The sequence below is a fragment of the Phalangium opilio genome, unplaced genomic scaffold (genome assembly GCF_054372755.1).
Source record: "Phalangium opilio isolate 3A_F unplaced genomic scaffold, DU_Popi_V2 ptg000042l_1, whole genome shotgun sequence".
Taxonomy (NCBI): domain Eukaryota; kingdom Metazoa; phylum Arthropoda; class Arachnida; order Opiliones; family Phalangiidae; genus Phalangium; species Phalangium opilio.
In genome coordinates, this window is record NW_028324166.1 from 4,252,290 (window position 1) to 4,392,587 (window position 140,298).

At 37.4% G+C, this 140,298-nt stretch overlaps 14 protein-coding genes and 3 long non-coding RNA genes across 29 annotated transcripts in view; 9 read left to right on the top strand and 8 right to left on the bottom strand.

Annotated features, from left to right (window-relative positions):
- Positions 1 to 8,998: 8,998 nt before the first annotated feature.
- On the top strand, positions 8,999 to 24,122 carry LOC149678515 (glutamate receptor-like). The gene is made up of 7 exons (XM_089836450.1): positions 8,999 to 9,322; positions 9,441 to 9,528; positions 9,591 to 9,746; positions 11,416 to 11,566; positions 11,645 to 11,874; positions 12,651 to 12,913; positions 23,362 to 24,122. The coding sequence occupies exons 1-7, from the start codon at positions 9,291 to 9,293 to the stop codon at positions 23,687 to 23,689; spliced, it is 1,248 nt and encodes a 415-aa protein (XP_089692576.1). The 5' UTR covers positions 8,999 to 9,290; the 3' UTR covers positions 23,690 to 24,122.
- On the bottom strand, positions 13,322 to 20,224 carry LOC149678516 (macrophage mannose receptor 1-like). Its single transcript, XM_089836950.1, has 6 exons — positions 19,947 to 20,224; positions 19,397 to 19,888; positions 18,788 to 19,336; positions 16,737 to 18,089; positions 15,040 to 16,521; positions 13,322 to 14,464 (listed from the first exon to the last, which is right to left on the bottom strand). Exons 1-6 carry the CDS (start codon positions 20,008 to 20,010, stop codon positions 13,443 to 13,445), a joined length of 4,962 nt encoding a protein of 1,653 aa, XP_089693076.1. The 5' UTR covers positions 20,011 to 20,224; the 3' UTR covers positions 13,322 to 13,442.
- A 927-nt stretch (positions 24,123 to 25,049) lies between the features above and the next one.
- On the bottom strand, positions 25,050 to 35,783 carry LOC149678517 (macrophage mannose receptor 1-like). Of its 7 annotated transcripts, none has more exons than XM_089836445.1 (8): positions 33,770 to 33,859; positions 32,543 to 33,698; positions 31,700 to 31,913; positions 31,144 to 31,635; positions 30,535 to 31,083; positions 28,476 to 29,888; positions 26,847 to 28,325; positions 25,050 to 26,197 (listed from the first exon to the last, which is right to left on the bottom strand). In XM_089836445.1, exons 3-8 carry the CDS (start codon positions 31,761 to 31,763, stop codon positions 25,140 to 25,142), a joined length of 5,055 nt encoding a protein of 1,684 aa, XP_089692571.1. In that variant the 5' UTR covers positions 31,764 to 31,913; positions 32,543 to 33,698; positions 33,770 to 33,859; the 3' UTR covers positions 25,050 to 25,139. The 7 variants fall into 7 exon arrangements, with proteins under 7 accessions (XP_089692571.1, XP_089692570.1, XP_089692569.1 ...); XM_089836444.1 differs by having other exon boundaries at positions 32,394 to 33,698; XM_089836443.1 differs by having other exon boundaries at positions 32,296 to 33,698.
- On the top strand, positions 34,091 to 34,648 carry LOC149678518 (uncharacterized). Its single transcript, XR_016366085.1, has 2 exons — positions 34,091 to 34,422; positions 34,520 to 34,648. It is a non-coding gene; the product is annotated as an uncharacterized LOC149678518 (long non-coding RNA).
- A 521-nt stretch (positions 35,784 to 36,304) lies between the features above and the next one.
- LOC149678519 (macrophage mannose receptor 1-like) lies at positions 36,305 to 41,640 on the bottom strand. Its single transcript, XM_089835882.1, has 5 exons — positions 41,267 to 41,640; positions 40,713 to 41,204; positions 40,105 to 40,653; positions 37,686 to 39,062; positions 36,305 to 37,475 (listed from the first exon to the last, which is right to left on the bottom strand). The coding sequence occupies exons 1-5, from the start codon at positions 41,454 to 41,456 to the stop codon at positions 36,430 to 36,432; spliced, it is 3,654 nt and encodes a 1,217-aa protein (XP_089692008.1). The 5' UTR covers positions 41,457 to 41,640; the 3' UTR covers positions 36,305 to 36,429.
- A 3,111-nt stretch (positions 41,641 to 44,751) lies between these two features.
- Positions 44,752 to 45,471, top strand: LOC149678520 (uncharacterized). The gene is made up of 2 exons (XM_089836454.1): positions 44,752 to 45,060; positions 45,291 to 45,471. Exons 1-2 carry the CDS (start codon positions 44,786 to 44,788, stop codon positions 45,457 to 45,459), a joined length of 444 nt encoding a protein of 147 aa, XP_089692580.1. The 5' UTR covers positions 44,752 to 44,785; the 3' UTR covers positions 45,460 to 45,471.
- A 222-nt stretch (positions 45,472 to 45,693) lies between these two features.
- Positions 45,694 to 72,670, bottom strand: LOC149678521 (semaphorin-5A-like). 2 transcript variants are annotated; one of them, XM_089836452.1, is made up of 20 exons: positions 72,004 to 72,670; positions 52,715 to 52,987; positions 52,467 to 52,566; positions 51,421 to 51,529; positions 51,251 to 51,349; positions 50,973 to 51,186; positions 50,624 to 50,712; positions 50,334 to 50,533; positions 50,041 to 50,182; positions 49,716 to 49,828; positions 49,435 to 49,636; positions 49,278 to 49,354; positions 49,066 to 49,202; positions 48,801 to 48,968; positions 48,509 to 48,682; positions 48,064 to 48,438; positions 47,717 to 47,899; positions 47,413 to 47,580; positions 46,906 to 47,058; positions 45,694 to 46,444 (listed from the first exon to the last, which is right to left on the bottom strand). In XM_089836452.1, the coding sequence occupies exons 2-20, from the start codon at positions 52,812 to 52,814 to the stop codon at positions 46,128 to 46,130; spliced, it is 3,120 nt and encodes a 1,039-aa protein (XP_089692578.1). In that variant the 5' UTR covers positions 52,815 to 52,987; positions 72,004 to 72,670; the 3' UTR covers positions 45,694 to 46,127. The 2 variants fall into 2 exon arrangements, with proteins under 2 accessions (XP_089692578.1, XP_089692579.1); XM_089836453.1 differs by lacking the exon at positions 47,413 to 47,580 and having other exon boundaries at positions 72,004 to 72,667.
- Positions 56,076 to 58,569, top strand: LOC149678522 (uncharacterized). 2 transcript variants are annotated; one of them, XR_016366087.1, is made up of 4 exons: positions 56,076 to 56,155; positions 56,243 to 56,362; positions 56,649 to 56,903; positions 56,962 to 58,569. It is a non-coding gene; the product is annotated as an uncharacterized LOC149678522 (long non-coding RNA). The 2 variants fall into 2 exon arrangements; XR_016366086.1 differs by having other exon boundaries at positions 56,649 to 58,569.
- Positions 72,671 to 82,124: 9,454 nt separating the features above from the next.
- Positions 82,125 to 85,867, top strand: LOC149678523 (cytochrome P450 2F2-like). Its single transcript, XM_089837170.1, has 8 exons — positions 82,125 to 82,436; positions 82,804 to 82,986; positions 83,082 to 83,169; positions 83,281 to 83,430; positions 84,170 to 84,372; positions 84,541 to 84,669; positions 84,736 to 84,840; positions 85,326 to 85,867. The coding sequence occupies exons 1-8, from the start codon at positions 82,301 to 82,303 to the stop codon at positions 85,817 to 85,819; spliced, it is 1,488 nt and encodes a 495-aa protein (XP_089693296.1). The 5' UTR covers positions 82,125 to 82,300; the 3' UTR covers positions 85,820 to 85,867.
- Positions 85,868 to 87,596: 1,729 nt separating this feature from the next.
- Positions 87,597 to 91,418, top strand: LOC149678524 (uncharacterized). Its single transcript, XM_089835883.1, has 8 exons — positions 87,597 to 87,623; positions 88,124 to 88,197; positions 88,580 to 88,646; positions 89,089 to 89,253; positions 89,319 to 89,490; positions 90,112 to 90,335; positions 91,286 to 91,372; positions 91,407 to 91,418. Exons 1-8 carry the CDS (start codon positions 87,597 to 87,599, stop codon positions 91,416 to 91,418), a joined length of 828 nt encoding a protein of 275 aa, XP_089692009.1.
- Positions 91,419 to 98,233: 6,815 nt separating this feature from the next.
- On the bottom strand, positions 98,234 to 100,725 carry LOC149678525 (uncharacterized). Its single transcript, XR_016366273.1, has 3 exons — positions 100,392 to 100,725; positions 100,190 to 100,333; positions 98,234 to 98,591 (listed from the first exon to the last, which is right to left on the bottom strand). It is a non-coding gene; the product is annotated as an uncharacterized LOC149678525 (long non-coding RNA).
- Positions 100,726 to 104,298: 3,573 nt separating this feature from the next.
- Positions 104,299 to 108,478, bottom strand: LOC149678526 (uncharacterized). 4 transcript variants are annotated; one of them, XM_089836464.1, is made up of 4 exons: positions 108,340 to 108,478; positions 106,179 to 108,253; positions 106,079 to 106,120; positions 104,299 to 105,534 (listed from the first exon to the last, which is right to left on the bottom strand). In XM_089836464.1, exons 3-4 carry the CDS (start codon positions 106,110 to 106,112, stop codon positions 105,221 to 105,223), a joined length of 348 nt encoding a protein of 115 aa, XP_089692590.1. In that variant the 5' UTR covers positions 106,113 to 106,120; positions 106,179 to 108,253; positions 108,340 to 108,478; the 3' UTR covers positions 104,299 to 105,220. The 4 variants fall into 4 exon arrangements, with proteins under 4 accessions (XP_089692590.1, XP_089692588.1, XP_089692591.1 ...); XM_089836462.1 differs by having other exon boundaries at positions 106,179 to 107,505; positions 108,000 to 108,478; XM_089836465.1 differs by having other exon boundaries at positions 106,179 to 108,478.
- Positions 108,479 to 108,618: 140 nt separating this feature from the next.
- On the top strand, positions 108,619 to 116,286 carry LOC149678527 (putative serine carboxypeptidase CPVL). The gene is made up of 5 exons (XM_089836461.1): positions 108,619 to 108,689; positions 109,537 to 109,900; positions 113,624 to 113,954; positions 114,560 to 114,755; positions 115,641 to 116,286. The coding sequence occupies exons 1-5, from the start codon at positions 108,634 to 108,636 to the stop codon at positions 116,227 to 116,229; spliced, it is 1,536 nt and encodes a 511-aa protein (XP_089692587.1). The 5' UTR covers positions 108,619 to 108,633; the 3' UTR covers positions 116,230 to 116,286.
- Positions 116,287 to 116,942: 656 nt separating this feature from the next.
- LOC149678528 (multidrug resistance-associated protein 1-like) overlaps positions 116,943 to 140,298 on the bottom strand; it is a 50,202-nt gene continuing 26,846 nt past the window's right edge. Inside the window, exons 32-39 of the mRNA XM_089836460.1 lie at positions 127,688 to 127,855; positions 126,151 to 126,335; positions 124,544 to 124,649; positions 123,663 to 124,187; positions 122,954 to 123,153; positions 122,641 to 122,767; positions 117,369 to 118,138; positions 116,943 to 117,299 (exon numbers count right to left, since the gene is read on the bottom strand). Coding sequence (XP_089692586.1) covers positions 117,188 to 117,299; positions 117,369 to 118,138; positions 122,641 to 122,767; positions 122,954 to 123,153; positions 123,663 to 124,187; positions 124,544 to 124,649; positions 126,151 to 126,335; positions 127,688 to 127,855 — 2,193 coding nt within the window. The 3' untranslated portion in view covers positions 116,943 to 117,187. The remainder of the gene's footprint in view (positions 117,300 to 117,368; positions 118,139 to 122,640; positions 122,768 to 122,953; positions 123,154 to 123,662; positions 124,188 to 124,543; positions 124,650 to 126,150; positions 126,336 to 127,687; positions 127,856 to 140,298) is intronic.
- LOC149678529 (ATP-binding cassette sub-family C member 1-like) lies at positions 120,018 to 121,685 on the top strand. Its single transcript, XM_089836951.1, has 3 exons — positions 120,018 to 120,932; positions 121,019 to 121,186; positions 121,587 to 121,685. Exons 1-3 carry the CDS (start codon positions 120,858 to 120,860, stop codon positions 121,683 to 121,685), a joined length of 342 nt encoding a protein of 113 aa, XP_089693077.1. The 5' UTR covers positions 120,018 to 120,857.
- On the top strand, positions 134,877 to 139,066 carry LOC149678530 (uncharacterized). Of its 2 annotated transcripts, XM_089836458.1 has the most exons (9): positions 134,877 to 135,731; positions 135,796 to 135,964; positions 136,035 to 136,635; positions 136,699 to 137,048; positions 137,123 to 137,208; positions 137,314 to 138,296; positions 138,360 to 138,428; positions 138,500 to 138,719; positions 138,850 to 139,066. In XM_089836458.1, exons 4-6 carry the CDS (start codon positions 136,748 to 136,750, stop codon positions 137,557 to 137,559), a joined length of 633 nt encoding a protein of 210 aa, XP_089692584.1. In that variant the 5' UTR covers positions 134,877 to 135,731; positions 135,796 to 135,964; positions 136,035 to 136,635; positions 136,699 to 136,747; the 3' UTR covers positions 137,560 to 138,296; positions 138,360 to 138,428; positions 138,500 to 138,719; positions 138,850 to 139,066. The 2 variants fall into 2 exon arrangements, with proteins under 2 accessions (XP_089692584.1, XP_089692583.1); XM_089836457.1 differs by having other exon boundaries at positions 135,796 to 136,635.
- Positions 139,145 to 140,298, bottom strand: part of LOC149678531 (uncharacterized) — a 1,987-nt gene continuing 833 nt past the window's right edge. The window contains exons 1-5 of the mRNA XM_089836456.1: positions 140,230 to 140,298; positions 139,915 to 140,139; positions 139,749 to 139,857; positions 139,373 to 139,676; positions 139,145 to 139,310 (exon numbers count right to left, since the gene is read on the bottom strand). The exon at positions 140,230 to 140,298 is cut by the window's right edge and continues 833 nt beyond it. Of these exons, the coding sequence (XP_089692582.1) occupies positions 139,145 to 139,310; positions 139,373 to 139,676; positions 139,749 to 139,857; positions 139,915 to 140,139; positions 140,230 to 140,298 (873 nt within the window). The remainder of the gene's footprint in view (positions 139,311 to 139,372; positions 139,677 to 139,748; positions 139,858 to 139,914; positions 140,140 to 140,229) is intronic.

Below are 140,298 nucleotides of genomic sequence, written 5' to 3' on the forward strand. Positions count from 1 at the left end.
ATCTCCATCTTCCTTGATATAATAAACCAAATGGTGTGTTTTTTGGTTCAGACCGCGTGAAAAGTGTCCTCGTTTTTAGGACTAATCAAATGCTAATTATTTTGTAACAAGAGAAATTTTTTTTTTAAATATTTTTCCTTTCATATTTAGAAAAAGTCCATTCTTTCAAGGTATAATTTTATGTTACCAGAACTTTTTCTTTAAACAGATTTTATTTAACAAAATCCTGGGCGCAAAATTACCCTTCTTATTTCACTGCCTCTCCGAAGTGATTGCTTGTATGAAAGTTTAGACAAACACTAAGTTGTTGAGTGGAAACATATGACTTCATTATCTATTTCAATAAACGTTATACATATTGCCGATGCGTTATTAATGACTTCATATATGCAATAAACATCACGGAAGTAATCTAAGCACCGTTATAACGGACATTAAATAAAAATAATCACCCTAAAGCTTTTAATTAGGTAAAACATCAAAATACGTCGACTTAAAATTTGATGCTACGCCGATGAAGCATTTGGGAAATATTCAGCGCTAATACGATATGAACAGTCACGAAGCTGCACGTGCCTGAATCCTAAAAGACGTAATTTGGAAGAGGGGAGATTAAAAACTGTGATAAAGGGATTTAAAATGAGTAAAAGCTCATGTAGGAAACAGAATCATACATGTACTTTGAACGTCATCCAGTTTTAAAGGGCGGGGATTGCAAGTCTGGCCAAGCTAATATTGATAAGTTACAAGATAGTGTCACTATAGCTCTTTTCATAGCCCTATAATATTTTAAATAAGTCTGGGTCTAAATAGATCTTTACTACAAGTACTCATTGAGGGAATCTCCTAACGGAGTATTTCTCCAGGATACTGAAACCATCGCGATTTTCATCTCTAACGTCACCCAACTCGACCAAGGAAGATATTAACAGTAGACAATACCTCTATTCTGTTCTAGTTTGAAAAAAAAAGATTATACAATGATGACGCAGCTGATTCTCACAATATCATGAGTTAATAATATGTTAGCTCCCTAATATTATTAACTCATGACAATATGTATGGTGATTTCCATCTCTTCCATGGCTCAAGTTACCCTATTTGACTAAAGAATGGAATATGACGGTAGACCTTGGATGAGAGGATCGAATGAAGTAGAAATGTTTGTGGGACATGTGCGGCAATGAACATTTCCCAGAGTACCTTAGGCACACCCTTGGCCTTGGTGGGGATTGATAAGGGCTGCTGTGTAGCACCATTTTAATTTTGAGAGAACAGCCTACCAAACCAAGGATGCTGGTTGATGGGAGTACAGATATATGTGTACAGGTTTCGACTTCATCACCCTCTGTCTTCCAAGAATCCAAAAATATCTAATTCTTCTCCGGTTTCAAATAAAAGGATGAAAGAAGATGTCGCTGCAAGCCGTTTAAAGTATCCCATCGACAAAGACGATATTATTGAACCAAACTTATAGAGAATGTTTTAGGGTTATGATCTTTTATGAGCAAGATTTCATTTTAGCCTTTGACAAGGCGACATGCATTAAAATATAGGAGCCTTGATGATGACAGGATAAACATGGAGCTAGGTGTTTTTGAAAAAATTCTATACATAGAAATGCCACGCACGTGCACTGGGATTTGGTGAAGGGCTACTTAATTACGGATGACAGAAGCGGGTAATATCATTCATCAAGTTTTCAGGGTGGAGAACTACAACATCCGGGGTGTACATGATTGGTTATGGCGTTTCCCCTTCCTAATGTGTCACATTGAAAAAACTCATTTTAAAACTTTAGAGATTGAAGATATTGTTGCTATCATAAGCGTATAATCTTCATTAAGTGCCCATCATTAGGTCCTTGGCGGAACGTGTCCTTTACGTCGGGCGCCAAGAAGAGACCTTTTCGACAAAAAATAGTAGGAAACTCTCAGTATCGGAACATGAATTTAAGTTTACGTAGTGATTTTTTTATGTTTTGAATGAAAAACTGGGAAAAAGAGGAACACGTGCATATACGATTTTTGGAGAGAAAATTACCAATCAAAAACCTTTCCAGCAATCGAGGAGACGTTTTTTATCACCTCTCGCGTGTCATACAAAGAGTACACCAAAGGGAAGGCTTTCAGGGCGGTAGTGTCTCATACAATTTAATAACAGGTTAGGGTGAGATATAGTATAGGATGCAGGGGGCAGACAACAGATGAATAGATCCCATGCAGACATGGAAACTTAAATTTAGATTATCAATTTATGTTGTTGTAAGTGTATCGACTTTTCGGAGTTCACGTCAAAACTAACGTGATGATTGGATGATAGGAATTACCAGAATTTAAAGATACGAATTTAGGTCGTCTTTCGTAAATGAATCATAACCTCTAAGAACACAAATTTTGAATCATCTTTGTCTTGCTACAGTGACGTCAGAATATACTAAGGAAAGATTTGTGAAGAAATGTAGTCTATTCTGAACTTTTATTCGGACCACACTTTCGTTTGATATTGGACCTTACATGTCCTAAAGGAAATAGGATTAATGAGTTTTTTCTCTATCGAAAATTATTGGGCCTAAGACTACAGAATATGAAGATCATTCAAAATTTAATCTCAGATATGTTTAAGGCTAGTCGCGCTGGGACGTAATGATGACCTGTATTTGTTACGGTCATTCATAATGGACTCCGGTCCAACAAAATACGTATTTTCTGACCCCCTTTTGATTTATAAAAATCAATGCTTCAACATAAGATCTATAAAATGTTGGGGCATCGCCCCCTCTAGAAAAGGAAGGAAGGGATTTCAAGAAATAAACACTATAAAAGGAAATTAAAATTTAAAACTTTATTTATAAATTAATTAAAATGAGATCTGCTACTTCATGGAGGATCTTTTTAAAAACTGTTTTATTTTAAATTTAACAACGGCTGAAGAGGGACCGCGGTCCGAAAGCTCCCGTGATAATACTTTTAATAAAAGTTTTTAAAAAAATCCTCCATGAAGTAGCAGATCTCATTTTAATTAATTTGTAAATAAAGTTATAGGAACCATGGATCAAAATTTTAGTATTTTTGATTAAAATTTAAAACCCAATAATGTACGAGATTTGTAAATACAAAGTCTTTATTCAGCGATACTGCGTATGTCCCTGACCTCTGACCCGACAAATTTAAAAGCAGAACCGTTCCACCGTTCCACGAGTTTCAAACACTAACATCCTTAAAATTCTAGGTCCTCTCTTTTATAGACGCCGGGGCAATAGTTGGGGTTTGCACCAAGGGGTGCGCGATAGCTTCAGATTACAGTAATTTCAAAAGAGGGGAAGATAAGGTGGCACGTGCCTGCAACGCCATTTAAAAAACTTTTTTCAAAAAAAGGAAGCAGACGATAACGAGTCATTTAAATAAATTCAAGACAGAACACACACACACACACATTGACAACTATACATCAAGTCTACGCGTAAGGGGGATATAGTGTAGTGATTCCAATGATATATAGGCCTATATTTTAACCATGACTCATTCTTTTCATTTCGAGAAGTCTCACTGCAGTCTCAAATGAAAAGACAAATATAAACTACCCCTTAGGCTACGGATCCATTCCATTTTGAAGGTCTGAGAGTATTTAATAAGCGAGTATGCTTGAGTAGTTACTGAAATTGACGAATCTTAAATACAGGGTGTGTGACTGTGTCTGATCAAGAAGCGATATCTAGTTTATTAGGGAGAAGGTATAAATTCGCCACATTTCCAGCTTTATCTGCAGTCCAAACGTAGGTCCGGAGTTAATCCCCGCCTCTAAATTACAGCCTGCATCTCATTGGTTCTTGAAAACTCACGAAAGCGCGACGCGAATGACGAAAATTACGTATTTTCGACTGAGGAGAGGCGAAATAGCCCAGCCTCCTTTTACGTTCCCTTATATTTTAAAAGGGGGACTGGGACTATGGCGCGCGAATACGTAGGCATCTTATACCTTCTCCCTAATAAACCAGATATCGCTTCTTGGTCTTATAATGAATGGGGATCTCCTTTGGACGATTTCGAGTCGAAAATGATCTCTCGCATTTTGCCGGACGGGCCACCATTTGTTATTATTTGAGTGTTTTAGGGATTTTAGATATTTAACGTGTTTGTATTTTTGAAGAAAAACTCGGGTAATATTTTTTTACACATTTCAACATTGTATAATACTTCTGTAATTCAAACCAGAGATATTTACGGTTGGAACCAAAGACTAAACATAACACAGGGGTGTCAAGTCTTATTTACAAAGACCTACTGGCTCTGTAGAATTTAGTGTTTAGGTTTTACATAAACAGGTAACCTTTTACGGTTTCCAGAACCTTAAAATATTTTTGACAAAGGAATATTTTTGAACGGTGTCGAGGGGCTAGTAACTCAGAGTAATCGTTAAAATCGCCATACAAAGGATTACGCGTAATCTTTAAAATCCTTTCTTACCCTTTAAAATTATTACACATAATCCGAAACCGGTTTACAGACATTTTCAGCGAGTAATCAATCAAAACCAGTACTTACTCAGTTGCCGATGTATGTTGTCCTTTAAGTAATCTCGTAGTAGACCCGTTAATTAAAATTATCACACTTGGTTAGTTAAATAAAACACGTTTATGGTCAAATATGAAAAATTCAGGATCGTTACTAAACACGTTTCAACATAAGAAGAGCCCGGCTGTAACTGCCGATTTTTAATGAAATTGCGGCTAGGGAAATCTCGTACCAGTTGATCAAAATGTTTTTTACGCGTTTCAAAGGTCAAATCTAGTCTATTATTAAGTTTTTTTTAAATTATCTAATAATTTTTTATACTTAACATTCATCTACTATTTTTATAGCTTATTACACTGTATTCTTCCTCAGGAGCACTTGATAAAACCGATATTTACATAATCAAACAACATTTTATAATCTACCATTAAGTCTGTCCACCTGCAGTACAGAATCGGTCTCACACCAATCTGGTATTAAATTGTAAGAGACCTAACCGCCGTGATAGGCTTCCCTTTAGTGTACTCTTAAGGTGAGAGTTGATAAAAAACTTTTCCTAGATTGCAGGGGATTTTTTCATTCATTAATATTTTCCCCCAAAATCGTCTACACAAGAGCATAATCGCTTAAAAAACCACGGTGAAAGCTTTTTGGTCTTTGGCCCGGTTTTTAAGCTTTTTGTTTTTTTATAAATTAAAGAACATTAGTGGCGTAAGGGGTGGAAAAATACCGCGTAAAAACCCACGTGGTTGGAGCCAGCGATAAAAAGAGAGACCTCTAAACTGAAATTTCCACCAAAAAAGTCTGGTCCTCCCATACACATCTAGCGTCTTAAAGCCCTCTTTGGGAAAAAAATCTCTCTTGCATTTTTGGCACCCTATCACTGTTATCTGAGACGTTCCACCAATGACCTAATTATGGACACTTAAATAGGAATATTTGCTTACGAATATTGTAATTGAATATGTCGGTGAACCAAATACAGAGAAAAATATTTGCATTTTTCTAATGTAATCCTATTTCTTCTCAAACAAGTATATAGTTAATTTGATTCAAAGATACAAGTTGGTAGCGACATCTCCAAGTCTTTTGTTCTAATGAGATAGGTCACATTTAATACAAAGTTTCTCTCAACAACTGTTGAAGTGTGTTTATATTATGAAACATATAATATACCCCATGTCATTCAAAATATATTTTTCCCACGTTTTTTCATGATGGATCAATTTCCCAAAATATACATATGTATAGATATTTATCATATCCATTGTGGGAATTATGCAAATTTTAGTAATGTCAAAAATAAATAGGGGAAAGTGTCGGACTGCCAAATTCTCCTGCCTTTACCTTAGCTTGACATGCATTTCGAGACGCTCGAGCGCGCGAAATGGTATCAGCCAATCAGATTTGTAGTTGATGATGTCATTCTTCCCGAAAATAACGCTCGTACGCCACCAAGCGGGAGACTTTGGCATTGGTGTATCTCAAGGAAGAGTCACAACCTGTTCTGTTTTCTTTAGTGTTATTTTCCCGTTTGAACGAGGTTAAAGTTCGTTTAAAACGTTAGCACGCCGAAATTAAATTAAAAATTCAGCGGATGTTCTTGAAAACATCATTTAATTCAAAAAACGCATCGTTAAAATCCTTTAGAATTTCGTTTAAACTTAGGCCCTGGGTTGTCATTATAAGCTAAAACGTTTTATTATTAGTAAATAACATCAATATTAGCAAACTAAATTAATACAATCATGTACATCATCAAATTAAATTGTGGCGATAAACTGCAGCGGCCACGGTTAGCCTCAGTCAAAAGCAGCTAATGTAAAATAAAACCGCACTATTTCTTCACGCGCAATATCACAAATTATCTTAGGTACGTAGTGAATAGGCGAGGGGGATGAAACAGATTTCGCGAGTATGCATTCACCCCTCCAAATGCATGTCACAGACGAAGGAGGGAGTCCGACACTTTCCCCTATTTATTTTTGGTAATGTGTCTTGTATGACACATAGTATCGAGTTTCAATAATAAACTAGCATTCGAGGGACAAATCACTTGGTCAGTTCCACTAAAAACAGCAGTAATTATTTAAATTCTCTTGCCTTTCCACAAAACAAAACACAGACTTCTCCCATAATGGTTATGTATAAATACTTACGTCTTATGGATTCCCATCTTTACGTTCCACAAGGCATTTCGCTTGGGCACCCGTTAAGCAGATAAAAAAAAATATTACTTGTGTCCCATCTCAAGAACTTCGTATATTTTTCTTTCTGCGCATGGGCGAAATTTCAAACCCACCACTTAGAGATAAAGTTCCTTTTCCCCACGTGACCTAGCTATTTTCGCCTCGATTTACACCCCGTTCATATCCGTGGGTGTAAGGCGTATTTGGTGGCCAGCTATTTTGGCCTAGTTGGGAAACCATAATACATATCCATGCTCTCACTTTTGACTCTGATTTATAAATTGAATTGGGTGACAATAAATTATCTTATTAAAATAATCAGGGAGAGATATAATTCTAGAAGTAGGAATGGAGAACAGAGTAATCAGGGAGCGCGTCAAAGTCCCGGACCCCCTTCCACGGGACGGAGGGGTATGAAAGAAGAAGCGGGTCATAGCGACAGAGGTAAAAAGGAATTCAGTTTTCGCCATCCCCGTCAGCAACCTCATCAAAACGTAGTTTAAGTGAGCCAATAAAATAATTTAAACTTTTCGTTACGTGTAGGAGGGAGGGGCTCTATTCTGGGCTATGAGTCGGACTGAAGTAAACACTAATCGTACTCCATTCCTAATTCTAGAATTAAATCTATCCCTGGAATAATTAATCAAATTACAAAACTTTCTCTTAAGTGATTCGCCTCTCGTTAATATGGGAACAGCTAACTAGAACTTTGGAAAAACTAATAAGGTGTATTTATTCAAGAATGGAACGGGATCATTTTATGATAATAAGACTTTTTTTGTATTCTTGTAAAAACAATCCTATGAAAAACATTAACATGTACAAAAATGGGCCAAGCCTCGCCTCGTGCCCTTTCCGCCGTAAAACGTTCTGAGATCCCATGTAGAGCCAAGTCTGCCTTTTGTTCTCATTCAATCGCCAATTGAACAATTATGTTATAAATTAAGTCCTTTTCCTAATTAATAACCAATATTCTTTGACTCTATCATAATTATACATCTTTGTTCGTATCAAAAATATCGTGACTTGGCAATCGCAGGTAAGTAATATTAAAAGGAAGTCGAAGGGATATTCACTAAATCGTTGCCGATTTTAAAATAATCGAAGGGATATTCACTAAATCGTTGCCGATTTTAAAATAATCGAAGGGGATGACCTGCGCTTGCCAAGTCACGATATTTTTGATACGAACAAAGATGTATAATTATGATAGAGTCAAAGAATATTGGTTATTAATTAGGAAAAGGACTTAATTTATAACATAATTGTTCAATTGGCGATTGAATGAGAACAAAAGGCAGACTTGGCTCTACATGGGATCTCAGAACGTTTTACGGCGGAAAGGGCACGAGGCGAGGCTTGGCCCATTTTTGTACATGTTAATGTTTTTCATAGGATCTCACTTCTTTTTGTAGACCCTCTCGTTATACTTCGGTAGTTATATTAAAACAAGACCCTCTCGTGGTACTTCGTTTGCCAATATAATCGCTGAATTACCCCTTTCGACCCGCAGAGAATATGTAATAAAGATTTTACGCGATATCCTAATATAAGAATGTAGCATCAGTTACGACACATTTCTTTTAAACTACTACTCTTATTAGCTTTAATATATATTTAACTTTCGGTTAACTTTGGACCATTACGTCCTTTCATCAAGAACACACACTATTTCTGTTCAAAAGACGGCAGCGCCATCTAGTTTTAAAATAAAGAACTAAAGAACAATTTTATAAAAATTTCGGGATGTTTTAATTTTTCTGTGCTTTATAAAATAAATGAAAACTAAATCCTGAATTTTAAGTTTCTATCTATCCTAGAAGTACCTTAGAATTTTGATGATCGGTGAGTGAGTGAGTGAGTGACAAAATAAGGTAAATTTCACCTTCGATATTTCGAAAAGTATATAGGGTAGGAGCTTGAAATTTGGAAAATATGGCTAGGATTGACAGTCCTCGCGGCAAGCAAAATTTCAGACTTTTACCTATACCCATCACGAAGTTACAGTGGGCTTAAAAGTGTCGTGAGTTGCTTCGAGAAAAGGGTGTCAGTGCTCGACTTGGCTGGGAGCACTGCCGTGCTCCCAGATTGACCTAAATATATCAAGTTGATTTAATCGCGTGTCCGTTTAGTAAATGCTTAATTGAGAATTGAATGTCGCCTTGACTTGACGGTAATTTAGCGGGAGACGAATCTAGCATTTAAAGATAATGAACGGTAGCATAATTGAAAATAAAGAACCCGTGTTCAAAGTGGCGGTAATTGAGGTACGAACGAAGTTCATTTTTCTTAGAATCCTAAACTTTCTATTCTCGCAAAATCGTAGCAAAACTAGGTCTGATAAGTTTTGTAAAGAGGTCTTTCTGGCACTTAAATATTAAATTTTTAGTCGTAGTTTATTAGAAATTGAAATAGTTTACGGTCAAAAATATCACCAAAGAGATCAGCTTGAGCGTTATGAATATGCGAGGATATTCGTTTAAATTTCGATATTGGTCATTTCTAGCTTGTTCCGGAAGTACAACTGACTTTGGATGAGAACAATAACATTGTATGGGCTTCCGGTTTCGCTATAGAAGTTATCAAAATGATTATACTCTACCTTAAAGTAGACAAAAAGTGAGTGATAAAATATCTTAACAATTCTAATATTTCCTCAATTACAACCTAATTTTCTCTGCCATAACATTTAACATTGATTTTTCAAATGACACTCATTCACAATTGTTTTTTAAAGTTACAAGTTGGTGCTTTCGCCGGATGGAACATATGGAAACTACGTCAGAAGAAAATGGACTGGGATTATTGGGATGTTACTCAAAAACGTACTTGATATCATTTGTTCAATATCCGAATATAAGTTTAATTTCTGATGTGAATATTGAAGGAGATTAACATGACTATGACGTTGATCTGCACTGAGCAGCGAGCGAAGGTGTTGGACTTCGTTCATCCACACCAAATTGCAAGAGCTTACTTCATTTTGAAAGCCCCTGCACCTATTTCAAGAGCCTTGGGTGTCGTTAAACCATTTACTTTAGAGGTAAGCGTGCCATTTTGTCAATGCCCGATAATAGCTTTTACAGTTTTAGTAGTAACAAAGGAGAATAGGACCAAACGTTTATAGACAAAACCAAAAAGTATACTTCATTCAAGCTTGTTCACGCCGTATAATATATAGAACCAAAAATAAATAGGGGAAAGTGTCGGACTGCCAAATTCTCCTGCCTTTACCTTAGCTTGACATGCATTTCGAGACGCTCGAGCGCGCGAAATGGTATCCGCCAATCAGATTTGTAGTTGATGATGTCATTCTTCCCGAAAATAACGCTCGTACGCCACCAAGCGGGAGACTTTGGCATTGGTGTATCTCAAGGAAGAGTCACAACCTGTTCTATTTTCTTTAGTGTTATTTTCCCGTTTGAACGAGGTTAAAGTTCGTTTAAAACGTTAGCACGCCGAAATTAAATTAAAAATTCCGCGGATGTTCTTGAAAACATCATTTAATTCAAAAAACGCATCGTTAAAATCCTTTAGAATTTCGTTTAAACTTAGGCCCTGGGTTGTCATTATAAGCTAAAACGTTTTATTATTAGTAAATAACATCAATATTAGCAAACTAAATTAATACAATCATGTACATCATCAAATTAAATTGTGGCGATAAACTGCAGCGGCCACGGTTAGCCTCAGTCAAAAGCAGCTAATGTAAAATAAAACCGCACTATTTCTTCACGCGCAATATCACAAATTATCTTAGGTACGTAGTGAATAGGCGAGGGGGATGAAACAGATTTCGCGAGTATGCATTCACCCCTCCAAATGCATGTCACAGACGAAGGAGGGAGTCCGACACTTTCCCCTATTTATTTTTGATAGAACCCCCTTTACCCTCAGAATAGTGCCGACCCCTTTCACGATCAGGGAACATGCTCAATAGTAGCAGACGCAAGCTCTAGTCCCAAGCTTTAACGTTTGGAGAACCACCATAGAGTACTGTTTTCTATAAACCTTTGACCACCAAAAAACCTCTTCTTTGATTGGTTAGTTCATGTAGGTGGTTGAGAGGGAGCGTCATTTGCTTCTAATTTAATATGCCGTCTACAGCCAGAGGCTGTGAATGAAGTATTCTTTTTGATTTAATCTATGAACTTTGGTTAGAACTATAATGTAAGAGGTGCGCAGACGATGTTTGATTCACAATAGACTATTCAATTATTGACATGGGTGAAAAGAACTTCACAGGGAGCAGGGGTGCGTATATAAAGTGGGAGTCGGCTAGCTTCCCGCGTGTAGTGAACTCTGGCTCCATCTGGACTCTTAGCGAGTCGAAAAAGACCCGGCTCCGCCCCTTCCCGTTGGTTTCTATAAAAGCAATTACACGAATGTTCTATACCTCTGAACCAACGACAATATATTTATTTCTAACGTTCCGTTGCATTAGGGTCAAACTCGCTTATGGATACATTCGTTAGTACGTAGGCGAATTGCACTACGAAATCTGATATCACAAAGAACCAAAAATACTTCCCTCAAAAGCTAAAACTATTTTTGTTCAAGAGAGGAAAAAGATAACGTTAATTTGTAGGGCTCTGATTGGTCGACCGAAGGAGCTAGAGGGAAAAGTGAAAACTTGTATTTTATATATAATACCATGATTCTGGTAACTACCACCCCAATGCCCATGGTTTTCTGGTGTTTCAATTTCTAAGGTGTGGATTTGCATCATAACCATAATTCCGGCTCTGGCGGCTATCCTGTCTCTTCTGACCGTAAAATTCGACCACCAACCTGGTGGTAAAAGATTTTACTGGACGTACGGTGCGGCTTTGTGGTACATGATTGGAGGAATGCTTAACACTGGTAACCTTTACATAGTTTCGAATAACATTGAATTATTTTTTCGAAGTCGAGAAGTACAAAAGCTTTGATTCACCGCAGGTTGTCATCCGCCATTAATATCTCGAAATTCGACGAAATTGAGTTTGGCCGGTTTTCTTATTTACGCTCTAGTTATTTTTACTTCATTTACGGGAAAGCTGGTGGCTTTTATGAATATTCCGACGTTTGAAGAACCGATTGACACCTTGGATCAATTGGGGACACTGATTGTCGACGGAAAATACACAGCCGGGAGTGTAAAAGGCACTATCATGCACAACGCCCTTGTTGTAAGTAGTTGCAACAATTGATTTATTCAGATACCAGAATGGATCCTTATTAATGACCTTTAGTAAGTTACCTTAATTGCTAGTAACGTGATTAATATTGAAAGATAGACACATAATTCCTATTTGAAGTGCTGTACTGTTCTACCATCAATAGACCCAACCAATAAATCTTTTGAACTTTTATAACGGCTCAGATCTCGTTCTCGGTTTTTGAGGTGAGAAAGGGATAATCTGATTGGCTCGAGTTTACCATGAGCAGAACCTGTTTTACACCAAGAGTTAGACTCTGTCGTCCAATCAGAAAAAAGTAAATTTATTTCCGTACCTCAACGACAGATGGTGCTATAGACAACCTTGTTAGTCACGTGATCCTATCCCTTAGACGGAGACAAAACCCAGCCAACTTGTTTATTTGTTGGTTGGGTATTCCACAACTCATTTCGCATTCAGCCCCCCACCTCTCTCAAATTTGAGTGAGAGAGAAATTTGTATTTTTTTCTCTCTGCGCATGGGCGAAATTTCAAACGCACCACTCAGGACTCTCCGTAGAGATATAGCTCTTTTTCCCCACGTGACCTAGTTACCTAGATTGAGAGGCACCTCATCTCCGCTTATTATTTTTGTCCGACTTTTGAGTTTACTTGGAAATGCATAATACTTTTGTATTTATACATTTAGTATTTAAGCCATTTCAAATAATAAAGAACCCATTCTAGGTACAGCCTGGTCATTTTTGCATATCTTGGTAATTGCTATGCATTTATATTTTTCGGCAGTATGGTAAATCGGGAAAGCTCGGTAAGATAGGTCACTCTGCAAAGCTGGACCCAGACGGTACGAGCTCTCCAAGCATCAAGGAAGGCGTCGAGAGGGTGCTAAAAGAAAACTACGCCTTCATTTGGGGTGGTCGGGCCATGGACACTTATGCCAAAATGATAGGTATTGAAAAATTCCATTCGCAATCAGAGAGCTTCGCAACATTTTCACTTGGAAATGCACTCATCAAAGGATCACCCATTTTCGAACCTGTAAATAGAATGTAAGTACCAATTGATATTTACTTAAACTTCAAGTCAATTCGGTCTCTAAGAAACTAGATCTGGTTGAGTTGTAAGTAAAATACACAATTAAGTGTTTCGCGATGTTCCTATCAACATTTGAGATCCAAGCACGTGAAAATTGTGAGGAACGGATCTCATTTCGCTAGCCGGCATGTTAAAGGAAAGCGCGGCTCCGTTGATACCCCTTATAGATGGCTTTTCTGCTACACAGTGGCTAAGCTTGCTAAAGGCTACTTGAGCCAAAGGCAGGAACCAATGGGAACTAGTGCATCAGGTCTGATTGGTTCCTGCCTTTGGCAAGATAAAATTCGTGTCCAGAAGATTAGCCAGAATGCTAGGGGTGATCATGGAGCCGCGCTTTCCTTTAAACTTAAGTTTAAGCAGTGTAAAAATTCAACCAAAAAACAAGATTGAGATTGCTCAAGATTTTATTTTAATTACATCAGAAATTTCCTAGTTTCATTTACACCGAATAATCAAACTAAAGGCAAATTACTCAAATTCTGCTTAATTTGGTATCGGTGTGGGTGGTTTAGTAGTGCCAGGTTTATCATCGGGAAGTTTACATTCTTCGGGGATAACTGCAGGCTCTTTCATCTCCAAATCCATGGGTATTTCGCAAAAAAAGCGAAAATGAGAATCGCATCCCACGTCAGTCAAGTAGTGCGAATTTTTGTCTCTAATTTTGCCATTTTTGTATTCTTCACCATTTATGTGACCACGCATCGCGCCACAATTATGCTGACGTTTATATTTAGGGACGAATGTTTCAGCCGTATCTTTATACCATAAATATTTTAATTGATATTTCGAAACCTTTGTTCCGTCCAAGTATCGCCAATCGTCTTCATTCCCTATGTCGCTCGCCCCAATAAAAACATGGTCGGATTTTTTATTTCCAATAAGAGTCTGGATTTTGTTTCGAATCACGAATAAGTCAACTTTGGCCAAGTGAGCGTTGGGATTCCTTCTGTTGCATACCGCTTCGGCGTTGAACCAATTCGTTCTATCACCTTCGAGCCAGAAACATTTGCCCGCTTTTTTTACGCCATTTCTCTTTTTGCAAAGTTCTTCGGGTGATGTGTACTCTTGCACGTAATTGGCTTTAGATACTGGTACCTCACAAACGTACGAGTGTTTTTCGAAACACCCGAAATCCCCGACTCCGTAACTTTTATTGGGAGATTGAAATATGGCGCCGCAGTTTTCTTTTCCTTGTTCCTTTAACCAAAGGTTTTTCTTAAATACGCTCCCGTTAATGTTCCTCCAATCGTCGCCCGAGACTCGTGTTAAGCCGATGAACATTGTTTGGGTATCACTTTCCTTGGCCAGGTTGATCAGATAATTAAGTGTCTCCCTGTTATTGACTTCGGCTAAGTGCGCGTAGCGGTTTTGATTTACGCATCCTTGATCCGCTCCTAGCCAAACTGCAACGTCGCGTTCAACCCAGTAGCATTTGTCACCAATGGTCTTTCCTTTCTCACATAATGATCTCGGTGGAAGAGTCAAGGGATTTCCTTTGCAATATCCTTTAAAATATAAAAATATTCGTGACAATAGTTCAATGTCTTTAGGGTTAAATGAAAACTTTGGGCTAGATATTGTTCCTTTTACATCTAATTCGCCTATTACGTTAGTTCCAAATTAGAAGTTTTCAGAATAGATACAGCACATTGGGCCTCACTTTGTCCGTGAGGAGGACCCCAGACAAGAATCTCTCATTTGATAAATCCGTGAGATGGTACTAGTCGTCCTCTTCACGGAGAAGTGTCCATTAAGAAAATTTAGCTTTATAATTTGAAATTCACACCACTATACACGCTTAATCGAAGGAAAAAGCAAAAATTCGAGTCAGAAGTTCACCTTCTATCTAGAATGTTTTTCTAACGGGTCTTGAATTTTAAGTAAGAGTAAACCATTTTATTTTGTTTCTTAGGCCTAACATTGTAAGGTAAAAAAAATCAAGTTTCGGGCGTGATCCTTTCATCTAAAAGCTCCTGTAGAGTGTGTAGACCCAAATTTAGTAGACCTTCTCAAAACTGTGTATAAACTGTCGCCATTTATGCAACAATGCTTTAAGTCTAGTTTCTATTCTTATTCTTACCTTTCTCAAAGGGAACTTCGCATATAATTGGTGCCGGTCTGAAACATTCTCCGTCTCCTAGTCGGTTATCAAACTCTTTTCCAAAAATTACGCCGCAGTTTTTTTCGCGTCTTCCTTTGTGATACGTTTTACCTTGGGTTTCACCCCATAATAAGGCAAATTCTTCATCGGAGATTCTCGTTCCGTCAACGTAATGCCAATGAGCTTCGAGCGCCGTATCGTTCATCCCTATAAAGGGGCATACTTGTCCAAGTCCATCACACGAGTTTAATTCTGTTGATTTCAATAATAGCCTTTTGATGGCTTCCTTGATTTTTTCAGAATTGACCTTGGCTAGACGAGCATGTGGGTTAATTCTTTGACATTTTAGCAGCGCTTCACCCCAAGCAACCTTTTCATATTCAATCCAATAACACGTGTCATCCACTATTTCCGCTTTCTCGTCACAAATGGAAGATGTGACCACTGGAGTAGTTGCGATGTCCTCGACAGCTTCACATTCTTCGGAGATAACTGGCTTTTTCGAACCTCCTCTCATCGATATTTCGCAAAAAAAGCGAAAATGAGAATCGCATCCCGCGTCAATCAAGTAGTGCGAATTACTGTCTTTACTTTTTCCGCTTTTGTAATCGCCACCATTTATGTTACCACGAATTGCGCCACAATTTTGCTGAAATTTATAGTCATAGACGAATGTTTCAGCCGTATCTTTATACCATAATTCTTTCAATTCATTTTTCGTAACCTTGGTTCCGTCGAGGTATCGCCAATCGTCTTCCTTCTCTATATCGCTCGCCCCGATAAAAACATGGTCGTGTGCTTTATCTCCAATTAGATTCTGGATGCTGTTTCGAATCAACTCGGTGTTAACTTTGGCCAAGTGAGCTTTGGGATTCCTTCTGTTGCATTTTGTTTCGGCGTTGAACCAATTCGTTTTATCGTTCTCGAGCCAGTAACATTTGTCGCCAACTCGGACACTATTTTCCTTTTTGCAAAGTTCTTCCGGTGAAAGGTGTTGTTGGACGTTAATATATTCAACCTTGGATACTGGTACTTCGCACATGAATTTATATTTATCCTCACAATTGACATCTGCCACTTTGCGCTTTGTAACGATGGCGCCGCAGTTTTGCTCTCCATTTCCATTAGGCTCGTAAGAGGAAAAAAGGCTATGGTCAAATATAGAGCCATCGATGTTCTTCCATCGGTTTTTCGACTTAAGATCGTATTTGAGGTCCTCTTTCAAGCCGACGTATATTATATTAGGATAACTTAGTTTTCCTAGGTCGATGAGGTGCTGAAGTATCTCGCTGTTGGCGACTATAGCTAATTGGGCGCTAGGATTTCGTCGTTCACATTCGATTTGGGAATCGTTCCAATTTAAAGGGTCGTGTTCAATCCAGTAGCATTTGTCTCCATAGGTGATTCCCTCGTTGCACAGAGATTGCGTTGTAAAATTGTTGGGGTTTGGTTCGCAACGACCTTGAAATGAAAAAAAATAACATTCAATTCGCGAAACAATTGTTGGACGGCCACCCACGAAGGCCAGTTGATGTTATCATACATTCTTAAGCTAAACCATATACTTTAGACTTTTTACAGAAACTTGTGGTAGTGATGCGTTTTTATATTAAAATCAAAAACGTTTCCTTTCTTCAATATGTCTAAGTAGCGTGCATTCCATAAAAACAACTTACTTTGAGGAATATGAACTTCGCAAATAACCGGAGCCGGAGTACTACAACTACCGACATACAGGTTATACTTGAACGATTTTCCTAAAATTTTGAAACAGTCGTTATCGCGTCGGTCCGATAATACTTCCCTATAATACAATGGAGATGCCATATAGTTCAATCCTATAAAGGGACATCTTTCCCCACTTTCGTCACATTCAGTTAAGTCATTATGACTTTTTCTTGATAAAAGTCGCTCAATCGCGTTTTTTACTTGTGTAGTATTGATCTCGGCCAGACGAGCAAATTCGTTAACCTTTTGACATTTGAGAAAAGCTTGACCCCACTGAATCTTTTCGTGTTCGAGCCAGTAACACTTATTTCCAATGGTCACTCCTTTGTCACAAATGGATGGCCTCGGATTTACTTTTTCTTCATTGATCTGGACCGTTTTCTGTTCTACAACGGGTGTTGTCACATTGGATTCTTTGTAAGGTACTTCGCACATGAAGGGACGTAGGACGTCGCATGACACATCAGCATACGAATGTCCGCCTTTACCCTTACCCAGCACCACCGCGCAATTTTCTCCCCGCCCACTAAAATTAGCCTTTTTCCACAGTTTATCAATTTCGTTGTCCAACGTGACCTTGGTACCGTCGATGTGTCGCCACTCGCCTTCCTTTTCAATGTCGTTGGTTCCGAAGTAAATATGGGTTTCCTCCTTCCAACCACTCGGTATTAATTTATCGGTGGCGTTCTGAACGTCTACACTGTTAAGTTTGGCCAAGTGAGCGTTGCGGTTCAAAGAGTTGCAGTATGTCTCGGCATCGAAACAATTCATTTCGCCCGTTTCGATCCAGTAGCATCGTTCGCGATGTTTAATTCCCCTTTTACAAAGGACATGTTCCGTTACCGGTGTAGGTGGCGCGTAAGTCAAGGCGCCTACTGGTTGTTCGCAAATGAATTCGTGGTTTTCTGTGCACGTGTAATCCGCCACTATGTAAGCCTCTCCAGATTTATGGATAGTTCCACAGTTTTGCGTATGATCTCCAATCGGTTCGCCTTTTCCAAAAAGGCTTTCGTCAAATTCTGTCCTGTCGACGTTCATCCATTTCACCTGTCTATTGGGGTCCTCCATCAAGCCGATGTATAATACCTTGGAACCACTTTGATTGCCTAAGTGGAAGAGATACTTCCTGCTCTCTTTAGTGACTATAGCCAAGTGATTGAATGGACCTTTTGATCTTTTACAAAATCCTCGGGCTCTGACAAAATTTAAAGCATCGTTTTCAACCCAGTAGCATTTCTCACCAACGATTATTCCCTTCTTGCATTGCGATTCTGGGATAGTTCTATCGGGTTCGAAACGCTCTTGAAATGAAAAAATATTACTATATATATATATAAAATTCTTATTAAATTAGTAACAGTCCACTAATAGCGCTTATATGGGAAGGTGAAAAGGAAAATTTAATTATTTGTTCATCGATTGTGCTACTAATTATAAGATCAATCTGCTTAGTAAAACATCCAAGAATTACCTCCAAATGATTTAAAAATTAAAATTAGTTTGATATTTCATATCGATAACTTAAAATGAGAATCTTCGATAAAACGCGTAAGGCCCCGCCTTCTTGGTTGAAAAATTGCCGTGACACGCTCAATATCTCCCCCCACTATTGTCTCATCGCGCGCAATTTTTTTTCTAATCTCATTCTAGGCCTATATTTTATTCAAAATTGTGCATAGCACGGGATTATTGTTAACAAAAAGGCAGGGTGTTACGTAATTGGCCCAAGGTGCTAATTTCAAATTATCTATGAAATATAAACCTTTTTGAATTTTAAAATTGCTGGGAGATATTTCCTGGATGTTTCGAAATTACACAAATAGATCTTAAAATTAGCAAAAGAAGAGATAAAAATCACTATTTTTTTCTTTTTAACCTCCCTTCAAAGACTACATAAGGTAGGACGAGACATGTTTTCATATTCAATGCCCCTCGAAGCGACACCACAAGTGCTTTGTGGTAACGCACACTATCCAATTAGACGAAAACATGTACTCACCTTTATCATAGGGAACTTGGCATATAACTCGAGCTGGGATGTAGCAGTCACCCGCTCCTACAGTATAATTGAACTTTTTTCCAAAAAAGACGCCGCATTTTTCATTACTGTCTCGGTTTGGAGAACCCGCATACCACAAGGATTTTTTTTCGTTTTCGGTGACATTGGTTCCGTCAACGTAACGCCAATCGCCTTCAACCGCCGACTCGTTCATCCCGATAAAGGGACATGCTTCTCCTTTTTCGTTGCACGCGACAAAGTCGCTTTCTCGAATTAGCTTCTGGACTTCCGCCTTAATGTCTTTAGTATTTATCTTGGCTAGACGAGCGTGCGCGTTAACCTTTTGACATTGGAAAATCGCTTCCCTCCATTGAACCTTTTCGTATTCAACCCAGTAACACATGCCATCTAAATAGACCCCTTTGTCGCAAACGGACGGCTTGGCATTTCCTTTATATCCACCGTCTTTTGATGTTCTACATTCCACGGGGATGAACGGTTTCCTTGGATCTTCTTTGGTAGGTTTTTTGTGGTTGACCATGCAATGTGCTTAGGGAGATTAAAAGATATAGTAAAATACTTTCGGCGCCTACTAAGTCATTTGCTTACCTAGTTCAATGTCAACTTCACACGTAACTGGAGATGGGTGATAGCAGTCTGTTATTCCAGCTCCAGTGTATGTTTCAACCGGGGTTGTTTGCAATATTAGCATCCCGCAATCTCCGGGCAAGCGGCCGGGATAGCTTATTTTTATTGTTCGCGTGTCAACCCTATACCAAAATTGACTAGAAGCATACCAAATACCATGATCACCTTTTTTTCGTTTCGTTGGAATTTTTTTACCGCCTTGAAACCATTTTCCTTGATCACGACGCATCCCAAAAAAGGGGCATTCTCTTCTGTCATTTTTGCACGAGTCGAAATTTCCTCTTGCAAATAAGTTCGGAACTTCCTGCATAATTTTGAGAGTGGTGATCAGGGCTAATTGGGCCTTTGGATTCGCCTTTTGACATTCTCGCGAAGCGTCGTCCCAAATAACCTTCTTTTCTTCAATCCAGTAACACTTTTTACCAACGGTCACTCCTTTGTCACAAACGGAAGCTATACCGTAAAAGTTCAAAACTTTTATTAGAAATCTACTTATGGTAGTTATTATCACCTGTTTCAATCTTCATTGCCATCGTCAAGAAAACGACGACGTATTTTTCGTACATCGCTAACATGATTAGAACTTGACAGATAGATGCGAATGTGTTGACATGTCTGAGAGTCGTTCTTGTGTAAGTGTTTTCTATCTCTACACGATCTCGAGTTCCAAGAATCGTCTATAATCGTTTTCGTTTTGTTCATTGTTTTTCGCTTTTGCAAATGGCCTATTCAGTCATAAAATAATACAAAAGTAAAACGATATAATGTTGAACATTACGAGCGTCACAATAGTATTACATTTTCCTATTTTTATTGAACAAAAGAATCGAATATTTCACCATTTTATTCAGATACATTAACATGATCATAACCATTACTATTGTAATAGTAATTTTTATAAATGGTTTTAAATTTTGTGCCGAACAAAAGAATTTCACGTCCATTATGTTTCGTTCATACTGGAACGAGATAACAACAGTTCTCTTTTAATACTTTCTTTACAAGGATACACACTATTACAAAGATCATGAGTAAATAATATGTTAGCTCCCTCTAAGTTACTTAGGCCCCATAGACGTAATGTATCCAGCGATTTCTTCTCATTTCGCCCGCGCGGGAATTATATCCGAATGTTGCGCTCTCTCTTGTCGAAAAAAAATCCCGCTCGTACGGCTCCTCGACCTCCAGTCGTCGGCTGCTTTTTCACCAAGGGAGTGTTTTAGGAACGGTTTTAGTCTTGAATGTTTACGTTTTAACAATTTAACATTAAATCATGGCGTTTGTGTCCGTACTGAGACAAAAAATGCAGGAACTCAATGCAATTTGCCGATATTGATAAAGAATGCTAAAGATAAGAGTTGTTATTGTGACTTGAAACCAGAAAATTATACAACTGAGCTAAATCCAATCCACTGAGCTCTTAACTGTTTTTTTAACCGAGGCTACTGAGCGAAATATTCGGCTGCTTAAATAGCTCCGATATCATTGGGTAGCTTCCACTACACGCGCTTCCGGGGGAAAAACCGGAAAGAAGAGTAAATATGATTTTCGTTCACGTGGCGGCCGCAGAGCGTCGCATATAATTGGGAAGCCGGCGGCGCGGCAGAAAACGCTGGAGTATAAAAATGAATTGCCTGAGTAACTTATAGGGAGCTAACATATTATTAACTCATGCAAAGATATATATATATACTAGCCTAGGCGAGAATGATACATGCATAAGCGGGAGATTCAAATACGAAACACATTAAAGAAAATGTTAGCTCGTGTGGCTCCGAAAACGGTCTAGCTTATTATATACACACAAATGTTACATTGCCTTGCCAAAGTCAGGAGCCAATCAGAACTTGTCCATGAGGGAGGAGCTAAAAGTAGCTAAATTATTTTCAGTTAGAAAAACAGAACCGGCTAGTAGAGCCATCGACATGTATAAATACCACTTACAGTGAGCTCGCGTAAAAGGTTGCTCGGGAGATAAATTTCTACGTCAGACCCCATTTCAAAACCGGTACCGAGCTGTGGCTCGGTATCAGAGTTCCGCTCATGCGCAATCGGCGCAAGAGAGAAGAGGAAGACGTGGCAGATCTCTGGTGTGAGTCTCTAACCGTCTTTTCTTGTTTAAACTTTTGAATTTCCCTAGGTTCGCGTGAGAGATATATCCGGCTGTGCCGTTATAGTTACCTTACCCTTTGACTCACCTTTCTATACGTGCTCACTGCTACCTTGGACTAATTATAGAAACTTCGCTCCCAGGACAAGACAGTCCATAAAAACGCGAATCACAAAAGCAATTGGTGATGCCAGCGCGCGTAGCGGGACTTTATAAAAGCTTGGCGGACAAACAAGGTAGCACGTGTTTTATTTTGTTATACATCGTGCGTGCGTGCATAATTCAAAACGATTTTTGAAAAATCAAACTTGGTCAAAGGCTTAAGAAAAGGTACAAATTTAACGCCTTTCACATTAGTGGGGTCAGAGTATCTAGAATCACTTTTGCATTTTGGGTAAATACAGTGTTTAATCACCATTACTTACCTAATTTTTAAAATGAAAACTTAAATTTGCGTTTATCCAGTCCGCTTCTTCGAAATCAGTCGTCTCGATAAATTTCCAAACCGTCCGTTTACAAATCTCACTCGTGAAGGTTCCTGATTTGTTGAAAAGTCGCGCATGCGCCGTGTAAACCTCGAATTTACCGGAAACGAGGGATAGAAGTCTTTTCTTGACCCCCTTTTTTCAATGGCTTTTGTGAGCCAAACCGGTTGCAGCTTTATTTAGTCTAAGCTGCTACCTACTTTATTCTTATTTGCGCCTAACCCCTTGAGTTTTTAAAGTCCTGGATATTCTATTTTATTACACATGCGCCAAATTCAATCCGAGAAACGTTCTCACCAGTTCACCAAAATTATGTCTAAGGCCTTTTATCCACATACTGGACGTTTTGTCATTAGAAAACAATGTACTCTATTTTACCCCCGATTTCTCTTAAAATGACCAATTGTTCTTAATGAAACTTCAAATGTAAAACATTGAAAAGTTACTTGTTCATTTAAATCTAAAACTTCACTGAAGTTTTTTTAGATGTTAATAACACCGAACGACCAAAGATACCATGTTTTATCTAACACTACGAGGTGGGTATCAGGTGTTATCACGGATGTGTATTGTAGAAGGAGCAGAGACTAGGCCTCTAGGGCCTAGACATAAGCGTACTAATGATCCGCGCACAATTTTCGCGCATACCGAGCCTATGTAAACAATCTCTGACGACACGTGTTTTAAAGAAGGCGTCGTTTTCTTCTTTCCCGGCTTAATTCTTTGAATATTTTCTATATTATAATTAATATAAATAGAAATAATAGTAAAAATAGAAATTTAAGTAAGATTTGCAAACGCTTGAGAAACTCCTGTCACTCGGACTCGATACACAAAAGACCGAGGCTTAACCCTCCTGAACGTTCGTAGCTCGCGGCCATCTTTATTGTTTACCTGGGCTCGCATAGGTTTGGAGGGAGGGTCAAAATTCATACCCCCTTTTTATGGACAAATAAGGTCTAGCTTTTTTTAGTAGAGGGGAAGCTAGGAGTCTCTACTCCTACAATACAACAGCTCCGTGGTGTTATGTACATGGCCAAACAGCCTTGTACAAAAGACAAATATGAAGAAAGTGACCAAAATAGAACATTCCTCTAATTACGTGCAGAGAAACTAACACACAGGAGAGGAGGCTGCCCTCTTTGCGTCACGTGGGAGACTAGCTCTAAAAGGTGGCTCCGCCCCTGTAGTGTTTGCATCCCTTCTGTAATTAATGGAATGGTCTATACCCATGGTTTTGAGCTAATTTCTTCCGCCCATTGAGAAGCCACTTTTCCCAATTAGAATTGCGCTGCGTATCAAGCCACTCAACACCATTCTCTATTATAAAGGTGCATCCGCCTCGATGAAATGGGACTCCTTCTAAAATTCATGGACGACAACATTGACAGACAAACGATACCCGCGTTGGTCAGAGGCACATCGTCCAACATTGATGGCGTCGAGGAAGCCGGGGAAGCCACTCCATTGAAAATAATAGAAGTGCAGAGTGCCTTTTGGGCATTGTTTTTGGGTTACGCTGCCGCCATTTTGGTTTTCGCCATGGAATGTTTCTCCTACATCATAAATTATATTAAATCCAAAACTAAAGAGTGGTTTAAGAAAAAAAAGCAGATAAAATACCAAAATAACTTCACCTCAACATTATGCAAGTCTTAAAAATGTTTTTTTTTATAGAAATTACGATCCCACAGTATGACTTGTGATTAACAGTGGGTTTGACATTAAACGAATTAACTTGAATTTTATGCTTTAAATTAAAATGATTAATATTTAAAATTGGAGCTATGTGTCTATCTAAAATATTACACGGTTTACGAGTTATTAAGTTAACTAACTGTAACCTACAATTAAAGTCACACACCAGTGAGCACAAATAGAACACTGCGAAGCAGAATTGGGGTAAAGAATTCTATTGCTCGAAACGGAAAAACCATGTTACTAGTAGTCCAATATAATTCTTTACTCCGATGTCTACTTGTTCACAGTTCAGCCTATTCTTAAATTGATTGTTTGAAAATATTTTTACTTTCCTTTGCTGTAAGCAAACTGTTTTTACCAATAAAAAATGTACATTATACATGAAAATGTAAATATTGTTGCCCGTTAATTTTGAGAGAGCATATAATAAGACTAATATTTGAAATTAGAACTATGAGTCTCTCTAAAATATTACACGGGCTACGAGTTATTAAGTTAACAAACTGTAACCTACAAATTAGGACACAACAGTGAGCACAAATTCAACACAGCGAAGTAGATGGCGTTGGGGTAAAGAATTATATTGGTCGAAACGGAAAAACAAGTCACATGGTGCCAGTCGTCCAATAAAATTCTTTACTTCGATGTCTACTTGGTCACAGTTCAGCCTATTCTTAAATTGATTGTTTGAAAATATTTTTACTTTTCTTTGCTGTAAGCAAACTGTTTTTACCAATTAAAGATATGCATTATACATGAAAATGTAAATATTGTGGCCTGTCCACACTTGGTAATATTTCGCGTTGAGTACGCCGGGTACAAGTGGCGACAGAGGACTAGAATGTTCAAAATGCTGAGCGAGCCGGCGTACATCCAATCAGCAGGGTAGTTTGCGTCACGTGGACGATGGAATGTTCGTCAATTTCGTCTATTCACCAAATAAAAACAGAGCCTAGTCCTAGTGCTCAAGTAAGGCTGATTTTTCATTCTTAATATGGCTTATAGTTTTGAATTTAATGACGAAGAAACTATTGGTGAAGTTCATCCATTGCTCTGAATTGAAAGAAGTGTATTGAAAAAAATGCCCGAGAATATCTCTAAAATGCTGCGTGCCTGGTGCAAATATTAATTAATTTTTTATGAATGTATGTTTCTTTGGATATATTGTGGTATGATATGCTTTTGATTCCAGTTAGGTGTTCCTTTCAAAATTTGAGATCCAACTGCGAGGAACTGATCTGTTTTTGTTGTCAATCATTTCTCTAACTGGCAGCATGGGCCTGTTAAACTAAGTTTAAAAATTCAACTAAAAGCAAGATTGAGATTACTCAAGACTTTATTTTGATTACATCAGAAATTTCTTAGTTTACTTTACACCGAATAATCAAACTAATTTCTCAAATTCTGCTTAATTGGGTATCGGTGTGGTTGGTTCAGTAGCGCCTGTTTGATCATCGGGAAGTTTACATTCTTCGAAGATAACTGGTTCTGAATTCTTCACATTCATTGATATTTCGCAAAAAAATCTAAAATGAGAATCGCATCCCACGTCAATCAAATAATGCAAATTATCCACTTTATCATTATTCTTCAGAAAAATATATTTTATCAGTTTTTTAAATTTTTCCCAAACACTTAATGTTTTGCCTTTTTCGCCATTCATCGCGCCACAATCTTGCTTAAATTTATATTCAGGGAGGAATGTTGCAGCCGTATCTTTATACCATAACTCAATAAGTTGATATTTCGAAACCTTGGTTCCGTCCAAGTATCGCCAATCGTCTTCCCTTTCTATGTCACTCGCCCCGATAAAAACATGGTCGAATTTTTTATTTTCAATAAGAGTCTGGATTTTGTTTCGAATCACATGTAAGTCAACTTTGGCCAAATGAGCGTTGGGATTCCTTCTATTGCATTCCGCTTCGGCGTTGAACCAATTCGTTCTATCACCTTCGAGCCAGTAACATTTTCCTAACACTTTTAAGCCATTTCTCTTTTGGCAAAGTTCTTCTGGTGATGTGTACTCTTGCACGTAATTGGCTTTAGATACTGGTACCTCACAAACGTACGAGTGTTTTTCGAAACACCCGATATCCCCGACTCCGTAACCTTTGTTTGGAGATTGAAATATAGCGCCGCAGTTTTCTTTCCCTGGTTCCTTTAACCAAAGGCTCTTCTTAAATACGCTTCCGTTAATGTTCCTCCAATCATCGCCCGAGACTCGTGTTAAGCCAATGAACATTGTTTGGGTATCACTTTCCTTGGCCAGGTTGATCAGTTCATTAAGTGTCTCTCTGTTATTGACTTCGGCTAAGTGCGCGTAGCGGTTTTGGTTAACGCATCCTTGATCCGCTCCTAGCCAAACTGCAACGTCGCGTTCAACCCAGTAGCATTTGTCACCAATGGTCTTTCCTTTCTCGCATAATGATCTCGGTGGAAGAGTCAAGGGATTTCCTTTGCAATATCCTTAAAAGTAAAAAATATTCCTGACAATAGTTCATGTCTTCACGGTTAAATAAAAACTTCGAGCTAGATATTTTTCTTATTTCTTCGATTGAGTATATAGAGTAATGTCAGGAGCAGATTCTCCTGGTAATGTTAGTTCCAAATTGGAACCGCGTACCCACATGTAAAATTTAAAAGTTAGAAGCGGATTTTTTAATGGATACAGAACATTGGGCTTCTCTGTGTCCGTGAAGAGGACCTCAGATCGGAATCTACTCTCAAATCATAAATCCATCAGGTGGTACTAGTCGTCCTTTTCACGGAATAGTGTCCATTAAGAAAACTTAGTTATTTTGGTTTTTATTTGAAATTTGCAACACTATATATGCTTCATCGAAGGTAAAGGAAAACATTTTAGTCAGAAGTTCTCTTTAATTTGATATCTAGAATGTTTAGGTGAAGGGTCTTGAATTTAATGTACGTTAAAACATTTTATTATGCTTCTAAGGCCTAACATTGTAAGGTTAAAAAAAAAGTTAAGCTTTGGGCATGATCCTTTCCCCCAAAGCTTCTGTAGAGTATGTAGACCCAAATGTAGTAGACTTCTCAAATACATGCATTAATCTGTCGCCATTTAGGTAACGTTGCTTTGTCTAGTTTCTATTCTTACCTTTTTCAAAGGGAACTTCGCATATAATTGGTGCCGGTCTAAAGCATTCTCCGTCTCCAAGTCGGTAATCAAACTTCTTTCCAAAAATTACGCCGCAGTTTTTTTCGCGTCTTCCTTTGTGATACGTTTTACCTTGGGTTTCACCCCATAATAAGGCAAATTCTTCATCGGAGATTCTCGTTCCGTCAACGTAATGCCAATGAGCTTCGAGTGCCGTATCGTTCATCCCTAAGAAGGGGCATACCTGTCCAAGTCCATCACACGAGTTCAATTCTGTTGATTTCAAAAGTAGCCTTTTGATGGCATCCTTGATTTGTTCGGTATTGACCTTGGCTAGACGAGCGTGTGGGTTAATTCGTTGACATTTTAGCAGCGCTTCACCCCAAGCAACCTTTTCATATTCAATCCAATAACACGTGTCATCTATTATTTCCGCTTTCTCGTCACAGATGGAAGATGTGACCACTTGACTAGTTGCGGTTCCCTCGCCAGCTTTGCATTCTTCTTGGATAACTGGCTCTTTCGAACCTCCTCTCATCGATATTTCGCAAAAAAAGCGAAAATGAGAATCGCATCCCGCGTCAATCAAGTAGTGCGAATTTCTGTCTTTTTTTTTGCCCTTTTTGTATTCATTACCATTTATATTACCACGCATTGCGCCACAATTTTGCTGACTTTTAAATGTAGTGAATTTTTCAGCCGTATCTTTATACCATAAATCTTTCAATTCATTTTTCGTAACCTTGGTTCCGTCCAAGTATCGCCAATCGTCTTCCTTGTCTATATCGCTCGCCCCGATAAAAACATGGTCGTGTGCTTTATCTCCGATTAGATTCTGGATGCTGTTTCGAATCTTCGTGGTGTCAACTTTGGCCAAGTGAGCTTTGGGATTCCTTCTGTTGCATTTTGTTTCGGCGTTGAACCAATTCGTTTTATCGTTCTCGACCCAATAACATTTGTCGCCAACTCGGACACTATTTTTCTTTTTGCAAAGCTCTTCCGGTGAAAGGTGCTGTTGGACGTTAATATATTCGACCTTGGATGCTGGTACTTCGCACATGAATTTAAGTTTATCCTCACAATTGACATCGGCCACTTTGCGTTTTATAACGATGGCGCCGCAGTTTTGCTTTCCTTGTCCATTAGGCTCGTTTTCGGAAAAAAGGCGTTGGTCAAATATTGTGTCATCGATGTTCTTCCATCGGTCTTTCGACTTAAGATCGGTTTTGAGGTTCTCTTTCAAGCCGACGTATGTTATTTCAGGATAACTTAGTTTTGCTAGGTCGAGGAAGTGGTTAAGTGTCTCGCTATTAGTGACTATAGCTAATTGGGCGCTAGGATTTCGTCGTTCACATTCCTTTTGGGAATCCTTCCAATTTAAAGGGTCGTGTTCAACCCAGTAGCATTTGTCACCAACGGTGATTCCCTCGTTGCACAGAGATTGCGTTGTAAAATTTTTGGGGTTTGGTCCACATCGCCCTTGAAATGAAAAAAAAAATAACATTCAATTCGCAACTCTAGAATTTATTTATCTATACTCGTGGCTGTGAAGCGTTTTTAGATTAAAGTTATAAACTTGACCAATCTCGAATATGTCTAAGTAGCGTGTATTGCAGAAAAACAACTTACTTTGAAGTATATGAACTTCGCAAACAACCGGAGCCGGAATACTACAATCACCGACTCCCAGTCGATACTCGAACGATTTTCCTAAAATTTTGCCACAGTTGTGATGGCGTTGGGTGGAGGATACTGCATTCCAATTAAGCCATAAAGAATCTTTATCGTTTTCGGTGACTTTGGTACCGTCGACGTATCGCCAATCGCCTTCGACCACAGTATCGTTCATCCCTATAAAGGGGCATCTTTCCCCACTTTTGTCACATTCAGTTAAGTCATAATGGCTTTTCCTTGATAATAGCCGCTCAATCGCGTTTTTTACTTGTTCAGTATTAACCTTGGCTAGACGAGCAAATTCGTTAACCTTTTGACATTTGAGCAAAGCTTGACCCCACTGAACCTTTTCGTGTTCGAGCCAGTAACACTTATTTCCAACGGTCACTCCTTTGTCACAAATGGATGGCCTGGGATTTACTTTTTCTTCATCGATCTGGACCGTTTTCTGTTCTACAACGGGTGTTGTTACATTGGATTCTTTGTAAGGTACTTCGCACATGAAGGGACGTAGGACGTCGCATGATACATCAGCATACAAATGTCCACCTGTACCATTACCCAGCACCACCGCGCAATTTTCTTCCCGCCCACTAAAATTAGCCTTTTTCCACAGTTTATCAATTTCGTTCTCCAACGTGACCTTGGTGCCGTCGATGTATCGCCACTCGCCTTCCTTTTCAATGTCGTTGGCTCCGAAGTAAATATTTGTTTCCTTCTTCCAACCACTCGGTATTAATTTATCGGTGGCGTTCTGAACGTCTACACTGTTAAGTTTGGCCAAGTGAGCGTTGCGGTTCAAAGAGTTGCAGTATGTCTCGGCATCGAACCAATTCATTTCGCCCGTTTCGATCCAGTAGCATCGTTCGCGATGTTTAATTCCCCTTTTACAAAGGACATGTTCCGTTACCGGTGTAGGTGGCGCGTACGTCAAGGCGCCTACTGGTTGTTCGCAAATGAATTTCTGATTTTCTTTGCATGTGTAATCCGCCACTATGTAAGCCTCTCCAGATTTATGGATAGCTCCACAGTTTTGCGTATGCTTTCCATTCGGTTCGTCTCCTCCAAAAAGGCTTTCGTCAAATTCTGTCCTGTCGACGTTCATCCATTTCACCTGTCTATTGGGGTCCTCCATCAAGCCGATGTATAATACCTTGGAACCACTTTGATTGCCTAAGTGGAAGAGATACTTCCTGCTCTCTTTAGTGACTATAGCCAAGTGATTGAATGGACCTTTTGATCTTTTACAAAATCCTCGGGCTCTGACAAAATTTAGAGCATCGTGTTCAACCCAGTAGCATTTCTCACCAACGATTATTCCCTTCTTGCATTGCGATTCTGGGATAGTTCTATCGGGTTCGAATAGCTCTTGAAATGCAAAGAAAATAATAATTATAATATATATTCCAGTTTCGATACTTAAGTCTCCATTCTCCGAGAAATCGATTTTATATTAATAACATACCACTAATAGCGCATAAAGGGAAAATCAAATGATTTATTTATTTATCGATTCTGCTACTAATTATAAGATCAATCTGCATAAAGAAACATCCCAGAATTACTTGCGAATGATTTCAAAATTCAATTTAGTTTGATATTTCATAGATTGCTTAAAATTAGCACCAACAAGCAAATGCCCCGCCTTCTTTTTATCAAAATTCCCGTAGCACGCTCAACATCACCCGCCACTAATGCCACATCGCGCGCAATTTTTTCCAAAACCAATTTAAATTTCCTTTGAATACCACGGGAATATTGTTAACAAAAAGGCAATGCGTTAAGCAATTGGTCGAAGGTGCTAATTTCAAATTACCTATGAAAACTCAAAATATTTTAATTTCAAAATTGCTCTGAAAAATAGTAGAAGAATCGATAAACAACACATTTTTCTTTCCCCCTCCCTGTACTGACTATATTAGGTATAGGACAAGACACGTTATCATACTCAATGCCCGAAGCGCCATATTTCTTGTAACACACACTATCCCATTAGATAAAAATATGTACTCACCTTTATCATAGGGAACTTGGCATATGACGCGAGCCGGGATGTAGCAGTCTCCAGCTCCTACGGTGTAATTAAACTTCTTTCCAAAAATAACGCCGCATTTTTCATTACTGTCTCGGTTTGGAGAACCCGCATACCACAAGGATTTCTTTTCGTCTTCGGTGACTTTGGTTCCGTCGACGTAACGCCAATCGCCTTCAACCGTCGACTCGTTCATCCCGATAAATGGACATTCTTCACCTTTTTCGTTACACGCGACAAAGTCGCTTTCTCGAATTAGCTTCTGGACTTCCGCCTTGATGTCCTTAGTATTTATCTTGGCTAGACGAGCGTGCGCGTTAATCTTTTGACATTGGAAAATCGCTTCCCTCCATTGGACCTTTTCGTACTCAATCCAGTAACACGTGCCATTTAAATAGACTCCTTTGTCGCAAACGGACGGCTTATCATTTCCTTTATATCCACCGTCTTTGGATGTTCTACATTCCACGGGGATGAAAGGTTTCCTTGGATCTTCTTTGGTAGGTTTTTGGTGGTTGACCATGCAATGTGCTAAGGGAGATTAAAAGATATAGTAAAATACTTTCGACACGAACTAAGTCATTTGCTTGCCTAGTTCAATGTCAACTTGACACGTAAATGGAGATGGGTGGTAGCAGTCCGTTCTTCCCGCTCCAAAGTAATTACGTCTATAGGTGCTTTGCATTACTAGCATCCCGCAAGTTCCGGATCCCTCATCGGGATATTTTGCTTTTAACGTGTACGTGTTAACCCTATACCAAAATTGACTACTAGCATACCAAATACCATGATCACCCTTTTTTCTTTCCGTTGGAATGTTTTTACCGCCTTGATACCATATTCCATGATCAAGACGTATCCCAAAGAAGGGGCATTCTTTTCTATCTTTAGTGCAAGAGCCGAAATTTCCTTTTGAAAATAACTTCGGAACTTCCTGCATAATTTCGGGAGCGGTGATCATCGCAAAATGGGCCTTTGGATTCGCCTTTTCACATTCTCGCGAAGCGTCGTCCCAAATAACCTTCTTTTCTTCAATCCAGAAACATTTGTCATCAACTGTCACTCCTTTGTCACAAACGGAAGCTATATCGCCAAAACGTTTATTAGAAATCTACTTATTTACTGAGGATATTTTAATTATTGTCACCTGCTTCAATCTTCATTGCCATCGTCAAGAGAACAACGACGTATTTTTCGTACATCGCTAGCATGATTTGAACTTGACAGATAGACGCGAATGTGTTAACATGTCTGAGAGTCGTTCCTGTGTAATAGGTTTTTATCTCTACACGATCTCGAGTTCCAAGAATCGTCTATAATCGTTTTCGTTTTGTTCATTGTTTTTCGCTTTTGCAAATGGCCTATTCAGTCATAAAATAATACAAAAGTAAAACCAGAGAGAATTTATAATAGGGAGTTGAAACTGAGTAATATTATGTAGCTCAAAAATCACGCGATCAACAAAACTGGCCAGGTCTACTTCCGGTGTAATTTTTTGTGGCCCCTCCCTCTAGGGAGGTTCTAGAAAGTTGCGGGAGAGTCTCTAGAGGAAATGCACAATACCTTTTAAGGAAAAGGGAAACGTCCGACTTAAAATAACTCCAAATGGCGCAAGTCTCACTCGAAATCGCGGACCCTTATTGGGTTATTGTACAACCAATACTGATTGAGGGCAACGTTTAAAATTAAAGGAGTGTCATGTGACCGGAAATTTACCTGGCCAGTTTTAGCGTCGCAGCCTACTTGTTTGAGCTACATTGTATTTAGCACTGTCAAGGGCAAGAGCTTCTACTCCCTATTGTAAATTTTCTCTGGTAAAACGGCATAATGTTAAACATTACGAGCGTCACAATAGTATTATATTTTCCAATTCTTATTGAACAATAGAATCGAATATTTCACCATTTTATTCAGATAGATTAACATGATCATAACCATTACTATTGTGTTATTCATTTTTATAAAATATCGAACAAAATAATCGAATCACCCCTAACATTCTTTCTGATCTTCTAGACACAAAAGAAAAATATATTTTTTAGATGAAAATATAAAGATTGTGGTTTTTTATCCATATATATCACAATTCCAATATGTGAAGTTTTTAGCCACATCGTATGATGAACATCTACGATGAGGGTCTTAGTTTGGCCTGGCCTGTTGGTGGTGGTGGTGGTGGCGTGAAAGAGAACTGCCTTAGACAGTATAAAATTTTTCGATCGTCATTGAAGGGAGAGTGAATGGGAGAGAATTGTGGTGAGGTGATATTTTTCGTTCGTGTATTTTAAAAGGAAGGAAATTATGATAGTTAGGTTAAGCCATATACCCTCCCTTAAAAATTCCTCTTACCCGTCGACAATAAGAGTTTCACGCTCCCCTCTTTCAACATTCAAAGAAATCGAGGGAAATTTTGAAAGCAAAAGCAAGTATTTACTGACGTTCTTTTTAGAATGGTCTTAAGGCACCGGGATATTACAATTATTGGGTGTTTTACCGAATTCTTTCTCTTTCAAACTCTTCTGACCATAAGTTCATGTTAGAAATTTATAAGAAGCGATAAGTGTGCATCGGCATAAGTCTATGTTGTAAACTCATCGAGGGGATAATCACTAAAACTACCTGTTCTTCGATTCGCCGGAATATTACAATTACGGCATAAGTAAATTAATACGGGTAATAATTCTATCACCGTTTAGGGTAGGGCATCGAGGGGCTATTCACTCTGATTTTATGCACGGTAATTTATTTAAGCATTGTAAAAGATATCGCTATTCACTCATTAGGGTAAAGTATAGAGGGGTTATCCACTCATTGGGGTAGGGTATAGAGGGGCTATTCACTCGTACGATGTGGCTACTATTACGAGCCCTTGGGTCGCCTTGTTTAAGCCCTTATCTTGGCTTGTTTAATTCGTTAGGCTAAAGCCGTTTTCCATTAACTGCTAGCAATCTGTCAACATGGAGAAATATCTGAGGAAACATAAATACAATTAATGAAATCTGAAATAAAATTTGCTGATCTTTTTTTTTCTTATTAGAGATATCTGGGCCATGTGGGATTAGCCGAGAGGCTTTCCTCGGGCCCGTATTTGCTGATCTGTTTTTGTTGTCGATCATTTCTTTAACCTGCAGCACGGGATTGTTAAACTGTAAGTTCAAGCATAAGCATATCAAACCACCCGTAAGCGTGAATTCACAATAAGACCACGGGTATTCACCATTGTACAAGGGCGCCAGAGAGAAATTTGAGGTTCTACGCCACCTAGAGGAAAACGAAGAAATTCTCTCCTTCCCGATTCTCCCTACCAGTCTGGGAAATAAGGATATTTTTTAAACTGGTCCTTAGGACCAGTGATCCCCTAGGGACCGAAATAATAAACTGGTCTCCGGACTGGTCCCAGCCTTTGTTCTCCTATAGATTTGCAATTAATAAACTGGTCCCGAGGACCAGTAAGCCCCACTTCTCGAATTAAAAAACTAGTCCGAGCAATTAATAAACTGGTTTTGGACCAGAGGACGTGTGCTATTTCCCAGCCTGCTCCCTACCACCTTATAACCCGGAAATCTAAGCAGTCGTCTGCTTCTGCAATAAGTGGCAGCGGTAATCGGTTTAGTACGGGCTTTTAAGACTTAAGTTGTTTGTTTAAGACTAGGAACAGCAAATTATCTCGAATTTTTAAAGAAAATGGGAAAAACTCTTAGTGATAAGTGTACACAGTACAACTGGTTTCTTATTAATAGGATAAGTACAAAAGTATAGGTTGCCGCGTGCCTTTATTACGCGAACTTCAAAATCCACGTTTTAGCCCCACTAGCAGACGACAATGTTTGTTATGATTACAAGTATTAATAGAGTTAGAGCTTATAATAGGTAAGAATAAGATATATATTAATCCTTGTATTTATTCCCAAGCTTCCGGTAGCATCCCTTGCTCGATTTGAATAAAGTTTCCCTTTTGTGCCACCAGGAAGACTTGTCTCCCGAGTTTTACCTAGACAATGCCTGTGGCTAATTTCCCGCCGATTCACGCTTACGGGTGGTTTGATATGCTTATGGTTCAAGCAATATAAAAATTCAACTTAAAGCAAGAGATATTGAATTCTTAAGACTATATTTTAATTACATCAGAAATTTCCTAGTTTCCTTTACACCGAATAATCAAACTAAAAGCATATTACTCAAATTCTGCTTAATTGGGTATCGGTGTGGGCAAAATTTTGATCATAACCATTACTATTGTAATATTCATTTTTATGAAAGATTTTAAATGTTGTGCCAAACAAAAGAATCTCATCATTGTAATTAATTTGTTGACGTCAATTAAAGAAAATGTAGGCTCCTGTGGTACCGCTAAAGTTCAGACTTAATATCTACACACAAATTTTACATTGCCTTGCTAAAGGCAGGAACCAATCAGAATTCCTCCTTGGGGGAGGAGCTGAAAGTAGCTAGAAAAACTGAACAGGCAAATAGAACCATAGGTATAAATACCACGTATATTGAGCACGCTGCTCGGGAGATCAAATGCTACGTCAGACCCCATTTCAAAACCGGTACCGAGCTGTGGCTCAGTATCAGAGTTCCGCACATGTGCAATCGGCGCAAGAGAGAGGAAAACAAAAAGGAGAAGAGGCAGATCACTGCCGTGGCCTCTAACCCTTTTGAATTTCCCTCTTAGCTAGGTGCGCGCAAAGAGGGTAGAAAGAGGGGGAGTAGAAGGCTTGGCTGGGGTGTTCTCGCTTTGGAAGTTTACCTCTAAGCTTCCGGTATGCGCGCGCATCTTTCTCTGACCTCTTATTGGTTGAAATACGGTGAACCGGATATTAGGAGGAAAATATAGCAAATAATTAACAAATAAAAGCGAGAACATTCAAAATGCCTTGCCAAGCTTCAACTCCCTCTCTTTCTACCCTTTTTGGTGCGCGTGAGAGAGATATCGGGCTGTACCGATCTAGTTACCTTACCCTTCCCTCTTTGACTCTCCTATCTATACGTTCTCACTGCTACCCACTTTATTCATATTTCCGCGCCCCCCGCCCAATAGTTTTGAAAATCCTGCAAAATCACTTTTATTTCAAATGGGCTCCATTCTATCCGAGAAACGTTCTTACCAGTCCACCTAAGTTATAAATATGAAGAAAGTGACGGCAATAGAACATTCCACTAAATACTTACAGAGAAACCAACACACGGGACAGAAGAAACTGTTTTTACCAATAAAAGACATACATTATACATGTATTTTAAAGATTGTGGACTGTAATATTTCGCCTTCGGTACGCCGGCCGCCAATGGCGAGAGACGACAAAAATGTTCAACATGCTGAGTGAGCCGGCGTACATCCAATCAGCAGGGTAGTTTGCGTCACGAGGACGGTGGAATATTCGACAATTTCGTCTGTACACCAAATAAAAACAGAGCCTAGTCCTAGCGCCAGAGTTAGGCTGATTTCTCATTCTTAATATGGCTTATAATTTTAAATTTAATGACGAAGAAACGATTGGTGAAGTTCATCCATTGCTTTAAATTGGAAGAAGTGTATTGGGAAAATGCCCGAGAATATATCTCTAAAATGGTGGGGGCCTGGTGCAAATATTAATTAATTTTTTATGAATATGTTTCTTTGGATATATTGTGGTATGATATGGTTTTGATTCCAGTTGCGGTGTTTCTATCAAAATTTGAGATCCAACTGCGAGGAACTGATCTGTTTTTGTTGTCGATCATTTCTCTAACTAGCAGCATGGGCCTGTTAAACTAAGTTTAAAAATTCAACTAAAAGCAAGGTTGAGATTGCTCAAGACTTTATTTTGATTACATCAGAAATTTCTTAGTTTCCTTCACACCGAATAATCAAACTAATTTCTCAAATTCTGCTTAATTTGGTATCGGTGTGGGTGGTTCAGTAGCGCCAGTTTGACCATCGGGAAGTTTACATTCTTCGAAGATAACTGGTTCTGAATTCTTCACATCCATTGAAATTTCGCAAACAAAGCGAAAATGAGAATCGCATCCCACGTCAATCAAATAGTGGGAATTGCTGTCTCCACTTTTGCCTCTTTTGTATTCTTTACCATTTTTGCTACCACGCATTGCACCACAATTTTGCCAACGTTTATCCTTAACGTCGAATTTTTCAGCCGTATCTTGATACCATAATTCTTTTAATTGATTTTTCTTAACCTTTTTTCCGTCTAAGTATCGCCAATAGTCTTCTGTCTCTATGTCGCTTGCCCCGATAAAAACATGATCGTGTTCTTCATTTCCAATTAGATTGTGGATGCTGTTTCGAATCTCCGTGGTGTTAACTTTGGCCAAGTGAGCTTTGGGATTCCTTCTGTTGCATTTTGTTTCGGCGTTGAACCAATTCGTTTTATCGTTCTCGACCCAATAACATTTGTCGCCAACTCGGACACTTTTTTCCTTTTTACAAAGTTCTTCCGGTGAAAGGTGTTGTTGTACGTTAATATATTCGACCTTGGATACTGGTACTTCGCACACGAATTTATATTTATAATTACAATTGATATCGGCCATATTGTAACGATATGTAACGATGGCGCCGCAGTTTTGCTCTCCATTTCCATCAGGCTCCTTAGAGGAAAAAAGGCTTTGGTCAAATATACTGCCATCAATGTTCTTCCATCGGTTTTTCGACTTTAGATCATATTTGAGGTCCTCTTTCAAGCCGACGTATATTATATTGGGATAACTTAGTTTTCCTAGATCGATGAGGTGCTGAAGTATCTCGCTGTTGGCGACTATAGCTAATTGGGCGCTAGGATTTCGTCGTTCACATTCCTTTTGGGAATCGTTCCAATTTAAAGGGTGGTGTTCAATCCAGTAGCATTTGTCACCAATGGTGATTCCCTCGTTGCACAGAGATTGCGTTGTAAAATTTTTGGGGTTTGGTCCGCAACGACCTTGAAATGAGAAAATGGCATTAGCATTCAATTTGCGCAACTATTGGTAGAGTAGCGCAATTGATGTCGTCATCCTGCTTTTAGATAAGCCATTTACTAAAGAATTTATTTAACGAAGCTCGTGGCAATGAAGGGTTTGTAGATTAAAATTAAAAACTTGACCTGTCTCGAATATATCTATGTAGCGTCCATTCCATAAAAACAACTTACCTTGACGCTTATGAACTTCGCAAATAACCGGAGCCGGAGTGCTACAATCACCGACTCCCAGACGATACTCAAACGATTTTCCTAAAACTTTGCCACAGTTGAGATGGCGTTGGACCGCAGATGCCACATCCCTATCATACCATAAAGAATCTCTATCGTTTTCGCTGACTTTGGTACCGTCAATGTATCGCCAATCACCTTCTACCACAGTATCGTTCATGCCTATAAAGGGACATCTTTCACCACTTTTGTCACATTCAGTTAAGTCGGAATGACGTTTTCTTGATAACAGCCGCTCAATGGCGTTTTGTATTTGTGTAGTATTAACCTTGGCTAGACGAGCAAATTCGTTAACCTTTTGACATTTGAGCAAAGCTTGACCCCACTGAACCTTTTCGTGTTCGAGCCAGTAACACTTATTTCCAACGGTCACTCCTTTGCCACAAATGGACGGTCTGGGATTTACCTTTTTTTTATCTTTCTGTTTAGTTATCTTTTTGTAAGGTACTTCGCACATGAAGGGACGTAGGACGTCACATGATACATCAGCATACGAATGTCCACCTTCACCGTAACCCAGCACCACGGCGCAATTTTCTCCCCGCCCACTAAATTTCGCGCTTTTCCACAGACTCTTTTTTATTTCGTTCTTCAACGAAACCTTGGTACCGTCGATGTGACGCCACTCGCCTTCCTTTACAATGTCATTGGCTCCGAAGTAAATATGATTGTCGTGATTCCAATCCCTCGGTATTAATTTATCGGTGGCGTTCTGAACGTCTACACTGTTAAGTTTGGCCAAGTGAGCCTGTTGGTTCAAAGTGTTACAGTATGTCTCGGCGTCGAACCAATTCAGTACGCCCGTTTCGATCCAGTAGCATCTGTTGCCATGTTTAATTCCCCTATTACAAAGGGCTCGTTCCGTTACAGGTGTAGGTGGCACGTAAGTCAAGGTGGCTACTGGTTGTTCGCAAATATACTTGTGATTTTCTTTGCATTTGTGATCCGCCACTATGTGAACCCCTTTATATTTCTGGAGAGCTCCACAGTTTTCCTTATGATCTCCATTCGGTTCCTTTCCTCCAAAAAGGCTTTGGTCAAATTTTGTTCCGTCGATATTCTTCCATTTCATTTCTCCATCGAGGTCCTCGATAAAGCCAATGTGTAATGTATTGGATTGACTTTCCTTGGCTAGGTAGAACAGATACTTTCTGTTCTCTTTAGTGACTATAGTCAAGTTACCTAATTGTCGTTTACACAATTCTTGGGCTCTGAAAAACTTTACGGCGTCGTGTTCAACCCAGTAGCATTTCTCACCAACGATTATTCCCTTCTTGCATTGCGATTCCGGGATAGTTCTATCGGGTTCGAAAAGCTCTTGAAATGCAAAGAAAAAAAATAAAATAATAATTATATTTCAGTCTCAGTAATTAATTCCCAACCTCCCGCCACTATTGTCACATTGCGCGCAATTTCATTCAACATGGATCGTATAACGAGAAATTTGTTAACAAAAGTCAGGGCGTTAGGTGCTAAATTAAAATAATGTACGAAGTCTCCAAATCTTTGAGTTTTAAAATTGCTTTAAGATATTTCCTCAATGTTTCGTTACTCAGATAGCTCATTTAATTCGTAGCAGAATCGAAAAAAAAAGACTACATTTTACTTTTCCCCTCCCTTTATAAGCATGAATCTATATAACTATGAATATACAGCTGTGTTATGCGGTCTGACCTCTCGAAAACGTTTTGGGCGGGGCTTAGCGAAAGGAGACATCAGTCACGTGTCTGCTAGTGTTAGGAGCGGGAGAAGGGAAGGGGAGTCCGCGGGTGTGTAAATTCGAAATGTCACTTCCTCTTGTCTCGTGATTGGCTATTAGAGCTACACAAAACGCGTCAAAGCTAGGAGGGTAACACCCAAACCAAATCGACATGATATAAGGGGCATATGATAGAGCTGTATATTCATAGTTATAGAGATTCATGATAAATTAAATGCCCACTATCCATTCGATAAAAACTAGGTAACATGTACCAAAAGTATATGGATATAAAAACTAAAAGTACACTTCATTAACAATTCCATGCCTTTGTCTGTAGACTACATGTAAACTGAGAAGCAAACTACCCTCCGCTCAAACGCCTACAGGAACTAACCAATCAGGGAAGAGCTTCTTGACGTCATAGGTTTAAAGTAGGTAGTACATGATGCTAGCGATTCAAACGTTAATTTTTGGAGCAACTATATGAGCCTTTTAACGGCTTGTTCCTTGTGCCAAGGTCGGGAAGGTAAGCATACGCCGAGGGGGGGTCGATATTATTCTGGGATAAAGAAGGGCCTCTTATATTACACGGTGCGAGAAAGTTTCAACGAACTGTACTTTTTGTTTTTATATCTATATACTTTAGCATGTACTCACCATCATCATAGGGAACTTGGCATATGACGCGAGCCGGGATGTAGCAGTCACCGGCTCCTACAGTATAATTAAACTTTTTTCCAAAAAAGACGCCGCATTTCTCGTTACGGTCTCCGTTTGGAGAACCCGCATACCACAAGGATTTTTTTTCGTCTTCGGTGACATTGGTTCCGTCAACGTAACGCCAATCGCCTTCAACCGCCGACTCGTTCATCCCGATAAAGGGGCATTCTTCTCCTTTTTCGTTACACGCCGCAAAGTCGCTTTCTCGAATTAGCTTCTGGACTTCCGCCTTGATGTCTTCAGTGTTTATCTTGGCTAGACGAGCGTGCGCGTTAACCTTTTGACATTGGAAAATCGCTTCCCTCCATTGAACCTTTTCGTATTCAACCCAGTAACACATGTGATTTAAATAGACTCCTATGTCGCAAACGTACGGCTTGGGTTTTCCTTTATTTCTACCGTCCTTGGATGTTCTACATTCCATGGGGATGAAAGGTTTCCTTGGGTCTTCTTCGGTAGGTTCTTTGTCGTTGGCCGTGCAATGCTCTAAGGAAGATTAAACGAATAGCAATATACTTTCGCCGCGTACTAATTCATTTGCCTACTTTTATCAATGTCAACTTGACACGTAACTGGAGATGGCTGGTAGCAGTCCGTTCTTCCCGCTCCGTAGTAATTTCCCCACTGGGTGCTTTGCATTACTAGCATCCCGCAATCTCCCGATGCGTCATTGGGATAATAGATATTTAACGTATGCGTTTCAGGCCTATACCAAAACTGACTACTAGAATACCAAGTAGCTCTTTTTCCTTTTGTTTTTTCCGTTGGAATTTTTTTACCGCCTTGATACCATTTTCCTCGATCAAGACGCATCCCAAAAAAGGGGCATTCTCTTCTATCTTTAGTGCAAGAGCCGAAATTTCCTTTTGAAAATAACTTTGGAACTTTCTTCATAATTTCGGGATCGTTGATCATGGCTAAACCGGCCTTTGGATTTGCCTTTTTACATTCACGCAAAGCGTCGTCCCAAGTAACCTTTTTTTTTTCAATCCAGTAACATTTGTCATCAACGGTCACTCCTTTGTCACAAACGGAAGCTATATTCAAAACTTTGTTAGAAATCTACTCATAGGCTGAAGAGTATGTTAATTATTGTCACCTGTTTCAATGTTCATTGCCATCGTCAAGAAAACGACAGCGTATTTTTCGTACATCGCTAACATGATTAGAACTTGACAGATAGACGTGAATGTGTTGAAGTGTCTGAGAATCGTTCCTGTGTAATAGGTTTTATCTCTACACGATCTCGAGTTCCAAGTATCGTCTATAATGGTTTTCGTTTTGTTCATTGTTTTTCGTTTTTGCAAATGGCCTATTCAGTCATAAAATAATACAAAAGTAAAACGGCATAATGTTAAACATTATGAGCGTCACAATAGTATTATATTTTCCTGTTCCTATTGAACAATAGATTCGAATATTTCATCATTTTATCCAGAGAGGTTAACATGATCATAACCATTACTAATGTCATATTCTTTTTTATGAATGGTTTTATCGAACAAAAGAATCGAATTATTATTTTATTGACGTCCATTAAAGAAAATTTCGGTTCCACTGGCACCCCTAACATTCTTGCTGATCTTCTACTCACAAACCCAATCAGAACTCGTCCTTTAGGTCGAAAGTAAAACCGCCATTTTGGTTTTCTCCATGGAATGTTTCTCCTACATCATGAATTATATTAAGTCCAAAATTAAAGAGTAGTTTAGGGGGGGGGAACAGATAAAATACCAAAATAACTTCACTTCAACATTATGCAAGTTTTAAAATACTTATCTTAAAGAAATTACGATCGCACAGTATGACGTATGATCAACATAGACATTGATATTGATTAGGTCTATTTAGAATTTTCTGCTTTTGACAGATCAAATAAAACAAGTTGGGAAAACCAAAATATTACCTCTCCGTGTCAAGAGGTCTACTACTACAAAGGTATTTACCTAGATATGGAATTATTTCACTTTTTTGAAGAAAAAATTTACGAAATATTGAAGCAGTATTCCAAACATAGCGAATGTACAGTAAAGCAGACGACATTTTACATCCAATAAGGATAAATCTTGGACACATGGAAATCAGTCAATGGGGAAAAGAACAGGAAATGAAGTCTACGCTTCAGCTGTTTACCCTATATTCTGAAAGCTACATTCACAACTGGTTTGCAGTGTAAACACTATCGTCTCGTCTCACCTCAACAATATTCTTAGTTTGCCAACATGTTAACGTTAAATAACACCAAAGCTAAATTGTAGCTAGACGCACTAATAGTCAATGCGCACCATAAAGAGAATAATAAGTTTGTAGATACTACCCGTTTACCATTAGCCCTTTTACTAATCTTATTATTATTATTTAAGAGTGTATTTAACTTTCGGCTCACTCTGAACCGTTGATGTCTGTTCATTTCAGACACGAAAATCAAAGCCAAAAGTTTACTTCACCTCAGGCCTCAATTATTTACTCTTTGTTTCACTAAGCCTATTGCGGATAATACTTGTTATACGCGCCGGGGTCTAGGTCTTAGTTTTCTTCATGAAATCACTAAACCAAGGATTATTCTATATACAGATGTAGTATAGCTTAAGCAATATATAAACAGCCATTTCAAATAACAATATTAAAAAAAATCTTTGGAATATCAAAATGAAACAGAGCTTTAAAGCTACAAAAGTACTAAATGCATCATAATTACGAAAAATACTTCCACATATTCACTTTATATTATGGAAAAAGGGAATATTAAGGTTCTGTATGATTTCTTAACACATCAACACAAGGCTAACTGCTAACGCGACGCACTAGTGTAACAATGGACGGACACACACAGACAACAACAGTAACAAGGAGTATAAACCCATTAGTGGAAGCAGTATTTTTTTTTTTCCGAAACAATCTCGCTTATGTTTATCCTCTCTAGACTTCGCTAAAAATATTATCCATATTTTCATTTCATATACAGAGAAAAGAAATTATTATGTTTCTGAGAGGAGCTTCCCATTTTGGTTGTTGTTTTGAAAAATATATCGCAATGCACGGGCCTTGATAGATATAGGAGGCAATGAATGAAATATATCGCATGCACGGGCCTTGGCAGATATAGGAGGCGATGATAATCTCTCTCTTTGCACGAGAGGTTTATCTTTAATATTTAAATAAATATAATTATTTTTAATTATTTTAATCTTCAATAATTAACATTAATAATAGTTAAATCGTTTAAAATAACGTTATACCTATTATCATCTCAAACTTTGCTAATATTGACGTTTAAAGTGAAGGGTACCCCTCTTGCCCGCTTTCTTCAAATTTTGGGGTATATATACGATTCGTTTCCATTATAATAGTAAGGAAAAAGCGCAATTGTGAAAACCTTTGGTGGCCGATCCCACCTTAGGGAGGCTAGACGTTTCTCGTAACCCTAGCTGATCGCCGCGTATATCCTAAAACCAAACGATGATAATGGAGGAGAAGCCAATGATACAGATTGGTGTCTATGTGGAATAGACGGAAGACCAGTGGATGGTGGTGTTAGAAGCCAGTGTAAGTGCAGACTGGTGTCAATGTGGGATTGACAAAGAACAGAAGATGATGGTGTTGGAAGCCAGAAAAGTACCAGACTGGTGTTCATGTGGGATGGACAAAGACCAGAAGATGGTGGTGTGAGAACTCAAGTAGAGGAGCCATTTCCGTGACTGTGAAAGCAGTTCGGAAGTGGCGAACACGTTTGCTCCGATACGCAAACTGCGAACGCGGTCACGTGGGTGTAACAACGGACAGACAGACACACACACAGACAGACAGACAGACAGATACGGCCGTTACAGAACCTCTCCTGGACTACGTCACACGGAGAGGTAAAAATAAACATTTTAAATTATTATCTAAAATATTACACGTGGTACGGTACGACCTATTAAGTTTACTAACTAGAACCCCTGTTAAACAGAAGGCGTGAGGTAAAAGATTCATTTGTTCGACACGGAAAAACCAGTCACATTGTGCAAGTCGTCCAATATAATTCTTCACTCCGACGTCTACTTATTCACAGAGAGCCTATTCTTAAAATGGTTGTTTAAAAATATTTTTATTTTCCTTTTACCAATAAAAATATATATATATTTTAGATAAAAATTTAAAGATTGTGGCTTTTTATCCATATATGTCACTATATGTGAAATTTTTTAAGCCCTGATCTCGGCCAGTTTATTTCATAAGGCTATGCCGTTTTCCATTAACTGTTAGCAATCTGTCACCATGGAGAAATATCTGAGGAAACATAAATACAATTAATGAAATCTGAAATAAAATTTGCTCTCACTCCAATAAAGTAACTCCTTGGAAAATGCCAATGATAAACGATATGAAATCGTCATCACTGAATTATTTGTATTTGCGCAGTTCCGATGCCCTTTCAATATTTTCATGTCTACTATTTCCTTGTTTTTTTAAAAAGTTATTTTTTAATCTCAGTTACGTAAGGCCCCAATCTTTTGCATTGGTCTCATCATAAGCATGATACCACCCGGTCTCATCAATTCACACGGTTCACATCTAAATCAGTTCAACTGTTCTCACCACCGTAGTTGAGGCGTACATGTGAATTTCATAAATAATGAAGAAACACATTTTATTGGTGTCACATTTTATAATTTTCATAGTTCTGACACCGTCCGTTTTTAGTAACATTTTACCTGAAATTTTAACGGTTTTGGCGGAGGAATCATCCGTTTCAACGAACAATGTTTATCGACATATCAACTTACCCAAATACTTTCAATTTGTACGAGAGAACGATGTTGAAGATTGCGTAGCTTTACTTTTATGCGAGGTCAGTGCAGAACCAGAAATATTCGGTGAATATGGTCGCCGTGTCAACACGTTTTTGAGGTAAGTGATTTGCCAAGTGCGTTCAGGAAACTATCCGAAACCGTCTAGTGCTTGCATTAGGTATAAACACCAAGGCGTGATGTTTTAGAGAGTCCTTGAACAAAAACACCATCAAATCATACCGTGACTTCAGTTTTTTCGCATGTTTATATATTTGTACAGTTAGCTCAAAAGGATTTCATTTGTTTATTCGTAATGATGGGGAATACATCATCATTTTCTCTTCGTAGATCATACAAACCAAGTCCGTTTATCACCTCAGCCTTTTGGTACAAACGCGTCTCTCGGTATGGTTCAACGAGAAAATCTATCTCATTATGCCTTTCCCGTTTTCCAAATTGCCAAATATCAAACGATGACTATGAATCAATTAATATTATTTCCGAATCTAAATTATGAATCTTATTGTCTTTCAAATAATAAATAAATTTTAGTTTTAATCATATTTACTGTTCTTTTTTACCTTCTCGACGATTTGGGGTGGGTCCACACTCCACAGAGTTTACTTTCATTTTCGCTTACACCAGTCACCATCTTACTTACCCAATGTATTTCCTTCTCTTGCTTTCAAATATAATTCTAATTTCTAGTTCCACGTGTCTTTGAAAAGACAAAAGTGTTTGCTAAAATGGGTTCGTATAATTTGGCAATTTTATTCAATATATTTCAAAAAATATAATTTTTTACATATTTTAAACTTTGTTGTTGGTTACTAAAATTTGCGATCACAATTTCATTGTCATGTAAACGAGTAAAGTTAAAACTAAAAATCGTTTCTGAATAACAGGCACTTTTGTAAATAGCAATAATTCGCGCGAATGAACATAAATTGTATTTTAAAAATAACTATTTACACTTTTGGCACTTATTCACAGATTTTAGAAGCATTTGTATAAAATATAAAAAAACGACACAATACACGATTTGTTCAGTCAATTTGAAACAAGTATATGCTAAATTAAATTCGCATCGTGTCACCAAAACGTGGTGACGAAGAAAGTCTTCTTGGTATATTTATTACAAAGACTGAATCAATATGATTCAAGTTAATTGCCTTCGAACAGTTTTTAAAAATTGTTGTCAGAGTCTAATTGAGCTCTAAAAAATCCGTTTCTCTTTATTGTCGCCGAGTCTCTTAACGGAATTTTTGTAGGATCATTAGCCGCGTTAAAGTTATTCTTCCAATCGTCATTAACGTAGTGATTTTGCTTGGATGGTCTTAGCTCCGCTAAGCGGTTTATATTTTGTCGACCTTTCTTTTTTAAGTAAAAATAAACTGCGGGAATCATCAAAAGGAACGCGAGAATGATGCCGCAAAAGAAGGCTGATATGACATGGGCTACGTGAATTCCGTCGTCAGTCGCCGCAACACTTTCAGCTGCAGCTGAAACAAAATACAAAGTTTTAACATTTTCTTGTAGAAGGGTAGAGAATATCATCAGACAATTTGAGGGATTACGCATTGAATTAAGTCCAGAAACAAATAAATTCATGAATAGGTCCTCTTTAACACTTTTTTAAATTTTGCTTTAAAACCTATATTTACACCGACACGTGTTCTTCGAAATTTGAATGGTTGACCTTTGAAATTCATTAATGTAGGGCGAGTGAAGCCCTGACAAAAATACACTCAAAATTTTGTCGTTCTGAACATCCTCAATATCTATATTTCAATTTGGTTTCTCGAACTAGTTAACAATTATTTCTAATGAAGGGAAATTTGTGAGATTACTTTTGCATTAACCAAATAATTTAATTACGTGTAATTATACAGTCTATCAAGCAGTGTCGGTTGGACAGAGAGAAGCAGTGAATATGGTGAATTCGTGAATATGGTTTACTTACATATTTGTTCCCTGATGCAAAGTCTCGTTTCTTTTAAGGGTCCTTGGCACTGACTAGATGTGGGTTCACCTAAAACGCACTTTCTTTTACGGTGCTGTTCTTTTTGGCTGTCACAAAGGGACCAGACAGACCACTCTTCCCAACCATCAATTGCTAACGAAGAAAAAATGGTTATAAAACCAAGAACGTTAGCTTCTTAGTAATACATGAATTAAGATTAACATTTTCAAGGGTCAAGATCCCATTTAGTGAGGGATCGGTATTTTGAATGCATTATTCGCAGATTTGTGAATCAATAATATTATCGGTGAATAAACTGTGTAAGTTCGTAACCGCATGCGCGAGGAAGGTAGTAATTGTTAGAGGGTCATTTCAATGTATTGTGAAGAATTTTATCACTTCGTGATTTTCACTCAGTGTCATGCCAAGTGCGGAAATCTCTGGTTAGACGTATTGATGACAAACTCATTCGGGGAAAACTCATAATTACTTCGTTTCTCGACTTACAGCGGCATGGTGGCATATCACAAGCCACTTCCTGCTTCTCTGGACCCACGCACCCTCCTAAAGCCAAAGCGTAATCATCTACCAGACATTTTCGAACACGAAATCGAGTACCACCACCACCACAAGTAACTGAGCAAGAGCTCATTTCGGTCCAGCAAGACCAATAGCCTATAGTACCCATTAAAATTTGCTTTGAGTACATTAACAAACAGAAATTGTGAACTCGCACACCAGTGCGATTTACTACGCTATATTAATGCCCCAATATTTAAGCTTGTGATAAAATATAGCTAAGACAATTCACCTTGGCACGTATGCAGGTTGCACTCCTGCTCTTGTTTCAGTTCTCCCTGGCAATCAGCTCCATTACCAGTTGGTCTAGGATTATCGCAAGCTCGTTCGCGGAACTGTGTTCCTCCGCCGCAAGCTACTGTGCATTTTGACCACGCGTTCCATTCTGACCATTCGCCATCAATACTAACAAATGCTGAAAAAAAATTTCAAGAAATTACTTTCTATAGACATAATCTTCTTATTTGTGACTGCTTCAAACTATTATAAATAATAAGAACTGAGGTATCCTTACGTCATAACTACCATCCTAAAATACTAATTTTAACAGAAGGCAAATTGAAAGTTGTAGCGACTTACCAGCATCTAAGCAGTTTTGTTGTCCTTCTAAGCAAAACCGCTCTTCTTTTTTCGGTGGGCCAATTTTGGCCATAGATTGATCAGGTACATTGACTTTACAAGTAAATCTGAATCTCTGTTCAAAGTGTCCATCTTTGGTAGTGTTGGCCCTTAGCCAAGGAGTCCATGGAGATGTTCGACGAATTTCGGGGCATTTATGAGTGTTGCATTGTCTGTATTCGTAATTACACCCAAAGCATTCTAGCCCACCATTAGCTGGTGCGGGACTATTGCATTTTCTCTTTCTAGTCTGCATTCCACCACCACATTCTACGCTGCAGTCATCCCACGTTGTCCACTCTGACCATTGACCATTAATAGGAGCCAGATTGTTTGCTAAAAATAACGCCCCCCCTTTGAGTGTCTATAGCTTGATAAGCAAAAACCAGTTTGCAAAGAAACTTACATGGACACGGTGGGTTGGATGTGCAGTAGATTTCGTCTCTTTCTGGACCAATGCAGACTCTGCCTCCAAAAGCTGGTGATGGATTCCCACACACTCTTCGTCTCGTCTTAACTGCCATTCCACAAGATGCTGAACAAGCCGAAAATGCGGACCATTCAGTCCATTGTCCATTTCCTATAAAGACGATAATAATGAGAATTGCTCTTAAATACTAATACACTAACATCAATCTATTTCGAATATCAAATTCTAAAACACTCTTCATGATTGTCATATACGGTATTTTACTCACTTGTGCAATTTGTGACTTCTAAATCAACGCCCAAGCAAGGTTTTCCACCATTGGACGGTGACGGATTTGTACACGTACGAGTATGACATAAACACTTTTCTCCCACTTTGTCTATGCCAGCTTGACTACAGTCTCTCCACTTTGTCCACGGACTCCAATTGCCGTCAGCTATTATAATTATTATTACAATTCGCATAAAATTAGTTTGCTTAAATTATAGCAGATTCTTCCATTGAAGTTTCTAACAGTTAATGGTAATACGTACTTTTAACATTTACTCTGGGACATTCAAGTAAATCTTGTTTCCATCCGGAGAATCTCGGATTTCTATGAGGTGCAGTTGTGCAAGCCAATTGGTTCTCGTTCCAACCGCAGTAAGGATCCATAGCGTTCAAACACGCTCTTTAATTTCAAAGAACCGAAATTAACCATTTTATGATTTCAAACTATAAACGAAATTCTACTGAATGAACCTACGCTTTAGACTTGAAACGATTGCATCTCTGAACTGATATCTTTATAATTTCATTGTCAGTGCCCAAATACACAGAGCTCTAAATGTGAAAGAAAAAAAATACCATTAACCAAATTGAATTTAATTTAATTAGATAAAGATAATGGTTTATTAACTTACAATATCTTTCGAAAGCTTCATGGTGTGTATGGTCACTGAAGAATTTTTATTCAAAATTTCAATTTCTTCAACTAAGCACGTTTTCCATGTTTTCGGTAATACTACCATTTTTCTTAATGTTCCTTCAATGGTGGCGATAAATATAACGTGCACACCGTCTTCATATTTTGTTTGTACGACGTCAACCACAATATGACTTAGCCTATTAAAACGCCGAATTTGTTAGAATGGATTGAGAAATTGTCCATGTTCATATTTTTCAAGTAAGAATTGGTTTTCACCTTTCCAACTCTGTGGTGTAGACAGGTTGTTGATAAGCGGGCTGTACTGGCTCATCCATAAGTTGATACTTTTTTGCCTCAAGTTCTTTCTCCGGGTCGTTGGGAGTTTCACACTATGGATGAAAGCAAATGAAAGTGATCAAAGTCATGTTCATACACAAGTACATACAGAATTTTCTAAAATGCAACTGGATCTAAACTAAGATATTGAACCCCTCTTTTCAGAACAAAATGTCTTGCATATTAGTATTAGTTATTAGATATTAGATATTACTGGGGTAATAGTTCATTAACTTTAACAACAACAAAAACAGAATACACATACTTGAAAATGTTTCGATGCTTCACTAGATACTTTTCTTTCCCAGTTAGCTTTCGGGCCGTCTTGATACTTAAATGCACCTTCAAATGATCGTGCTATTGATGACATATTGAAAGCGCATATTGCTGCGCCATAAATACTGTTCCTGAAAAAAAAACCAAACACACTTAGAAATATGCATTTTGAATTCTATTTGAAAAAAATTATTATAGCTCTCCACTATTTATCTATCAAGATCATGTTTTGCCGTTTTGGTTGTAAGAATGTACACAATTGCATAAACATGAAAAACTTACTTCGGTGTGTTGAAGGTTGCGTAAACCATTTGTTCCTGTTCCAAATAGTAAACACTTTGAATTTCATTGTAGTAAAATGGATAGTCTCCTGGTAGAGAGCAGTTCAGTCTAGCTTTGAGAAACGTTGTCCAGTTATCTTTCAGGATGTACTGTCCTCCTTTATCGTTCTTACAAACTCTGCCAACTCTAGAGTATACAACCTGTAATTTTGAATAGAACATTTATTTGAAATCATAGAAGATTGTTGTATATCACTTATGTGAGAACCAATTTAAAGCACAAATGCTTACCTTGCCACAGTTCAAGTACTCTACTGCAGATTCCCGAAAAAAGAAGTATGCGAAGTTATCGATTTCAAAGGATCCAATAAAATCAGGACCTTTACAAATTGAACCATACATTATTATATTATGTGACATTACAACTGGCCACAAAACACCAAAGCGTTTTCTGTAATCCTCATGTCCTCAAAATGGGACTATCTAAAGCTAATAAAATCAAGTTGTTTGAAAGATTCATTAACTCCTGTTAAGCCCCTGCAAGCTGACACGTATGAAAAGCATATATTATTATACTGTATACAGAAAACGCTTTCGTTACTTGAAAGACATTTGTTGCTTTTCAATAGACTGTTCTTACCGCTTAGCCATTTATGATCATATTGAACAGTACTAAGATTAGCCCCTCTTTCTGTTGTTCTGTAAATGGCGTGGTTACTCTCAGTAAATGCTAGAGGGGAAGCGATATAGTAGTCTCCATTCACAGTTATAAGGGAAGTGCTATTGTAATGTGGACTGTAAGGGCACATAGTGGCCCCTTTGAAACTTTCAGTAATTGTATTGATGGCATTGACCTATGGTTTTCAATGTATTATAACAAATTCTAAGAACATATATTTTTCAATTCAGATTGCTTACTTCTCTCCAAGAACATTCGGGGGCAAATGCATTTGTACCACATGTAAATACTTTGCTGTTGTGAAGTAGAAGAACCTTTACGAAATTTCGACAGTCAGCCTGAAGATTGTTTTAAATTGTTAACTTCGGTATAACCAATTTCACTAATTTTTGTCAGGAAAGTAAGTTACCTCTGTTTGACCTTTTTGTCTACAAGTTTGAACTGTGTTTGATGGAGCTGGCCAATGAGCTTCTTCCAATTTGCGAAGTCCTTCTAAACTCAGTCGAAAAAGGTAATCCCTAAATAACAGATAATTTACATTGGTTATAGTATATTCTAGGAGAGCGATAGCTCTCTTAGATAAGACCTCATACCGACTTTAATGTATAAGGATGGTTTTTTGATTGGTTATAATTTAATATTGATTCTTGTCGATTTTCATGTAATTGTGTGTAAATTGTTAAAAATTTCAAAGTGCACTTAATCTAAACAATAAAGACGGGGAGATAAATACTGCCTGTGAAGCTTATATTTTATATATACTTAAGAATATTTAATGTTTGTTATTCACACACAGTAGCATTTAGTTAACGAATGTGACCATACTTCAATGATAATATCAGTAACACCATAAGTTCATATGTTCGATAAATTTGTCACTGGTTACTTAGAGCTTGAAGTGTCGTAAGTGAAACGTCATAGATTCTCGTAAAGGCTTAGTACAGACTAAATAGTAAGATGGACTGCAAAAACCGAGTGTAGTCAATTCACGCGTCGTTCTCGAACTAGCTCTCAGTAAGTTCTAGTAGTGTGATACTTATGGAACAAGTCTTATAAACTTATGGTAACACAATAGGAGGCACTTTTAGAAATAGATTGTTTGAGTTGTTCATATTTGAAATTACGAAACCCTAGCTATTAATCCTGTTACAAATGTTAAATTCTACACCCTAACATTATAGATTTATATGAAAAAAACCTAATTAAGCATAAGTTAGTTGAACTTGAAATTTGTAAAAAATGGGTAGTTTCTTAATTAATATTCAGGCATTTCACGCGAGTGCGGAAAAAAGAGTATTTAGCTGTTAGTGTTAACACAGACAGGAAACATTTCTTAGTTCCTTAAAAAAGCAACGACAACACAGAGTAGCTTAGCTAATACTTTATATTTTTGCTGCAGGGAGAGAAAAATTTCTACGTTCTAAATATTCGTGTCTGCTAAAATAAATAAATTACCTGGCTCCGGCTATTAGTTGGTAATGCGGGATATCAAACACGAGCTCGCTAAATCTAGCAACTCCCTGTTGACTAAATCTCTCCAGTGAGTCTGTCAAATCTAAAAACGTAAATAGTGAAATTACTATATTATAATTTGCTCCGAAAAAGGGGTTGATATATAGATGCCGCGATAATTAAGAAATTATATATTGTCAGTTTGGGCACCCTAGCCTAGAGCGAATAGAATTTTGATTAACTAGACTTACCAGTTCCTTGTACGTATCTGAAATCAGAAGTGAAACCAGATTTGAGCGAAGTTAAGAAACATACGAGAAAGACTGTACACCATCTTTTGAGCCTCGCCATATCAAGAAACTGGGCCAACTTTTAATCATACGATATGAACATTTGATTTACAGGTTGTGTATGTACTTCGAGTTAGAATCATTGATTTTCAATGGAGAAACGCCGATGGTAAATGCTCGATGAAGCGAAAGTTTCACCTACTGGGTCTGTCATGAATAATCCATGTCACTACCCTGCAAATAAAACGTAAATTCATTAGGAACGTTAATAAATATGTAAAACGTCTGCCGCGTTTTTTATAGCAAGGGCGAATTCGTAAAATATGTTGAATTAGGCGTGTATAAATTTGAGACGACATGCGACAAAAAAAATTACCGCCCAAAATCTGATGATAAAATTTCGAAATGCGAAGTACTTTTTAACTAATTAACTGTGGATTTTGAAGGTGTCGTTAAAGTGATAGAAGAAGTTACTTTAGTGGGTGAAAACGTACGTGGTATCACTGCCCCGACTTTCCTGTTAATGCAACCATAAGTTTATAAGATATGTTCCAAAAATATGACACTTCGTAATGCTAGAGACTTACTGAGAGCTATAGTTCGAGAACGACGCTAGAATTAAAGGGCTCCACCGGCGGCTTGCGTGCACGGTAGCTTTGGAAGAGGTAAATGGCGGTCTGCCGTTTGCACGTGTAAGGATAGAGACCCCGCAAGGCTCTGGTGGAGCCCTTTAACTAGACGCGGTTTTGCCGTCCATCTTCCTATTTAGTCTGTACTAAGCCTTCACCAGGCGTCACTTTACGAGAATCTATGACGTTTCACTTCATGAAAAGTTCTCAGTAACCCGTTACAAACTTATTAAACATATCTTATGAACTTTCGATGTAACTAAAGCCAATTTCTATTCTTATGTGTTGACCATAGTCTTAAAATGTGGTAATTAGGTGATAAACATCAAATTTATTTATAATCTCTTCTTATAATCATTTAGGAAATGGCTTCAGACTCAAACAATTACATCTATTGTAGCTGCAACACAATACTGCTAAAGATAGCCCTTAGCAGTAAAGCAAGTCCATACAAGTAGATGTTCTGACAGACAACGCCTGGCTTGCTAACAGTACTAAATAAAGTATACTTTCGAGTGACCGTATGAGATGTTTCACGGTTTTAGTAAAAGTTTTAAAAATATTCCAAGAAAAAAAAATACTAGTTGGTAATCAAAAACCTTCGAAAAAATGTCTTTTCGAGGTGAAAATGAGAATAGCGAATACATAGTTTTATGACAGTTCCTTTGTATCTTCATTGAAGGATTAAGGTGTTAGACTATGTAGGACCTCTCCCATATCAAATTTGGTTGCACTTCCCATGACACTCCCAGCTTTGCGTGTTTGTTCGTGTAAGACAACACTTGAATGGCCGTAAAGAAATTAGATATAAGAAATTATACCCAAGTTATTTCCGAGGGTTATTTCTATGGCTTACTTTAATCTTAACTCGCTTCACAAATGCGAGAAGGAAAGAGATCGGGGGCCTCATTTTCTATATACCATAGAAATTTCAATACTTTGGTAAATCAGCCTTGATAAAATACAGAATATTGTGGAGAATTAAAGGGGTAGTTGCATCCAAAAATTATTTCAAGTTTTTCAACCACCTCTAAAAGAATTAGTCTGACACGTTCGTGTTAAAACTTCGTAAGTAAATCATTCGTTGTACAATAGACCATTTCATTAGTTCTAACAGAGAAGCAAACACGTGGCCTCATGCCAAGGATCACCGCTAGAGGCAGTGCGAATTAGCTATAGCGTCTCGCGTGTGGTGACCTCAGTCTCCGACTGGAGTTGCCTCTTGGGCGAGAAGGAATAGCCTCCCACCTGTGTGACGAATTCACTGCATGTAATAAATGGAATTGTCTATAACTTTAACACATGGAAACCGTACGTGAGACGATTAGCCTTATGTCAAGGCCCCGGGTCGAATGTTTTCTACAATTTCCTTCAAAGCGTCCGAAGTAATGTTTTGGTCGAGTTAAACCTTGCTTTCTATTTTCTTCGATGAGGCTCGAAGTTCGTGCAATCGGGGTAATAGGTCTAAACGTTCGCGTTCACGTCCCACGATTTTAAGGGGTGACTTACTCCATATCTCTATAAGTCAAAGACCTGATTGACCAGCTGATAATCAACGCCCAGTCCAAACCGTTTTACATAAACAGCTGAAAAGGGACGTTACTCTTAAGTAGTAGGCACGCACTAAGAACGATTTTTCCAATTTGACGCCATCTTGAAATATGGCGGCCAGAAATGAAACAAAAATAAACTTCTTTATGTAATAAAGTTCGTGAATTTCAACCGATTACGCTATGGTAATACTTAGAACACTGGTTCCCTATACCCTATAGACGGCCTCTATGTATTTTTGGCTCGATTTACCGTCATCTTTAAAAATGGCGGCATTATACCAAACAAAAATGCCCTGAACTGCAACGCCGAGTGCCTTTGCTACTAGTCTCTAATAAATGTTCTTCAAAACTCCCATATCTGTTTTCTTTCTTGCTCGCGATATGCCAATGGAGCTGTTCAGCGGTCACCCCAAGTCGTATCAACAATTTTCTGGTTATCCAGTTTTTTTAAGCTGTCAGAGAAATCACGAAGCTCTTATAAAAGATCTTAATGTCTGTCTGTCTGTCTGCCAAGCTGTTCTTTGTTCTTAAGAGGAAAGTTATCGCATAAGCTAAAGAATGCTGCACAAATAATTATTTGTATGAGAGTATTTATAGTAATCACAGGCTATTATTATTACCTGAATATTATTTTAAGAGAGGCATGCGACCCCTTGTTTGGTATATTTTGAGATATTTCCACCACAGGGCAAATACCACAATGAACACCGCGACAAAACGCTTTTATATCCATAAACGTATTATTGGTTTCCTAACAAACATTCAAGGGAATTCACATTTATCCATACGAGAAATAATTCTAATTTTTAATTTGTAGAATATAAAAACCTAATCCTAATTAACACTGGCAATTGTACGGGTTTTTTAATTACCCTTTAAAGGGATGGTGAAAAGGTAAATCAAATGATTTTTTAATTGATTATTTTATTAGTTATAAGACCTATCTGCATAGTGAAACATCCAAGAAGTAATACCGAATGAATTAAAAATTACAATTAGTTTGAAATTTCATGGGTAATTTTAAGGAAGTACCCCCGACCAATCGCCTTCTTGTTAACAAAATTCCCAAGGCAGGCTCAATGTCAAATCAGATTTGGCACGAGATTTGATAAAAATCACGCGCGATGTGGCAATCGTGGCGCGAGATATAGAGCGTGCCAATCTGCCAAATAAAAACATTCTGTTAACAAGAAGGCAGGGCGTTACGCGATTGGTCGGAGGTGGTAATTTTAAATTATCGATCAAATCTCATACTAATTTGAATTTTAAATCATTCTGAGGTATTTCTTAAATGTTTCACTGTACAGATTGGTCTTATGATTAGTAGAAGAATCGATAAAACCACTTGACTTTCCTTTCAAGTGAAACGTTTCAGCAAAATATCAGCTTCATGTGAAAATCAGTTTAGTCTGGGTGTTGATGAAACAGTAAGTCAGTAAATCAGTCAGTAAGGCCTTTTACTTTAATCATAAGCGGATAATAACAATTATTGGAACAGTGTACATCATATCCCTACAACATTCGCAATGAATGTCTGTTTCAAGACATTCGCTTTTACTTTTATAGATACGTTACCAACCAAATTAGTCGATTTCAGTGCCTAGGCCTATACGAAAACATTAAATATTTATTTCTAAGATCATTGCACTAACGTGTGAATTCGCCTTTAGCGAAGAAGGAAGACATAGAAGGTAATATTAGTTTTCCTTTTAGGAACGAAACGGGTTTATCAAGCTTTCTACACTTATACCGGCCAGACTAGTAATTTTATACGGATTAGAAGAAAAAAATAACCCGAGAATAAACACGAGGTTCTTTAAAGCAAATGCCTTGAAATCGACAAAGAAGGGGGAAAAAGGAAAGAAGAAAAGAGTCTTTACTGCACGCTATGTATCATAAGCACATTAATGTTCTTAAGACGACAGCCAAGGTTTAAATCCACGTAAAATTACAACAAGTAAACTTAATGTATGCAACGCTTTGCGTATAAATTAGGCCCGCTTTAACCGTGTCTATGTGTATACAGGGTGTTGCTGATAAGTCTGGTAAAAATTAAGGGGATGTTCTTTACTCGATTTTGAGTCGAAAATGTGACATCTATGAGATGATATTTTGGGCCAAGGGACACTGTTTTCTAGTTATGATTTGAGTGTTTTATGGATTTCCCCTTAATTATATTACAAATCACTGTCTTTTCAGTTTCTCAAATAAATGTAAGGGATCATACGTAAAATACTCCAATCTCAACTTGAAACGGCAAAATGTCATAGAACATTTTGGACTCAAATTCGCCCAAAGAACGTTTTGGACTCAAAATCGCCCAAAGAATGTTTTGGAGTCAAAATCACCCGAAGAAGATTTTAGACTCAAAATCGCCCAAAGAACGTTTTGGAGTCAAAATCGCCCGAAGAAGATTTTAGACTCAAAATCGCCCAAAGAACGTTTTGGAGTCAAAATCGCCCGAAGAAGATTTTAGACTCAAAATCGCCCAAAGAACGTTTTAAACTCAAAACCGCCCAAAGAACGTTTTAAACTCAAAATCGTCCAAAGAACGTTTTAAACTCAAAATCGTCCAAAGAACGTTTTAAACTCAAAATCGTCCAAAGAACGTTTAAAACTCAAAATCGTCCAAAGAAAGTTTTAGACTCAAAATCGCTCAAAGAACATAACCCTTAATTTATGGAAGAATTATCGGAAACACCCTGCATATTCATGCGTTAACGACGAGGTACTGATAAATAATCAGTTTATTGGCTTCGATTATCATTTTAATTACAGTAACTAGACGTGTTTAAATTTGCATAAAATTTGTCTTGATGTTAAATATGTATGATAATTTTTGCAATATAGTGCGTGTACCAGGTGTTAAATTAACAATTGTTTAATAAACAAACAATGAAAAACAATAAATATAAATATAAATATTTAGTCCAGCTTGCGTTTGACGATACAGTCTTAGCTGAGAAGAACACGATTATAATAATCTGCCTGTTTCGAATCGATTAACGAAACCAGGGTATCGAATTTGAAATATTAGAAACCGGCTATTTCTCCAATGTTCTAATAATAGAAAAAAAAACTTCATTTAATTATTTGAAGTAAATTCAAATATTGACTTCAGAAAAAAATAAAAGATTCACGAATTAATAAAATATTTGATAATAAATAATTTATTCTGAAAATATTTTGTATTTCAAATTGTTTTGAGTCATTTTAATCTGGTTATTATTAAAATTCGTGAAAAAAATTCACAAATTAATAAAATATTTGATAAGAAATGATTTATTCTGAAATTATTTTGTATTTCAAATTTTTTTGCTTATTAAGTTAACTTAGTAACTTTTATCAGTTTTTTTTATTAAAATTCGTGTAAAAAACGTTAGAGATAATAAGAATAATAAATTACTTGATAAGAAATAATTTATTCTGAAAATATTTTGAATTTAAAAAATAATTATTTGTGAATTTAATCGTGTTTCTATTAAAATTCGTGAAAAAACACAAAGATTAATGAATTAATAAATTATTTCAAAGGAAATAGTTCATTCTGAAAATATTTTGTAAACATTTCAAGTATTAAGTGAACTTTGTCATTTTAATCGGCTTTCTATTAAAAACTACTATTGAAATCGTATTCGAGCCGAAGTCAAAAACCTGTATTACTATTAGCACACCCCTGTGTATAAATATGCAATGAAACTAGTGATTTGTTGTTCCATTAACAAAAGCTAAGGGATTATAATAACATAAATAATAATACCCTTTCAGTTATGCTTAAAGAAAGAGAAAAAAAATAATATAATTAGTAGTAATTTTAGCAACGTGTTTGAGGTTTAGTAGTCGACGAAAATTTCTTGTCTTTGTTTCTTGACTTTAGGAGGCGGGATATAAACGCAGTTTACCACACAGGAAACCAACGCAAAGAATCTCACACGTCCTTACTTACCCCTCAGGCTGCACCATCGGAGCGCGTACCAATTTACAAAAGCATTGCGCCACTCCTTGGTTTAAAACCCAAGGAGTACGAGGAATAGGAGATGTAGGTGGATTCACTGTGTATCATTCTGAACCTAAGCCTTTGCCAGCGCCTCACCAGACGTCGCTTTAGGAGAATCTATGACGTTTAACCTACGTCAGGTGCATTCACTGTGTACAATTATGAACCTAAGCCTTTGACAGCGCCTCACCAGACGTCGCTTTACGAGAATCCATGACGTTAACCTACGTTAGGTGCATTCACTGTGTACAATTATGAACCTAAGCCTTTGACAGCGCCTCACCAGACGTCGCTTTACGAGAATCTATGACGTTTAACCTACGTCAGGTGCATTCACTGTGTACAATTATGAACCTAAGCCTTTGACAGCGCCTCACCAGGCGTCGCTTTACGAGAATCTATGACGTTTAACCTACGTCACTTCATAACAAGCTCCAGTTTGTAACCAGTGAAAAACTTATTGAACATATCTTATGAACTTATGACAGCATGAATATAATCACTGTCTATCCATCATTATCAATTTTTTTTTATTGAGTTTACATCCCCTGTGATGTCTAGAAAGTAACCAACCCGTCTTCTCTTTCAACTAGAGACATATTTTTATTTCGCTAATTTGACGAAGAGCGGTTAAGTTGCAACAAACTGGCACAGACTGTGCTGGTAACATAAAACTTGCATTAGTTCGGTAACGTGATATTGTTAGTTTTCTTTCGCATTGCTTCAAACCTTCCACATGATGTTTATCACTAATCAAACCATTCCAATGAAATATTAAAAGGGTTTAGCAAAATGTAAATTACGTCTAACACTTGGCGATGTGAAATTCTTTAAGCTTTGAGAACTGTCAAATAGACTTTTCTTTCAAACAGTTGATTGACCGCTACTGATTTCATGCAATATAATTTGCTAAGCGTTGTATATACATCTTAATATCTTAATTGATTCCTTGTGTAATTTCTCAATTTATCTCCTACTTCACTTCCTCCTCAGTTTTTAACATCTTGAATTGAACTCCAGCTGAGTTACGTGGGAGATCGCTAATAATTATTAAAAAGGCCCCCTATAAGCATGACTAGAAATTAAAGTTAGAGCTAAGATTCAGAATTAGAAACAGATTACAGAATGTAGGTAAACAATAACTAAAGAAAGTTGGCTTAGACTATATGTTCTAAATTTATCAAGCACAACGTCCATTTTATCCAATGCACTAATATGTTTTTTTTACGGCAACTTTTACTAGTTATGGTCCAAGATAATTTGGACTCATGTCCAAAAATGGTTAGCTTCGTTGATTAAAATCATCCCTCCATAATCCATTTATCTTAGCAATGGAAGATGTCAATATGGCAAACTTTGTTAATTTTGCTGGACTTACATCTTCCAGTGTGCATTACTAAGCCTTTGACAGCGCCTCACCCGGTGAACCTTTACTACTAGAATCACCTACGTCACTTCATGACAAGCTCCAGTTTGTAACCAGTGACAAACTTATAGAATACATCTTATGAACTTATTGTATCAGCTCGACAAGAGACCTCTACTGCAAAAAATGCTATTGCAACTTGCAACGAATCATCGTACGAAAGAGAAGCGCAATACCAGCTCGGACAGAATTTATGTAAAACATCCAAAGCTAAAGATTCAAAGAATACTTCTCATAAATCTTTTTGCAGCATTTATAAAATCTAAAATATTAGAAATCTTAACGGAATTCACGTACATAAATTTCCCTCATTTTCCTTAATAATTTATCTGATTTAAAAGCTTAAGATTTGCATACGATTGCGTGATGGAATTTATTAAAAGAGATCTACTGTTACGCTATAGTACAGTACATGATGTAATGGGGTTGCTATTATGATGACGCGATGCCTGGAATAATATAACGGAATCATACGTGCGTAACGCTCCGCAACTTTTGTTTCTTTTCATTTTTGTTCGAAAGATATTAGCTTCGCTCTAACACCTTCGTCGTTACGCAATAATTACTTATCTCATTCCTTTTCTCGTAACACGCGCAAGTCCCGAAGTGTTGACAATAATACAGTGAAAAGTATACTGGGTTTAGGTGAAACCGGTTCTTCTTGATATATCATGAACTTAGGATGACACCGGGCTGCAAAACTACCCTAAAACGTGGTTGTAGTTCTTGTTACGTACGCCTTTTTAAAGGAGTTGTAGAGTTTAATTTCGAGTGCAGTACTTTGATAGTTTTCAATAGTTCAAAACGAGAGATTTTAATGAAATTAATAAGTTTCTGACAAACCAACTAATATATTTCGGAAACTAAATTGCAGAAGATGATATTGGGCTGCAAAACAACAGTAAAACGTTGTATTCTTTAGTTGTTGCATACGTTTTGTCAACGTATGTACAATTATTATGGCAGAAGGTGACATTGGGCTGCAAAAAAACTGAAAAACGTTGAAGTTGTTGCATGTTATTATAAACATAATATTATTTAAAGAATTGTAGTATTTAATATTGACTTAACGATTAGGGTAGTTTTAACTACTTGAAAATATGATAGTTTTGTCAAACTAACTTTTAATTGGAAAATCGAATAATATTTTGTAAACTAACGGGCGCCCAGCCTGTCGTTTCGACTGGATGATGACATCACATTGGTGTCGAATTCTAATGGAAATGATTCACAACGGTATAATTTGATTCAAATTACAATGATGAATTTCTACTTCCCTATGTGGATTTTGAGAATAGCTCTGTCTATCTCCGAAATAAGTATTGAATGTCGATTTAAGTCGTCACGTGATTTACGAAATTCTTCAAATTTTCAAAGCTACAAGTTTGAAATTCTTACAGAGCAGTTCAAATAATAATGCACCTAAATAACTGAGACTACCTAGTAACGTAAATGTATTAACTTCAATTCCAGACGGAAGGCGAAATCCCTAGGCTTCTATAGCTCCACTTATATTAGGCCTAACCTTTTTTATTTTCAATATCTTATTTTCCAATAACAAAATTAATTGAATTAGGTCATTTCATCGTATAATGTTCCCAAATATATATATTTGCCATATAAATATTTTATTTTTGCTCGTGTAAGTACCCTTTAACGCCTTGCGTAACCTGATTATTTAGTTAAGCAAGTAAAATGGTATCACAACTAAAAAAAATAAAATAAAAATATATGTGACCCGACGATCTCAAATTTTTGAAATTTGAGCCGTTGTCGTTCTCAAGATAATGTACTGTTTTTAAAGTGAGGATGAAAGCACCCCTCCGATCTATCGTGTAACGCCGAGAATTCTCGTTATCAAAATATGTGGCACGCTCTAATCTATATCTCCAGCCACGATTGTCACATCGCTCGCAATTTTTATCTGCGTGTGGTTATAAACCTATTAATTCGAAATTTAAAATAATTTGAAAGTATTTTCTGGATGTTTCACTATGCATATTGGTCTTAGAATTAGCAGAATAATCACTATAAAAATCACTTCACTATCCGTTTCACCCTCTCTTTAAGGGAAACTATAGTGTAAGGAATAGAAACAAACCCACTCAAAGTTGTGAAGGTTTAATTGCTATATAAACATTACTGGCGTGCTAAAGTCTGTGCTAAAAGGCGAGAAAATGTAGCTCTGATTTTATATCATATAGATTCTTAAATAACCTAACATTGCTCTTCTAAAATAAATAACGTGTTATATATAAAATTGCTCTTCAAAAATAAATAACGTGTTATATATAAAATTGCTCTTCTAAAAAATAAAGTGTTATAGATAACATTTCTCTTATAAAATAAATAAGTGTTATAAATAATATATAATAATAAAACTATGTGAAAGATTTGTTATTGCATGGTGCTCAGTAATTTTATATCAATCTAAAACTGAAAATAAACATTCATTGTCTTTAGAAATATAAAAACGGGCCAAAATTTATTCACCTTATCGCTGCTATCCTTTTAGAATTTCAATTGCACAGCAATTTTTGCAATTTTAATATTTTCATTCTAGTAACGAATTTGCTCATTGCTTTTTGTTTTCGATTAGATTTGAGGCCATTTAATCGCGAATAATCACAGCAGATGAGAGGTAATCCAAATATTCGTTAAGAACATGAGCAAAGTTTCAATTCCTTGGTTTTAATTAGTTTGGTGAAACGATCGAGCTTCGAAAGTATGTTTCGGGACAGTATCAAAGTGCGAAGATTAGAATTTAGTTTTCAAAACACTTGAAATAATACTCGTGCCTTTCCAAGTTGCCAAGGCTTAACTTTATCGCTAACACTTATCTAAAAATTGTTTCCGAGAAGTTAAAGACGAAGTAAAACGTATAATTTAGTTTCAAAATAGTTTCAATTACATTCAATTAAGTTGTTTAATGTATTTTTCCACTAAATTGAAAGCATAAATTCAGCAACATTGTTTTTGATAAAGATTAACAAAATAATTTTTTTTTACTTTCAACGAAATATTCTTGCATTATGCTAAACATATTTTGATTTTTATCTATAATGGGTCGTGTTGCAAATAACGGTCAATTTCAAATTTGCATACAAAGTTCATTCAAAATTTTTAAAAGAAAAAAAAATAAATTCACTAGGTTTTAAATAGCACTTTCAAGGAGTATCATTTTACGTTGAAGGTCAAATCTTTATAATCGAAAATAGCAGAGCTCTCAACAGACTTCAAGTGCTCAAGAAATGTACCATTATATCCATTTTTCCGTACTACAAATTCAGTTATGAATTCTGCTAAAGTTTTTTGAATTTTACCAAAATAATTCAACATAATTATAATTTTTCCTAATAATTCCCCTGATGTTTCATTTCCATAATAATTTCCCAATATTTCAACATAATTAAATGATTTGAAAGTAACTATGAGTTTCTCTTATAATTCCCCTGACATTTCAACATAATGATTTTCCCATAATAATTCCCCTGACATTTCAACATAATGATTTTCCCATAATAATTTCCCTGATATTTCAACATAATTATGATTTTCCCATAATAATTCTCCTGATATTTCAACATAATTATGATTTTCCCATAATAATTCTCCTGATATTTCAACATAATTATGATTTTCCCATAATAATTCCCCTGATATGTCCAAATAACTACGATTTTCCCATAATAATTCCCCTGATATTTCCAAATAACTACGATTTTCCAATAATAATTACCCTGATATTTCCAAATAACTACGATTTTCCAATAATAATTACTCTGATATTTCCAAATAACTACGATTTTCCAATAATAATTACCCTGATATTTCCAAATAACTACGATTTTCCAATAATAATTACCCTGATATTTCCAAATAACTACGATTTTCCAATAATAATTACCCTGATATTTCCAAATAACTACGATTTTCCAATAATAATTACCCTGATATTTCCAAATAACTACGATTTTCCAATAATAATTACCCTGATATTTCCAAATAACTACGATTTTCCAATAATAATTACCCTGATATTTCCAAATAACTACGATTTTCCAATAATAATTACCCTGATATTTCCAAATAACTACGATTTTCCAATAATAATTACCCTGATATTTCCAAATAACTACGATTTTCCCATAATAATTCCCCTGATATTTCAACATAATCATGATTTTCCCTTAATAATTCCCTGATATTTCAACACAATCATGACTTTCCAAAAAAATACTCTAAATCAATTTTCCTGATTTTTTCAGACCCCTCCCGTTTTCATTATTTATATGAACTCTGTGAATAATTTTTCGAAAAAAAAATCACAGAATAATTACGTAGTAAAAATCAAAGTAGACACATCAAACGTTTCCACGCACTTGCATGCTTCCCAACAATCTAGTTTATGAAATAAAATATTGAATATTATCTTCAAAATCTTAATAAGTAGTTATACTATTTAATAACGCATTCGATGATTGATCGTTTTGCTGAGCTTTTAAACCACATATTGGTCAACGTATCTGTTCAATGAGAGATATTGCAACCCTCGTAGAAACGAGCCAGATGGTCGAGGAAATTCAACTTGTAGGCCTACAATGAAGTTCTCATGATTTTTGTACAAAATCAACAGGCTTAGGTTTCCAAAGTTAAATGTAAAGATGTTTTCAATTTCCAAACTATTTATAGATAATTTATATTATCTAGTTTTGTGCAAAGACACGCATGATTGGTCTATTAAGCGAAACCAAACCTCTACTAAAGACTATATGGTTTATAGTGTTCCAAAAATTATGGTATGGGCCAAAATATAGTGGGTTCTGAAGGCCATTTTGGGTGTAAAATGTGCTTTGTTATTTACAAGTTACAGCTGGAGTGTTTTACGGATTTATTTAATTAAGAAACTGAAATACAATGCTAATTTAATTAAGGGGTCATCCTTTAAACATACTAATCAGAACTCAGCCTATCAATTTTTATTTATCAATATAAGGAGCTTATAATTAAATAATGAATATATCAATTGGAACCATGTTTCTATCTACAATATTGAAGGAAATACATGGAATTAAGTTTCCGTAGTGGACTCTACACTTTAGGCACTATCCCTATTGGAAGAATCCGTCAGGTGGTACTAGTCGACCAATAGGGGTACTCCCCAGTGCTTCGCGGGAAAGCCTAACGTGTAGGGTCCATTACGGAAACTTAATTGCTCGTAGCTTCATTAATATTGTACATAGAAACATGGTTCTAATTGATATATTCATTATTTTATACCCTCTTTCAATTATGAAAGAAAAATCCTATCCTAAAGTATTCCTTTATTCAGTAGTTAGTTTAAGGCCGACTTCCAGGAAGAGGGCTCTAGCCCACTAAAAACCGAGCATGGAGCTTAACAATAGGGAGACTCGAATCCCCGCTGGGGCCATAGTTGGAAGGGTTGCAACTAACTGAAAGCCGTGCTATGTGGTTTTAGCGAACTGAAGATGAATAATATTATTTAAAAAATTTCCTCCTGAATTTTTTCCTTTCTTCTGAAGCAAATTCTTTATTGTGTATCCTCAGTTCTATAGAACCAAATTACACGGCTTTCAGTTAGCTAGAACCCTTCCAACTTTTACCACAGCGGGGATTCGAAAATCGGCATAGTCGCTCGATGCTCGGTTTTCAGTTCACTGGAAGTCGGTCTTTAAAGATGTAGTATAGAAACTACGGCGACGACATTGTCAAGTCTTTGAAAATTACTACATAGTTCTTCATTGATATATGACTTAATTCATGGTATTATTATGCAAAACAGACAATAAATTTCTTCAGTTTATACATGTATAATTATTCCAGTAAATATGAAAGCCTTGCCATGCATAACATTTAAATATCTTCTTTATAAATAAATAAATTCATTCTATTTAATTTATTTTTGTATTCAGGTCTTATAACAGTGCAGAAACTGTAATACTGAGAAGTTTAGAAAGAATCTTAGCTCGAGTTCTGTTCCTTGGACGAGAACTCTTAAGATTTCATAGAGAAAAAAAAAGAGGCCCATATGACGGGTGGGGGAGAGAAGGTCTGAAGATGGAAAAAAGACCTCAAGTCGTTTCCCCCAAGGTTGAAGTACCGCCGCTGGAACTGGTAAGTTAAAAGACTACCATATCGCCCCCACTATGCCCCCACGTTGTTAGAGGAGACTGTGTAAAGTACATATGCAATGTACTATACGTCTTTCAGATCGCTAAGCCACCAGTGATGATAAAGTCCAGGGGGTCCACGAACCACAATTTCAAAGTCAAATTTAGCTGATATTGCTTGCCACCAGGTATTCCCCGTGTTTTATTTTGATGCGTAACCATGGCTAGTGAAACCAATTAAACTAGGTACCATGATATACAGGGTGTTTTTGAAAGGCCCAAGGGCGCAATTTTGAGTCGAAAATTTCTATGACATTTTGCCGTCCGGGCCACAGTTCTCGAGTTATGATTGAAGTGTTTTAACGATGACCCCTTTGTTAAATTAGCATTGTGTTTAAGATTCTTAATTAGATTTAAAGGGTCATCCCTAAAACACACTATTCAAATCATAACTCGAAAACAGTGACCGGGACGGCAAAAATCTCAAAGAACATTTTCGACTCAAACTCGCCCAAAGAACATCTCCCTTATTTAATGCTATACTTATCAGAATTACCCTGTATGTAGTATTCAGAGCGAACAAAGCCTAGTTATTGACGTCATAAATTTAACTAACCTTTCTATAACCTTATCTAATCTACAAGGAACTATATTTTAATCTATACGTTTGTGAGTACGGAGACACGTGTTGCCAGTCGTTTAGTGACTGCAATTCAACCGTTATCTACCACAGACTGAAAGGCTCGTAGTTCTGTTCGATTCAGATCATTCAGTTCCAAACCTGAGATGCATTAAAAGTGTGTAGATATTATTAAGTTATCGTAATCTATAGCGTTTCCAACGGCCACGTCAACTTGTTAAGTACACGATTGTAACGGTTACTGTCAGAGCAGCTTGCAATTTCTATTTTTGAGCATTATTCACACTTGATAAAAGAAAAGGTGTTAAATCCACCGTTGTACTTCAGTTTAATGTTTTTTTATGCATATTAGTCAGTGTTTCAAAATAGCTTATGAAATAACAAACCGAAAGGTGAAATTATAAATCGCACCATTTTAATATGGATTTTATTTATTAGAAGATTTATAAACATTAATTTTGATGAATTAAAATAGTTTTCTTAAATTTCGTTCATAATTTAAAAGAACCCTCTGACCAATTGGAGAAAGCTTTTCTTATTGGTTACACTAATCACGTGACATATTACACTTTCATTTGTTAAAGCCCCCGTAATTTGAAAATTTATACTCTGTCTACAGTTATATTAGACTCAAAATGAAAAAAAAAATAATAATAAACTTTGTACTTTTCTAATAGTTCTGACATAACAAGTCGAGGGGCTAACCACTCATAGAGTTCCTGCACACCGACTACAGATTACAGACAACCATTTTAGCATTGTCAAAGGCAGGCTTACGCTTAATCTTTTAAGCACGGTCAAAGGTACAGTCGTGTACACCGATTAAGCTAACTGACTTGCCCCTTGTAACCAGTTGAAAATCAGCTGCAAATAAGTTCAATCCGATACCGAAAAATCAGATTCAAAACAATTCATTACGGTGTCCAAAACAGATCAGACATTTTCAAACATCTTCTCTACTCTACTTGCTGCAAACAAGTTCAATCAGATATAGAAAATCAGATTCAAAACAATTCATTACGGTGTCCAAAACAGATCAGACATTTTCAAATATCTTCTCTTCTTGTTGCAAACAAGTTCAATCAGATATAGAAAATCAGATTCAAAACAATTCATTACGGTGTCCAAAACAGATCAGACATTTTCAAACATCTTCTCTACTTGCTGCAAACAAGTTCAATCAGATATAGAAAATCAGATTCAAAACAATTCATTACGGTGTCCAAAACAGATCAGACATTTTCAAACATCTTCTCTACTTGCTGCAAACAAGTTCAATCAGATATAGAAAATCAGATTCAAAACAATTCATTACGGTGTCCAAAACAGATCAGACATTTTCAAACATCTTCTCTACTTGCTGCAAACAAGTTCAATCAGATATAGAAAATCAGATTCAAAACAATTCATTACGGTGTCCAAAACAGATCAGACATTTTCAAACATCTTCTCTACTTGCTGCAAACAAGTTCAATCAGATATAGAAAATCAGATTCAAAACAATTCATTACGGTGTCCAAAACAGATCAGACATTTTCAAATATCTTCTCTACTAGCTGCAAATAAGTATCGAAAAATCAGATTTCGTGATTTCCAAAATTTATAACAATTCATTACGGGGTCCAAAACAGATCAGAAATTTGAAATATAATATCTTCTCTATACTTGCACGTGAACTTTATAAAAACATTTATATATATACATATGGGGTCCAAACTCTAAACTCTAAAGGCGACCCACACGGCACGAAGCAGGGCGCGACGCCATTTTAGGATTCTTGAAAAAAAAAAAAAATAACGTCGCCATGTCGAACCTACGCTCGACTAGAAAAGCTAAAGCCAAAACGCCTTGTGGAAAGAATATTTTTCTCCAGACAAGATTTTGTAAGTTATATAGAAAAAGAAAACCAGAATTTAATTGCTGAAATCTAGAGAGGCCAAAATTGTATGTACTAAACAAACGACCCTGTATATATAAGTATATCGATTTAGATTATATTTAGATACAATTTTTAATCTAATAAAAAAATAACTGTATAAAATGTATAGTACGTGTACTCAAAAAACAAACAATTAAGTTGAGTTACAATTCTTTTTTTTTTTTTGGGAGTTCAAATCTCGACCTACGCTCGACGTTCAGTCGTCTCAATTTTCGGAATGTGAAGAAATTCTAGAGGCTGGTTGTTTTTATTAAAGATTCTTAAGTTTAAAAAACCCGCCTGTATATATATGGAGTTAAATATATTTAAAAGGATTTTCTCGACGCCTTAGTTTAACTAAAGATGTCTATTAACACCTGGATTTTTGCTTTCTAAATATTTGTAATTTTTTTAATCGTTAATTAAAATTGGAGTTGAAACTTATTGAAATACTAGTTAATTTTTAAACTATACGTATTTTAAGTATGGATTTATTTAATTAAAACATGAAATTAATTTAGTATTGTGTGCAAAAGAGGCTAGAGAAATTTCAAATTTCCTCAAACCGTTTTCTTAATTTTAACCGCGCTTCATTCCTGGTTGGTAGTATTTTGCAAGAGCATCTTATGCAGGTTTGGAACTGAATCGAACTAAATTCCACAAGATTTTCTCAGTATGTTGTAGATAGTGGTTGAATTGCACTTGCAATGAGTGGCAGGCAACACTTGTCCTCATACTAGCAACTGAGAAAATGGAGATTGTTTGTTTTTATGTGCAATCAGAATTCCTTAATATCCGAATTTGACCAAACTGCATGGTTCATATCAGTAACACCAGGGGAAGGTTGTTAAGAAGTGTTTTGGTTGCGTTGCACAATTAACTTAGAACCATTAACGTCTTGTACACTGTTTTCAGACTAGGAGGATTGACACAATTTACACCTGGAGGTCAGGCTACTTGGCAGACAAAGTGGAGTTAGTACCGAGTAGCCTGGCCTTCTGGTGTAAATGGTATGCTAGTCTGAAAACCATGTATTCTAGATTTGTAACATTTTAGCTTTATTATTATTAACCTCCGATTTAATAAACTGAATTTGAAAGTTTAAACAAAATACTTTTGTTTCTTAATCAATAACATCATGTAGATATTTCCAAGGGGCGGTTCCAAAGTTTATTAAATTTAATAGATAGGCAACTTCCCTGTTCCCTGTTCCCAGTTCCGTAAAACTGTAGGTATGAATTTATGCCATTAAAAGAAGAAATTCAGGGAAGCCCAATAGTAGTTTTAAATTAATATCATTATTCCGAAATTATCTCACTATCAGTTATGAAATTTACGAAGGGCTAATCACTTTCACATTCAGTGTACACCAATTACAGAATACGTGTAATAATTTTAGCACTGTCAAGGGCAGAGCTTATAAAGATGACGCGTAATCAATTTAGTACAGTCAAAGGTACAACCGATTACACTGAGTGAAATTTCTTACTTAAAAAGTTGTAAAATTTTTGTATTATTATTTTACTAAAATTTTCACGTGTTCACGAGATACCTTCGTACAAAACACGCTTTTTCCTCACTGAGTGAACAGCCCCTCGGAAAGTTCTTTCTTAATGTTATAGAATTTTTGTATTATTATTTTTTTACTAAAATTTCACGTGTTCACGAGATACCTTTGTACATACAAAAACACATTTTTTCCTCTCTATCATTAAAACCTAAAACCTTGCGAAAACACATCACATTTAAGTCGTCGAGGAAATACAGGTATAGTTTTGTATAATATAAAAGGTACTTGTTTTTATACTAAGATAAAGTTCTATCATATAAGCGCGATGTAGGCCTAGTATTTGTTTATTTTGTTTTCAATAAAGATTAATTTTTTTGCCACGTCAATCCGTCTACTTCCTTAAAAGCATGCCTTAATGTTTATCGCAAGCTCTCTTCATGTATTCGCGATGTTAAATACAGATATTGCGTTTGACAAACGCGCTGATTGCACGTGATCGTAATGAAAAACATAAACACGTTTTCACAACATATTTAGTTTCAAGACGCGTAATTAAGTGTTTCTTGTAGAAAGCTTGTTTTTGGTCCTTCTAAGCTGCTAAGAGACTATATATTTGAAGGTTCATCGTGATTAAAGTCGTTCCTACCACGCTGCTCAAACACTATATAGGTGTGTTTAATTATAGGTGATAAACACGTTATCACAACATATTTAGTTACAAGACGCACACTAAAGTGTTTCTTGAAGAAAACTTGTTTTGGGTCCTTCTAAGCTGCTAAGAGACTATATAATTGTAGGTTTGGCGTGATTAAGGTCGCTCCTTCCACGTTGCTCAAACACTATATAGGTGTGTTTAGGCGATAAATTACCGTAATTTTTAAATTCGTATGGGTTAATTACTGTTTAAAATTTTCGGGAAAATTAATTAAGTTACCGGTTTGTCTATTTTTTATGGTAACTTAAAATTTTAATTACAGTTTTGTAATTCATCGGTAAAATACGATTAATTACAAATCGGTAGGCCTAATTCATCGCTACAATTTATGTTAAAAAACCCTTATAAATAATAATTATAATTAAAAAAATAACTTTGGGTAAGTTTAATTATCATATTTAAACTTTATTTACGTAATTTAGAACTGTTCTACTTAATAATTAACAACACTTTAATATATCTCTTTCTGAATTGTTTTTCAACTTTATAATTATTTATTTTGCACTATTTTAGTTAAGTCAACTCCCTCGACTATACCAACCACCAACCACCTCTGGTTCCAAGAAAGATGCAATGCAACGCTTCAAAACCTGTTCTACCTATAAACTTCAACAAGAAAAACGTAAACCCACAAAACACCACCACTTCAGCTACACAACCAAGCCTCTTATAAAGAATTACTGTTTTCTTAAGAACCTAGTTCAACGTTACCAAAAACCCCAACAACTTACCAGATATAGTAAGAAACGTTCCAGATAAAATAAGAATTATTAATCCTCGTTACATCGTTAACTCGAGAAAATCCCAGAGTTCATGACGCGCACCCATATATTCCAACAAAATCCAAGCACAGCAGTTTTCTTTTATAAAAAAACGTTAAAACGTTCAGTCTCCTGCTTGAAATTCACGGAAAATCGTTCGACGTCTGCTAAGAAACTCTGTTATCGGCGTTCACGAAGGCAAAAGATGATCACCAGACTGAAGGTTGAAGTCCGTCCAACAACTTTCCCGGGACGCCGTCAGGGGGGGATTGAATTGAACCACAGTCAACACGTGTGCGTAGGGCACAGTCCACTTGGCGAGGCGGCGTACAGAGCGTACCCCGCGGGCTCAATACACTACTAAAGTAATAACTGCTAGCTTCTGGTTGGTTCGACCTTCAGAAGGATGTAGTTCCCTTTACGGTACATTATCTATCCGTGCTTAGCCGGACGTACGCTTTCGAGAACAATACGGAGACGGAGGACGGTACAGAATTGTTAGGCCTCAGTACCAAGTACCAGAAACGAGAGAGAGTATTTTAGTTTAAAACGCGCGGCTAGAGTCCGCCAAAAACCTTTCCACGGAAAACGAACGAAGAAACTTGAATGTTTCTTTAGCAGCGTTGTCGACGTCAATATGGCCTCGTCTTGAGAAGTTGAATTTTTACTTTGGAGGGGGAAAATTATACGGCACCGTCGTGAACTTTTTGCCCCGCGGCATCCGGGCCGCCAATAGGGAAAGAGCTCCTACATATATATCTCTCTCCCAGATATTATCAAGGGTTTTAGATAAGCAGGTTTTCTAATTTCAAATAGTTCTAAGTCTTATTGGACTTTTCGGACCGGGAACTAATACATAGTTTTAAGATTAGGAGAATAGAGAGCTTTCAGTTGGAGGAGGACATAATTTATGCAGCCATATTGGTGGGTTTAAAGCAGGAATGATGCTGAAACCACCCAATATGGCTACCAGAACAGCGGTAAGACTTGGGAGGTTGTGACGTACTACTATCCCATCTGAAAGCTGTCTATTCATACGATTAACACAAGGAGCCCAGGCTTCGCGAGACGAGACTGGTGGAGTCAAAAGCCAGGCCTCCTAGTATGAAAACTATTTATGCATTCATATTTCAATGCTTAATTAGGGGTTATTCATAAAGCTAAATTGTTACGGGTATATAATAGAACGTTCATGACAGGCTTAAATTGAGAATTAAAAGGTCAGACAACCCTTTTTTAATCTATTTAATTATAAAATAATATCGAAATTATCAATAAAACTTAACCAAACATTCCCGTTAATTTTTTATAGTTTTTTAAAGTTTCAAAAGGTGACCCAATTTTTTTTTTTTAATAAAAACAGTGGTAATGCGAGTAACCAATTAGCGGCGCCGACACTTCAGGTGCTATATTCCGCGATAAAGGCAGTTTTTTTATAACTATTTTTATAAATTATATAAAATTAACCGAAATTTTTTAACAAGTTCTAGCAATGATTTCGCAATTTTTTTTTACAAATTGCGATTCTGCAAAAAGGGCAGGAGGCAAAAATAACTAGTTTACTTTGGGGGTCTTCGCAGATAGGTCGATAGCTACGTCAAAATCACTTGTTTTCTAAGTTCAAATACATTAAGCTAGACGTCCGTCGTGGATACTTTATAGCTCCGCCCCTTTAGTTCAAGCAGAAAGACTCATTTAATGACAAGGTAAAGATTACAAGTAGAAAAAATCTATGTATTCCTGATTATGGGACTTTATATTTTATTTTTATTGAAAATACCCATTTGTTGTCCAAGAGACTTTTTAAAGAGTCCCCTTTACAAAAAATGTAGCTGGGGGGAATCAGAGATGGAAGGCATTCCCTCCCCCCTCGTTTCTGCGCGCGCACCTGGTGAAACGCCATTTTAAAAATCGCTTCTTGCGAGCAGACTGGGAAATAAAGATATTTTTTAAACTAATCCTTGGGACCAGTGACCCCCTAGTGTCTTAAATAATAAACTGGTTTCCGGACTGGTCCCAGCCTTTGTTCTCCTATAGACTTGCAATTAATGAACTGGTCCCGAGGACCAGTAACCCCCACTTTTTGAATTAAAAAACTAGTCCAAGCAATTCATAAACGAAACTGGTTTTGGACCAGAGGAATTGTTGTAATTCCCAGACTGATTGCTAGTGTTTGCCAACCATTATGAACACAAACCTTGCTTTAATAGAGGCGCAGGGCAAGTTTATGTAATGGGGAATTATTGGAGGGGGCATTTTAAAAACTGTCGTTTCTTATATTATAGCTAAGATTATAGAACCCGCGGCTTATTCTTCTACGCAACTGTAAAGTAGATATCAATTTCGTCAGAAAAACGGGTCGAGAATGAATTTTATATTGAATGTCCTGAGATTTTCTTGGGCTACTATCAGTAGCGAGACAACCGTATAGCATTGCTGTTAAAACCAATTCAAAACACGGTTTAGACCAACAAGGATACGTCTCTATCGTTACCAAATTCAGAGCTAGCGAGGTCAAGATTTTCCTGAAAAAAACTAGTCGGGGTCAGGACTGGGGTCGCACATGTTTGACTAGGACTATATTGGCTTCAGAATTATAGAATTTTTTACTCAAATTTCTTGGTGTTTGGAAATTAGCTTATTTATTAATAAAGAGGGTTATTATATACCCATGCTAGGTCTTAGATAGTAGTAGGATTAAATATACGTCACGTGGTACTTGCCGTTCTAAAGAAATTTACACGTAATCGCCGTCTATTTCTCAAAAATACTTGATGAATGCTTCTAAGCCTGCATAAACATTGACCTTTATTTATTTTTTGATTTAGTAAACATGTTCATAATAAGTGTCGCATTCCGTCACTCTCCCGCAATGAGCTCGCCAGTGGGCCATTGCAGGAACGTAATGCGCAGCGTATCTTAAGTATTGTAGATTTTGCTTTAGACTTTAAACTTTTCTTAGAAAGCTGAAGTTGGGCTTACGCTAAAAATATATTAATTAATTTAAAGTCATCATTTCTATAAAGTATATATTAAATACTAAGCTTGACTAAAATAACTTTAATGAAGTAAACTGTTGCGTTACATTTAAATTTAACGTCACGGTTAATTAGAAAATTATAATTTTATATATATGGATTTTTGACTGTCCGAAGTTAAAGCTGGAAATATGGCGAATTTATACCTTCTCCCTAATAAACTAGATATCACTTCTGGTTTTTACAAAAAAAATATTGTGTTGATCAATTTATATATCAGTATAAGATAATAACATAAGTTTAAAAGATAATAACATAAGTTTAAAAGATAATAACATAAGTTTAAAAGATAATAACATAAGTTTAAAAGATAATAACATAAGTTTAAAAGATAATAACATAAGTTTAAAAGATAATAACATAAGTTTAAAAGATAATAACATAAGTTTAAAAGATAATAACATAAGTTTAAAAGATAATAACATAAGTTTATAAGATATGTTCCATAAGTATGTCACTTCCTATATTTCGTAATGCTACTAAGAGACTTACAGCACGAGCTAGTTCGAGAACGACAAGCGAGAATTGATTACACGCTATTTTGTAGAACTTCCATCTTCCTATTTAGTCTGCATTACTAAGCCTTTGACAGCGCCTCAACAGGCGTCGCTTTACCTCGAATCTATGACCTACCTCATTCACTTCACGACAAGCTCCAGTTTGTAACCAGTGACAAACTTATGGAACATATCCTATGAAATTCACGCGGTATACCGTCACAATTGTCGCCCAGGTAGGTCTCAGGCCCTAAATATGTTCGCCAATGGTAGCAAAACTGGTGCTAATGCATTTCTTGTTCTCGTTGCTTTCAGCATATAATTATTCGCGAATGACATAGAGGCAAAGCCATTAACTATCACCAAATTAGAAAACTATAGGAATAATGGGAGCTTATTTGAAATTTATTCTTTGCAACGCCTATCTCTCTGAGAAATTGAGTTGCCGCTGCCGCAAGGGGATGCTGGACAAATTCGTTTTTGGTTTCAGCTTAAATGCATTCTTTTTTTAATGAGCCCTACAATTTTTATTTTTTACTAATTTATAATTTCAAAGGTAACAAACCTTGAGGTTTTTATATTAATTAGATTTAGCCCCAAATTTGAAAACAAATTGTAAGTTAATTACGTCTGGTGAATGTTTGAAATTGTTTCGTCATCAGAAACAATCCAATTTTTGTTTAAATATTACACCGATGAAAAGTTATAATGATGATTTATATTTTCCATAATATGAAACTAATAACTAAGATTTATTAAAAATTAATATAAATATTTGCATAAGTTTATAAGTGATATGTTCCATAAGTATTACACTACCTGTACTTCGTAATGCTGGAGACTTACAACTCGAGCTAGTTTGAGAACGATAAGCGAGAATTGAAGTACTCCACTGAGTCCACTCGGTTAGTTTTGCAGTCCATCCTCCTATTCAGTCTGCATTACTAAGCCTTTGTAGACGCCTCACCAGGCGTCGCTTTACCCTGAATCTATGATTTCTCACCAAGCAGTAACCAGTGAAAAACTTATGGAACATATTTTATTAACTTATGCTGATGCTAAATGTAAGTTGAATGGATTTCCAGAGGTTTAGCGCAAGTTTGTTTGAGGCACAACATGGTATAAGTCATTGGTTAAAATCCTCCAATTGGAAAAATAAATTGTTTGACAGCACTGAATGGATTAATCATCATATTTCATCAATAATAGGCCAAAAAAATATCGAGACTTTTAATTCGAACGTATTTGGTTGGTAGAGTACTTTATCTTATAACGTATAGACCATAGCGAATTGGCGATCAACGCTTTTTATCAGACAATTAGGGTATTTAATTTTCCCCTAGTGTTTGATTGATGAGTTCTGTAATTTCATTACGGAACTGGCTTAAATATCCACGATAGATAGTGAATTTTGTATCGACCGATGGTTCCTCAAACATCTTAAAAGAGTCATCATAGCTCAACTGATACCATGGAGTAGAATTTAAGAAAGAACACTTCGCCAACATTATTATATATAATAACTCAAGCTCATGGACCTAATCCATTGACTAGCGCAATTCGAATGCTGTTCTTAGCTCTGTAACTAATTAGTATGGCTAATTTTAGTAATAATCTATGTCTATTTTAGCACGTGACGTATTAGGCTACTGCAAACTTTGCATTGTGTCGTCTGCTTACTGTTCATGGAAATGGATATACGAGGGCCTGCTAACCGAAATAAGAGAGACCTGTAACTTAGCCAAGGCTTAAGCTTTAAAACCCAATAACTTTTTAAGCTTCATAGATATGAACGAAAAAATTTCTTAAAATACTATCAGACATTATTCTTTCGCATTCAGTCGCTGCTACACCGATTTTATAAACATTTCCGAAATTATCCGTCAAATTAACTTCTCGAAATCCTTCAGGGAGAGAAGTTCCGCCATTGCTGACACGACACAAATTTCGTTGCTCAACGGAGTAATCGGCTCTTACAGCCGATGGCTTCGATGCCTATGCGCTTACAATCGTGACGTCAAACCGGAAGTTCCGAAAATCGTTCAATGGCGAATGCTCATTCAACGGAGCCTCCGTTGAGCGTTACTGAACGCAGATATGTCCCATAAGCATGAAACTAGCTATACTTTGTAATGCTAGAGACTTAATGACAGCTAGTTCGAGAACGACAAGAGAGAAGTGCAGACTACACTCGGTTAATTTTGCATTCCATCTTCCTATTTAGTCTTTGACAGCAGCTCACCAGGCGTCGCTTTACGAGAATCTATGACCTACGTCACTTCATGACTACTCCAGTTTGTAACCACTGACAAACTTATGGAATATATCTTATGGATTTATGATATCAGTAACTGTCCTGACTGACTGACCAAATTCCCGCCGTCTTGATAAATGGCGAAGAAAAAATATAAAATGGCGGCATTAAGAAATGTAGAAAAAGCACGCGTTCCAAACGATTTCACTAATATTTAGTACGTGCCTTGCTCATCAGCGCCAGGGGGTGGTGTAATCAAGAATGATTGAGAACAAAGTGGAATTAGGGTGTCGTAACATTTAAACGAAAGCTTAATTAATAATACTGTGGGAAATGGAACTTTTGAGCAAGGTAAATATGCATCCCCAAAAATAAAGATCCGTCTTATGAAGAGGTCAGAAACTTGTAAAAATATTAAAATCCAAAATAATTCACTTTGCAATAAGTATTTTTAAAATCAAACTTAATTTTTAATCGGTTAAGTAAATTGAAAATATATATTTTTAAAAGGGAAAAATTTTCCACACACAGAGAACCACTTTATAAAGCCTTATAATATTATGTATAAGAAAAAAAAACCCGTTTTGTGTTACAGTATGTGGAATGTAGGTTTGTTATATTATTTATATAAAAAGACTTAACTTCGTCTGTAGAATCGACAATATTATGGCTGAGGAATGCAGTGTATTTTCACCTTTGCAAGCCTTAAAAACACTGCAAAATTTTATAAAATAGACGTATTTCTTTGTACATTGCAATGCAATTAATTATGTTTGCACAAATATGTAAAGTAATGGTCAATATTTGCTTTTAAGGGAACAGATGGTCAGTAACGCTTAGAGTAATAGCCTTTGCTTTGACATTGTACGCGGCGCCAGTTAGACTGGCATCGGAATAGATATCTTTAAAGAACCCGAAGAAAAAAGGGGAACGGCGTTAAAAAGAATCCTGCACCGCTTAGACATGTAGGCCCTTTTCGTTTTCCAAGTTTCAGAGATGCATACACCTTTTCTGAATACTTTTAAAAAAAAATCTCTTTAAAAGATTATTTCAAGGTAATATAAAGAAAGTTTTAAAATATTCAACCCGATCGCAGCCCGTTTAGATTTGAAAACAGTGAACAGGTAATTAAGGTAGTTTGTTAAATTAAAGTTTTGTACAATAGTAATAAACGTACGTCTCTTTCCTATATTCATGAACAAAAATTAGCAATTTTCATATGGTTTCCCAAGAATCGCAAGAGAAAGTTTTGAAACGTTTTGATAAACGTGAAACATTCCGAAGGATATACTTTTAAAGGTCGAGTTCCAGGGAAAAGGGTTGAAAACCGAGCATCGAGGCTAGCAAAAGTCTCTTCGGTGTAAAAAAGGGGGGTAGGAAAACCTCAGTATCGGGTATTTGCAAGGGGGTTGAACCATAGCCGTCTCTGCGCACTCTGTGGACCCATAGAGCCTAAAGCGCAGGCGCCGAAAAGAGAGATGGAAGGCAATGTATCTTTCCCTGTTTGTTACACCGAAGAGGCTTATGGGGCCAAATAGGAGACAGAGAAGGAGGTAGAAACGTGCTTTATAAAATCTGCTGAAAAACAGGAAAATAGGGGGTATTAAAAACTATTTTCGGTACGTTTACTTTCAGGACGCATATCCTTTGCGCATGGGGTCTTGTCTCTGTCATCCCCTACGTCAACTATGCGCGAGAAAGCTGCGCTCAGGTGCCACGGCGTACCGTAGATTTACCCCGTTCACACCACGCATGGATCACGGCTGCCTCTTCTGATTCTCTCTCCTCTTTGATATGGCAACCCTGCCGATTTCGGAAGAGTTCTAGTTAATTAAAGCATAGCGCGGCTCCTGTGGATCCCCTACAAGTTGACTTTCCTTGCGAACTCCAGTTTTGGCTTGGTGAAGCTAGAGGCATTTGTGGGCGGGATTTATACGTGCATGTATAAATCCCGCCCACTAGCCTTTGCCAAGCCAAACCCGGAGTTCAGGAGGAAAGTCCCCTTGTAGGGGATCTACAGGAGCCGCGCTATGCTTTAAGAACTATGCAAATTGAAGATAAACAATAGAAAGCCTTTGTATTTAATTTTCTTAAAAGTCAAATAATGCCATTCCTATGAAGGAAATCCTCTATTGTGTATCTTCAGCTCTCTAGAACCACATTGCACGGCTTTCAGTTAGCTAGAACCCTTCCAACTTTTTCCTCTAGCGGGGATTCGAAAGTCTGCACAGTTGTTAGTCTCGATGCTCGGTTTTCAGTTCTTAATAACGCTTTACGTTGGACCTCAACCTTTAATATTAAAAATATATTATTAGGCTGTTTCTCTTAACGCAATTCACTCTTCAAAGTTATCCTTTAATTACTTCCTGCCTACGATATCTTTAGTTAATCAAGGAACTTGAAAGTTAAAATTAGATTAAGAAATACTGTTGTGTTTCTGCTGCATTTTGTTTTTAAGTTCCGTTTAAAAATAACGATATGTATAAAACAGTAGTTCTTCATATCTATTATGATTGAAATTTATACGCGTATGTAAATTGAGCTTTAGTGTAATTTATTTATGCAAACTCTCTACTTTGATTCTTATTAAATCTTATATACCACTTATGGAAATTAAATTTATCTTGTGTTATTGGCGCTAACGTATTTAAGGAAGGGGCATGAGACGTTCCACTAAACAATTGAGGGTCACTTAAAGAGGGTTATTCGCTTATCTATATCTATATAAATCAAAGTCCTGACTGACTGACTGACTGACTGACTGACTGACAGACTGACTGATAATCAACGCCCAGCCCAAACCGCTTGCCCTAGAAGGCTGAAAATTTGCAGGAACGTTACTTATAAGTAGTAGGCGCGTACTAAGAAAGATTTTTCCAATCCGCCGCCATCTTAAAAAATGGCGCCCAGAAATGTTAAAAATATTCTCTATGCAATTAAGTACGCGCGTTTCAACCTATTTCACAAATATTTAGTACACTGGTTTGCTTTAACCTTAAGACGGGCTGAATGGTCTTTCGGGTTCGATTTTTCGCCATCTTTTAAAATGGCGCCCAGAAATGTAAGAAAATATTCTCTATGCAATAAAGTCCGCGCGTTTCAACCGATTTCACAAATATTTAGTACAATGGTTTCCTTTAACCTATAGACGGGCTGAATGGTATTTTGGGTTCGATTTGTTGCCATCTTTTTAAATGGCGGCCAAAAATTTAAAAACAATTCTTTATGGAATAATGTCCGCGTGAAAAGTAATAAAAAATATCCCGACGGGCTGACGGACTGTGCCGAGTGCCTTCGCTCCTAGGGTGCTACAAAAATATTAGTCATCAGTAAAATCTACACATCCTTTATATCATTTTAGATGGAAGTTCTTATTACACGCGAGCGACGCCGCGGGTAACGGCTAGTGCTGTTATAATAAACTAAACCAATTCACTGCACACGATTAAAACGATGTTGTGGTAAATATAGATCAATACTTAATTTTCGTTGTACAACATATTACATAAGCCAATTATTACTGTCAGTTTATGATTTGGAAAAACACCAGCAGCTGGCGCTTAATTTTCGTTTTCGTTTAAATTCTTGTTTGTGTAGAACAGAAAATTGTAGGAGAGTCAAGTACGAGTACTTGTTTGTTAACGCCTATCGTTAAGCTTGGTTTTCACTAAACCAAAAAAAAACCTGCTTTACAGCTCACTTAGCGTCGTTCCCGACGAATCTTTTTTAAGCTCAGAAACTACTTAAAGCAAATGTCGGCTCCTGTGGCACCCCTATCATTCTGGCTGATCTTCTACACACAACGGTAGATAGGGGATGGGGAAAACATGATTGTAACTTATCACGTGACAAGCGGCATCAGACTCCCCGAAACTCGCACTAAGAACTGCCCCTCTTGTGAGAATTTTGATTAGATTGCTGTTTTTCCGCAATCAGTGTGAGACTTTTTTGAAAATAGTGCATTTTGTGTTGGAGAGAGGGCGCAAAATAGTTGCACAATATTCGAACAGTAACCCACGTGACAAGAAAGAACCAATATAACTCCCTGCTCTCTAGGCTCGCAGTCTAGAATACGACTCACTTTTTACTCATACGTGTCTCAACCAGATTTCAACGCATGAATTACAACGTCTATGTAATTTTTCAGTTACCTAACGGTGTTTTACACCAAGTGGAAATCAAGCTTCCATTATTCCTCTTCCCCCAATTCATGCTTCCCCTTTTCTCTACCCCAAAAATTGCCTCCACAAAACATGTATACGTTAAAACATAAATATATAGATAATGCCACTTGGAATGCTTCTCTTTTCTGTTCTGTTAGCCAGTTACAGATTGAAAACCTCACCGAAATAATTTCCAGTGTCACTTCCTCGTTTTTTTTTCTGATGTAACGGTAACTTTCCATCTGATAGAACAACTACCGCAACCGTTATAGCGATGCGTGCAGTTTTGTGAGCTAGGCAAAATACTAGTTCAGAATGGAAACAACATTAACTTCGTGCTTTGTAACTGCAGTTCTCGGATATATTGTGTTTTACTTGGTCAGCTTGTGGATTCAAATACGTAAACTTCCTCCTGGACCCTTACCAATTCCATTCCTGGGGAATTTGCTAAGTAAGTTTAATGGAAAATATTTAAACTACCTTCATGGCACTGGGAAACGATTGCGTAAAAATTATTTGAAATGCGTCACATGCACCAATTGACTCCAAGATACACTGACTCCATATGGAGTTTTACTGGACACTTATAGTCCTGGTTTTTCGACACATTTCAGCGCAAATGTTCCAAAGTGGTAGTGTTTGAAATGAAACGAACTAAGTTTCTTTCAAGCACGCCTTTCCTCAGTCACGTGCCAATGACGTATTTCAAATAATATTTACCCACCACGCCTCCCCACCTCACTAGCATTAACTATGGTTTTAATTACGTACTTTACATTTTATACTTGTGTGTCAAAAATATGTTGTAATAATTCCAGTGTTTCGAGGTGATACTCCGGTAAAAGAAATTTTGGCTAAATTAAAATCAAAATATGGTGGTCTCTACACATTGTGGATGGCTGGTCTACCTTACATCATCGTTGCTGACTGGGAACGAGCCAAGGAAGCCCTAGTCACAAAGCGAAATGACTTCCTACCAAATCCTATTGATAACAGATTTTGTAAGCTACTGTATAACTAACGCCAGTATAATAGGCTGGAATTGTTCTGGTTTTTAGCGAGAAAATTCCTTTCTTCACATTATAATCTTACATAGATGTTCATGCTCAACCAACCTCTGGTATCGCAGCCGTTAATGGCCCTGAGTGGGAAGTTAACCGAAAAATTGGTGCAAATGCCATAAGGTATAATTATTTGTTTGTGTAAATGCGTAATTAGCCCATGATATAACTTTGTCCAACGCCGGGTCCAATAAATGCTACTAACTAATAAAAGTGTTTTCAACTTTTTTGCAGAAAATTGGCTGATTCAGAAACAGTTGTACTCATTGTGAAAAATAGTGTAAATGATTTTGTAAAGACGATGGTGAATGAAAATGAAGCTTTTGATCCAGCCTACGCTTTAAATTCAATAGTCATCAAAATCATCTCGGCTATCGCATTTGGGTAAGATAATAATAATTATACGTTTTGCTGGAGCTTATTTCAATAGTCAGGAATACATAGATGATATTCTACTTGTAATCTTAAACCCCGTCATTTTCCTGATCTTTCTGCTTGAACCATATAGGAGAAACCGTCACCCCTGACGTCATACATAATGTATTTCAACTTAGAAACCACATGACAATGACATAGCTAGCGACCTATAGCTGTGAATCAACTCCAGCGACCTCTGAGAGTCGAAACCGAATGTAAACAAGTTCTCTTTTGCGTTGTCCTATATATCTGAATAGCCAATGAATAACGAAGATGAAGGAGCGGGCGGTTTAACAAATTTTTAAGGCCTCCCCCTTACCTTCAATCAGATATTAGTATAGGATCTATGGCCTTTTAAAGATTCCAAGTAGAAGAAATCTATGAATTCCTGCTATGGTACTAAAACCAATTCGAAACTAGTTTGATCAGATTAATTATAGCAGTGAGCATGTATGAGGAGGAGGCTCGGAGAGACCAATTTCTCCGTCAGTCCCTTTCTCTTAACGGCTCACGTGACGTCTAGCTCCTCGGCTGTGCGCCGAGGTAGGTGCGCGTGAAAGAGATACCGCGCTGTGCCATTATAGTTACCTTTCCTCTTTGACTCTCCTTTTTATACGTGCTCACTGATTCTAATCAAAACCTGATCATCAAGATAATTAGATTAAAATTAATCATTTTTAATCTGGTTATATTTGATTTATTTTAGTATGGATATTTCAGAAGAGGATTTACATTTTATTGAGAAAAACTTGGATGATTATCATAGCACTTTTTTTTCCATGGCCGATTTATCACCAATATTGTATCTTATCTATTACGGCAAGGATTTAGAAGATCGACGGGTTTTCCGAAAATTCGGAGCATTTATATTCAAAAACTTTCAAAAGAACAAATTATCTTTTATCAAAGGTATTTACTTATGGAAAATATTTCCAATGACAACCTCAAAATCCCTTGTTTAATTATTACCTTGGGCTATTATCAACTTGTCAACAATGTTAACAAAGCTTTCGAAAAAATATCGATTTAGAAACAATGAAAAGTATTTGTTCTGCAGTTAAAAATGTATTATTCTAGGGAAAATTCGAAATTTCTGTGATTCAATTCTAACATCTCGTTTGGAAGCGTTGAAAGATGACGAACACATCAATAAAGATTATTTGAGTGAAAATAAAATTTGGAAAATCACAGGAGACCTTTTCGTTGGTAAGAAAGATTAAATTAAAAAAAATCCTAAATTGCCTGTAGATTAACACTCCTTCCACAAAATAGCCGGCTTAGATACATCATCAACAACCATAAAATGGATAGTTTTACTGCTAGCTACTTATCCTGAGATGCAACAAAAGATTACGAAAGAAATATTGCAAAATATTGGTATGGTCATAAGTTTATAATAAATGTTCCATAAGTATGACATCACTACCTATACTTCGTAATGCTAGAAACTTACTGAGAGCTATAGTTCGAGAACAACGCGACCTATGAGCGTTGAACCCGAATGTAAACAAAACAAATTCCCTTTTACGCGTTCTGAACTAGTAAATCTAGGGTCTCGTTTGTTTTATTCATGTGAATGGCCAATGAAAAGCCAAGAAGGACAAGCTGGCGGTTTACAAGTTACCTTATAGTATGATATCTAAAGTCTGCACCACAAACATTCTCGTGACGTCACACCCTCCTATCTCTTATCTTGGTTTAGGCGACCATATTGGAGGTCCTCAGCACAGGCCATACAATTTAGACTACCAATATTGACGTCACGTCCCCGTAGTTCCTGCCCTCTTGGGCCTTTAAAGATCCTAAGTAGAAGATACAGACAAAGACGCTATTTCTACTAAAACCAAACTTCTTACCAATAGGAGATAGAATTCCTACTACTGAAGACAAGAACAACTGCCCATACACTAGAGCCTTTATTTCGGAGACGTTGCGATTCCGGGCACCAGCTCCTATGGGAGTAGAGCACCGAGCAAGTTTCGACACCACTTTGGATGGTTACCCAATAAAGAAAGGAACAATGGTCATGGTCGATTTGGATGCCATTCAAAAAGATCCCTCCAATTGGGAAGAACCAGAAGTATTTAAACCCGAACGATTCTTAAATCCTGATGGCACTTATAACAGCGACAAGTTGAAAGGGTTTATCGCTTTCGGGCAAGGCAAAAGAATGTGTCTCGGCGAGAAAATGGCCAGAAATAACATCTTTCTCATCATGGCCAATCTTCTGCAAAAAATAATAATTCAATTGGAAACCGATTCGAGCAAGGCCGACTTGGAACCAGATAATGTCCCATTGCACACTTTCCCTAAAAGTTTCAAAATACGCATAAATCGAAGAAAAGCCACAATGTAGATTTTAAATTTTTTAAAAATAAATTAGTCACCTATTGTCCTGCTTGAATGACTGATTATCGCTCAAACCGTTTCACCTAATGCTGAAAATTTGCAGGGACGTTACTCCTTGAAAGAAAGAAAGATGGCGCAGAAACCACCATGCGTTTAACGTTGCAGTCTCACCTACGGAAACGAAGTCCTCTCAGCATACTCAGCGCATGGAAGAACCAATACTGAAGGACCGATGGCAGCCCATAGAGCCCGATACTAAGCGACTAAACTACCAAAACTAAGCTTACTTCCCTTTTTTCAGCCCCAAAGTGGAGAGGGGTTATATGAAATACCGAGTCAAATCCCAGAAAAAGCTAGCGCCATCTAGACAAAATAAGACGTTAGATGCTTCCTCTTTAGAACGTTGATTCCCTTATAAGCCCCACACTATTCGGTTTGCTACTATCTCCCGCTAGAAGGTGAATTAACAAGTATTTTTCAACTTTCTCCCTCTGACATCCGTCCTTCAGGCTTCATTATTGGTTCGTCCATGCTCAGCGTTTCGGTAAGGTCGTATGGTATAGAAACGTCCCGGATGCCCCCTGTGTCTTAAAAAATAATTTCTCATACAAATATACAATGGCGCTACGCGGCAGCACTTAACAATCGCCTACCGAAGGAAAGGGGCATGCGGAAGGTATGCACACGGGGAGACATTCGTTGACGAATAGTTTCCGTTTAATCTTACCTCTATTCTTCTCGGGTTTCTCTTATTTAGCAGTCAAGCATTAAGTAAGATTTTCATAACCCGCGGCCATCTTGAAAAATGGCGAATAGAAATGTGAAAATTCTTCTTTACGGCATAATTTTCATGAGTTTCAACACTGCAGTGCATGATTCGCTATATCCTATATACGGCTTAATAGCCTTTCGCTTTTGCCATATTTTAAAATGTCCCAACAGGCTGAGGGGCAACAAAATGAAAAATTTACTATCTCTTGGCTTTGATATGGAAAACTATCCAGAAATTCTTTGGAATTTAATTTAAAAACTGAAAGACAATGATTTCTAATTTAATTAAGGCGTCGTCCCTAAAACACTGCAATAATAACTCGAAAACAGTGACCCGGACTGCAAAATGTCATAGAATATTTTCGACTCAAAATCGACCAAAGAACATCCTCCTTAATTTCTGTCAGACCTATTTCAGAACACCATTATTTAATAAACCAAAAACCACTTTTTGTACAGAACCATGCATTAAAAGCGTGCATTTATACATTATCTCTTAGCATCCAAGGTAATCAAGAAAAAGGTCACTGATTAAAATATATACTTTAAGTTCTTTTAAAATGGAACCGATTTAAATTGCCAGGGAAATGAAATCAATATCCAAAAGTCTAAACACAATTTGTGTTTCCATTAACTGACCATTATTAAAAATCAATGGAATCCGTAGCACACTAAACTTTCACATTTCAATTTGCGAAGGCGTTTCAGCTGGCTGACACATTAGTGAGAATGGGAGACGAAAGTGCAGTATTGTACTAGATTACTCAATCACCCGATGATTTCGTTCAGGAATAATAGAAACCGTTTGCTAATGAAAAGCCAGGTGCGTGACAGCATTAAATCAAAAGCTTTTAAACAAATCGAACCACCAAAAGAACATTATATGATGCACTCTCCATGGAACCGCCCCGTTTCCAAATTGTAAAATGGTAAACCATAAACCTGTAAATCACCGCGAGGCCTGTTCATTAATAGTTGACATTCTTACATCCCTTCAGCTCAGAACTACAAAAATGGCTCTTAGAATCGGCGTTTTAGAGGTATTTCAAAATTTGGAAATATATTGTCATTTTATAAACTACAATCTATAAAAGTATAATCTTAAGTTTATAAGATATGTTTCATAAGTTTGTCACTGGTTACAGAGAGATTGTCATGAAGTGACGTAGGTCATAGATTCTCGTGAAGCGACGTCTGGTCACTCGCTCTCAAAGGCTTAGCATAGACTAAATAGCAAGATGGACCGCAAAACCGCGTTTAGTCAATTCTCGCTTGTCGTTCTCGAACTAGCTCTCAGTAGTCTCTAGCATTACGAAGCATAGGAATCAAAGAACATATCTCATAAACTTATGGTATAATTGAGCACACTTTGCCAATAATTTTTGGAGGAAACAGTTCAATCAATTAAGTTTAGTAACATTTAAGTATATATAATATAAATTAAAATGATTACGCCTAGTATTATATAATCAATTGTCTTTTTTAATTTAATAATAAATGATTTTGTCTCCAATGATATTGATGCTTAAAAAACTTTCAGATTTCTATGTCCGGGCCACTAAAGGACATGATCATAACCACAGCAGATGGTCTACGTAAGCATATCAATATTAGGTAAATACGCCATATACAAAGGGTTTCTGAAAACTGTGGCATAAATTAGGGGAGAAATTCTTTGACCGATTTTGAGTTGAAAATGTTCTACGTCATTTTGCCGTCTGGGCCACTATGTTCAAGTTAAGATTGGAATCTTATACGAATGGCCCCTTAAATTAAAATTAAGAAAATGAATGATGTCCAATGATTTCTAATTTAATTAAGGGGTCATCCCTAAAACATCTAATCTAAAACAGTAGCCCTTGTGGCAAAATGTCACAGAACATTTTCGACTCAAAATCACCCGAAGAACATCCCCCTTAATTTATGCCAGTCTTGAAAGAAACACCCTGTTGAGCTCTAATTCCATATTCTAATCAAGTCTCATATTTGTTTACAGCGACAAGTTTGTTGAGCTTCACAGTGATAAGATGCTTTCCTACGACGGATTGGGGTTTGGAGAAAACGTAAGAAATTTTTAACATAAAAACTTCAAAACTTCAATTTCTGTTCATGTTGCATATTTATCATGGATCATTCATTTAAAAAAAAGACAATCGTATCGCTTTTCAATTATCGTGATTGTATTCTCGTAATGAGAGGAAGACGGGTTTAAAAATTTTATAAAATTGACATTACAACTTAAGTTAGGTTAAAAAACGACAATAAAGATCGCAAAAACATTTGATTTGGGGGTGTTTCCAAGTTGCTTCGAAACAAATGGGAGTAGGTTAAGGCACCGCAATCCAAATTTTACCACAAAAAACTGACCAAATTGTTAGCCAACAAAACAAGGTTCGTGAAAAGCGTGCTTTTGCTAAGGCCTAAGCCAAATAGCTAATCTATTTTTGAGCATTTCTGGCGCTTTTAGCGTTCTCTTCTTTGAATGGATGAAATTTGATATTTCAGGAGCCAGATATAATAATGCTACATTTGGGAATAATTGGCGGAAACTTCATGAAAACCTATATATATAGTGCCCCCATTACGGCTAGTACCAGCCTCATTATTTCTGGACCTCCGGATGAGATACGCATGTTTTCAAAAACCAGTATACTTCCTCTACAAACCATGGTGAGTGTTGTTCATTTGCTTGAAATTTTACTATAGCTTCACGTAAAAATTATCATTTTTCCCAGGTCTGGATGGCGCTGACGGTAGTTTCAGCTTTAGCTTGGATTGTCAACGCCTTCATAGGATACGTATCACGCGAAAAAGAACCAAGTTTTATCGGACAAAGAAGAGATCAGTGCAGTTTCTTTGGCTTTCTAAGTGACCTGCTCCTACTCAACTCGCCTTTAATTCTCAAGGGTAAGAAAAATGTCACTTGTGGTGACTAATATGAGATGAAGGGTGTCTATCCATTGTAACTGCTTCCCAATTGACCGACAACTCGCGATATTCAGACGCAAATCCCAACTGACCGACATCTCGCGATATTCAAAAGCTAATCTCAAATGACCGACACAATTAAGTATATCTGCGCAACTCCCAACTGACAGACCAAGTATACTATATTTCTGTAACAAGAGTTCAATAATGACTTTTAGACTAAAAATAAGGGTAAAAAGGATATTGGCTACAAGCATACTCATTTTAAACAAGGGTAGGAGAGACTACTGGTGTAAGATTTTACTGAATATAACTTTTGCCACCAACAAAATATGGCGTGCAAAAGTAAAAATAAATTTTATCACGGAGAAGTAACTGAATTCACTGATTCCTAATCAATCCCGCAACCATTCTGCTTCATAATCAAACTCTCCTCTAAGTTATCATTACTTAACCCGATTCGACCATGCAGGGAGCTACAGTAGCACCCCCTCCAGCGAATCTTAACGGAAGTTCGGTTTTATATAGTAGGGATGTCGAAGTTTTCGTTCAAGGACTTGAACGAGGACAGACTGTTTGATTTGAAGGGTTTCTTTTCAGGCGTCCCTCATCTAAATACCAGAAAGCTGTCATCTAGAGTTTTGTTTTTCACGTGGTTGATGTGTCAAACGATATTATCGTGGAACATCCAGAGTTATTACAGCGCTGATGCCTCAAACACAGTTTATCAGAAAATCGAAGACTTATCTGACATAGGAAAACATAAAACGCTCCAACCAAGACTTATTAAAGACTTCTTGGAACATCGCTTTTTTAAGTTACAGGTGACTTGACATTCTAGATTAAACTAAGAACCCATAGAAAACCAGAGAACTTTCAAAGATAGAAATGGGTTGCATAGATTTGATCTCAGGTTATTCATGAATGAGCAACTTATTGGTAAAGCTTATGGTGCAGCGCGAATAATGAGGTCATGGAAACCTTTGATGGTTATCCTAAAGACTGCCAGGGGTTTCGCGTTTAACTGATAATTTCTTAGTCAAATACAAGTCAAGAAGAATAGGTCCTTGATCCTAATGAAATCTAGGTTTTGTAAGTTTTCGTTATACGCAAAGATTATTGTCTATATCTATATAAATCAAAGTCCTGACTGACTGATAATCAACGCCCAGCCCAAACCGCTTCCCTAGAAGGCTGAAAATTTGCAGGAACGTTACTCATGAGTAGTAGGCGCGTACTACGGAAGATTTTTCCAATCCACCGCCATATTAATAAATGGCGCCCAGAAATGTAAAAACTCTTCTCTTTGCAACAAAGTCAGCGCGTCGCAATCGATTTTGCAATATTTAGTACACTGGTTTCCTTTAACCTATAGATGGGCCGACTGATCTTTTTTGTTCGATTTGTTGCCATATTTTTAAATGGCGGCCAGAAATTTAAAAACCCTTCTTAAAAAAAAGTAGTAAAAATGTTCCGACGGGCTGACGGGCAACGCCGAGTGCCTTCGCTCTGAGGGTGCTACAAAAATATTAGTTATCAGTAAAATCTGCCCATTTTCCATATCATTTTGATGGAAGTTCTTATTACACGAGCAACACCGCGAGTAACAGCTAGTAGAAATACATTTCTACTAGAAATTTCTACAAGTTATAGTTTTGAAACCTTGCCTTTGCAATAAAATTGAGAGACCTTCAAACAACACATATATTTTTTATTTATACTCAGGCTTAATATTATAGTTTCTATTGCTAACTGATGGTAAACTTTCTCATAGATCGAAACTAATTTGCTTGATAAGGAATTCGAAAAAAAACTGACCGCGAAAGAAGCATTTTTGGACACTGTTGAAGACATTTTAAATGTACAACTTTACACAGACATAACGCGGAAACGAGTGGCGCTTCTAACCAATGACCAATTTCTGCTGTTTGCGTGTTGCTATCCAATGCAATTTATGGACATGGAAAAATTCGAGTTTTACGTTTCGACGCGATCTTACCTTCAGGTTCCAATGTTCTATCTACTTCATCGCAACATTTCGACTGTCAACAAAGAAATCATCAATTATAAGTAATTAAAATCAATCATTTCATGAATATGCAACAAAAACACTCTCAATTTCAGCTTGGGTCCAATCTTCGAGTCACGCCCTTTCGATTACATTAGCCTAACATGCAAATATATTGTCTATCATCAAAATGCTTGGGAGAAGCCCGTGGACTACAATGTTCAACTAGGCATGGATCTTATGATCCTGCCTTCCCTCTTAATCACGCTTTCACTCGTTTTTGGATTGGTGTATTCTACTGTTGTCTATTTTTCTATTTAATAATCGACCTCCAAAATAAATTGCTCTTGCATTATGACATTGGAACTCGTTTAAAACTAAGAGCAAACCAGGACTCGAATTGAACTTTTTAACATTTGGCACATGTGACAAAATTGATATGATGTAAATCGAGAAATACAGTAGAATTTTAAACGTCTTTTGAATGTACAATCGTATCTTCAGGAACGAACCTAAGCAAGATTATGTAAATACAATTTAAACAGATGTTCATATTAAAATTATCAAGCTCTACCCTATTCAAAAATATAGTTTCGAACAGCCTCAAAATAGTCAATTTTATTATCTGTTTATTAGTACGAAACTGTAAACCTAATGGTTTTTACAAGTAGTTAAGACTCACCGCCTTTTTCTGTACTTGACACCAAGTTTTATGGAAGGTTGGTGCCACACCGCTGAGGCTGATGTAACGCGTAATTGAAACAATTTGTATGATTTTCAGATTGTGAATATAAACTTGATGTATCTATTGATGTTTGTGCTAAAAGCGAAATTTATGTGTATTTGTGAATTAAAAAGTAACAATATAAAACAATAGCTTAGTGCGAAGAACCATGAGCATTTAATCCTGAACACAGATGGCTGCTACATTAGTGAGAATTTTAATTGGTTTCTGGGATTTTTTCTTGTCATTTGTAACAGAAAACGTAAGAATTGAACTGGACGCAGAGTCTAGCAAATTAGATTTGGAACTGAAAACATTTCCCGTGTTCAGTTTAAAGAAAGACAATGAATCTCATTTATTAACAAGGTGTAAACATTCCTCTTCGTTACCCATAGGTTCTCCGGTGGGAAAATATTCGTAGAAACATCAACAAGACAGGAAAATTGTGGCAGTGTTCAAATCATTGCAAGAACCCGGAAAAACTTAACTACTGCATACAAAAATTATCGAGAAACAAGATGACCCCGGCCATATGACAGTTTTGCGCAGCCTCTAGTGACTAGAATTTATTATAAGGTGGTGGCCCCTTCTTACTTATATATTGTGGTTTTTTGTTTTTAGATTTTTAAATATCACTGACTATTATGAATAAAATCAATCTAGCATAATTTTGGTTTATAGATTAGTGAAATAATTAATTAACACATTCTGACTGAATCAAAATAGTCTTGAGCTGTTCGGCTAGCGCGTCAGGAAGGGGGTAAGAGGAGAACCCGTCTCCCACTCGCGCATGCTCTCTTCTAGATCTTTATCTCTCTTAACTTAACCAAAATGTCTCAAGTGAAGCAGTGCGAGTCCATGGCCGTGATCGTAGGAGGGTAAGGTTTGGATCAAGAGGTGCTGGGTGCGATTCTCGCTCGGTAGAAAAAATTTTTGATTTAACATAAAATTGTTCACGCCATCTTTGATATTTAACGGGAACTGGAGGAGAATTTAGAGTGGAAAACTCGCTGGAAATTTGAAATACGGGGAACCTTACTTATAACAAAATGCATTAGGTCACACCAAAAACTAGGGTGGAAAGGGGAGGAAAAGTTGCCCAGCCTCAAGGGGACTGAACAATGGTTTTCCAGTTCTAAAGATCGCAAACCTAAAAAGGTTCAAGCGAAAACCAATTTAATATAAATTTTCGTATACGTAAAAAATAAAAAATAATGGAATTTTTTTGTAAACAGAAACATTAACGGAAAAAGATTATAAGCGGATGGAAATTCATGACCAAATATTTAATATCAAAAATCACTTATTTTAAAGAGCTTAAGTTCCCAAAAAGCTTCTATAGCTGGTATATTCCCAAAAACAAAAACAAAAAACATTTAATGCATCTTTTTACACCCTGGCTTCGTAGCGTTCGAGGTAATCGAGAAAAACATCAAAAATTTAAAATTACACTGTTGTTTTTGTTGTAAAATGGAATCGATGATCAATTTTGCATTAAAAATCGATGGAACCTGTCGCACACTGAAGTTTTATATTTCCTTACTGGCGTGTCAAATAAATCGCGTGTTCTTACAAACCAAAATTATAAGTTCAGTAAAGTTCTTAGATTGAAGACTATTACTTCACTTTTACCTTGATTTAGGAGCCAATGTTTGGGAGACCATATCTCCGAAACTAAATGTTGTAGACCCCATGTTCTATGACACTTTTCACTCAGTTGGACTATAAGAAAACACCCTTCAATCTATTGCACACTTATCAGAAACATAACCACAAGCGTGCAAATAGTATTGTTGAAACCTTAACGGAAGCTTGAATTAGACCGATACATACGAGGTCCTTTCCATGTGCTTAGTAAAAGCAAGATGAACAGAATTACAGCTAAATGTCTTCTCGAGTAGCAAACTTACTATATTGCTTCGATAACAAGTTCTTAGCGCAGACAAACAAGAAACGTTTTCCTCGCGAATTTGCTATTGAAAAGCTGGGTGTCCGACGGGCTTAAATCAAAAAGCTTTAAACAAAACGAAAAACCAAAATAACATTATGTGATGCACTCTCCATGGAACCGCCCCGTTTCCAAAATGTAAAACGGTGAACCATAAACCTGTAAATCCAGTTTAACGAGTTTAGTAATATATATTATACGTTCTTACATCCCTTCAGAACAGAACTACGAAAATGGCTCTTAGGATCGGAGTTCTAGAGGTAATTCTAATTCTTTCGTATTTTTGAAATACATTCTGTATTATTTTCACTTGGTGAATTATAATAAAGACAGTGTTCTAAGAGAAACATAATTGGACATACTTTGATCAATAATACCCCGGAAGAATATCATGTTTTTTTATTGTGTTAATGTTAAGTTTAGTTTCATTTAAGTATAAATAAATAATGGAAATTAGAATTATTTTTGTTTGAAATTGAATATAAGATGACTAGCTGCTATACCGCGGTGTCGCTCTCGTGTAATAAGAACTTCCATCAAAAAGATATAAAGAACGGGTAGATTTTACGGGTGACTAATATTTTTGTAGCACCCTAGGGGCGAAGGCACTCGGCGTTGCCCGTCAGCCCGTCGGGACATTTTTTATTACTTTTCACGCGGACATTATTCTATAAAGAAGGTTTTTTTAAGTTTTTGGTCGCCATTTAAAAAGATGGCCACAAATCGAACCCAAAGGACCATTCAGCCCGTCTATAGGTTAAAGGAAACCAGTGTACTAAATATTAGCAAAATCGGTTGAAGCACGCGGACTTTGTTGCATAGAGAAGATTTTTTTACATTTCTGGGCGCCATTTATTAAGATGGCGGCGGATTGCAAAAATCTTTCTTAGTACGAGCCTACTACTTATGAGTAATGTTCCTACAAATTTTCAGCCTTCTAGGGCAAGCGGTTTGGGCTGGGTGGTGATTATCAGTCAGTCAGTCTGTCAGTCAGTCAGAACTTTGATTTATATAGATATAGACGATTTATTTTTGTTTGAATATCAGTTGGTGAATTATTTTTGAATTTTAATGGTAAATGATTTTATCTGAATAATGTTGACGCTTCTAATAACTTTCAGTCCTCAATGTTTGGTACAATAGAACAAATGATTACCACCACAGCAAAGGGTCTGAAGAAATATGTAAATATTAGGTAATTACCCATTGGCATTATACACTGTATACTCTAAATCCAAGCTCTAATTCCATAATCTAACCAAGAGCTATATTCGTTTGTAGCGACGACTTTGTTATGCTAACCAGCGAAGAGCTGCTTTCCTACGATGACGAAGGGTACGAAAGAAACGTAAGCAATAATGAAATTAAAAATTTCAAAACTTAAATCTCGTTATTCTAACCGGCGGTCGTATTGGCCAACCAGCAAAGATTGGCGAAAAGCGTAATCTATCGTTACTTGTGGCAAAGCTTTAATCAGGTTTTTAGACACTTTTCGCGTTCTCTTCTTTGGATGGATGAAATTCAGTCCAATAAGGCCCTCGGTAGAAAAATAAGTGCAAAAAATGTTTTTTCAGCCTATATTGTCGTTTTAAAACGAATTAAAAAAGTTAACTTGAACAAATCGCGATCAATTTAAGTCGTCGTTTTCAAGTTCATCCTTAGGTGTTTTAAAATTGGGAGAATATTTTACCTCTGCAAGTGACGATGACGTCACGGAAAGGTATTACAATTCACGCATCTGTCACCGCGTTCGCAGTTGGTAAATCGGAGCCAACGTATTCACAGAAAGCAATATCGGCTTAAGATGTACGCGGCGAAAGACTAGGGTTACGAGAAAAGTCTAGTCTCCCAATGGCAGCGCTTCCACCAAAGTTTCAAGCGATTGCGCTATTTCATATCATTTACTGTGAACAAATCGCCTTATATACCCTAAATTTACAAAAATTGTGACAAGTTGTTCGCTAGAAGTCAACCATGTTTAAAATGATTTTAGGAATAACGTTTCTTATAACGACTAAAATAAAATTAAGATAAATTACTGAAGATTAAAATAATATCAATTACATTTATTTAATTAATTAAGAAAAACCTTTTTAGTGGGTAGATAGCCCTCGTCTCTATTCGGAGAGGTTTATTTTGGTTTCCCAACTTGTATAAACCATTCCCGCAATGCCATAGGAAAAATAAACAGCACAGGGGCCGGGCCGCCATATTAAGCTAGTTCCCTCGCGCTAAGCGACAGTGTGAGTCTACAACCCACCCGCGACAGTCCGCGTGTAGCGAACGCGAGCTCCATCTGGCGTTGCCTCTTGGCGTTAGGGAACTCTCCTAATATGGTGGCCCTTCCCCTGTGCGTTTGTTTTTCAGCAAATATTTAATGGAATGGTCTATTCTATTGAATTTTAGGTTTCGGATATAGTAATGTTACAATTGGGGATCATTGGCGGCAACTTCATGAAAACCTATATATTTAGTACCCCCGTTAGTGCTACCACAAGCATCATTATTTCTGGACCTCCAGATAAGATACGCATGTTTTCAAAAACCAGCATACTTCCTTTACAAACCTCGGTGAGTATTGTGTGTTTCTGTGTGAAATTTTACCAGCTTCACCGAAAAATTATTACATTTCCTCAGGTCTGGATGGCACTGACGATAGTTACAGCTCTAGCTTGGATCGTTAACGTGCTCATTGGATATGTTTCACCTCGAAAAGAGCCAAGAGGAGATCAGTGCAGTTTAGTTCGAATTTTAAGTGACCTGCTTTTAATGAACTCTCCTTTAATTCTTAAAGGTAAGATGATTGTCATTTATGACCAATAATATGAACTCAAAGTTCTGTCCATCAGGTGTTCCCCACCTAAATCCCAGAAAGCTGTCATCTAGAGTTTTGTTTTTCACGTGGTTGATGTGTCAAACAATATTATCGTGGAATATTCAGAGCTATTACAGCGCCGATGCCTCCACCACAGTTTATCAGAAAATCGAAGACTTGTCTGACTTAGGAAAACATAAGACGCTCCAACCGAAACTTATGAAAGACGCCTTGGAACATCGCTTTTTTAAATTACAGGTAATTTTATTTACAAGATGGGACCAAGAACCCATAGAAGACATGAGAACGTTCAAAGAAGAAATTGGGTGGTATAGTTTTGATCTCCGGTTATACATGTATCAGCACCTATTTGGTAAAGCTTATGGTGCACTGCAAAGAATGAGGTCATGGAAACCTGTGATGGTTCTCAAATTTAAATAAGATAATTGGGCTGTAGTACCTTGATCTCCGGTTTTAACCACTCCCACTGACGTATGTCACGGAGAGGTTCTGTTAAGGCTGGTCTGTCTGTGTGTGTGTCTGTGGTTACACCCCGGGGGTCTGCGTTCGCAGAGAAAAGGTGATCACCATTTCCGGACCGCTATCACAGTTCACAGAAATTTTGAAAATTTCATAATACTAAGTTAGCAATCTTGAGGAATGGAGAACAGAGTAATCTAGGCGAACGTCAAAGTCCCGGGAAGGGTCATAGCGACAGAGGTAAAAAGGAATTACTTATTTTTCGCCGTATCAGTCAGCAACGTCACCAAAACGTAGTTTAAGTGAGCCAATAAGATAATTGAAAATTCTCGTTACGTGACGGAGGGAGGGGCTATGTACTGGGCTATGAGTCGGACGGAAGTAAATACTAACCGTTCTCCATTCCTACTTCTAAAATTAAATCTATCCCTGATTCCTTAGACTCCAATCTGTACGTATTGGCTTCTACTCCATTATCATCGTTAGGGTTAAAATTTACGCGGTGATCGGCTAGGGTTACGAGAAACGTCTAGTCTCAATTTGGCGGGGCTCCCACCAAAGGTTCTCGCATTTGCGGTGCTCTTTCCTATGTATACTACCGATTGGTGTATGGCGAAACAACATAAATACGCTGCACTTTTAATGTTTAGTCTCGTTCTCTCCATTGATGTTGTTCGTTTCCTAAAAAAACCCTTTGAGAGATGATGGCCATTTCTAAGAGCTACTACCTGTACATTTCTGGTCAAAATGGTTATTATTGCTAACTGATATAGTCAACTTTCCTATAGAATGATAGCAATTTATTCGATAAGGATTTCCGGCAAAAGTTGAAAGGAGACATATTTTTGGACTACATCGAAATTTTAGATGAAGATCTTTACATAAGTATAGCCGAAAAAAGAGTGGCGTTGCTGACCAATGACGAATTACTACTGTTAGCGTCTTGTCATCAAATGCAATTTCTACCTAAGGGAAAATACGAGTTTTACTTTTCGACTCGACCTTACCTTCAGGTTCCAATGTTCTATCTACTCCATCGGAACATTTCGACTGCCACCAAAGAAACCATCAACAGAGTGTAATTAAAATCCAACATTTTGCGAACCTATAGACCATTAAATTACATAATTAAAGAAAAACCAACGCACATGGGCAGAGCCAACATTGGAGGCTATTTCTCTAGCGCCATGAGGCAACACCAGACAAAGCCCGCGTTCAGTACACGTGGGAGGCTGGCTAACACGCACTGTCTCTTGCTTTTGCAAAGTTAGAACGAATTAGGAAATAGGCTCCGATGGCGGTCCCTCTCTCCCCCCTGTGGTGTTTGCTTCTCTTATGGCATTAATGTTATGGTCCATAAATAATTAATTTCAATTTCAGATTGGGTCCAATATTTGAGTCCCGCCCCTTTGATTACATTCGCCTAACGTGCAAATATATTGTCTATCATCAACATGCTTGGGAGAAGCCCGTGGACTACAATGTACAACTAGGCATGGATGTTATGATCCTGCCTTCCCTCTTAATCACGCTTTCACTCGTGTTTGGACTGCTGTATTATTCTGGGGCTTATTTTTACTATGTGGTACTCGATCTTTAAGTTTAATTGGCCCTACATTATGACCTGGCGACTAGATCTTGGGTGTCTTTCATAAATTCAAGATCCAATTCCTTATCATTTTCTTTAAATTTAAGGACTTTTAGTGAACATTAGATGTCAAGGGTTTTATTTCTACCTTCATCCCGGTTCGAGTTCTTTAGTTTCGTTCTTTGCCGCAGGGAAGCGTTATTTTTGAATATTGTGTAATTATGTGCTATAAGTGTAATTATCTGCTATAAATGTATTAGTGAGCAATTATGTACTATAAATGAAATAGTGTACAATTACGTGCCATAAATGTAATAGTGTACAACTACGTACCATAAATGTAATAGTGTACAACTACGTACCATAAATGTAATAGTGTACAACTACGTACCATAAATGTAATAGTGTACAACTTAAATGTAATTAACTATAACTACATACCATAAATGTAGTATAGTATAATAAAGTACTATAAATGTAATATTGTGTAACTACGCACTTTAAACGTAACATTGTATAATTAGGTACTTTAAACGTAACAGTGTGAATTTATGCACTTTAAATGTAATATTGTGTAATTATGCACTTTAAATGTAATATTGTGTAATTATGCACTTTAAATGTAATATTGTGTAATTACGTACTTGTGTAATTATATACTTTAAATGTAATATTGTGTAATTATGCACTTTAAATGTAATATTGTGTAATTACGTACTTGTGTAATTATATACTTTAAACGTAATATTGTTTAATTATATACTTTAAACGTAATATTGTTTAATTATATACTTTAAACGTAATATTGTTTAATTATATACTTTAAACGTAATATTGTTTAATTATATACTTTAAACGTAATATTGTTTAATTATATACTATAAACGTAATATTGTTTAATTATATACTTTAAACGTAATATTGTTTAATTATATACTTTAAACGTAATATTGTTTAATTATATACTTTAAACGTAATATTGTTTAATTATATACTTTGAATTGTAATTTTCTGTAATTATGCACTCCAATTTACGTAAAGTAATATTTTGTGTAATCTTGTACTTCAAAATCAATATTGACATAAATATCTATAAAAGTAGATAATTCACTTACTGACTGATTGGTGGTCAGCATAAAAGTAAACAAAAAGTCCCGATGAGATAACTTCCGAAAACATTTACAACTTTTGAAGTTTTTTAACACGGTCAACGCCAGGAAGCTTTGCAACCAGTTTAATTGTATTTAATTTCATTTATACTGCAATTGAGCAATTTACCATCTTGTTCCACAATTAAGTCGATATTTTATTACTTACCTTGAAGGGTGGTCAAAAACTACTTTCCCCTTAGATAGGTGTAGATGTACACCAACCTAAAAATAGAAATTACCCGTAAACCCTTCCATGTGAAGATTAACCAGCAATAGTCAGCTGAATTTATTATCGATTGCGTGGCCATGTTAATTTCAATTTTACGTGCCAAACTTCACTTTCCCGCCAAATAACGACTGCTATAATATTCAGAGATTATGCATTTCTGTATCATTTTAACTTTATACATATCCATTTCGTTGTTACCTTTAATTCGATAATAGCCTTACTTTGAAAAGCGAAACTGTATAACACCGAAAGTGGTATTATTTTGTGACACATTGTTAAGTTTAACATTGGGTGCATGTAAGAATTCGAAAGTACCCAGTATGATATCTACGACGCAAACTTACTTCTTAAAGGTGTTGAACGCATTTATGATGCGTTTCTCCGTTTCGATTAAAATGGCAACTGCTGCAGCATATTAAAATAGCTAGCGAACATAAGTACCAAGGCTTAACTGACATCATTGAAATTAAATTAATTTCAGAAATGATTGTGCTAAAACTCTTTTGAATTAGATTATTGTTAGTAATAACAATTTTCTCATGCGTTGGACAATTTTGAAAATTTTCTGAATTATCCGCCAAACACTTATATTGCAAGCGTAAAAATGATTAGTCTTCATTACAATTGACATCATGAAACAGATATGCAAACGAAAGAACCTACTCATCTAGCCTATTACTAGACGTCAATTAGCAACGTGACGTCAAAACCGGAAGTGAAAATAATCGTTCAACAAAAATTGGACTCCGTTGCGAGTTATTGAACGCAGCCTTTGAAACATTTCACAGTCGAACCTTAGTGTTGCGCACTTGCCCTAGTATTTATAATTGAGTTTCCCTTAGTAGTAAACATTTTCTTGGTTGACTCAGTGGTAACGTGATCGCACGTTTCTTGCGCACTCCATTCTGCCTCTTTTTTTCTATTTGCTTCTGAAGTTAAGATCGCGTACGACCAAGTAGTCAAGTAAAAACAATGAAAACTATAATCAGGACTCCGCAAGAATACAGATACAGCTAATAAGAATCATTGTGACCCCATATATCCCATATTAATTTCTATGAATTCTGGTTTGTGGGCAGGACTTGAATACAATCCGTCACTCCTCATAACTCTGATATCTTTCTGACTGTTGGTTGGTAGCAAGGCAAGGCTGAATCAGACGAGCAAGGTGCAGCAGGCACTGAGTAAACTGTTCGCGAGGTAAACTTCATTATACCAGAAGGGGATAATAGAAGAAGGATGACACTCTGTATCATCTTAACACTTTACTTTTGTAACATGATTGATCCCAGGCGAGGGTGCCCTTTTTGTTTGATTTCCCGCGTATCAAACTTCAGATGGGCATCGCAGCGTGCTAGGGTGAATTCTATAACCGTTTGGCACTAAATTCCCAGCAATCAACCCACAAACCTCGTCTTGACGTGGGATAAAAATCCACAAGCGCATGCGCCTTGGAAAATATTTAAGCGCTAATAGAGTAAAGACGTGGGAACTATTTATGGCGTACGTGATTCGGTTTAGTAACCTTGCTCCAAATGTTAATCTGATGTTGGGAAGATCCCGATTTGTGCAATACACTTCTCTCGATGAGAAGTATTACACACTTCTGGTTATACGTAACGATTAGTCTAGTTCTTCCAACAAAATTCGTCTAGATAAGTTGATTAAATGGTTGCGCAATGATTCCTTTTAGTTGTATGTATTCCTGCTCCGAAAGAAATTATATCTCCCGTATGGTAGATCAATTTACTTGAAAAAAAAAACTGTTGCGAATATGAGTAGCTGAGTTATTAAGGCAGTTCGTGAGCAGTTTTGTATCATTGAGCAATAAGAAAATGGCTCTTAAGATCGGGCTCTTGGAGGTAAAGTCGTACTATTTTCTGAACACAAATTCTTTAGAGTTTGAACAATTTAGGCACATTGTTTGAGGTATCTCCCCTTATTGTGACTTATGAGTTACATTCATTAAATAGTGAGAAATCAATCCGCTGTGTTATACCAATTTCCAATCAAATTTTCGAAGTTTTCCAAGTACCTGAGAAATAGCTGTCCACAACAATGGCCTTAAACGGAGTGTTAAGAAGACATCGGCCGGTGGCTAAAAATTATTTGAAATACGTCACAGACACCACATGACGCCAAGACACAAATGCCCTACATGTAGTGTGATTGGACAGGTAGTCCTCGTTTTACGCAAGCTTGCAGGGCCAACAACCCGAAGTGGTAGTTTTTAAAATAAAACCACGCCTCCTCAGTCACGTGTATATGACGTATTTCAAATAATTATTGACTAGATACCAATGCCTTCTTTACAGACCCTTTAACAGACCTTTGAAGTAATTTGATAGGTTGTATTTTTAGACATCCATGTTTGGACCAGTAAGTCATATGTTTCTCTCTACGGCAAATCGCCTGAAGAAACATCTAAACATAAGGTTGTCAATCTATGATTATTTTTCATAAAAATTACCACAATCACGAGTCTTAAATTAAGTTTGTTCTTTTTTTAGCGACGAGTACGATTTTCTTGAGAGTAAAGAAGCTCTTTCATACAATGGAACCGGATATATTGGAAAAGTACGCAAACTTATGATTTGCTGCAGGAATTTGTAGATATTAGCACTTAATAATGCCTGTCTGGCCAATGGTCGAATACATTGTTGGTGGCGGTACTGGACTGAGACAGAGTTATCCCAGAATCCTTAGTGTGACGTCACCCATGCTATTTGCCCATAGAACCAAAACGGTACCAAACATGGCCGCCCACTGCCAAAGCTAAGCCCATAACGTTTTACCAAGGCACTGACGTCACAACTAAGATAGTTTTCTTACGTGTTAATCTAAAAGCTCCTTATTGGCTGATATTAAAGATATAGGGTGGGACTAATACAAAAGGGTTAACACCTTGAAGTAAAGGGATGGGTAAATACGAAGGGGGCTAAACATTAAAGAGAGGGTGAAATGGAAAGTCAAGTGATTTTTTATAGATTCTTCGACTAATTATAAGACGAATCTGCATAGAGAAAGTTATCCAAGAAATAACACCGAATGACTTTAAAATTAAAATTAGTTTGAAATTTCATAGATAATTTTAAATAAGTACTTCCTACCAATCGCGTAACTCCTTCCATTTTTGTTAACAAAATTCTCGTGGCACACTCCGTGTCGAATGAAATATAGCGCGAGATCTGATAAAATTTGCCGGCGATGTGACAATTGTGGCGCGAGACATGGCGCGTGCCACGAGAATTTTGATAACAAAAAGGTACTTGAATTATCTATGAAATCTCAAACTATCCTCCTAGATGAAAGGGACTAGGTTCCACTTTTGAGCTATGGTGGTCATGCTAACCACTACTAATGCATTCCTGGTGTAATCTATATCTATATAAATCAAAGTCCTGACTGACTGACTGATAATCAAAGCCCAGACCAAACCGCTTGCCCTAGAAGGCTGAAAATTTGCAGGAACGTTACTCATAAGTAGTAGGCGCGTACTAAGAAAGATTTTTCCAATCCGCCGCCATCTTAAAAAATGGCGCCCAGAAATGTAAAAAATATTCTCTATGCAATTAAGTACGCACGTTTCAACCGATTTCACAAATATTTAGTACAATGGTTTCCTTTAACCTATAGACGGGCTGAAAGGTCTTTTGGGTTCGATTTGTTGCCATCTTTTTAAATGGCGGCCAAAAACTTAAAAAGCCTTCATTATGGAATAATGTCCGCGTGAAAAGTAATAAAAAATATCCCGACGGGCTGACGGACTGTGCCGAGTGCCTTCGCTCCTAGGGTGCTACAAAAATATTAGTCATCAGTTCTTTATATCATTTTAGATGGAAGTTAATTCTTATTACACGCGAGCGACGCCGCGGGTAACGGCTAGTTGGTTATAAATAAGTTCCTAATTTTTACCAAAATCTGTCCTGTATTCAAAGACGATTAATTATGGTTACACTTAATAATTATTTTTTTATGTTTTAGGGTTCAGATATTGTGTTACTACAAAAGTCTTTGATGGGTGCGAACTACTGGGAAACTTATGTTACTAGCGTACCCATGACCGCCATTACAAGCACCATTGTCTCAGCAGCACCAACAAAAATCCGTATGTTAGCAGAAATAAGTATTCTCCCTATTGGAAACTGGGTAAGTAAAACTATAATACTGTAAAGCTATGTTCACACTTGCACGGGAGTCGGTTGAGAACTGATTTTGCGATTTCAACAGCGTAGGTTCACATTTTAATATTTTTCAGTTAGTTCTGTGACGCTGTCAGCTTATTCTTTCGATGGTTCTGTCTGCTTAGGCTTTCGATAAAGCTTTTTTGCCAAGACCTTTAAGACTAGTCCCATTCCAATTAAAATAATCCTGAAAACTAGAAACTGGCTTCCAAGTAAGTTTGTTGGCGAAGCAACTTCAGGAAACCGTGTTTGTAAATATCTTCTCGAGCATCAGTTTTTTTCACACTTAACTTGGGAAGCGTTTTGAATCGCTTCGAACCGGTTTCTCGTGTAAGTGTGAACACGGCTTAAGCGTATTATTCCAGCGGCTACTGACAATCCTTTAGAGCTCCGTATTACACGTTTAGTAGTTGCAAAATTTGATAGATAAAAACAAAAAGTATACTTCGTTCACAGTTTCCAGCTTTTGGCTGTAGACGTAATGTAAAATGCGAGGTAAACCAATCAGAGAAGAGGTTTTTGAAGATCAACAAAAATAATACATTATGGTGACGATCCAAATGTTAATTCTTGATATTAGAGTTAGCATCTGCTATTAACTAGCCGATTCTTACATGTAACCTGTGCTACGGATTTGAAGGTAATCATCGACACTAATCTGAGAGGTAAAGGGTGTTTCTCAAGCTTAAATGAAGTATACTTTATTGTTTTCAACGGTGAAATTTTGGTAGTAGCGTAACTGAACACTAGTACGGTAACCTCTTCAAACGTTTTCGGGTCATCGAAGTTCATTTGTTTCTTGTAGGTTTTAATGGCATTGACAATTGCTTCGGCAGTGACTTGGATTTTAAATGCCTTTATTGTATACGCTTTAAATGGAAGAGAACTAAGTAACACTGCTTGGAAAAAAATTAATTTCGTTCATTATCTCTCTGACATTGTGCTACTTAACTCACCTTTAATTCTCAAGGGTAAAGGCCTGTTCAGACTAGAGTAAAATCTTACATTCCCGGCGGTCGCCTCGTTAATTTCGGTTCAGTCACATTGGTTTGTTCATAGCTCTGTTTAGACAGACGTGAGTGCAGACAACTTAAAACAAGTCCCACATATTACGATTTTTCAACCAAGACTTTTGAATACTAAAATATACGAATCCAAAATGACAAACACCGCCAATTCCAAGAATCCCTAAACTTTTCATATATCGTCTGCTATTGCATAGCTCACTCGATCATGCGTCAGTATGGCATGATCGAGCTAGCTATGACGAGGTGGTGCCATCTTCACACTGCCTGACGAAATTGAAAATTTTCAAACTGAACCCGCGAGTCTTTACGTGTGAACGGTCAAATAACCGAACAAAAGCGATGTCACCAATGTTGACGTAAGATTTTTGTCTAGTCTGAATGGTCTTTAAGATATCAGCAAAAAGCTTCGTACCATTCAAAATTTTGCTGAGTTTCAGGAATCCCATATTTAAACCTAAAAAATCTATCGTCAAAAATTTTGTTTTTCGTTTGGCTGATTTGTCAAACTTTACTGTCGTGGAACGTCCAAAGTTACTACAGCGCCAATGCCTCTACAACCGTGTACCACAAACTCGAGACCTTGTCCGACATGGGAAAAGAAAACATTATCGAGCCGAGGCTTATTTTTAACGCTGTGGAACATCGCTTTTTTAAGTTACAGGTGCTTTTGTTTTATTAAAATATTTTGACCCAAAGGACATCATACTTTCCCCAGTTAATTTTTAACGGGTGATTTATCCTAGTTGGTCCAGTACGCGGGGTCAAAGCTGGACAAAACATAGTAGTCTTGACTATTATATTTTTCCCGTTCAGTACATTAAGAATTTAATAATATCATAAGTTTAAAAGATATGTTCCATAAGTAAGTAACGCTAAAGACTTACTGAGAGCTAGTTCGAGAACGACAAGCGAGAATTGAATACACTCGGTTTTGCAGTCCATCTTCCTATTTATTCTATACAAAGCCTTTGACAGCGCTTGACTAGGTGTCACTTTACGAGAATCTAGGACGTTCCACCTATGTCACTTCATGACAAGCTCTCAGTTACCAGTGACAAACTTATGGAACATATCTTATGAACATCAGATGAAATCAGTTAAAACAGTAACAAAATAGATTATATACCTTAATGCGTCTGTAAAGAAAGAATCGTCGGGTGTGTAAAAATCATTAGAATTACGTCATGACGTCACTGAGAAATGGCGTGGTTCAAAAAAACTTAGTTTCATTTCAAAAAACTACCATTTCTTGGAATTGGCGCGCAATGTCGAGAAAAATAAGGACTAGGTGTCCAGTCCCACTCCATCTGTGGAGTCTTTGTATCTTGGCGGCACCTGGTACCCTTGATGTATTTCAAATACTTTACCCATCCGCCAATGCCTTCTTTACAATCCTTTTAAAAACCTTGACCAGATTCATTATATTAGGTAGTTGAGGGCATATGGCGCGTGTTAGCCGAAGAAAATTGGAGTTACGAGCATGTGGGAGGGAGACAAATGACGCATTGGCCCATAAACTGCGGTAAAACTTAAGTCCACTCTTACTAAACCATTTTGATTTACAAAAATAGAGCGAAACTCAATTACTCGATGAAAGGTTTGAGCAAAAGTTGAAGGAGAAGAACGTATTCTTGAAGTCTATAGATGATGTTCTCGACATAGATCTTTACATTGACATAGCGAAGAAAAAAATTGCTTTTTTGACGAACGACGAAATACTAGTGTTCGCGGCTTGCTATCCCCTAAAGTTTCTGCCCGAAGGAGAGTACGAATTTTACTATTCGAAGCAACCCTATCTTCAGATCCCATTGTTTTTCCTGCTTCATCGAAACATATCAACTGACAAGAAAGAAATCATCAACAAAATGTAATAAAGTTCGTAAATTCAGCGATAGTCGCACCAGAAGTAAGATAAGGGACTAGAAGTATCGAGGTAACCGAATTCTTCACTTGGCGAAAGTGAATATTCTTGATAACACACCAACGGTTGGCCCTCTGGTATCGGTTTCTGAATTTTCACTCCAAAACGTGAGACGCTCACGGTGGTAGACGGCCGAACTAGATTCAAGCAGCCGCGTCCGTGTCCCTCGGCTTTAGGTTGACGGGAAGGGGTAGGAAATTTATTTGAAACTCGACCAATTTTTTCTCTCTAGTGTAGGCGCGATGGAAGCGGCATAAAATCCTCAAATTTGTTCACTAGTGCCAGGATCTATTACCAATGCTAGAGCAATTTACTTCTAGTCCCTTGTCTTACTTCTGGTCGCACTTATAACAGACCATCACTGTTCAGGCACAAAGGGTAGAACCCTGACCCCTTTCGTTTTTGCCCTTACCTTTCTGTTTAAACTATTAGCCAATCAGAAGCTTTTAGATTATCACCTAAGCAAAATTACGTGATTTTCCAAGTTTAACATGAACCCCAAATTTTTTCGTTATTTTGAGTTGTGATCTTTGGATTTACTAAGTTTGTTCTAAGTGCCATTATCAATGAAGTCCTCTTCAATTTGATAAACTTTCACGAAGATGTATTTCATTTCAGATTAAGTCCAGTTTTCGAATCGCGATCCTTCGAACACTTTTATCTAGACTGCAGGTATAATGTCTTTTTTCGTCATGTTTGGGACAAGCCCGTTGATGAACATAAGCAGCTCGACATGGATGTGATGATAGTACCTTCTGTATTAATCCTGATATCAGGCGCATCTGGCTTCATTTATACTATTGGAACCCATTTTTTAAAACTTATAAAAAGGAGGGAGTTTCGTTGATTTAATGACGATTGCAGTCCAGTACACATCTACCATTAATATAAAATGCACATTCAAGCTCTCGCAGTGGAGTCACTAATTTCGTCACATCATAATCCCACCTTAGCGACCTACTACTGCAACTTTTACTAATACAAAAAATTTATTTGATATTTTGGAGAATTTATGCAATGCAAACTGATACGCACGAAGTTAAACAATGAATGTACAACTTTACGGTATTCCTCTGGTAATTCTGCACCAGCAAATCAAGAGGTAAGATGTAACGATTTACGAAAAGTAGGTGCTTTTAGCACTAAATAACTCGGAGGTGGTTGATATCTGTTCATGTGTGTGTATGAATAAATTCTTGGTATTAACCATTCTTAAAAGGAGTAATCGTTTATGGGTAGAGTGGGTTGCTATTGCACCATATCGCTTGTCTTCGTCTAATCAATCACATGAGCATCGTAGCTGTACACGGATGACTTTCAAAAAAACATAAAAATCAGGATATAGTCTGAATTTCATTATAGACGATTCTATTTTCGAATGTAGGCTTAAGTACCCTATCAATAGATAAAAACATCAACTGAATATCCGTGATTTTCCCGTAGCAACAATAAGTTGTTTTAAATTATCTTCATACGCCTATCTAAATAAGTCTACGATCCGCAGAGCTAAACAAAATGATCTTGCCTTGTCCATTGGAAAAATATTCTGTAAGATCTTTTCATTAATAGTTGGGTGATTTTTTACTTTTCAAGTCTTGTTTTGGAAGACACTTAAAATTTGGGCAATGAATTGCGCAAATGCTATCAGCCCATCTAGGGAGACTCGCAATACGAATCATCTTAAGAAAAGGACATCTTCTTCGGGACGTTCCATTAAAAGAGAGAACGGGTCACGTGATCATGGTCCTAAACGTCAGGGGCCTATCAAGTTATGAACACGACTAAAAACTATCAGATGCAAGCAAATGTGGAATCTTCCACGAAGGAGTAGCGATAATCTCCATCCTAAAACAATAATTAATTTCGCTTCAGGTTCTGAAGACTTATGCTTATAAACATATGCAATTTGAACCTTTAGAACGTTATCAATTGTACAGATAATTTTTCAGAATCAAAGTATATCGAGACCGGTTCTTGAAACTCTTCATTCGTCGAGCAAATTCAATCATGGCAAGATCCTCTCTAACCTACGCTCTTCTTTCTCTACTTGTTGTAATATGTTTGATTGACGGTTCGTTGAGCATCTTCGGTAATGGGCTACCGAAGGCTCCGAAACACGTTAAAGATGGTGGAGATCCAGGAAAACCCTTATTTCTTACACCTTTAATCGAAGCTGGACAATTTGACTTAGCCAGAAAGCTTAGTCTCGTTGGTCCGCTTCCCGATGCACCACAACTTACCAGTTACTCAGGATACTTAACAGTCAATAAGAAGTACAACAGTAATATGTTCTTCTGGTTTTTCCCGGCAGCTGTAAGTATCCCTTATTGAATGCAACTAAAGTTACACAAACGGTAAAATTATTAAATGAAATGTATCATGGAACTGTTCCGTGAGGAGCACCATTCTCCTCTCCGACGCCTAACAGTAAATAAATATGTAGAAAATATTTTGATTTGATTTAAAATTTTGGAAACCTTAATATAGCAATAAAACATTTCTTCAAAAATTCCCACCCAATCAGACAAGAGTAAAATCTTACGTTCCCGTCAGTGGCCTCCTTATTTCCGTTTCGGTCGCGTCAGTACCAGGCTTCCAAATAAGACAAGTCTACAAGTTAAAAACCAGTTGGACAACTGTTTTAATTCAAACCCCGAGCAAGGACTACTTTAAAATATATCCTAATTTCCAAGGCAGCAAGGCTGCTTTTGAATTATAAAATAGCCGAATTCAAAATGAAAAATACAGCCAACGGCACCAAGAAGAGCGCGGCAAAAATCCTACAACGTTTCATAGATCGTCTGCTAAGGCATAGCTAACTCGATCAAGCGAAGGCATGATCGAGGATTCGAGTGATCTAAAAGCTAAAGAAAAGGCGCTAACGAGGTGGTGCCATCTCGACACTGCCCGACGAAACTGAAAATTTTCAAACTAGGCCCGCGAATAATTAACGTATTCGATGACACATGCGAACAGTCTAACTAAGCGAGCAAAGCGACTACACCGACATGAACGTAAGATTTTAGTTCTGTCTGAAATCTGAATGAGCCTGAGTTCTAGTGACAGGGATCTAAAAGCTCTGCCATCTCGCTCATTTTCTGGGCGGCAAAGTTTGAGGGAATAAGACACATGTCGGCGATCCTACCCTATAGGTGCCGACTGCCCCGTGTCCGCCGGAGGTGACTTGACCCCCACATCCCGCCCGTCACCTCCCAAGTAAACCTCATTTCCTTCCCCTGCTTACACACGTACTGAAACCTGTCTAATCACATCCTTGCCGAGGTCCACTGACCCAATCGCATTGAAACTCTCCAAAAAAAAAATCTCGCTAATTTTTTGTATCATGAGAGTGCGCAGAGACGGTGATGAATTAACCCCTTACATGTCGCGAAACTCAGGATGGTCCATTTACTGCCAAAAACCTCCATACGTCATAAACATAGTGGAAAAAAAATTATAGATTTGATACGAAGCACTGTTCAAACAGGGATAAGGGAGTCAGATGGATTGGAAATGATGATGGGCGACCTGCGGCACCATATCTCTCCCAGTGTACCTCGCGCACGCCCCTACCTTTCCGTAGGCGATTGCTAAGTGCTGCCGCGTAGCGCCATTTTATTTGAATGAGAACTAGCTTCTATTTTTGAGATAGAGGGAGCGTCCTTTACAATTTCGTCCGGCACGACCTAACCGCTGGGGATGATGGGAGGACTATGGTGCCGTAGGTGGGGGTACAAAGGCAACGCTTAAGGTATGGGGGTTTCCACTCCATTATTCTCTCCTTCAAGGTTCAAAGATGAGAGTTGACACTGTAAAAAATAGTGACTCCACAAAGGATGAGAGAAAATTGAGTGAAAGGCCATATTAATTGAATAAGATCTTTAGAATCTTTTACGTGCTCCCTTCCAATCAGTCTATTGGCTCTGGTTCAATAAATAAACTGTAGATTTCGAAGTATCATTTAGTACACCACAAGTATCGTAATAATAGTATGACACTCAAGAAACATGTTACTGATATGTTTCTTAGAAGCGAGTCTACAAGGGGTAAAATCATTTTGTACTCGCCAAAACGTTTTTCAGGTAACAGTATCTAAAAAAATGGTGAGAAAAAACCTTCCTTAACAAATGTAGCGCCACACGAATGGGAAGCTTCATACTTATTGTTATTACGTTACTTATGGAACGGTACACACACTTATACGATTAATATGCAGATAAACGTAATATGAAAACATGTTATTCGTGCATTAAACCTTGCATTCACCTTGCTTGGCTGAAACGCTTCCACTCGAGTCTTATCTGTTTTACAAAAAATCATGAGACAATATACATTCTATAATTGAACAATGCCACGTAATTCAATTTAACGATAGCAATATTCTTAGAAAAATGGAAAATTTTTAATCAGTCATGAGAGATATGCTGCGATAAGAGAGAACTAAATTCAATTGAAAGAACAGACAAGGCATTATTTTGACGAGGTTCGATTGCACAAAGAGTTTCAAAGACCATTAAGTTTCAATTGGTTTACTTAAAAATATTGATGTCATCATGGCAGTGAAAATATTTTTTGATGTTTAGTTCAACATTTTTGATAATTTGAGGCTAGGTGACGTCGTTTAAGCTTTAAGGCCAAATTCACAAAAATAACAGTTTTATCCCACGCAATAACTTTTGCTTTTACTGTCAAAAACCGCGTTAGATCGCGATGTTTTCATAGAGGAGATGAAAAGGAAGTCATTTAACTTTAACCTTATAGTAAGCAATCTACTTAGTGAAACATTAACTATATATCTCCGACTTTAAATGCTGTACCTACAGTTAAAAAAATTCCTTTGCATGTCGAAAGCAAATTAGGCCTAGCGAGTGATATGGTTAACATTGCGCGTGGTGGCAAAAGTTGAGCGACGAAGACAGTTTGTAAGTTGAAAGAGTGGAGAGCCATAAACAAGCGATAAAACCCGTTAACCAGCAATAAAACACGTTACGCGATTTGCCGCAGGTGCAACGATGAAATTTGAATCTACTTTTGAATGTGTTTGCTGAATGTATTCGAATAGATCTTTCAATTAGTTGCTTTACTTTTAAACGAAATACTATGTTTTTGTCTTTGTTAAGGAACCTTTACGTATTTATTCGTTGGAAACATTTGATCAGTGAAATTTCAGAGATTAATATATGTCGAAATGTAAGCTCGAAACTTCATCAGCTTGTGTCCTCTTATATTTCTAGGGTAACGTTCCAGCTACTCTCGCGACATTCCTATTCTGGCTATTTGAACAATTGCAAGATATGAAAGTATAGATGCAAAATCTACAACGTCATGGATGCGTACGAGTTCGATTTAAGTTCCCGAAATATCGGGAAGATTTTAAAAGAGACTTTTAAAATGTTTTTGATAAGAAGTTATCAACCTTTGTAAAAGGCAACCTTCTGTCTAGTGTTGTTCGCGTTATTGCCGCCGTTTCTTTCTAAACGAAGCTATATATACGGCGATGTTGCAGTTTTAGGTCCTGGTTTGAATTGTTATAATGAAAATATCTTATATAGCCATGGCATGGCCTATTATGATTTTGTGAAAGTTGTTAAAAGTTGTGAATGAGTATTGGTTAAATATGTCTTACAGGGTTGGAGTCACTAAAAATTGATAATTTTACAATTAAATTATTTAATTTCTATCCGAAAAAAAACCCACTTATTTCTTGATTCAGAATACATAATTGTACAGGGGGCTCTTACTAACTAAGAACGCGAGGCTATAGACCAAATTTTTGCATTTCTCACTATCGACTACATTCTATTGAGCCACCTCAACACCTTTTAACTCACTATGGTGAGGATCATAGAACACTTAGGCCTTATATGAGACTCTTTCATAAGAGTTCTAATTCAGACACGTAGACACTCCCACATAAATAGGGAAAGTTATTAGGCCTATCTTCACTAAGAAATGACAAAACAAGAATATTATTGGGGTAGGGAGGGATAGGTGCCCTATCCAAGGGTACTTATTTCCCTTTAAAATTTCATTTAGACTGGGGCAGAGAAAGCGCCAGTTCTATTGTGGTTGCAAGGAGGACCCGGAGGTTCGTCCTTATTCGGTCTCTTCGCCGAGAATGGTCCGTTTATAATCACCAAGGATCTGAAGGCCTTACAAAGAAAGTATTCTTGGGCCACACAATTCTCTGTCATCTACATTGATAACCCAGTCGGCACCGGCTACAGTTTCACCGATTCGGACAGTGGATTTGCTACTAACGAACAAGACGTTGGCCGAGATCTTCTGGAATGTCTGAAACAGTTCTTCACCCTCTTCTCGGAGTATCAGAAAAACGATTTTTACGTCACTGGAGAATCATACGCTGGTAAATAAAATCAAAAACTCAACAAACCTTTAAGGCTCTTTCAGACGATCCAACTTTTTGACCCAGCTTGATGGGTCAACTCGAGTTGAATCAACTAGTTGGATCGTGTGAATAGACGCTGGATGAGTTAAGTCACCAAAAAAGCTGGATAGGAAAAATTGGATCAGTGATCAAATTTTTGCTGACTCAACTTTTCAAGTTCATTTCTTCAGCCAATCAAAATGAATTACAAATAAAGCCTTTTTCGCGGCTTATTTCGTAAGTGCCAAGGTAGGTGGTGCTTAATAAGTTCCATTTGGCGGTAAAAGTTTAGTCGTGTGAATAGGAAGGATTTATTTCACTTTTCCCTTCAGAAGTTGGGCAAGTTGATACAACTTTTTGCCCCATCGAGCTGAGTCAAAAAGTTGGATCGTCTGAAAGAGCCTTTAGTGTTACTATTAGACCAAATTCCTTTCCTTATTTTCCTTCTGAAAGTAGTTCATTTTATGTTCGAAAATAGTCTTTAGCTTCATCCTATTTGAATTTCTAATCATATAACCATGTTTAAATTCGTGGTTGACACGATGCCGATTAAATTCATTGTTCTTAATGTTTCGTTTCTTTAGGTAAATACGTGCCAGCGATTGCTTACCAGATCCACAAGGAACAACCGAAAGAGATTAACTTAAAGGGCATAGCTATAGGAGACGGTCTCATTGATCCCGAAAGTCAATTCGATTACAGCGACTATCTTTATCAAATTGGATTACTCGATGAAAACCAAAGAGATTATTTTCTAAAGGAACAAAATAAGGCTTTGAAGTAAGTAACACAACCTTTGAACTGGAAGTCTTTTCATAAAGCCCAACTCCTTAATAAATGAAATATGAATATGTTAGTCGAACTAGAAGGATGACACTCTGTATCCTCTTAATACTTTAGTTATGGAACATGATTCTTCCCAGGCTCACCCTTTCTGTTTGCTCTCCTGCTCATCAAAATTCAGATGGGCATTGCACCGTGCTAGGGTGAAATCTATAACTGTTTGGTATTTTCTAAATCCTTAACAATAAACTAACAAACCTCGTTTTGACGTGGGACAAAAATCCACAAGAGCGCCTTGGAAAATAGTTAAGCGCTAATAGAGTAATGATCAGGGAACTATTTTGTGATTCAGTTTAGTAACCTTGCTCCAAATATTGGTAAGAATCATGTTACAATTAGCCCGCTTTGTGGTATACTTCTGGTCGAACTAAATCGTTGAATTGTATAATTTTTAGTTGAGTTGGTCTATGCAAATTAATCGTCTAAATACAATATGAATTAGTTTATCGTACATCTGGTTATATCGTTTGTATGCGATGTGGAGATGATGGTCCTACTATTGAACTTTTTAAAATATGAAGCATTTGCTCATTCAATTGGTTGGAGCTTGTACGCTAGAAGACTGCAACGTTACTTAAAGTCCTAAACCAAGGGTGACCTTAACAGAAACCTAACATAAGCCTAGCCTTCCCTAACTTAACTGAACACGTCTCATCCCCCATCTTGCTACTTAATTCAACAAAGAACACACTATTTCCTCCAACTAATTCCGATGAAAGTTGGATAATGTGAATTCAATACGACACCACTATTAAAAAATCGTTTTGAACACCCTTGCATGGCATACAAATCTAATAAAACTAATTTTGATGAATTTTACAGGTTCATTCAACAAAAGAAGTTTCGTGACGCATTCCAAATTTTCGACACTTTACTTAACGGAGACACTATCAAAACGAAATCTTACTTCACCAATTGCACTGGAATCACGAACTACTACAACTTCCTGTACACTTCGTCCCCTGAAGATCAAGATTACTACGGTAACTACTTAGCCAAGAGCCAAGTGAGAGCCGCTATTCACGTCGGTAACCTAACTTACAATGACGGACAAGCCGTGGAACAACATCTCTTGAATGACGTCATGGATTCTGTGAAACCCTTAGTCGAAACGTTATTGGACAATTACAAAGTCATGATATATTCAGGCCAGTTAGACATTATCATCGCGTACCCATTAACGGCCAATTTCTTGCAAACTGTCCAGTGGAAGGGCGCGGACGCTTACAAGAACGCGGACAGAAAAATTTGGAAGGTCGCTTCGACTGACAAAGAAGTGGCCGGTTATGTTAGACGAGCCGGTGATTTTTATCAAGTTTTAGTTAGAAATGCTGGTCACATGGTACCGTATGACCAACCACGCGTTGCCTACGATATGATAACGCGATTTGTTCTGGGTAAAAACTTTTAGAAATATTTCTATGCTTGTATCAGATTAATAAATAAAATATCTGTACGTTTCTCGTTACATGCAGTTAATGTTTTGAAATTTTTTGATAATAATTTGAGATCGCAACAAAATTTGCTATTATGGCGATTATAAGATTACATAATGCTTCAAATTATATATTACGATAAATTAACCAATGGTTAAATAATAATTAGTAAGCCAATTTGCAATTTTCTTACCATTATACAATTCAAGCTGCTTTTGTATGGAGGCTGCCATCTTTCAATCTTTGACCCTATTCTCTAAAAATCTCAATCATTTGGACAATTTTAGGGTCGGTTCCATATGGAGAGGGCGCTAAAAACCGTATTTTCTAAATGTTTAAAATTTTACCGTGTCGATGTACACGGTGTTTAAAATATCGTCCATAAGCATAATGCAATTCAAAATACCTAGAAAGATGGTACAGTACTTATAGAGATAGTAGGGATATAGATTGGTTATTAAATTTGGATCGAAAAAGGGTTTTTATCGAAAAGAAATACATAGCCTTTTTGTAAAGCGCTTTCATCGTTGCTGAATTCAGTCTGATTCCTAATTTGGTATGAAAGTAGGTACTGTCTTCAAAAACTGAGATGGGTCTATTGAAAAAAGTATCTTAATACGCATTAGACATAGTGTTAAATCACGATAAGCGAGTGCCTCCGAAATGAAACTTTAAATTTATAATTTATTTCTATTAATATTCTTTTATTTGTAATATTTGTGCTGAAAAGTTTCATAATTTGCATTGAGCAATCACCAATCCAAGGATTATAGTTACCTTAACTAGTTGAGACAATTAAAATGTCTATGTAAATAACACCTAATGACATTTCTGTATTAGTAATAAAATAAATTAAAAAGGTAGTTCGTTAAATTTGTAACAAACTGTATATAACATTAAACGTAAAGCATGGGTGATTAGTTAAAAGGTGATCTAGATTATTTTGGCATCTTTGGCCAAATCGTAGAACATTGATTGATCATTCTTCAAGAGGGCATCTGGAGAGTCGAATTCCGTTATTCGGCCCTGATCGAGAACCATCACCCTATGAAGAGTTAAATGACAACAATTTAGTCAATCCTTTCAAACCGGATTAAAAGGTAGGTAAACTAACTTGTCATAGTCCAAAATGGTGTTTATTCTGTGTGCGATGGTGATGATCGTAGAGTTGGAAAATTCCTTCTTGATGGTCTCTTGAATGAGATCGTCGGTGTCCATGTCGACAGAGGCCGTCGCTTCGTCCAAGATCAGGATCTTGGTGTTCCTCAATAAGGCACGAGCCAAGCACACCAACTGACGCTGCCCGACGCTCAGATTATGTCCTCCTTCGGTCACGGGGTTATCCAGTCCCTGCTCGAGTGACGCCACGAAGGATTTTAGGTGCGAGTGTTCGAGGGCGGACCACAGTTGCTGGTCATCTTTTTGTCCAAAAGGATCCAGGTTGAGTCTGAGTGTGCCCGAGAAGAGAATGGGCTCTTGGGGGATGATGGTCAGCCGCGATCTCAAATCGGACAAACCCAATCTCTCCACTTCCACTCCGTCTATGACGATCTGACCGCGCACCCCCTCGATGAGACGGAAGAGGGCCAGCGTCAGCGATGACTTTCCAGCGCCTGTCCGCCCTACCACGCCCACCTTCTCTCCGGCCTCGATCCTGACATCGATGTCCTTCAAGACCAAATCCAGTCCTTCTCGGTATCTGGTGCTGTAGTCCTGGAATATTATTTGTCCTCGATGAGGCCAGTCAGCTGATGGTTGACATTCTGGTTTCTCCCACTCGGCCTCGGACTCCAAACGACAGTATTCGTCAACTCTTTCTATGGAGACGACATTTGCTTCCAAACCCGTAGTGGCAGAGATAAAGATTTTCAGAAATTGGAGCAGCTGTTGGATCAAAATGTTAAATTAGTACTTAATTTGTGGAAAATAATTGTTCCACGTGATAGAAAAGCCTGCACTAGCTTATCAAAATACGTGAGAAATTAGCCAATTAGATTAGAGAATATATTAGGTTTCATAGAAAAGACCTGTTAACGACATTAATGTAAGACCATAAGTGAATCATATTACAGCTCCCTATAAGTACTGGACGTAGGTTATGCTTTTGTAAACAGCGTTTTCTTCCAAGACATCCAAGCCCGCCATCTATAGCTCAGTTTTACAAGTATAGTTTTCCCATTAACCCGGATCTTGAGTTAGGTTAACCTACGGAAGTTCCGGTTGATGATAATGGCTGTCATGCCCCTACCGGGCGCGTACAGTATCCTCTCTTACAAAAGCGCGCCCAGAGGGAGGGATACACTGTTTTCACCCCTCTCTACCACCATTAGTCTATACACTGTATCCTCAAAAAGTTTTTAGAAATACGAAGTTTGAAAAAATATTCTAACTATTGCGACTGTCCACTTAAAATATTGCGAGTGTCCACTTAAAATATTGCGAGTGTCCACTTAAAATATTGCGAGTGTCCACTTAAAAATTAAAATAACGCGAATGTCCACCTAAAAATTAAAATAACGCGAATGTCCACTTAAAAATTAAAATATCGCGAGCGTCCATTTAAAATATCGCGAGCGTCCATTTAAAATATCGCGAGCGTCCATTTAAAATATCGCGAGCGTCCATTTAAAATATCGCGAGCGTCCATTTAAAATATCGCGAGCGTCCATTTAAAATATCGCGAGCGTCCATTTAAAATATCGCGAGCGTCCATTTAAAATATCGCGAGCGTCCATTTAAAATATCGCGAGCGTCCATTTAAAATATCGCTAGCGTCCATTTAAAATATCGCGAGCGTTCATTTAAAATATCGCGAGCGTTCATTTAAAATATCGCGAGCGTTCATTTAAAATATCGCGAGCGTTCATTTAAAATATCGCGAGCGTTCATTTAAAATATCGCGAGCGTTCATTTAAAATATCGCGAGCGTTCATTTAAAATATCGCGAGCGTTCATTTAAAATATCGCGAGCGTCCATTTAAAATATCGCGAGCGTCCATTTAAAATATCGCGAGCGTCCATTTAAAATATCGCGAGCGTCCATTTAAAATATCGCGAGCGTCCATTTAAAATATCGCGAGCGTCCATTTAAAATATCGCGAGCGTCCATTTAAAATATCGCGAGCGTCCATTTAAAATATCGCTAGCGTCCATTTAAAATATCGCGAGCGTTCATTTAAAATATCGCGAGCGTTCATTTAAAATATCGCGAGCGTTCATTTAAAATATCGCGAGCGTTCATTTAAAATATCGCGAGCGTTCATTTAAAATATCGCGAGCGTTCATTTAAAATATCGCGAGCGTTCATTTAAAATATCGCGAGCGTTCATTTAAAATATCGCGAGCGTTCATTTAAAATATCGCGAGCGTTCATTTAAAAATATCGCGAGCGTCCACTTAAAATATCGCGAGCGTCCATTTAAATTTTGCCAAGCGTCCAGTAACCCAGTTCAATTTCATTTTGGTTCTCCCAGTGTTACTAAGCCAAGAGAAAGGCTAGCAGTTCAGTTTGAATTAGTACTTGACCATCTTGGCTGACGTAGAATGCCTCACAATCACAACATGGCACTGAAGATAAAGCTGAGAGAGGGAGCAACTTCTCCCATCCCAATAATTTCAAACATTATTCACACGTCCTGTTAAATTATCAGTAACGTTCTGGTGTATACGCACTATATAAAAGTCACAAAATGTTTAGTCACTAATCTTTTAGATTGGTCAAACTTAACATTAGATTTTTACCTCATTTTATTTTGATGTTCATTACCAAACACCACTAAAATAATTTTCCTGATAAAACAAAGCATGAATTAAAACCAGGCATGGATATAGTTTTGATGCTTTTATTAATAGTTACCTATCATCTTCATATAAAACAGTTCCGAACACAATTGACTTCATGCGATATGAAGAAAGCTCAATTCGTTTCTTACTAACCGTCTTTCTGAAATCTCGTCCCGAAGAAAGATACCTAACCGATCGCTAAACGCGCCCGGCCCCAAGCCCCCAACCAAACCAAGTCGAATGATTTCTCAATTCCGCGAATTTCCCCTCTCCTATGACTATATAACAGCATAGTACAAAAAAAGAAAAATTCCAAGAATAAAAGAAGTTCCCAGGTGCAAAAAAGAAAAACTGCTCCTCGCTGTCACGAAAGAAAGAGGAAAAGGGGTGCAAAATGGACTGCAAGGTTTTGCGCTCTAGGCGAGCTTCATTTATATTGATACGTGGAGTCCAGGTTGAGGGGCAAATAGAGTCTTTGTAACCCACGTGACGCGATTCATCCACTCGTAGGGTATGGTCCTTTTTTCAAATTTTAGGCCACCGCCCCCAACGCGAGCGCCATCTAGCGTTCTAGATCGGTAATAAACCTCGCCGACGCTACCTTTAAGATCAGAGATTCAAATCAAAGGTTTATAACATACAAACACGGCAATAGCGACTCGCGATCAAATCCGATTAGATAATTCAGACTCAATAGTTCATAACATGCAAATGTGGCAATGGCGACTGGCGAGTTAAAAAAAACCTCAAAGCGGCGATAAAAAAACTGCCCTATTATGACGTCAACAGAAGCTTCATCCCGAACGAATTTTGATTGGTTATGAAAATAATTTTACGTCGTCCTCTGCGTCAAAAATTGAACACCAATTCTGTCCGACCGATAGCGGTTTCGGAGGTACTTACGCAGTGTTTCCGTCGAGTATTCGGTCAAGTGGGAACTAAGCTTTAGTAACGTGTTCGTTTACTAATTTTACATGATAGGGTATCAACTTGAGTGGTGGTCAGAAGCAAAGGGTCAACGTGGCTAGAGCAATTTACCGCGATGACGATGTTTTTCTCTTTGATGACCCGTTGGGGGCGGTTGACTCACACGTGGCCAAACATCTTTTCAACGAAGTCATCGGACCAAAGGGATTTCTTCGAGAGAAAGTAAATAACACTGCTCTTATATTTATTATGAAAGTGCTTAGCATCCATTAATGAATGGTCGACGTGTCGTTTCGTTTAAATCCCGGTAGTAGTTGAATATGTAAGCCATGAATGTAATGCAATCAGTGTCTTTACTGTGAAATAACTTTCATCATAAGTGAATCATATTACAGCTCCCTATAAGTACTGGACGTAGGTTATGCTTTTGTAAACAGCGTTTTCTTCCAAGACATCCAAGCCCGCCATCTATAGCTCAGTTTTACAAGTATAGTTTTCCCATTAACCCGGATCTTGAGTTAGGTTAACCTACGGAAGTTCCGGTTGATGATAATGGCTGTCAGACCGCCGTCAGTGTCGTGATTAGTGTGAAGCTTATTATCGCGTTATAATTTTGATTTAGAATGGCTTATGTAAGGATCAATGTAACTATTTGCAATGGTTGCATGCCCACATTAAAGAGACATCTGAACACGATCTATGTGATATTAAAAGCACTTAACCGTAAAAAACTAAAAAAACGTTTTGTAAAACTGAAAAATATTGACCAGCATCTTTTGCAAACGGAAAACGTTAAAGCATTGAAAAAATTTGTCACACTTAAAAAGGGAAAACAAATTTCTATGTCGACGCACATAACCTTTAATTAGTAATAAATCGGTCCAACTATCCCCTCTAGCCTTTAAATCGATCGGTGGAAGCTTAGCTCAGTGCTGTACTGTACTAGGGATACATTAGAAATATTCTAGCATGATGAAGTCTATTTTGATCATTTGAATTCATATTAATTTCCTTTTCAACACAAGCGTTTAAAAAATACCTATAGACCGCCAATTATTTTTTTAAATCGGAAAAATAAAGTGGACTTCTACTATCATATTCACAACCCAACACTTTTATGGAACAACTTGTTTCCTTCTCTCTCAAACCTTTCCTCATTGGCTATCAGCCTACCACTTACTTCCGTTTGCTTCGCCCGCTTATTAAAAATTACTTTCGCGCCAAAATCATTCCTCTGATTTAGTTCACAAATTCGCCGCTGCGTTTCGCATATACCCTTTTCTCTTCAGTGCTAGGAGACAATGCTGATGCACGGCGATGTTATAACGTCCAGTACTTCTAGGGAGCTGTAATATGATCCACTTCTGGTAAGACTAATGGTATATTATAAAAAGGATAGAAAAATTATATATCGAAAATGATCATCTTTAATAGATTTTTGGAGAGAAAATAATTCCTGAGTGGGGTTCATTTTGATCTTGTTGATCGAATGCAACTGTGATATTTTGCTTCTCTTCCTTATATCAATCTCCCATTAAACTCCCACATACAATTCAATATAAATATACATCCTTGTTAACTCAGAAACTATTGGTCCTCTTTTGCATCGTGCCACGAAAAACCACTAAATATTTTAGCTTTGATTTACTCGCTCCGTCTTCACTGGTAGCGCTTACCCGATCAGCATTAGCCAAGACAAATCCTACAAAATCAGCTGAGAGAGTCCCTTTGCTCAAAATTATGAAAATGGCGGTGCAAAACATCAAGCAATTGCCCAAGATATTGTAGCGTACTGTCAGCCATCTGAAAAGAAATTTTATTCTATTGGCTTGGAAAAATGAGTAATGACTTGGAATGCCCTCTTTGCTTTGCATACACAGCTCCTTTCAACCCAATGGTAAAAATGTAGTGTCGATGCTGACAAAGTTGTCGCTCCAAATCGAAACCAGGCCTTAATGACGCAATTATGATATTCAGCGAATGAGATACCTTTGCGCCAAGTTCATCATGTAGTTTGCGGCAGTGCATTCGTCGATCAGTTTCAGGATGCGTACTTCGAAATTCTTTCCGGCGTCACACGCCCTGATGACGGTGCTGCCAGCCACTGATCCTCCCACGTGCGAAAACAAGAAGGAATTTCTCAAGCTGGTTATCCGCTTGAATTGACGATTGCTCGACATCAAGAAACGCTGCAAAAGATATAGGAAAAATCTTCAGTTTAAATGCGATATTATGAAGTAATTGCCACCAGAATTGGAAAAGAGATTTTCTTGCTTTCTGCATTATATGCCAAAACAGTTTAAGATATTCAATATTTCAATGATTTGTTAGGACAGTCGTGGCGCCAAGGCCTTTTTCCCGTCGCTTAATTAGTAAAAAACTTTTAAAAAATCATATCATTTGTGTGTTAACTTAAGAAATTTCGATACTAATCTTGCCCTGATAAAGTCTCATCATAAGTCTATTATGTAAGGTCAAAATGTTAATACGAGTACAATGCCGGGAGTATAGGACCTAATTGTGGACTCATACTTATGAGGACCTTACATAATAGACTTATGGCCTCATATAAAGAGCTTCAGGCTCTGAAATGCAATCAACACCCGAATTATTAGGGATCAAAAGCGGCTACGCTTTACTCGATACGAATTTCGTGTTTAACCACGACAATTGAGAGTGGTACTGAATAATTACCTACCTGAAGTAAAAGGTATCCAATGAAAACAACAATGCAGGGAATTATGAATAATGGTAAATATACTGCAATACCTAACGGGAAAACAACTAAAAACATCATTCCACCAATAGTTAGCGTTAAAAATGGAGGTAATTGTTGGTCGAGGGCGTCGATATCTTGGGAGAAACGATTGAGTATCCTTCCAACGGGGGTCGTGTCGAAAAAGGACATGGGAGAACGAGATACCCGGTCGAGCATTTTCCCATGTAGACTGTTTGCCGCCTGTAGACTGCGAAAGACGTTCAAAAATACAGCGACAAATGCGAAAATGGCTTGGCCTACACCAAGAACGATTAAGACCGCTATACGGGTTGGCTTTAAATGTGGGTTTGCTTTAAAATCTTCTTTGGAGTCCGCGCACCACAAAGACAGCCAGTACAACGACGCGAAATTCAGGACTGTAGCACAAATGACTTTTACTGTGAAGATCGCACACCATGTTATCCCGTAGGCTTTAAAATATTGTTTGTATTGTGATACGGATATCTGCAAATGCGTAATAACATTATCACGAGTTAAAATATGTGTAGAGGGTATAAGAAAAGGTATATTAAAGGGACTGTAAAGAAGGCATCGGCGGGTGGGTAAAAATTATTTGAAATACGTCAGAGGCACGTGACCAAGGAGGGGCGTGGTTCAAAGAAACTTAGTTCGTTTTATTTCAATAACTACCACTTCATGGAATTGGCGCTGCAATCTCGCGAAAAACAAGGACTAGATGTCCAGTTCTACTCTATGAGGAGCCTTTGTATCTTGGCATCACGTGATGTCTGTGACGTATTTCAAATAATTTTTACCCACCCGCCGATGCCTTCTTTGCAGACCCTTTAACGAGTACATACGTTTCCTTCTTTGAGCGTCTCTTTAGTCATGAGTTGTCCTTCATCTTCATGTGAAACGTTTCCTTGGGATGCAAGATGACATCTCTCAACTTTGATATTTAAGGTACTACAAAAATTTCATTATCAAAATTCCAAAATTAGCAAAGTGTGTTCTACCATAGATTCTTAATCTTATTAAGAGGAGCAGTAAACGGGCAACTTTTCAGACCCCACGAACCGATCACCGTTTGAGGTGTAATTAAAGGTGAATATAGAAAAAATTACTCTCCTATACAGTATTTACGAGAGGTATTTCTGTGGGCGCTGCCATTTTGAAGGAGAGAAGGCAACCCCATACCGATAAGATTGTCTCTTTACCCCCCCTACAGCAACGAAGTCCTCCCAGCATCCCCAGCATTTAGGTAGGGTCGTACACCACGTAATCCTAAAGGGAGTCTACCCATTCAACCGAATACCATTGGAACGAATCCCATTCTTCCGAAAATTTCTAGCCAGTATTTTAAAATCTAGCCCAATGGCGGTTTTCTATTAAAAGGGAATATTTTCCCATTCAATCGAATTCCATTGGAACGAATTCCCTTCAACCGAAAGTTCCAAGCTAGTATATATAGTTTATTTGATTTCGAAGTGGTCTGCGTCCCACCGTGGTCTAGTGGTAAAGCGTCGGATCGTCACGCTGAAAATCTTCGTTCGAATCTCCATCAGGAAGGTGAGTTTACTAAAATCGAATTATAAGTATAATTCTGAATAATCGATAATAATCGAAATTAATTTCCTTGCAGGTGCTGAATTTAGAAGGCTAATTTATAATTCAGCAGCATTAAGTATTTCACAACGAGAAATATAGCATTGTTAGGTTGAGTTACAAATTGGATGTTATAGCTGGGGTATTTTATTTTGGCCTTTTAGGTTAGGTTAGTTTGGGTAAGGTTAGGTTAGGTTAGGTCTGGTCAGGTCAGGTCAGGTTAGGTTCAGGTTAGGTTATGTTAGGTTTAGGTTTAGGTTTAGGTTTAGGTTTAGGTTTAGGTTTGGTTAGGTTTCAAGGCAAGAGGGAACGAAGTATATTAAGACTTGTTTCGTTTTAATTATGATTAATTAGTAATTATATACTAAACGAATTAGATAAAAGACCTTAATTGGCTTTAAAAATTTTATAAGAAGATAACTATAGAGGCTTTTTAGACCAAATTATTGCAATTATTTACCGCCAAATTCGGCTACATTTCGGTCGAATGGGATTCTGTCGAATGAGTTTCGGTCCAATGGGTTTCGGTCGAATGAGCCAGGAGCATCATAAAGGACACCCCTTTGCCTTAAAAATAAAAGCTAGTTCTCATACAAATACAATGGGGCTACGCGGCAGAACTTACAATCGCCTACCAAAAGTAGAAGGGTGGGCCAGGTACACTGGGAGACTTTCAGTACTGAAGGTTGCCCATCATTGTCACAATAAACCAAGGTATACTGTGCACATGGCGGTTATTCACAAAGAAATTCGCTCGGTTATTTTGTACAGTACATGGTTAATTTCCTTGACCTACAGCTTTGTCACTTTTCTACTATGTACTCGCAGTAGAAAGTGTGGATATTGCTCCAAATTTACTTACGAGGGTTCTTCTTTATTCTCGTTACTCATATCATTCATGTGCTGCCCGAAATAATCTCTGGCCATTCCCTGACGACTCATGATTTCGTCATATGTTCCCCTCTCGATGATTCGTCCGTTGTTCATGAAGAAGATCTCATCCACTTCTCGGATGAAGCTCAAGTTGTGCGTCACCAAAACTCTCGTCTGTAAGAGATTAAATTGCTATTTGTCAAGCAAGCATGGAACTACCAAACAGAAGCTTTCGAAAGAGAAAACACTCATGGCTTATTTGCGTTAGCTAGTCACTTACATCATCAATAGTCAAAAGTCACTATTGTTGAAGTTGCAAGGATTTAAATCAAAATCTATGCGCCATAGATAAATATGAATACACGAGATGTCAGATGAAAGCAGAAGTGGATCATATTACAGCTCCCTAGAAGTACTGGACGTTATAACATCGCCGTGCATCAGCATTGTCTCCTAGCACTGAAGAGAAAAGGGTATATGCGAAACGCAGCGGCGAATTTGTGAACTAAATCAGAGGAATGATTTTGGCGCGAAAGTAATTTTTAATAAGCGGGCGAAGCAAACGGAAGTAAGTGGTAGGCTGATAGCCAATGAGGAAAGGTTTGAGAGAGAAGGAAACAAGTTGTTCCATAAAAGTGTTGGGTTGTGAATATGATAGTAGAAGTCCACTTTATTTTTCCGATTTAAAAAAATAATTGGCGGTCTATAGGTATTTTTTAAACGCTTGTGTTGAAAAGGAAATTAATATGAATTCAAATGATCAAAATAGACTTCATCATGCTAGAATATTTCTAATGTATCCCTAGTACAGTACAGCACTGAGCTAAGCTTCCACCGATCGATTTAAAGGCTAGAGGGGATAGTTGGACCGATTTATTACTAATTAAAGGTTATGTGCGTCGACATAGAAATTTGTTTTCCCTTTTTAAGTGTGACAAATTTTTTCAATGCTTTAACGTTTTCCGTTTGCAAAAGATGCTGGTCAATATTTTTCAGTTTTACAAAACGTTTTTTTAGTTTTTTACGGTTAAGTGCTTTTAATATCACATAGATCGTGTTCAGATGTCTCTTTAATGTGGGCATGCAACCATTGCAAATAGTTACATTGATCCTTACATAAGCCATTCTAAATCAAAATTATAACGCGATAATAAGCTTCACACTAATCACGACACTGACGGCGGTCTGACAGCCATTATCATCAACCGGAACTTCCGTAGGTTAACCTAACTCAAGATCCGGGTTAATGGGAAAACTATACTTGTAAAACTGAGCTATAGATGGCGGGCTTGGATGTCTTGGAAGAAAACGCTGTTTACAAAAGCATAACCTACGTCCAGTACTTATAGGGAGCTGTAATATGATTCACTTATGATGAAAGTTATTTCACAGTAAAGACACTGATTGCATTACATTCATGGCTTACATATTCAACTACTACCGGGATTTAAACGAAACGACACGTCGACCATTCATTAATGGATGCTAAGCACTTTCATAATAAATATAAGAGCAGTGTTATTTACTTTCTCTCGAAGAAATCCCTTTGGTCCGATGACTTCGTTGAAAAGATGTTTGGCCACGTGTGAGTCAACCGCCCCCAACGGGTCATCAAAGAGAAAAACATCGTCATCGCGGTAAATTGCTCTAGCCACGTTGACCCTTTGCTTCTGACCACCACTCAAGTTGATACCCTATCATGTAAAATTAGTAAACGAACACGTTACTAAAGCTTAGTTCCCACTTGACCGAATACTCGACGGAAACACTGCGTAAGTACCTCCGAAACCGCTATCGGTCGGACAGAATTGGTGTTCAATTTTTGACGCAGAGGACGACGTAAAATTATTTTCATAACCAATCAAAATTCGTTCGGGATGAAGCTTCTGTTGACGTCATAATAGGGCAGTTTTTTTATCGCCGCTTTGAGGTTTTTTTTAACTCGCCAGTCGCCATTGCCACATTTGCATGTTATGAACTATTGAGTCTGAATTATCTAATCGGATTTGATCGCGAGTCGCTATTGCCGTGTTTGTATGTTATAAACCTTTGATTTGAATCTCTGATCTTAAAGGTAGCGTCGGCGAGGTTTATTACCGATCTAGAACGCTAGATGGCGCTCGCGTTGGGGGCGGTGGCCTAAAATTTGAAAAAAGGACCATACCCTACGAGTGGATGAATCGCGTCACGTGGGTTACAAAGACTCTATTTGCCCCTCAACCTGGACTCCACGTATCAATATAAATGAAGCTCGCCTAGAGCGCAAAACCTTGCAGTCCATTTTGCACCCCTTTTCCTCTTTCTTTCGTGACAGCGAGGAGCAGTTTTTCTTTTTTGCACCTGGGAACTTCTTTTATTCTTGGAATTTTTCTTTTTTTGTACTATGCTGTTATATAGTCATAGGAGAGGGGAAATTCGCGGAATTGAGAAATCATTCGACTTGGTTTGGTTGGGGGCTTGGGGCCGGGCGCGTTTAGCGATCGGTTAGGTATCTTTCTTCGGGACGAGATTTCAGAAAGACGGTTAGTAAGAAACGAATTGAGCTTTCTTCATATCGCATGAAGTCAATTGTGTTCGGAACTGTTTTATATGAAGATGATAGGTAACTATTAATAAAAGCATCAAAACTATATCCATGCCTGGTTTTAATTCATGCTTTGTTTTATCAGGAAAATTATTTTAGTGGTGTTTGGTAATGAACATCAAAATAAAATGAGGTAAAAATCTAATGTTAAGTTTGACCAATCTAAAAGATTAGTGACTAAACATTTTGTGACTTTTATATAGTGCGTATACACCAGAACGTTACTGATAATTTAACAGGACGTGTGAATAATGTTTGAAATTATTGGGATGGGAGAAGTTGCTCCCTCTCTCAGCTTTATCTTCAGTGCCATGTTGTGATTGTGAGGCATTCTACGTCAGCCAAGATGGTCAAGTACTAATTCAAACTGAACTGCTAGCCTTTCTCTTGGCTTAGTAACACTGGGAGAACCAAAATGAAATTGAACTGGGTTACTGGACGCTTGGCAAAATTTAAATGGACGCTCGCGATATTTTAAGTGGACGCTCGCGATATTTTTAAATGAACGCTCGCGATATTTTAAATGAACGCTCGCGATATTTTAAATGAACGCTCGCGATATTTTAAATGAACGCTCGCGATATTTTAAATGAACGCTCGCGATATTTTAAATGAACGCTCGCGATATTTTAAATGAACGCTCGCGATATTTTAAATGAACGCTCGCGATATTTTAAATGAACGCTCGCGATATTTTAAATGAACGCTCGCGATATTTTAAATGGACGCTAGCGATATTTTAAATGGACGCTCGCGATATTTTAAATGGACGCTCGCGATATTTTAAATGGACGCTCGCGATATTTTAAATGGACGCTCGCGATATTTTAAATGGACGCTCGCGATATTTTAAATGGACGCTCGCGATATTTTAAATGGACGCTCGCGATATTTTAAATGGACGCTCGCGATATTTTAAATGAACGCTCGCGATATTTTAAATGAACGCTCGCGATATTTTAAATGAACGCTCGCGATATTTTAAATGAACGCTCGCGATATTTTAAATGAACGCTCGCGATATTTTAAATGAACGCTCGCGATATTTTAAATGAACGCTCGCGATATTTTAAATGAACGCTCGCGATATTTTAAATGGACGCTAGCGATATTTTAAATGGACGCTCGCGATATTTTAAATGGACGCTCGCGATATTTTAAATGGACGCTCGCGATATTTTAAATGGACGCTCGCGATATTTTAAATGGACGCTCGCGATATTTTAAATGGACGCTCGCGATATTTTAAATGGACGCTCGCGATATTTTAAATGGACGCTCGCGATATTTTAAATGGACGCTCGCGATATTTTAAATGGACGCTCGCGATATTTTAATTTTTAAGTGGACATTCGCGTTATTTTAATTTTTAGGTGGACATTCGCGTTATTTTAATTTTTAAGTGGACACTCGCAATATTTTAAGTGGACACTCGCAATATTTTAAGTGGACACTCGCAATATTTTAAGTGGACAGTCGCAATAGTTAGAATATTTTTTCAAACTTCGTATTTCTAAAAACTTTTTGAGGATACAGTGTATAGACTAATGGTGGTAGAGAGGGGTGAAAACAGTGTATCCCTCCCTCTGGGCGCGCTTTTGTAAGAGAGGATACTGTACGCGCCCAGTAGGGGCATGACACTGAGCTAAGAGATAGGAGGTATGCCGTTTGCATAGGTAGTACTGCCATTACTCTATATCGGGCCTGATTTCAGTCTTACAACATCAGAACCAGTTTGTGTACCTGTACATGTATATAGACAAGCCTTTACAACCAGGGTTTTCTATACAATGTTGTGATTCTTTCTCGTATAACCGTGTCTAATCATAGAGCTGTTAAACTGCCAGCTTCAAGAGGGAAAGGGTGTAGCGCTTCAAACTATTGTATCTATAAATCGCGACAGGTTTGGGAGAGAATAGGTAGGCTAAAGACATTTTCTACGATTTAGGAAAGGAGAAAAAACTTATGCGTCATGCACTGCACAGCCTTAGACCATTGTTAGGTATTGTACAACCTTAGCACATTGCAAAATAATTTTGGTCTTTGTTAGCAACATCGAATGATAGATAATACCAGGTAGTAATTAGCAAAGGAGATGTATGTATTCATCCTTATTGGCATTAAGGGGTAGTATGGACTGGTACTTGCTTCGTTACTTTGAGTGGGGTAAGGGTGTGATGGTGTTGGAAAATTTTTGTGCCGGCTCGCTAAAAGCAAGGAGGATGAATAAGAGAGAAGACTCGTTTTGAAAATGTGGAAATAAAAAACATGCATCGGCGCGTAAGCCGTTGGTAAAGGCGCACGTCACGTGATCGTTCTTGCAAACGAGGAATATTCAAAATTATAAACAAGCTGATGAGGCTAGAAGAAGGGGGCTTGAACGCATGGGTGAGAACGTACGCTCTCTTGCCGTGAGGGGGTAGTGGTAATCATGGTAACTGGGGAACGCCACAGTGTAATTTTATGAACTGCGGACTACGTGCATTTTGTCTGACTCTGAACCTCCTCTCTTATAAATCCTCCTTGCTACGAGAATGCTATGGCATCTTCCGTATAGACCATTTCGGAAATTAAATACGGTACCATTGCGGTATCCTCCTTGGCGTCAAGAAACCCCGCTAGATTCAGTGCGAGTTGGCTAGCCTCCCGCGAGCAGTGAACTCGGGCTCATTCTGGCGTCTCTTCTTGGCGCGAGGGAGAATACCCCAATGGCCGCCTCTCCCTTGTGGGTTGGTTACTCAGTATTTATATTCCGAAATTATCTATAGTTTGTAGGTAAAGGGGGTCTGTAAACCAGAAATGTGGTTTTATTTTTGTTTGGGTTCTAAGAATTCCCTCCAGATCCATGAATGTATACCATTTCTCAGTCTTGGCGGATGGTGTTAATTTCGGGAGGGTAATTGAGGTTTTCCTACCCTTTTCTTAGTATCAACTCTGCTTTAAAGTGAAATTCCGGGTGGCTAGTGCTTCCCAAACACACCCATAATATCGGCCGGTTCTGACATTTCTACCTTGAATACAAGTTCATTCGTTCATTATTTTAAAAGGAGATAAAAGAAATGTTTAGGTGCATTGGAATGTGGTCACCGAAGAAATGGAGATAAAATTCAGTCTCGTCGAGGGGCTACTCACTATTATGGTTACTGCAGTGATTATAACATTATTTAATCGCCACTTGTACCCAGAACAACTCGCCAATTACACATGGCAAAGGTAATTGTAAAGCGATTAACGAGTCATTTCATTTCAGAAAGAAGTATGTTCGAAACACTTCGCAATTATCACACGATATAAGGAATAGGGAGCTAACAGTTCTGACCCTGAAACGTCACACCCTTCTATCTCTTGCTGGAGTTTCATCCCCCCTAACGGTTGGAAACAGTATTCTACGCGCAAAAATGACAACCAAAGAGGGGCTGCGTGACGTCAGACTATCTCTTCCCCCTAGCCAGTTGTTAGCTCCCTATTAGATCGGGATAACCAAATCATTTCACGTAGGTGTTCACAGGATATAAAGAAGGATCACGTCCCTTTCGTTTGAAGAACGTTCAAACCAATGTACTTTTTCAGTTTTTCCAAGAAATAAATAAAAATGCTCATTATATACTCTTGTTCAACCTCACTTGACAGTATTGTAGAAGTTGAGGAGCATTAGCCAATATATAATGGCAAGTACGGTTTCTCAAGTGCGGATAAACAGGAGTATAGATATTTGTCTCCATAGTTTCATTTTAAATTAAAAATATCGAATCGAAAAAAATAGTGAATCTTTATAAAAGACCTTTCTATTCAAAGCTACTAGCCTTTAGCACATAGAGGGTGAGAAAATGGATTGAAAGGCGTGTGTATGGCATTGGGAAAAGGGAATAAAGGAATCAACTATAGGTGATTGGTTGTCAAACTATTCAGGTGGTCGAAGCTACCCTGCCCTTATTTGAAAAAAAAGGGGGGGGAGGTACCTCCTTCTTACAGAGAAAAAACTTAATAGTATTGCAATGTTAGGGGGTTTCAGTTTAAACCTTTGCCCTCTTAAAACTCCGAACCCCTTCTTGGTACCGCAGTCCCCAGGATAATCATGGCAGTAAGTCTATAGAGTAAAGGCACCTCCCTGCCTTTGGCTACGTTACGCTCTATGAGAAATTAACATGGAGTGCCACTACTCTATATAGGGGCAAAAAGAAAACCCAGTCTGGCGTTTTTCGTTCCCCCGTTTAACATTCTTAAGCTATCCCTACAATCAACGGTCACGTGGCACGGGCATCATCCATGGGGGAGGGGGGGGGTTTGGCGAACCTAAAGGAAGCATGACTTCGTCGTTGGTGCGGTAACGGATGGGGGAAAGGGGGGAGTAGAAAATTCGTTAGAAATAAACTGAGTTGCAAGCTTTTTCGCCTAGGCGGCAGCACATTTTCTCGGCGTTTGGAGCTACACAGGAAAGTTTCACTAAAGGGGCGCCAACCGAGCAGAGTTCCCCTTTAATTTGGTAGAAGTAAGCTCCATAATTAAGATACCGTCAAGGGAAAATCAAAGGCCAAGGCTTAAGTTCTTATGGCTCCGAGTCCCAATTCCAACTCGTGCCACGTGACTTCCGGTCGACCGCCCTTTTCTGTCGGAATTCGGTCGTAAGTGTGAACCGAACTAAAATCTTGCCGTCGAAGGCCTGCGTAAAACTCAATTTTTTGCCGCAGCGCTAATGTTTTCGGTCGTCATTTTCGGTCGAGTGGGAACCTAGCTTAATAACCCGGGTTTTTTACCTCTCCGAGTGACGTATGTCACGGAGAGGTTCTAATTTCGACGTGTCTGTCTGTCTGTGTGTCTGTGTGTCAGTCTGTTGTTGTTGACTTACACCAAAGGGGACCGCGTTCGCAGTTTTCAAATCGGAGCAAATGTTTTCCCAAATTCCGGAACGCATTTACAGTTCCAGGAAATTTGGAAAATTGTATTCCACTTACAATGGCTATTATCTATTGCCTATCTACCACCACTATCCTCAGGCCATTTGTCCATCCCACTTGGACACCAGTCTGTACACACTGGCTTCCACACACCACCAATTATGGTCTTTGTCTATCTCACATGGACACCAGTCACACCACCATCTTCTGGTTTTTGTCCATCTCACATGGACACCAGTCACACCACCACCTTCTGGTTTTTGTCCATCTCACATGGACACCAGTCACATGGACACCAGTCACACCACCATCTTCTGGTTTTTGTCCATCCCACAGGGACACCAGTCACACCACCATCATCTGATCTTTGTCCATCCCACATGGACACCAGTCTGTACACCTGGCTCCTACTCCATCATCATCCTTGAGGTTAAGACATACGCGGCAATCGGCCAGGGTTACGAGAAACGTCTGGCCTCCTTAAGGTGGGGCTTCCACCAAAGGTTCACGCAATTGCGCTGTTCTTATCCATAGCTGCGATTCGAAACCCGTATATACTACCTATTTGAGTAAGGCGAAAAAACAGTCGTATTCATCAATTCAAACGTCAATATTAGTCAAGTCTCTCAAGAACGTTTAATTGTTCTTTTTTAAAACGATGTAACGTTCAATAAGGCGAATAACTAACGAAGAAAATATTTTATATGAATTATATTTATTTTATTATTTAAGATAATCTTGTTTCTCAAATCAAAATTAATACGGAAAGAGTTCAAAAGCAGCCTATGTTTTTGTCTGTGTGTGTCCGTCCGATGTTACACTAGTGCGCTGCGTTAGCAGTTATTTTCGTTTTGATGTGTAAAGAAATCCTACAGAACCTTAATATTCACTTTTTCCATTATATAAAGTGAATATGTGGAAATATTTTTCGTATTAGTACTTTTGTAGCTTTAAAGCTCTGTTTCATTTTGATATTCCAAGGATATTTTTTTAATATTATTACTTGAAATGGCTGTTTATATATTACTTAAGCTATACTATATCTGTATATAGAATAATCCTTGGTTTAGTTATTTCACAAAGAAATCTAAGGCCTGCACTGAGTCTGGTAAATCAAGTAGTTTAGTGATCCAAAGAGTAAATAATTGAGACCAGAGGTGAAGTAAACTTTGGGTTTTGATTTTCGTGTCTCAAATGAAGGGACATTAAAGGAACATTATCACACCCCCTACTTTTAAAATTCCGTTTCGTAGTTCACTTTTCTGAAATAGATGGCGGTTGCATCTATGTGGCCCACTCTGAAGCCGGGTGTACACAGACAAATATTTTCGTGTTTTAAGAGCGTTTTTTTCTCGAAAGAGACAAAAATCTTCAGTGTGCACCCGCATTGATATTAACGGCCGCTTTTCTAGAGAATTGAGAATGGACTCGTCTGGGGGGATTCTAACCATAATTTCTACCATTCCTACTAAGTCTGGTACTTCCTCCTACCTTCCCGCGGGGACCAAAGTTTATAACTTCACGCGGTTCACGGAATATTATTGCGGTTCATTGATTGAATGTTTGCGTTGTAAGTTCGGGTTTTTTTCTTAGTTTTATGTGTAGAAGACAATTTGACGTTCTAGCAGCAAATTTACGTTTGAGTGAATTGAAACTATTTTTAAAATGGTCGATATATATAGTGCGCGCTAAAGAGGCAAGAGAAATTTCCGCCTCGTTTCTTACCATTAACCGCGCTTCAGGGTTGCCAGGATTTTGTTAGAGCATGTCGAGTTCGGAAGTTCAATTCAGTCTGTTGTAGAAAGCGGTTAAATTGCACTCACGAATGACTGGCAACGCTTGTCCGCACAATATCTATACCTATTCATTTCAGTTTCCTAGAAACCCCAATATTTGTCCAAAAGTTGCTGTAAATGCCGAAATGGTTTTGGTTTTTTTGGATAAGATTGGATTGAGCAATTGGTAAAACAGGCTTTCGGATTGAAATGCTATTGCGGTTTGCCATTGCGATACACTTCTGTTTTCCGAGGATCTGCGCTAATATTTTATTATAATTGTCCTGCTGTAGCATCAGGACCGAATCACAAAAATGTACGCTTGAATTTGACAATTTTTATCGGTATTAGATGATAATGAAAGACTTAAATTATAATAGGGAGTTTGGGAAAGTCAGGATAACTTTCGAGGCATTTATTCTGGAAATATCAAACTAGCGAGTGCTGTTTTATTAGCAGGCAACGAGTTTGCAAAAATTGAGAAATGGGCGCGATTTGCCAAAATTCATCTTATATCTGACTAGCCGTTACCCGCGGCGTCGCTCGCGTGTAATAAGAACTTCCATCTAAAATGATATAAATAATGTGTAGATTTTACTGATGACTAATATTTTTGTAGCACCCTAGGAGCGAAGGCACTCGGCACAGTCCGTCAGCCCGTCGGGATATTTTTTATTACTTTTCACGCGGGCATTATTCCATAAGAAGGGTTTTTAAGTTTTTGCCCGCCATTTAAAAAGATGGCAACAAATCGAACCCAAAATACCATTCAGCCCGTCTATAGGTTAAAGGAAACCATTGTACTAAATATTTGTGAAATCGGTTGAAACGCGCGGACTTTATTGCATAGAGAATTTTTTCTTACATTTCTGGGCGCCATTTTAAAAGATGGCGAAAAATCGAACCCGAAAGACCATTCAGCCCGTCTTAAGGTTAAAGCAAACCAGTGTACTAAATATTTGTGAAATCGGTTGAAACGCGCGTACTTAATTGCATAGAGAATATTTTTTACATTTCTGGGCGCCATTTTTTAAGATGGCGGCGGATTGGAAAAATCTTTCTTAGTACGCGCCTACTACTTATGAGTAACGTTCCTGCAAAATTTCAGCCTTCTAGGGCTAGCGGTTTGGGCTGGGCGTTGATTATCAGTCAGTCTGTCAGTCAGTCAGTCAGTCAGTCAGGACTTTGATTTATATAGATATAGATGACACATTTTATCGGTATTAATCAATTGAGAACGCATTTATAATATAAGTACAATAATTAACCTTTAAATCGGATAGGTATCAGAGGCACTTCATTCAACCAGCGATACTACAATATTGGCAAAATATGCAAAACGAGCTTTTTATAAAGTTAGCTGGGAAAGAATTGTTAATTGCTGGGGACGGAAGGAATGATTCTCCCGGATTTTCTGCAACATATTGCACTTACACGTTCGCTGATTGTGAAACAAACAAAATTTTAGCAATATCTACAGTAGACGTAAGAGAAGCCGATGGGAAAAGTCCAAATATGGAGTTCATAGGTTTTCAAAGGGCTGCCAAAGAAATAATGGAATTAGCCAAAGATAACATTATTGTTATTTCTGAAGTTGTCACGGACGCCCATTGTAAAATTAAGGTTGAAATGAGTAAGTAAAGAAATCACAAACGCCAAGAGGAGAATAACTAAAGAATAATTCCATTTGATCATGCGGTGTTTCAGAAAAGCCAGATAGGATATTCAAAAATGCCACGCATTCCTTAGATACATGGCATGCTGGAAAGAATATTAGAGCCAAAATTGCCGATGTATGTGTCACCCCTATTTATTAAAAATTTTGAGAAATTGAACCAATAAGAATTGCTTTATTGTAACTTATGATGATAAGTGAATGCGTTTTTTATGTTTTAAAGGCTGGAAAGTTGAAGGCCACTGAGGAACTAGTGAAGTGGGCGCCTGATATTAGAAACCATTTTTGGTTCTGTGCTAGAAATTGCGAAGGTGACGTGGATAAATTGCAGGCTTCATTTCAAAGTGTATTAAACCACGTCACTGATTATCATGAATGGCTTACGGACTTTGGCGCCGGGTACTCATGCGCACATGAAATACTGTTACCAAATGCAGAAGAGCGAGATAAAAAATGGCTAGAAGCATGAATTTATTTATTAACATGAATATATATCTGCATTGACTAGTTAAACTACATATTCAGGGATGGGAGGGGCTTAGTTTGAGTGACGTCAGAGGATTTCTGCCGGTTTGTTTTTAAAGCTAAAGCTCTTGTCACGCGGAAGGCTTAATTACTACCGCATTAATTTAACTCCAACAGCAGGGAAAAACCAGCATCATCAATTCTCACGATTTAAAATGTTAGTAGTTTACTTTCAACCGTTGCATCATGGATTTATAAAAGATCCATGGTTACATTAATTTTCATAATGGCCAAGGCTTAGCACTTTACCAACAGTTTTCAGTTTCAGATTAGGAAAAACATTGCAGGCACTTTTTATAATTTCCTTTAAAAGATCACTATCACTTTCGGACATCGTGTTGAGATATTTATTCACGTATCGGCGATAATTTTTAATATTCAGTTGACGCAGTTTGGTGAAATTGTATCATTCATACAATTTTGTTAAACTGGTCGTCTGCTGTTCGAACTTCCAGGTGTCTCGATTTTGATTGGCTACCGCGATGACGTTAAACGCGTATGTAATAGATAGGTCCCTCCCATCCCTATATAACATGATAGAAAGGCTAATGATACACATATATATTCATGTTAATAAATAAATTCATGCTAGAAGTTAATTCGAAGGCGTATAAAGCTCTAGAAGACATTGTGCTGAACAAAAATTTCCAAAAAAAATTTAGAATACTACGTAAATTTCAGGTATTATCGTTAGTGGTGATAGTATTTGAGTGACTCGGTTAATTTTAAATTCGTTTGTAACAGACACACGGGATTCGTTGAAGTTTTTCACAATCTTATGCTTGCGTATGTCTCTAAACGGAATTTTTATAGGTGAAAAAGAACCTTCAAATTTCATTCAGAAAACGGATTTTTTGTACTAAGGTTTTGATATTTTAATTTAGTTGGGACAGCTATAAAGCTAGAGTAACGTTAGCCGCTATAGACCATAACCAACACGCCGATCGAAAACAGGCCCGTACGAAAGATGGACAGCTTAGGTATAGGTACTTCTATAGCAAGAAATCAAAAAGCTATAACGTTGGGAAGGTTTTTGAGCCTAAACAATACAATTACATAGACTCTTTGATTGAAAGCATCTTTGTAGAAAAGGAAAATTACGTGGTAAGATAGTTTAAAACCGGTAACAGTTCGCAAATGTCTTAGGTGGAAAGGTTTTATTTTTATAAACCTTTCACCCTGGTCGTTGCAATTCCTTCAGGAGCTCATTCTTGAACATTTTCTATTATTAAAGGGAAATGTATCAGACCCTTCTTTCATGGGAGAAAATGATCCCCGTCACATTTCTAGCAATATAAGTATGATGGAGAAGCCACCTAACGAGGAGTTACTAGCTAAGCACATGTCAAGATTTTAATTTCATATACCTAGCCAGGTTTATGTGGAACTGAGGTCGTTGCACACTAAATTGTTTTAATAAAAATACTCATTTGATATTCAAACCAGAAAAACTTATTTTATTTAACTAACGAAAGCACTCATTTGATTTTACAAATAAAACACTCATTTGATATTACAAACAGAAAAGTTCAATAGTTCATCGGAACTACCCCCCTTCTAAATGGCACATATTGACCATCTGGAGATGGATATGCTGCCCGAATTCGTAGCACGCAGCAAGCTGGGATCACAATGCGATTTCCGGCGCCTAATCGTCCAAATTCCATTAGCGTGTAATTTCGATATGCCTGATACCTAAACAATCAATATGTCTTTTGAACTTATCTTTATGTTCAATTGTAAAGTATATAACCTACCTGAAATTATTATTTTCTGGGCCTAGACCTCGTCGAATGGCCGCTTCATTTCGAAATCGCATGCTCACGTATAAAAGTGGACGGTATAAACACATTAAAAAGAACATAGCTCTTTCAGAATTACAAACACGTTGTCTGCAACAGACATTTTCGTCTTCTGTTGGCATAGGCCGACAATTTCCACAGATACATTTATCTTTTTTGTCTCCTTTGAGAGATCCTGGCGCATAAAACAAAGGTTCTGGTGGATCGCCTCCCGCTGCTAGAACGATCAGGCTTCTTTCACCATTCGATTGTTGCACATCTATTTAGTAATATGATTTTTATAAGAACTTTTGATTGGTTAGTAATCAACTTCGCCGACAATCGTGATTACCATTCGACATTGGCACAAAATGTAAAATTGACAGAGCCTCTGGTATTTGTCTCGCTGTGACCCGAAAATACTCTTCCAACTGTTCACGGGTTGCCTCTGAAGCAGCTTTCTATATTTTAGAAGAAATGTTAAATGTAATAGGGAAAATGAAAGCGATTAGACTTACATTTATTTCATCATTGTGTTGCTGTAAAGCATCGCAAACTTCGTTGTTAGTATTTATTTCATCCGCGTTCAACCTATCTGTAAAGGAACTTTTACCAGGAATGTTGCAAGAAGGGGGCGTTTTGTTATTGGTTCTCTTTTTTTCCACCAAATAAATTTTTTTTCGCGTTGATTTAGCCTTATTTGCAAATAAATCCTCTTCAGAACTTTCATCGCTGGATATTACCTACAAAACATTTGCAAATAAATATTTTCCTTAGTTTTTACCCCTATTTTGCTCTAACGTGGGCAATTAACAGCCAAGATTTTAACTTACATTTCCCCTTTCTTCGTCCTTTTCAAATTCTTCTTTGTTTTTATCCCTATTTGAACACGAGATTTTGCC

Bases quoted from the DNA above. Each gene is read 5' to 3' on its own strand.
- LOC149678519 (XM_089835882.1), bottom strand. From the start codon at position 41,456: ATGAACAAAACGAAAACCATTATAGACGATACTTGGAACTCGAGATCG. The intron at 40,654-40,712 runs GTAGGCAAATGA...AATCTTCCTTAG, and splicing joins TCAAGTTGACATTGATAAAA to AGCATTGCACGGCCAACGAC. The intron at 37,476-37,685 runs GTAAGTTGTTTT...TCTCATTTCAAG, and splicing joins CGAAGTTCATAAGCGTCAAG to GTCGTTGCGGACCAAACCCC.
- LOC149678516 (XM_089836950.1), bottom strand. From the start codon at position 20,010: ATGTTAGCGATGTACGAAAAATACGTCGTCGTTTTCTTGACGATGGCA. The intron at 19,889-19,946 runs GTGATAATAACT...TTTACGGTATAG, and splicing joins GGCAATGAAGATTGAAACAG to CTTCCGTTTGTGACAAAGGA. The intron at 14,465-15,039 runs GTAAGAATAAGA...TATATTTTAAAG, and splicing joins CGAAGTTCCCTTTGAGAAAG to GATATTGCAAAGGAAATCCC.
- LOC149678527 (XM_089836461.1), top strand. From the start codon at position 108,634: ATGAATGTACAACTTTACGGTATTCCTCTGGTAATTCTGCACCAGCAA. The intron at 108,690-109,536 runs GTAAGATGTAAC...ATAATTTTTCAG, and splicing joins CTGCACCAGCAAATCAAGAG to AATCAAAGTATATCGAGACC. The intron at 113,955-114,559 runs GTAAATAAAATC...TCGTTTCTTTAG, and splicing joins CACTGGAGAATCATACGCTG to GTAAATACGTGCCAGCGATT.
- LOC149678520 (XM_089836454.1), top strand. From the start codon at position 44,786: ATGAAGAAACACATTTTATTGGTGTCACATTTTATAATTTTCATAGTT. The intron at 45,061-45,290 runs GTAAGTGATTTG...TTCTCTTCGTAG, and splicing joins CGTGTCAACACGTTTTTGAG to ATCATACAAACCAAGTCCGT.
- LOC149678526 (XM_089836464.1), bottom strand. From the start codon at position 106,112: ATGGGATTCCTGAAACTCAGCAAAATTTTGAATG. The intron at 105,535-106,078 runs GTACGAAGCTTT...TTTTCCAAGCAG, and splicing joins ACTCAGCAAAATTTTGAATG to TGTTACTTAGTTCTCTTCCA.
- LOC149678523 (XM_089837170.1), top strand. From the start codon at position 82,301: ATGGAAACAACATTAACTTCGTGCTTTGTAACTGCAGTTCTCGGATAT. The intron at 82,987-83,081 runs GTAAGCTACTGT...AATCTTACATAG, and splicing joins TCCTATTGATAACAGATTTT to ATGTTCATGCTCAACCAACC. The intron at 83,170-83,280 runs GTATAATTATTT...ACTTTTTTGCAG, and splicing joins ATTGGTGCAAATGCCATAAG to AAAATTGGCTGATTCAGAAA.
- LOC149678521 (XM_089836452.1), bottom strand. From the start codon at position 52,814: ATGGCGAGGCTCAAAAGATGGTGTACAGTCTTTCTCGTATGTTTCTTA. The intron at 51,530-52,466 runs GTAATTTATTTA...TCTGTTATTTAG, and splicing joins CAACTAATAGCCGGAGCCAG to GGATTACCTTTTTCGACTGA. The intron at 51,350-51,420 runs GTAACTTACTTT...AACAATCTTCAG, and splicing joins GACAAAAAGGTCAAACAGAG to GCTGACTGTCGAAATTTCGT.
- LOC149678530 (XM_089836457.1), top strand. From the start codon at position 136,748: ATGCAAAACGAGCTTTTTATAAAGTTAGCTGGGAAAGAATTGTTAATT. The intron at 137,049-137,122 runs GTAAGTAAAGAA...GCGGTGTTTCAG, and splicing joins TAAAATTAAGGTTGAAATGA to AAAAGCCAGATAGGATATTC. The intron at 137,209-137,313 runs GTATGTGTCACC...TATGTTTTAAAG, and splicing joins TTAGAGCCAAAATTGCCGAT to GCTGGAAAGTTGAAGGCCAC.
- LOC149678517 (XM_089836446.1), bottom strand. From the start codon at position 31,763: ATGCTAGCGATGTACGAAAAATACGTCGTTGTTCTCTTGACGATGGCA. The intron at 31,084-31,143 runs GCAAGCAAATGA...AATCTCCCTTAG, and splicing joins TCAAGTTGACATTGAACTAG to CACATTGCATGGTCAACCAC. The intron at 26,198-26,846 runs GTAAGAATAGAA...TTTACTTTTAAG, and splicing joins CGAAGTTCCCTTTGAAAAAG to GATATTGCAAAGGAAATCCC.
- LOC149678515 (XM_089836450.1), top strand. From the start codon at position 9,291: ATGATTATACTCTACCTTAAAGTAGACAAAAA. The intron at 9,747-11,415 runs GTAAGCGTGCCA...TCAATTTCTAAG, and splicing joins TTAAACCATTTACTTTAGAG to GTGTGGATTTGCATCATAAC. The intron at 12,914-23,361 runs GTAAGTACCAAT...TCTATTATAAAG, and splicing joins TTCGAACCTGTAAATAGAAT to GTGCATCCGCCTCGATGAAA.
- LOC149678524 (XM_089835883.1), top strand. From the start codon at position 87,597: ATGGCTCTTAGAATCGGCGTTTTAGAG. The intron at 87,624-88,123 runs GTATTTCAAAAT...AAAAACTTTCAG, and splicing joins TTAGAATCGGCGTTTTAGAG to ATTTCTATGTCCGGGCCACT. The intron at 90,336-91,285 runs GTGACTTGACAT...ACTTTCTCATAG, and splicing joins ATCGCTTTTTTAAGTTACAG to ATCGAAACTAATTTGCTTGA.
- LOC149678529 (XM_089836951.1), top strand. From the start codon at position 120,858: ATGAAAATAATTTTACGTCGTCCTCTGCGTCAAAAATTGAACACCAAT. The intron at 120,933-121,018 runs GTACTTACGCAG...TTTACATGATAG, and splicing joins GACCGATAGCGGTTTCGGAG to GGTATCAACTTGAGTGGTGG. The intron at 121,187-121,586 runs GTAAATAACACT...ATTTTGATTTAG, and splicing joins AGGGATTTCTTCGAGAGAAA to AATGGCTTATGTAAGGATCA.